The sequence below is a fragment of the Callithrix jacchus genome, chromosome X, assembly GCF_049354715.1.
Source record: "Callithrix jacchus isolate 240 chromosome X, calJac240_pri, whole genome shotgun sequence".
Classification (NCBI taxonomy): Eukaryota; Metazoa; Chordata; class Mammalia; order Primates; family Cebidae; genus Callithrix; species Callithrix jacchus.
In genome coordinates this window covers 98,145,560-98,289,253 of record NC_133524.1, presented here as the reverse complement: position 1 = coordinate 98,289,253, position 143,694 = coordinate 98,145,560, and the positions used below count along the sequence as shown (strand labels likewise).

The following is a 143,694-nucleotide window of genomic DNA, read 5'->3' as shown; positions in this document are numbered from 1 at the left end:
ATGATTAGGTCATCTAGACAGAAAATCAATAAGGAAACACTGGGCTTGGAATCCACATTAGACCAAATAGACCAAACAAAAATACACAAAACATAGCACCCAACAGAAAAAGAATATATTTTTTCTCAAGTGCAAATGAAACATTCTCTGGAACAGATTATATGTTAGACCACAAAAAAATCTTAAAATGTTCAAGAGGACTGCAAACATATCAAGCATCTCTTCTTACCAAATGATATGGAAGTACATAAATATATATACCCACAAAAATTAAAAATTAAAAAAGAAAGAGAATGGAAGATACTGAAATATGCAGAAATTAAACAACATGCTCCTGAACAATCAATGGGGCAAAAAAAGAAATCAAAGGGAATATTTAAAAATATCTTGAGACAAATAAAAATGGAAACACAACATGCCAAAACTCATAAAATGAAGCAAAAGCAGTTCTCAGAGGAAAGTTTATAGTTAAATCCCACCTGAAGAACAAAGAGAGATCTCAAATTATAAAATCTCACTTAGCAACTCAAAAAACTAGATGAAGCTGTAAACCATCATCCTCAGCAAACTGGCACAAGAACAAAAAACCGAGCACTGCATATTCTCACTCCTAAGTGGGTGTTGAACAATGAGAACACATGGAAACAGGGAGGAAAACATCACACACTGGGACCTGCCGGAGGGTAAGGGGGTTAGGGGAGGGACAGTAAGGGGTGGGAGATTGGGAGGGACGATATTAGGAGAAATATCTAATGTAGTGATGGGGGGATGGGTGCAGCAAATCACTATGGCACATGTATACCTATGTAATAAAACTGCGTGTTCTGCACATATACCCTCAGAACCTGAAGTATAATTTTAAAAAAAACTGAGCAACAACTAAAAATAAAAAAAAATTAATAACAAAGAACAAACTAAACTCAAAGTTAGTAGAAGGAAGAAAATAAATATTAGGGCAGAAATAGATTAATTATAGACTAGAACCACAATAGTAAAAATCAAAGAAGCAGAGTTGGTGTTTTGAAAAGATAAAATTGACAAAACTTTTGCTTGATTTACTAAAAAAGGAGAAAAAACAAATAAAATCAGAGACAAAAGAGCAAATATTAGAACTGATATTACAGAAAGTAAGAGAATGGTAAGAGAGTATCATGAATAATTATACACCAACAAATTGGATGACCTAGAAGAAATGAATAGTCTTACAAACATATAACCTACTAAGACTGGAACATTAATAAATAGAAATTTTTAACAGAACAATTATGAATAAGGAAATTGAATCAGTAATTAAAAAGTCCTATAAAAATAAAGCCCAGGATCTGATGTGTTCAGTGGCGAATTCTTTATTTATTTAAAGACGAATTAATACCAATCCTTCTCAAACTAGTCCAAAGAAATCAAAAGTAGGAAACACTTCCAAACAAATTTTACAAGGTCAGCATTACCCTGATAGCAAAGCCAAAGAAGGCCACTACAATAAGAAATTACAGGCTAATATCCCTGATTGACATAGATGTGAAAATGCTCAACAAAATACTACCAAACTGGTTTTAACAGAACATTAAAGGATCACACATCATGATCAACTGGAATTTATCGCAGGGATGAATAGATGGTTGATAGACTGGACAGGGAAAATGTGGCACATATACACCATGGAATACTATGCAGCCATAAAAAACGATGAGTTCGTGTCCTTTGTAGGGAAAAAGTCAATAAATGTGATACAGCACATTAACAGAATGAAGAACAAAAATCACACAATCATCTCAGTAGATACAGAAAGGTCATTTGACAATATTCAGTCCTTTCATGATAAAAACCATCAACAATTAAGTGTAGAGGGAATGTGCCGCAACATAATAAAGGTCATATAACAGCTAACATCATATTCAATGGTGAAAACATTAAAAGCTTTTCCTCTAAGATCAGGAATAAGACAAAGATGATGCCCACTCTCACCACTTCTATTCGATGTATTACTGGAAGTACTAGCCAGATCAATCAAGCAAGAAAATAAATGAAAGTCATCACAATCAGAAGGGAAGTAGTAAAACTGTCTCTATTTGCAAATGTCATGATCTTATATATAGAACACCCAAAAGATGCCACCAATAAAATGTTAGAACTAATACATAAATTCAAAAAATTTGCTGGACACACAATCAACATACAAAATTGAATTATGTTTCTATAAACCAACAATGAATTATTTACAATAGCATCAAAAGGATAAAATACTTAGAAATAAATTTCCCCTAGGAGACAAAAGCTATTCATAAAAGAAATTGAAGACACAAATAAATAGAAATATATTGTGTTCTTGGATTGGAAGAATTAATACTGTCAATGAGGGACTTCAAGATGGCTGACTGGAGGCATCCAGCCCTTACCTCCTCCCTAAAGGAGGACCAAAACAGTGAATAGATAATCACACATCAAATAGAGCATCCAAGAGAGAACACTGGAATTCAGCAAGGAAGTGGCAGGAAACCTCTGAGGCATGAAAGGAAAGGGATGTGAGGGAGCTGGGATCAATTCGGAAACAGGAAAAACAACCCAATTTGAGGAAAAGGTAAGCAGGAGCTCCTCAGTGGTTTATTTTCCCACCACAGATTTTCACAATTCTAGCCATGAAAAAGTCCCTCAATCCTCATGGACTTTCATATTAGTATAGGGTGGTTCATGGAGTCCACATAATGGCATTGTTCCAGAGACAGAGTTTACAATGGGCTCCATAGATCCCCCAAAAACTCGAGCAGGTGCAGAACACTTCTTTTCTGAGAGGCCAGCTCCCACCAGAATACATCCTTTACTGGGGTCCAACACCCCTGCATCCCCACATCCCTGATGCACTGCTGATATCTCCCCATGTCCATCCAGAGACCTTAAGTATTGTGACACTGGTTGGATCCAGTGGTGGTAGTATGGCTGTGTCCTCAGGACTCTAGACCATGCAGTGTCTTATACTCCAGTGAATAGTAGTGCAGCACACCAAGGAGGCTGCTCCTCTGGGACAAAGGTAGCTTATTGAGATAATCATATGATTTTTGTTTTTAATTCTGTTTATGTGATGTATCACATTTGTTGACTTGTACATGTTAAACCATCCGTACATCCATGGTATGAAACCCACTTAATCTTGGTATATTTACTTTTGGATATGCTGTTGGATTCAGTTGGCTAACATTTTATTGAGGAGTTTTGCATCGTTCATCAGGGGTATTGGTCTAGTTTTTTTGTTATGCCCTTTCCTGCAGGGGTTCTTGGAGCAAAAGTTTACAGTGAGAGTTTTCACTTGCTGTTCTCTCCATCCAAGTGTGAACTGCACCTTAGTCCTGTCTCCTATTCACTGTTCTCCCCAAATATCACAATCACCAGCCATTGCTATCCACCAACAACAGTCAAGCTGATAGCCAAAGCAAGAAGGCAATTTTATTCACAATTGCCACAAAAAGAACAAAACACCTAGGAATACAGCTAACCATGGAGATGAGAGACCCCTAATAAAATACCAGCCAACTGAATCCAACAACATACCCAGGAAGACAAGGTTTAACATCTAATAACCAAGTAATCTGACACATTGTATTAACAAGATAAAAGAAAAAAACACATAATTTATAGATGCAGAAAAAGCATTTGACAACATCCAACACTCTATCATGATGGAAAACCCTAACAGACTAGGAATACATGGGCACTTCCTCAACTGATAACAGGCATCTACTGCAGGTAAAACCTGCTGGAGAGATTTTTTGGCTTTGCCTTCCTGCCTCAGGTCCCATGGCCTCACTTAGTTTAACTAATTACTTACGTAAGTAATGTATTTTCGAATTAGGTCACATTCTGAGGTACTAGAATTGATAGGTTAAGATTTCAACATATCATCTTGGGGACATAAAACTCTTAACACTTGAACTCTTAATCCTTAATCCCCTTGAATGCTCAGTTAGTTTGGTCTCAGTTCCCTTTTCGTTTCCTTTAAAATATTTTTCTATTAGAAAACAATATTGTCTAGATGTTCCAGACTTTGCTAGCACCACCAATTATATTTTGTCAGATCCACTTCCTGGGTATTAAATGCTTCTGTCCCCAGGTCAAAGGACTCAGGAAGCCCAGGAATCATCCCTTGCATCTTTGTTAATGTCTGCCTTCAGCAATTTGGCAGAGATGAATTTAGAGACAAATGAATGGGACATTGTAGGCCCACCTGGTAAACTACTGAAGGTATCCCAAAAAAATCCAAAGTGATAGGGCCAATTGTGTATAAGAAAACATGTGCAGATAACATGGCTGAAATCCAGACACAAACCATCACATCACAGGGGAAATACTCTGAAGAGAGTTTAGTGATCATAGTTGGAAAGATCAGATAATGTGAACAATTGCAAAATGCATATTTGAGTAAACTATAGCCAGCTCATGTGTCTATAACAGCACAGACTTGTTTTGTCAAAAATCCAGCTCTGTTAGGGGCTGGTGGTCAGATCTTGATTCAGAAGAAATAACCACATAGGAAGCAAAGTGTGAAAGGAAAATCTTGGGGCCACAAACTTACTAAGCTAAAATGAAAAGTCAAGCTGGGAACTTCTCAGGGCGAACTTGCCTCCCATTTTATTTAAAGTCACCACATTGCTCAGTGAGATAGATGCATATCTGATTGCCTCCTTTGGAAAAGCTTATCAGAAACTCGAAAGAATGCAACCATTTGTCTCTCACCTACTTGTAACCTGGAAGCCCCCTCCCTGTCTTGAGTTGTTCCTGCCTTTCTGGGTGGAACCAATGTACTTTTTAACTATATTGATTGATGTCTCATGTCTCTCTAAAATATATAAAACCAAGCTGTGCCCTAACCACCTTGGTCACATGTCTTCAGGACTTCCTGAGGCTGTCATGGGAGTGCATCCTCATCTTGGCAAAATAAACTTTCTGAATTAACTGAGACCATCCCAGATATTCAGGGTTCGCATTTGGTAATCATGGAGGAATTCCGAGTGGAGATGCCTTTGACCTTTCACAAATCTCTTATTGGTACTTGGTACCAGCATGAACTAACTTTATGGCTCAAACCAATAGGAAAATTTACTGAAGTCTGAGAGCACATCCTCCAGAGAATTCCTGATCTCCCCAAATCTGGTCAATATCTGGTTTATTTTGCTGTACAACTCCTTTTTGTCTTGTGTTTTATTTGCTTCAAACATGAGGAAGGCAAGTTTTCCTGCTTCCATGGTGATGGAAGGCAGGTAATTTCTTTATGGAGTTTGATCTTGCTTCCAACAAGGAAGATGAGTTCTTTTTCCTGCTTCTAGAATAGTGGAAAGCAGTGTTCAGCTTCAAACCCATCCCTTGGTAAGTAACTTAATTGGGGTTTGTCTTGGCTAAAGTTAAGATTAACAACCAGCTGGTGTTAATTTCTCCTTATCATTAGAGCACTCAGTAATCATATAAATTGTGCAATCATTTGTTTTGCTTACCTGTTTTGTTGTTGTTGTTTGTTTGTTTCTGTTTTTATTGCTGTTTTGGTCTTTTTCTATTTTTTTTTAATTTTTTATTGGATTTTAGGTTTTGGGGTACATGAGCAGAGCATGCAAGACAGTTGCGTAGGAACACACATGGCAGTGTGCTTTTCTTTCCTTCTCCCCTTCACCCACATTTGGCATTTCTCCCCAGGATATCCCTCCCCACCTCCCCCTCCCACTGGCCCTCCCCTTTTCCCCCCAATAGACCCCAGTGTTTAGTACTCCCCTTTCTGTGTCCATGTGTTCTCATTTTTCATCACCCGCCTATGAGTGAGAATATGCGGTGTTTCATTTTCTGTTCTTGTGTCAGTTTGCTGAGGATGACATTCTCCAGATTCATCCATGTCCCTACAAACGACACGAACTCATCATTTCTGATTGCTGCATAATATTCCATGGTGTATATGTGCCACATTTTCCCAATCCAGTCTATTATCAATGGGCATTTTGGTTGATTCCAGGTCTTTGCTATTGTAAACAGTGCTGCAATGAACATTCGTGTACATGTGTCCTTATAGTAGAGCGATTTATAGTCTTTTGGATATATACCCAGTAATGGGATTGCTGGGTCAAATGGAATTTCTATTTCTAAGGCCTTGAGGAATCGCCACACTGTCTTCCACAATGGTTGAACTAATTTACACTCCCACCAACAGTGTAAAAGTGTTCCTTTTTCTCCACATCCTCTCCAGCATCTGTTGTCTCCAGATTTTTTAATGATCGCCATTCTAACTGGCGTGAGATGGTATCTCAATGTGGTTTTGATTTGCATCTCTCTGATGACCAGTGACGATGAGCATTTTTTCATATGATTGTTGGCCTCATATATGTCTTCTTTCGTAAAGTGTCTGTTCATATCCTTTGCCCACTTTTGAATGGGCTTGTTTGTTTTTTTCCTGTAAATCCGTTTGAGTTCTTTGTAAATTCTGGATATCAGCCCTTTGTCAGATGGGTAGACTGCAAAAATTTTTTCCCATTCTGTTGGTTGCCGATCCACTCTAGTGACTGTTTCTTTTGCCGTGCAGAAGCTGTGGAGTTTCATTAGGTCCCATTTGTCTATTTTGGCTTTTGTTGCCAATGCTTTTGGTGTTTTGTTCATGAAGTCCTTGCCTACTCCTATGTCCTGGATGGTTTTCCCTAGATTTCCTTCTAGGGTTTTTATGGTGCCAGGTCTTATGTTTAAGTCTTTAATCCATCTGGAGTTAATTTTAGTGTAAGGTGTCAGGAAGGGGTCCAGTTTCTGCTTTCTGCACATGGCTAGCCAGTTTTCCCAACACCATTTGTTAAACAGGGAATCCTTTCCCCCTTGCTTGTTTTTGTCAGGTTTATCAAAGATTGTATAGTTGTAGATATGTTGTCTTGCCTCCGGTGCCTCTGTTTTGTTCCATTGGTCTATATCTCTGTTTTGGTACCAGTACCATGCTGTTTTGATTACTGTAGCCTTGTAGTATAGTTTGAAATCCGGTAGTGTGATGCCCCCCGCTGTGTTCTTTTTGCTTAGAATTGACTTGGCTATGTGGGCGCTCTTTTGGTTCCATATGAAGTTCATGGTGGTTTTTTCCAGTTCTGTGAAGAAAGTCAATGGTAGCTTGATGGGGATAGCGTTGATTCTGTAAATTACTTTGGGCAGTATAGCCATTTTCACAATGTTAATTCTTCCTAACCATGAACATGGAATGTTTCTCCATCTGTTTGTGTCCTCTCTGATTTCGTTGAGCAGCGGTTTGTAGTTCTCCTTGAAGAGGTCCCTTACGTTCCTTGTGAGTTGTATTCCAAGGTATTTTATTCTTTTTGTAGCAATTGTGAATGGCAGTTCGTTCTTGATTTGGCTTTCTTTAAGTCTGTTATTGGTGTAGACGAATGCTTGTGATTTTTGCACATTGATTTTATATCCCGAGACTTTGCTGAAGTTGCTTATCAGTTTCAGGAGTTTTTGGGCTGAGGTGATGGGGTCTTCTAGGTATACTATCATGTCGTCTGCAAATAGAGACAATTTGGCTTCCTCCTTTCCTATTTGAATACCCTTTATTTCTTTTTCTTGCCTGATTGCTCTGGCTAGAACTTCCAGAACTATATTGAATAGGAGTGGTGAAAGAGGGCATCCTTGTCTAGTGCCAGATTTCAAAGAGAATGCTTCCAGTTTTTGCCCATTCAGTATGATATTGGCTGTTGGTTTGTCATAAATAGCTTTTATTACTTTGAGATACATTTCATCGATACCGAGTTTATTGAGGGTTTTTAGCATAAAGGGCTGTTGAATTTTGTCAAATGCCTTCTCTGTGTCAATTGAGATAATCATGTGGTTTTTGTTTTTGGTTCTGTTTATGTGGTGAATTACGTTGATAGACTTGCGTATGTTGAACCAGCCTTGCATCCCCGGGATGAATCCTACTTGATCATGGTGAATAAGTTTTTTGATTTGCTGTTGCAATCGGCTTGCCAATATTTTATTGAAGATTTTTGCATCTATGTTCATCATGGATATTGGCCTGAAGTTTTCTTTTCTTGTTGGGTCTCTGCCGGGTTTTGGTATCAGAATGATGTTGGTCTCATAAAATGATTTGGGAAGGATTCCCTCTTTTTGGATTGTTTGAAATAGTTTTAGAAGGAATGGTACCAGCTCCTCTTTGTGTGTCTGGTAGAATTCGGCTGTGAACCCGTCTGGACCTGGGCTTTTTTTGTGTGGTAGGCTCTTAATTGCTGCCTCGACTTCTGACCTTGTTATTGGTCTATTCATAGTTTCAGCTTCCTCCTGGTTTAGGCTTGGGAGGATGCAGGAGTCCAGGAATTTATCCATGGTCTTTTTCTTATTGGGTTTGACCAACTCTATTTGACTTCATCAAATCTGAAGGAAAGTTCAAAATTACGGGGAACAAGGCCTCTAAAGTGGCTAAATTCCCCTACACACACACACACACAAACACACACACACACACACACACACAAAAGGTGGTGTGGACAGGGGAGAAAAAGCAAAAAATAGGAAGTATTTTTTATTTTGACTATGTAAGGGGCTTTATTTACATTATACGGCCATCTTTTTTGCTAGCTGGGCCAAACTAAAAGAGCAATGCTGTCATCCCATGCTGCAGTTCCATAGCCAAGATCCTGCTTTTTTTTTTTTTTTTTCATGACAACCTAGGTTTAGTTTTTTAATCAATCTCATTCCAGTTTCATACTTGGTACTTCTAAAATAGCTGCAATTATGGTGCCAGGTCTTATGTTTAAGTCTTTAATCCATCTGGAGTTAATTTTAGTGTAAGGTGTCAGGAAGGGATCCAGTTTCTGCTTTCTGCACATGGCTAGCCAGTTTTCCCAACACCATTTATTAAACAGGGAATCCTTTCCCCATTGCTGGTTTTTGTCAGGTTTATCGAAGATTGTATGGTTGTAGATATGTTGTGTTGCCTCCAATGCCTCTGTTCTGTTCCATTGGTCTATATCTCTATTTTGGTACCAGTACCATGCTGTTTTGATTACTGTAGCCTTGTAGTACAGTTTGAAGTCCGGTAGTGTGATGCCTCCTGCTGTGTTCTTTTTGCTTAGAATTGACTTGGCTATGCTGGCTCTCTTTTGGTTCCATATGAAGTTCAAGGTGGTTTTTTTCCAGTTCTGTGAAGAAAGTCAGTGGTAGTTTGATGGGGATAGCGTTGAGTCTGTAAATTACTTTGGGCAGTATGGCCATTTTCACAATATTGATTCTAGAAGAAAATCTAGGCAAAACCATTCAGGACATAGGAGTAGGCAAGGACTTCATGAACAAAACACCAAAAGCATTGACAGCAAAACCCAAAATAGACAAATGGGACCTAATCAAACTCCACAGCTTCTGCACGGCAAAAGAAACCGTCACTAGAGTGAATCGGCAACCAACAGAATGGGAAAAATTTTTTGCAGTTTACCCATCTGACAAAGGGCTGATATCCAGAATTTACAAAGAACTCAAACAGATTTACAGGAAAAAAACAAGCCCATTCAAAAGTGGGCAAAGGATATGAACAGATACTTTATGAAAGAAGACATATATGAGGCCAACAATCATATGAAAACATGCTCATCGTCACTGGTCATCAGAGAGATGCAAATCAAAACCACATTGAGATACCATCTCACGCCAGTTAGAATGGCGATCATTAAAAAATCTGGAGACAACAGATGCTGGAGAGGATGTGGAGAAAAAGGAACACTTTTACGCTGTTGGTGGGAGTGTAAATTAGTTCAACCATTGTGGAAGACAGTGTGGCGATTCCTCAAGGCCTTAGAAATAGAAATTCCATTTGACCCAGCAATCCCATTACTGGGTATATATCCAAAAGACTTTAAATCGTTCTACTATAAGGACACATGTACACGAATGTTCATTGCAGCACTGTTTACAATAGCAAAGACCTGGAATCAACCCAAATGCCCATTGATAATAGACTGGATTGGAAAAATGTGGCACATATACACCATGGAATATTATGCAGCAATCAAAAACGATGAGTTTGTGTCCTTTGTAGGGACATGGATGAATCTGGAGAACATCATTCTCAGCAAACTGACACAAGAACAGAAAATGAAATACCGCATATTCTCACTCATAGGCGGGTGATGAACAATGAGAACACATGGACACAGGGAAGAGAGCACTATACACTGTGGTCTATTGGGGGTAATAGGGGAGGGACAGCGGGAGGGGGGAGCTGGGGAGGGATAGCATGGGGAGAAATGCCAGATGTGGGTGAAAGGGAGGAAGACAGCAAATCAGACTGCCACGTGTGTACCTTTGCAACTATCTTGCACGTTCTGCACATGTACCCCCAAACCTAAAATGCAATAAAAAAATAAAATAGCTGCAATTTGTCCTAGCTAAAATATGCTAATGAGATGTAAAAGGAATTATTTTTAGAGGAGCTCAATGGTTAAAAGGGCTCAATTAAAAGGCTAATATCCAAGATGTGTGTGTGTGCATGTGTGTGCATGCATATATGCATATTTGTATTTTAAAAAAACTTTATGTTGTTGTTTTTTGTTTGTTCTTCTCTCCTAAGACCTTGTCTTTTTTTGAGCATAGGTTTTTTCTTCTTCTCAGCTGACTGAATTCTGCTTTCATCTGATTTTTTAAACTAAAATAGTTACTGCAACAGAGGCTATGCTTGGGTTTTTAAGGAAGAACATAGTTTATACACTTAGAAATGTCTTTGTTTAGGAAAAAAATGTTTTTAAGTACATTGTAAAAGCATCATGTGGGATACCTTCATAATAATTCTCCCTTTTAGAGACCCAGAATTTAGTGTGGGCTCTGTCCACAGCTCAGAGATTCAGATAAAAAAAGACAGTCTCTATCTAAATAAAGTTGGTCTCCTTATACAATCCTATAATAAATTTCTATAATTTTATGTTTAATTTAACATCTATCTTTAATTTCCCTCTAGCATCACCAGACTTTTTCTCTCTGTACCTTGAGATTATAAATTTTGTTATCTGATTTTTCATCTAAGAGTTCTTTCCTTGAATATACAGATTTAGGGCTATTTAGTTGGCAACTGATAGGATAAGGAAACCAGTTATCAAGAATTTGCAAGTCTCAGATAGAATAATAGGAGGTCTGAGGAATGTATAAGATGTACTTCTATCAGCATGCCTAATAGGTCTGTGTATATATGTGTTGTGTACACAATGTTTCACTACTGAAAATATATAAAGATATCTAATTTATTGGCTTAAAAAATAAAAGTGCTTGAATGAAATACTTCATCAAGAAAAAAGAAAAGAAAGACTAGTCAACAGCTTTTTCAAGTTTATGTAACTTAATAAAATCTTTAATAAGTAAGCTAGCTCTAAAATGATTGGTAAAGTAATATTAGAAGTGTCTTAACATTAGAATTGCCAGCATACATTTTTGTTTGCATTTATTAATCAAGCAATTTTATCCTTATCCCTGCCAAATGCTACAAGGTGTCAAGATTTGATATACAGGATACAAAACTATAAACAAAGCCCAACATAGAATAAATAAATAAGACATTGTTATTGGTTTAATAAAAATAACTGCATCTTGAATTTAGTAAGATTACAATAACTTCTACTCCTGTGGTTTTAGACAGTCTAATCCACAGGCAGTAGAGAGGTTTATTTTGGAAAAGGACCATTATCATTGTTGTTTCAATACTAAACTATAAACTAAGTTCCTCCCAAAGTTAGTTCAGCCTACATCCAGAAATAAACAAAGACAGCTTGGAGTTAAAAAGCAAGCGGAGTCATTTAGGTCAGATCTTTTTCACTGTCCCATTTATTATTTTGTAATGGTGGCTTTATAACTTTAAATGATGACATCATGGTTTTCAGAAATAATCTGTGTAAATAATTAAAATAAAATAATTAGGTAAATATAATGGGATAAATACTTGTAGACAAACTTTAATAATTTAAAATACAAAGTTATATTAAATTAAATAACAGGTAATTTATTTGACTATTTCCCAATAAAATTATGTGGTAGAAAAATATTCTTGCTTAAAAATGTGTGTCATTCTTTAAAAAAGTAAAGAAGTTTTGTCTAATTCAAAGCTCATTTAAAGGTTATGTATAAAACTAGGTAAAGGAACCAGTAAATAAAAGAGATGTAAAGAAAGTTATAAAAATAAAGAGGTTTTTATGATGGTAAGAAAGCTTATAGAGAAAAAATTTATACAAGAAAGACTCTTGTATAGTAAATTTAGTTCTAAAAAAAAATTACTGGTTGTGTAAAAAAGAGGGATGTTCAGGACAGACTAAAAAGTCCGAGCATGTCATGAATGGTTTGTGTAAGTCACAGTAAGACGATTTAGTTTCAAAGGAAACAAAATCTTTTATATGATCAAGTTGTCTATAATTAAAGGGAAATTATAATGCTCTTTCTAGAGATTGGGCTTGATGTAAAAAAAAGCACTTAGACACCAAATTATTGATTAGAACAATGAAATTTTCTTAAAGGGTTGATTTACTCTTAATAAAGTATAAGAGATTTTAATTTTTTTAACCCATCTTTCAGCTTTTTTTGCATCTTGCCATTTTTTGGCTTTTTTTCCCATTTTAAAAGGCATGTTTTCTTCCAATGTAATATTCTGTGCACCTCAGAAAGACATGTCTTCCAACATAATATTCTTTTGCCTTTTGATAACTGGCCTAAAAGATTTTATGTTTTACTGAAATAATTACTATGCCAATATTATAAAGTTTGTTTTGCTTAGGAAAAAATATATTTAAATTTGATGTCAAAGGCATGCTGATGCAAGACCAGCATATGGGCCCCTGTGTCAGAGTAGCAAGGTTTATCCCTTCACTGCTGTCCTTCAGGGATGTCCTCTAAAGGGGCAGTAGTGCTGCAGCTGTCCGCTTTCACATGGTGTCAGCATATCGCTCAGAACTATCTGTGAACCAGGCCTGAGTCTTTTCTTTCTGTCAACAGATCATAAGGTACTCCCTATGAGGCCATCATGGCAGGCTGGGGGAGAAAAGGCAGGGAACCAGTAGTGGAGACCTTGTGTATTTGGGCCACTTCCTCATGTAACTTACTTGTGCCTCCAGGACCTGCTTGAGCCCAATCACGTATATACAACTTCCAGCTGATGATGGAATACCGCTGTCCACGACCCATTTAATGGCTAGCTGGGTTAGAAAGTACTCAGTCCATGATAGGCAGTTCGGGTGGCACTATGATTTGATGACCTATGGTCAAACGTTCAGTTTCCACCAAAGCCCAATGACAGGCCAAGAGCTGTCTCTCAAAAGGAGAGTAGCTATCTGCAGAAGATGGCAGGGCCTTGCTCCAAAATCCTAGAGGCCTCTGCTGTGATTCACCTGTGAGAGCCTGACAAAGGTCCCAAACAGCATCCCTATCTGCCACTGACACCTCAAGCACAATTGGATCTGCTGGGTCATATGGCCCAAGTGGCAGAGCAGCTTGCACAGCAGCCTGGACCTCTTCCAGAGCCTTATCTTATTCTGGACCCCACTCAAAATGGGCAGCCTTTCAGACCACTTGATAAATGGGCTAGAGTAACACACGCAAATGAGAAATGTGTGGCCTCCAAATGCCAAATAGGACCACTAGCAATGTACCTCTTTCTTGGTTGTAGGAGGAGCTAAACGCAGCAACTTATCATTCACCTTAGAGGCAATCTCCACAGGTCCCACACCACTGGAACCCTAGAAATTTGACTGAGGTAGAGAGACCCTGAATTTTAGTCAGATTTATTTCTTGTACTCTGGCATGCAAATGTCTTACCAATAAACCCAGTGTTTTTGCTACTTCTTCCTCACTGGATCCAATCTGCATAATATCATCAATGTAATGGACCAGTGTGATAGCTTACAGAAGTGAAAAGTGATCAAGGTCTCTCTGAAAAAGATTATGATACAAAGCCAGAAAGTGGATATACCTTGAGGTAGGATAGTAAAGGTACATTGCTTCCCTTGCCAGCTGAAGGCAAATTGCTTCTGGTGGGCCTTATGAACAGGAATGGAGAAAAAGGCATTTGCCAAGTCAATGGCTACATACTAGGTACCAGGACACATGTTAATTTGCTCAAGCAATGAAACCACATCTGGTACAGCAGATGCAATTGGAGTCACCACTTGGTTAAGCTTAAGATAATCCTCTGTCATTCTCCAAGATTCCTCTGTCTTCGGCACAGGCCATATGGTAGAGTTGAATGGGAATGTGGTGGGAATCACCACCCCTGTGTGTTTCAATACTTTGATGGTGGCACTAATCTCTGCAATTCCTCCAGGGAGGCTATATTGTTTTTGATTTCCTATTTTTTCTAGGTAAAGACAGTTCTAATGGCTTCTATTTGGCCTTTCCTACCATAATAGCTCTCAGCCTACCAGTCAGGGAGCCAATGTGGGTGTTCTGCCATTTGCTAAGTGTGTCTAAGCCAATTATGCATTCTAGAACTAGGGAAATGACTACAGAATGGGTCTGGGGACCCACTGGACTTAGTCAGACCTGAGCTAAAACCTCATTAATTACCTAACCTCCATAAGCCTCTATTTTAACTGGAGGACCATGATGACATTTTGGTTCCCCAAAAATTAACATAAGCTTAGAGCCAGTGTCCAGTAGTCCCCAAAATATCTGATCATTTCCCTTTCCCCAATGCACAGTTACCCCGGTAAAAGGCCAGAGGTCTCCTTGGGGAAGGATGGGAGAAAGAGTCACTGCAAAGATTGTTAGTAATGTAGTGGGGTCCTTCCTCAAGGGGACCTGGCCTCCCCTTCATTCAAGGGTTCTGGGTCTGTAAAATTGCTCAAGTCTAGAAATTGAGGGACCGTGATTCTGTATCTATAATTTAAATTAGTCTTTTGTCCATTTGACCTAGAAGTTTTCTGTTTGTTTAATTTCAGTAGGAATGCAGCAGGCTTCCTATCAATTTCACTTCTAGGAACACAGTGATTAATTAGCCAGTCCCAGAGCGCTACATGAGCCAGACTACTCTGATTGCTGCTTTACCTCTGCTGTACATTATGGTAATTATCCCCACCTCACCTTTGACTGTTGAGTGCTGCCACTTGGCCCCTGCCACCTCGGAATTCAGTTATATTATTACTGATATTTATGTTAAAATAAGCCAGAATGGGTTTAGGAAACCTTTGTTCTTAGGGCTGCTGTGACAAATAACAATTTTGTTGGCTTAAGATGATACATGCTAATTCTATTACAATTGTGGAAGTCCAAAGTCCAAAAGCAGTTTTATTGGGCTGAAGTAAAGATATTGGAAGAGTTTTGCTTCCTCTGGAGGTTCTAGGAGAGACTCTATTTTCTTACATTTTCCATCTTCTGGAATTTGCGTTCCTTACCTTCCTTGGCTCATGGCCTTTTCCTTCATCTTCGAAGTCTGCAGTGTAGCATCTTGCTTTGGTTTTCACATTGCCTTCTTCTTCTGTAGTAAAATCTCTGTTTCCCTTTTATAAGTATACTTGTTATTACATTTAGGGTCTTTCTGGATAATCCTTGGTAATCGTCCTATCTTAAGATCCTTAACTTAATGACATCTGCAAAGTCCCCTTCTGCCATATAAGATAAAATTCACAGGTTCCAGGCATTAAGACCTAGATATCTTTGCAGAAAATTATTATGCCTGCCACAGATCTCCACTTTTTACTTCCATTTTTGCCATGGTTTTGTATGGCAGTGTGTGAGACATCCTTATATTATTCTAGTTCTCAAGGGAAATGATTCCAGCTTCTGCCCCTTCACTATAATGTTGGCTGTAGGTTTGTCATAGATCGCTCTTGTTATTTTGAGGTACATTCCTTCAATACCTAGTTTATTGAGAGTTTTTAGCATGAACAGGTGTTGAATTTTATCCATAGCCTTTTCAGCATCTATTGAGATGATCATGTGGCCGTTGTTTTTAGCTCTGTTTATGTGACAAATCACATTTATTGATTTGTGTATATTGAACCAAACTTGCATCCTGGAGATAGACCCTATTTGATCATTGTGGATACCTTTTTTGGTGTGCTGCTGTATTCGGTTTGCCAGTATTTTGTTGGGGATTTTTACATCCATATTGATTAAGGATATTGGCCTGAAGTTTCCCCTTTTCTGTATGTCTCTTCCAGGTATTGGTATCACTTAGTGGTTTTATAGTGTTTATATATGTCTATATTTATTTTACCTATGGGAATGATTCTTTAATTCTGCAATAAAAAACAAAAGGTCCCAAGTGAATGGTATGTTTAGTAATGGTTACTTTTCTAAAGAAGTAGATGACAAACATTTAACTTAAAAATATGTTTATCGACATATACTATGCATCAAGATAACTGTTGTAATATCTTCTTCAAAACTAGTAATTACCTGAGGAACAATGTGTCAATTTAGTACATGCAAATGCAAAAGTTGTGTTGACTTCTCATTTTGTGAACAGATTTTTAATTTACATAAAATGACATTTTTTGAACTTAATTTCGAATTCCACATTTTTGTGTACATGTTTTAAAAATAGGAGTAATAGTTGTTCAATATGTTGGCTACAATCAGCAAAATAACTTAGCAAGTAATTACTGATGACAGCTTAAAATCACTGTCACTAGATTATTAAAACAGAAAGCTTTTAAACTATGATTTGATATTACTTTTATCAAATTTTTGAATGATTATAATAATTTTATGAAAGTTTATATGGAGGAAATGAAAACACATAGCCTCGAGAATTCAGAAAAAACTCAACATTGAGGACAGAATTATTGGTGATGTAGTGATAATGACAAATACACATATTGATAGAGCAAAGTATCCTAGGAAGATCAAGGTTTTACTGAATAAAGAAAGATTTGTAGCAGAAATATAATCAGAATTGTTTGTTCCTGTATATATACACATAATTTATAATCTTGTAATTATATTTTGCAAATCAAAATGAAAATAGTGGTGCCCAGATTTATGTACAAAAATACACACTATATACACATATGGGCACACATATACCCCTACACATGTATGTGTATATAAATATACATATGTGTATATATACATGTAGATGGCACTACACTGGAGAAGCCTAAAAAAAATTGGTGATTTTTAGTTTTTGTGGGTGGTGGTTTCACCCATGTGAAAGAAAAGGAAAGAAAAAAAGACGAAGGATGGGAAGGGAAGGAAATAGGAGGACAGGAAAGAAAAGGGAAGGAAGAGGGTCAAGCAGGGATCAATGACAAGGGTGTGATGTGATCCATGGGGTATGATAAATTTGTGCATCTGAAATTCATGTTTAAGATGTTTTAATGCTTTCTTTTCTAGCTGTCTGAGATTCTTGCTCTATGAAAACTGGTCAAATGTTGTAAGGTAAGTTTCAAGTGTGGAGAGAGACCAACAGAGGCAACAAGAAGGAAGCTGGTGAAATCAATTTGGGGTACACAGGCTTTGGGGTCCCTCAGGGACACTCAAGCCCTGATGTCCCATAGACAGTTGATATGAGACACAGAGAAGGGAATAGCCTGGAGATATACATCTGGGAGTCATCGGTGTATACAGGAAATGAATGAGATCAAACAGAGAGAGACAATTTGAGGACTGAGGAGAGAAGAGGCCCAGGACAGAACCCCAGGAACAGCGCCACTCAAGGTGGCAGCTCAGCTTCCTGGCAGGCACCACCACCCCAGCCTCTGGAGTCAGGCAGAGATTGTCTTGAAAGCGGGCTCTGGAGTTCTGGGGCTGAGCGCTCTTGGCAAAGTCAGGTATCCTCTCTGATCGGCTGTCACACCTGGCGATAATGGGCATCAGAGAGAAATGCCCTGCGAGGATGCTTTAAGATGTGCCAGGTAAAGCACTTAGGGTCAGAACACCACTCCCTCCTCTTCTCTGTGACCCTATTTTGCTACACAAATGCACCCCGACCCCGACCTTCCCCAGCCTCTCGGTCCCTGGGGGATGGATGGTGAGGTGGGTCAGGCAAGGGGGAGCCGAGCTCCGGTGACGCAGCGCTCACGTGACCCGCCGGGCGCCTACGTGGGCACCAGCCCCCGAGCCCTCCCTGCGGTCGGGTCCTGGCGCCCGCGCAGAACCAGCTGTCTGAGCTGCTGGGGCGGCGTGGGAACAGACAGCGGGCTTCAGCGAGCCGGAGGAGGCACGGGCCTATCCTGGGTACCCGCAGGTCAGTGTGAAGGCGGGGCTACCGGCGGACCATGGGACAGGGGTGCAGGTGGCTGGCAGTAGGAGTGGGAGGGGGTGGAGAAGAGATCCCAGAGAAGGGTGAGGAGGGTGATGTGGAGCGGGTGGTAGCGGGGTAGGGAGAACCCCGAAGCGAGCCTGACCAGCCTTCTCGACTCCAGCTCCCTTGCACTGAGCCCTACACTCCATTTTAGTGCTGGAAATGGGGGTGGGGGTAGCGACCCCGCAGTGCGACAGTGAAACGCAGATATTCTGGAAATAAACCCCTCTCACAATTTGCTCCCATGGAAACATCTGACCTCCGCAAAAGCAGTGTGGCGCTGGGACAGGTTGCCTCTGCGAGAAGGGGACACAGAGACAAACGCATCTTGGAAAGCATCCTGGTTTGGTGCCCGAAGCCTGTAAAGAAATGGCTGCTGGGGTGCGGGGGAGGTAGGGGAGGAAAATGTTGGGTGAGTAGGGCCTGGACTCAGGAAAGGGATCCGAGTCCCTGTGAGCCCGCTGAGCGCGCAGCCCCTACCCCTGTCTCCTGTCTGTTCGCAGGTTTGCGCGTCTGTTGTTCCCAGCGCTCTGTGAGGCCTGAAAAGGAGGAACAACCTGTCCAGAATCCCCACAGGTCCGTGAAAGCGGTGTGGGGAGACGGGGTGGGCTGCATGGACAGGGGCCCACAATGGTTGAGGGTGTGGAGGGCCCGGCTATGGCCGAGTTGGGGCCCCTGCCCATCCCCCCACCCACATGAACAGGCACCTTACCAGGCTGAACCAGTGCAGAGAAGGTGGCAGGGCCTGCCAGGCAATGGCTGGCTCATGTGTGTGGGAGGAGTGGCGGGCTGCGTGGTGGGCAGAAGGCCCTCTTGGAGGCACGTCCAGCTTAGGGGAACCCTCACGACAGATGAGATGCAGGTACTGTCCAGACCTCCATTCCACCCCACACCCTCAGTCTCCCATGTCTCCTCTTTGTGTCCTCTTCCCTCTGCCCCCATTCCCCAGGACAGGAAAAGGAGGGGAAATCTCGACATGGAAAGACTCTGCAGTGAAAATGAAGGAATGCCTTCGAACCAAGGAAAGATGGAAAATGAAGAACAGCCACAGGACGAGGGAAAGCCAGAAGTAGCTTGTACTCTGGAAGACAAGGAGAAGTTAGAAAATGAGGGAAAGACAGAAAACAAGGGCAAGACAGGAGATGAGGAAATGTTAAAGCATAAAGAAAAGCCAGAGAGTGAGGAAAAGGCAAAAGAAGAAGGAAAGTCAGAGAAGGAGGGAGAGGCAGAGATGGAGGCAGGATCAGAGAGAGCGAGAAAGCCAGAGAGAGAGGGAAGGGCTGAGGGGGAAGGAGAGCCAGACAGTGAGGGAGAGCCAGGGAGTGAGGGAGAGCCAGACAGTGAAACAAGGGCTGCAGGAAAGCGCCCAGCTGAGGATGATGTACCCAGGAAAGCCAAAAGAAAAACCAACAAGGGATTGGCTCATTACCTCAAGCAATGTAAGGAAGCCATACATGATATGAATTTCAGCAATGAGGACATGATAAGAGAATTTGACAACATGGCTAGGGTGGAGGATAAAAGGAGAAAAAGCAAACAGAAGTTGGGGGCGTTTTTGTGGATGCAAAGAAATTTACAGGACCCCTTCTATCCTAGGGGTCCAAGGGAGTTCAGGGGTGGCTGCAGGGCCCCACGAAGGGACACTGAAGACATTCCTTATGTGTAGTGTCCCTGACAGGCATTTGTCAGGTCATATGTTTTACCTGTGGTAATACTTTGCTTTAGGTGTTCTTCCTGCTACCAGTAGCCTTTTGACCCAACTGCCAGTGCTTGCTTGCTCTATGTTTCAGTAGCAGATATTCACACATGTGCATTGCAGAGACGTTATGATTCTTGGAAAAATAAAGCAGCTTATAATATCATCTACAGAATCTGTCTGTTTTTGTTAAATACGTGAAGGATTAACAGTAGTTTTCTGAGTTATGAGATAGCAGGTTATTTCATTTCTTTGTTTTCTTTCTTTCTGCTAATCTATCTTTCCCCAAATAACATAAATTACTTTTCTTACAAAAACAGTAAAATATTTTTTAAAATCTGAACACAGTATGTAAAAAGTGATGAGAATAACTGTCCAGTGAACCTACGAAATTCAGCAGAGACACTTAAAGTTCTTGTTGTCAGAACTTAAAATGATAGGTAAAACTCACATTGCCTACTGTGGGATTCGTCTGGAGAAGCCAACATGGGGTTATTACAGATCCATTGCTCTAATGGACAGTCATGTTTTTTGTCAAATGGAGTTAATACCCTGTTTTTCACAACTGCTCAGTGGGTTGGATAAGTTACAGAATATTTGTGTTGGGTTGACATCTACTTGCTCCCCTGCACTAGGAGAAAAAATAACCCCTCAGACACTTGGAAGAGGACTAGGGTATATCTTACCTGTATCCAGGAATAAGTCTAGGAAACTGAAAGGTGGGTGCCATCCTCTTTTAGACAATGTCATGTCCACTGGGCACTGTGCTCCTTCTCATAAATCTTGCATCTTTCTAAAGCTCCCATTGATGCTGATGGGCTGAAGTTCTCAAGGTAACAGGCCCAGTTGATTTTGCTGAATTCCCCAGTGAGCCAAGCCTACTCACCCTATTCCACGACAACTATGGAAATGTGGATAAAGTCCCTTTCCTCATTTTAGTTATACTTGCCCAATAGAGTAACACCTCAGTGATGCTTCAGCCCCTGGGGAATTTCAGATTTTTAAAAAAACAATTATTTCTATGCTTGTTGGTTTGTAAGTGTTTACGTATAGCCATCTCTCCACCAAATTCAGTTATAGAGGCTGGGGTAAAATATGAGTGGCACACACTTATCTGTTCTCATCTGTCAGTGCCTTGTATGCTTGACTCTTCTTTCCTTAGAGGAAATTATCTTATAGGAAAGTCCTGCCAGGTCCCACCTTACCAGTTTAACACTCCTACCCACATTTGTAATTTTTAGAGCAATGCTACTCAAATAGTGGTCCATGGACCAGCTGCATCAGCACCACCTGTAAGACAGTTAGAAATGTAGGATCTCAGATCGTTGTCCCAGACTTACTGAATCAGAATCTTTTCTGATTTTAACAAGATCTGCAGGTGATTCCTGTTCACCTTAAAGTTTGAGAAGCAAGGTTTATGAGGAAGTTCTTAGCCTCCGCAATTCCACCTTTTCATGATACATGTGCCTAGAAGGATGTATACATGTGCTTCATAGGATGCAAATCACAGATTATTAAATAGACCTGTGTTTGTCAAACTGAAGTTTCACCTTCCTACACTAGCAGAGTTTAAAACAAATTTGGTAGGTCGAGACTTACAATATTTTTAAATGAAATCAGATATAGTAGAATCAACCAGAACCAGATAGTAAACATCAGATTGTATGGCAGGTAGGTAGGATTAAAATTGTTTTCTGATATTTGTATTTCAGTTATGTATATATGAACAATATCTTTCTGACTCTGGGCTGAGGTTTTTTTAAAATTGAGAAACATTGGACTCTGCTTGAACAAGCACAACCTGTTCTCTATTCTGGTACCCCTAATGCCTAGCACAGTGCCTGACAAGTAATAGATTCTTAATAAATTTGTAAATAATAATACCTAAGTCAAGAATTCTTGTCTGAGATCATTCCCTGTCTATATAAATAACTGTGGACTCTATATCTCTGGCAGCATTTACTTGCATTTCCAAAAGGAACATCATGAAGGATTTGCACCATGAATTTAATCTTATCTCACTTTACTAATGCATTTTAAAGTGGGCTAGTTTGGCACATATCAGAATCACCATAGGACTTCATCAAAAATTTGAACTTATGATCCCCACCTCAGATCCACTGAATGGAGCTCTAGGATTTCCATTTTAAACAGGCTGCCTAGGTGACTCTGATTCATGATAAAGGCTAATCACCACTGATTTATATACTCACTATGATCTTGGTCTTATTAACTGTAAACCATAAGATAAGCAGAAAAAAAGGAATTACAGTGTATTTTTTTTGGTGGGGAATGTGAAGGCTTTTCTAGGTTATATAACAAAGGTTAAGAGTAAAAACCCATAATGGCAGAGTTTAATATGTTTATTGCATAGAGCCTGAAAGTATCTTTAGAGAAAATCATACCTATAAACAAAGCAAAGTCAAAGCATATCATAGTATAGTGTATTTTTTCCTCCAGATGTCGTGATAACTGTGGCAGCTGAACAGTTCCATTTCTGAAGAAGACTCACAGGACCCCAAATGGTGATGATTGCAAATCTATAGTTTGTTGGAGAAAAAAACGGATGCAACATAGCACCAGTGTTAAGGAGAAACATCGTAGTCAAAAGCTGTCTCATAGTAAAGGATCTGGGGTGGCCAGGTATGAGCTTTGATTATCCTCCCTCTTTATAATAGCCCTGCAAAGACGCACTTCTTTTTTCGGATCAGGAACCATTAATTTATGCACAGAATACCTTGAAACCAGAAAACGCAAAATAAAGTCTCAGTCCAGGTTTGGTACATTGCTGGTTATGTAAGCATATTCTTGCTGTGTAGCCAGTTTCAACAGCAGAGCCCTTAGCAATGAGGTTCACTGAGACTAGGTTTAAAATGATCAATCTCACTGTTATCAATAAAGCTAACAGGCTGGTAAAATGCACCCCAAGTTCCTCAGACCCATGATTATCAAATAGCACTCTTAATTAATATGTTTTAATCATTTACCATGGGTCAATGCCATGGAGGTATATTTCTTATTTCAATAGAAAGCTCAGGCAAATTTCAGCCCTGCTGGAGCTCACACTTACAAGACAATATGCTTTTAATCCTCCTTAAAATATGCATAAAGCTGCAGGCACAATTCCTAGTGAGTACTATTAGCATGGCCCTCTCTCTTTTCTGGGTATCTCTCCATCTTCCCATCCCAATTCACTCTCCACTCTTCTTTACCATGCTCTGTCTTTCAAGGGAATCTGTCCTATATGGACCACATCAAAGGGCCCCTCTTCTTCTGGGAGCCAGCAGTGATGAGTGCAGTCAGGAAATTTTTCTCCCAGCTTGTTGCCTGCAGTGTTGTCAAATGCTGATGAAGTCCCTTCTCCCAATGTTCCTAGAAGGTGGCCCTCTCCACATAGGCTCTATATCTCTAACTTTTATTTACCTCTCTTTCCCTCTGTCCCTCAGGCCCACTTCTGGTAATCCCACCTTTAGTAGCCATGGTGCATTGCACTATTCACTTTGGTTCTCTAATACCCTTCCCATATATTTGTCTATTCTTTTTTATTAAGAACTGCCCTCACGTTTTCCACTGCAAATGTACCCCTTATTTCCTGCAAAGCACTTTTCAGGTATAGTAACAGATACAGGAAGTCACCCCGGGAATTGGGTTCCTTGTTAATTTGAGGAAGTAAAGAATAAACTACTGACAATAGGATTGAGAACAGTAGGGGGAAGGTGTTAGAAGAAGTTCATAGGTACACAGCATGTAGTAGTATCATGATCATTCATACACCACTGGTGGCATGGAATGAAGTGCAAGTGGAATCCAAAGCTTTGAGAAATCAAGTGACTATGTTACCTAAGTATTAAAACAAAAATAATTACCAAAAAGTTTCTGGAGTCATCTGTATTCATCTGACAACCCTAGAGAGTATGCATAGGAAAAAGAGGACATTGGAAGCTATGAAAATACAGCAGAGCACATATGTGCAGCACCAGAAAGCCTCTAAGATAGGTTTGAAGGAGTCCCTCATCTTAGGGTAGATATAGCTGTGAACCAAGGCTAGGTCCTCATGGTGTTGCAGTTCTGCTGCCAATTAAATGCTCCAAATGCAGTCACTTTTATAATAAAGTAAGGACACTAGTAGAGAAGGAGTAAAACTCTGTTACGGGATAGGGGCATTTGTGCAGACATACTCTGAGGCATTAAGAAATGCATTGGGGCCGGGCGCGGTGGCTCAGGCCTGTAATCCCAGCACTTTGGGAGGCCGAGGTGGGTGGATCACGAGGTCAAGAGATCGAGACCATTCTGATCAACATGGTGAAACCCCATCTCTACTAAAAATACAAAAAATTAGCTGGGCACAGTGGTGCATGCCTGTAATCCCAGCTACTGAGGAGGCTGAGGCAGGAGAATTGCCTGAACCCAGGAAGCGGAGGTTGTGATGAGCCAAGATCACGCCATTGCACTCCAGCCTGGGTGAAAAGAGCGAAACTCCGTCTCAAAAAAAAAGAAAAGAAAAAAGAAAAAGAAATGCATTGGTGAGAGGGTCAAGAGCATATTTGAAGATTTCTGTGGGCCTGTGCTTTGTAGGCTGGAGATGATGGTGGAGAACGCTGCAGTAGAATTATCCTACCTCAACTTGTACCTCATCTTAATGTGAATTATGGAATCCTAGAGTGGTGGAAATCAGGTGACAGGGCTTAATAATCTGAGACAAGGTGAGTGCAGCTACCACAATTAGCCACAGGAATTAAATGGTAATTAGTAAATTTTTGGCCCACAGGGATTTGTGGTGATGGCTAATCGGAGCATTCTTTTTCTTTACTGCATTTAGGTTTTGGGGTACATGTGAAGAACATGCAAGATTGTTGCATAGGTGCACACATGGCAGTGTGATTTGCTGCCTTCCTCCCCATCACCTATATCTGGCATTTCTCCCCATGCTTCTCTCCCCAACTCCCCACTCCCCACTGTCCCTCCCCTATTTCCCCCCAACACAACCCAGTGTGTGATGCTCCCCTCCCTGTGTCCGTGTGTTCTCATTGTTCAACACCCGCCTATGAGTGAGAACATGTGGTGTTTTATTTTCTGTTCTTGTGTCAGTTTGCTGAGAATGATGGTTTCCAGATTCATCCATGTCCCTACAAAGGATGTGAACTCATAATTTTTGATGGCTGCATAATACTTTAAAAGGAAATAATTGGTCAGCCTATTGGATGCTGCCTGACATATTCAGGCTGAAAAAAATTCTAGGTCTACTAGAAAGTCTAACTCTAGATGATATTGTATGTTTTCTAAACTTCTTACCCAACTGAGGGGAAGGAAGCATACCTCTAAGGTATAATCTTGCAGACACTGGTGTATACTGTGAATCTTACATCAAACTTTCCCCAGTGGGACCTACAGACACTTTTCAGAGTGACTGTGCACTAAGGAAAATAAAATACCAAAATCTTTTGGGAGTTATTAGCTAAAGGCTCTGAACTGAGATTAATTTCTGGAGACCTCAAACTGTATCATAATAAATAATCAGATTGGGGAGTTTGTGAGATGATGTGATAGAGGAAATAAGCCAACAACTACTCTATATTTGGAAAGTAGCTCCACAGTGCTGGCTGGTACCCAGCATCTGACTACAGAATTCCAAGTAACTATGCACCTCGAAATGTTATCATGAACGAGGCACTGTTTAATTCATCAAACCACATAACTAGAAATGCACAGCAGAATTCTATTTTAAGATGAGAAATATACATAACTGACTGAACTTAAACATGACTAAAAGGCACAAGAAAACTACACAAGCAAGAAGTTCAGACTCTCAAGGTACTGTCTCCTATTGCTTGGCCACCTCTCTACCAACACGCATTTGTGACCTAATGGAAAATTTCCTGTAACCAGAGAATAGAAAACTGTGGGTCTGGTTTATAGATGAATGTGCATGGCATTCTGGAACCTACTGGAAGAGAAAGGCTGCTATACTCCCATCTCACTCAGGAAATACAGCAACAGAGAGAAATCTTCCTAATGGGCAGAAATTTCAATGATATAACTTGTTCACTTGGCATGGAAAGAGAGACAGCCTGATTTGTGAGCACGTGGGTTGGCTGGCTTCTCAGGGTCTTGGAAAGAACAAACTTGGAAAATTAGTGATGAGGAGGTTTAAAGGAGAGTTATGTGCATGAAGTGTTCACAAGGTGGACAGAGTGTCAAAACATTGATTTCTCAATGAAGTCATCACTAAAGGGCACATATTATGGAATAAGTTCTTAATTAGGAGGACAAGAAAAGTAAGGTTTTCAGCAATTGTAGATTACCTTTTTCAGAGCAAATTCTCCCATGAAGAACTACTAGAAAAGCTGAACAGAAAACAATCTGTTTGAAAACATTGGGAAGATAGCAAAGTACTGGAGACTTGTGTGACCAAAATTTTAAAGAGAAAAGAATTCCACAGATGTGAAACTTAGACTTGGTAGAACTTTTTGCTTTGAGACATTTGCTGATAGAAAAGTTGAGGATATTAGGCTGATAAATGGTGACGTTTTCAGCAGTTTCAAGGGGCTGGCCCACAGAAATTGAAGTTCAGGTTCCAAGGGAGGTTGGGTCCTGGTATATGTCCTTGATTTTTACTTTGTTTTTGTATTTTGTTTTTGAGACAGAGTTTTGCTGTTGTTACCCAGACTGGAGTGCAATGGCATGATCTCGGCTCACCACAACCTCCGCCTTCTGGGTTCAAGCAATTCTCCTGCCTCAGCCTCCCGAATAGCTGGGACTACAGGCACACACCACCATGCCCAGCTAATTTTTGTATTTTTAGTAGAGACAGGGTTTCACCTTGTTGACCAGGATGGTCTCGATCTCTTGACCTTGTGATCCACCAGCCTCGGCCTCCCAAAGTGCTGGGATTATAGGCGTGAGCCACCACATCCGGCCATCCTTGATTTTTAGTTGGGACCAGGTAAGGTTATGCTCTAGAAATAAAGATGAATGGAAAATAAACCTGTTTTCACAATTTCTAAAGCCTATCTTTAAATAAGATCAATCACAACTTGAATTAAGATTTTCTGTTTCTGTCCTAACTAGGGACCTCAGACCTACAGTATGTTGACTTGGAAATGGCACAATTTGTAAATTTGGAAAGGAGATTTTATTTTTTATAAAGAGTTACAGCCTGCAAGGTGGCCATTCTGACAGTCGGAAGCATAGCCTCTGGCAGAACCTGGAAAAAGGCGCTTTGAGGGAGGAAGGGTTAAAACAGGAATTTATGCTGGATGGGTTGGCTAAGCACACATATTCAACAGGTTATGGGAGGAGATATGAATATCATTAAGTGAGTCCTAATGCATGCCTACTGAATAAACATGCATATTATATTTGAACCCCGTTCCCCTTGGGGTGGAAACTTAACATTTAAATGTATTACAATAAGTCTCTATAAGTCAAAAGGTAAAACAGGGACATGAAGGTGCTCAAGTTCTGGCCTCTGTAAACTGGCCCAGAACCAGTCCCTGGTCAGTGCTCTTATCAGGAGAAAGTTACTGAAATCAGTCTCTTGTCCAATGAAAGCTGTAGTTATGGCTTGTGGAACAGAGAATCAGTCAGTTAGCGTCTGGTAGTGAGATACAATTGTTTTAATATCACTTACCTCAAGGCCAGTGCTTGTGCAGCTGCTAGAGAAAAAGAAAAACCTTGTAGCAGTTAAAACATAGTTTATTCTTTAAGTGTAGGCATTCATGACTTAACCCTTACCTGCCATGACCTTAGGTCCTGTTTGTAATTTCATATCTTATTGCCACAGAAATTCCATTCTATTAGCATTACACACACACAAACACACACACACACACACACACATACATTTATGGTCGTCAGTTGTTTTCTCTAAATTGTAAAAGGGAGGGGGTATAATGAGGAGTGTCTGACCTAGCATCCTGTGACAGCCAGGAACTCAGGTTTTAAGGTTTCTCTGCAGTCCCTTTGGCTAAGAATTGGTCTGTTCAGTCGGTGGGGGCCTTGAGACGTTCTTTTTAGTTTACAAGTGTAACTTTTTCCAAGAGTAATTAGTTTGATAGTACATTATTTTTTGTCAAGACCCCCACATATGAACTCAGTTTAGCTGACATCTTGATTTTAGCTTTGTGAAACCCTGATAAAGGAATTCAGTCATGAATTCCAAAGTTCTGACCTATAGAACTGTCAGATAAAAAGTAGGTATTGTTTGAAGGTGCTACCTTTGGTGATATGTTACACAGTAACAGATTATTAATAAAGATTTTGTTACTGAAAGTAGCGAATGCCTAAATATATGAGAGTGGCTGGGGAAGCCGGCAGTTGATGGAGGCTGGGAGAATTTTGAGGAACATGATTATCTTTATCTAACTGTAAGTAAAAACATACACCTTAAAGATTCTGCTGGTGAGGGGCCAACAGTATGTGAGGAGTATGTTACTAGAGACTGGAGGAAAGAAGATCCTTATATGTAGTAGCATGAAAATTAGAGAAATACTTTCCAACAGTTATGTGGAAAGCAGAACTTGCAAGTGATGCACTGGGACATTTAGCTGTGATTATTTCCAAGCAATGTTTTGAAGTGTAGTCTGGTTAGTTCCTGCTGCTTATGGCAAAAGATGATGAGAGAGATATATTGAAAGAATAGCTGTTAAATAAAAAGGAACTAAAACTTGAGGACTGGAAAATACCCATCCTATCCAAATGACAAAACATACTAAAATTAAGAGATTCCTCCTGAAAGTATGACACAGAGAAAAAGCGGAGGATGTAGTTGTTACAGTCTTTCTTTGAAACCTTAGAAAAATAAGAAAGAACACTCAGCCACACAAAGATTGAAAGCATGACTCAAATATTCTCTCAACTAAACTAGAAGGGTCGATCCTAGATGTCAGAGACAGAGAAATCAGACATTAAAAGCATAAAAAGGATTCCGTTAGCTGTTGCTGCCTTAAAGCTGGAGGGTACCACGTGGCAAGGAATGCACATAGCCTTTAGGAACTGAAAGCAGCCACACTCAGCTATACCAGCAAGAAACAACAATAGAGAAAGATGATCTCAAAATATCTGTCAGTGTGAATTTTCTTCAATGGAGTGAAACCTAGTATAATTTATGCAAGACTCACCTCACAAGGTTTTAAAGAAAACAATTCTGAAAACAACATGAAAGAACTTGAATGCAAATTTTCCCTCAGAGCCTCCAATGAAAACTCTGTCTGGCTGAAATTTTAAATCCTCCTTAAGATGTCTAGGACATCTAAAATCCTTATCATTAATTGTCCAACTAATTCTCTCCATGTCACTGGCCAGCCAGTATTTTAGTCATTGCTCATGAGGCAGGGTAGATCCATACCTCCAATAATTAAGGGTTCTATGCAAAATGGACAACCATACGATTCACACAAAATCCTACATGTCTTTTTTCTACTGTTCTGGGTTATCCCTAAGTAAGACTACAGTGAGGCAGCCATCCACTTATACCTACTATCAATATACCAAGAAGATACATCCAGGAACTGATACATTGTTTTATATCTCTTTTTTTTAACTGGTCACAAGGATGAAGAACTCTCCAAGATGCCATATGTGATATATGTTGGTTGAGAGAGAGTCAGTGAGTCTGATCAAACTGCACATGAAATTTACTTGTGGCTTCTTGGCTTACTCAGCTCTGATCTTGTAAAGCCATTTGCAATTAATAGTTGAAAGATGATGTCCACACAAAACTTTATTTTTCAACAGAGTAGACAGCAATACATTCATTAAGAGTAGCTTGGTAGTATGGAAAACTAATACCTCATGGTCAGGTGTTAAGTCTCTACTAGTTTTGATAGCAAGCCAGGAGCAGATTCTCAAATGTAGATTAGTTGCCAAGAAAAGAGGGAATGATTTTGCTTAAAAAACCCTAGAGGCATATACTTTAATTCTACCGTTGGAGGTTTCTAAAATTTTGTGGAGCCTTTCTTTCTAGCATGGACATAACACAGTTGGATCTGCAGGGTCATGAGGCTGAAGTGTCAGAGAAGCTCCCACTACAGTCTGAAACTACTGTAGATCTTTTTCATGCTCTGGGTACCACTTAAAACTGGAAACCATGTGGAGTCCAAGAACAAAATCAGTATGATGTATATTGTCTTTAAAATCTAAAGTCTTAATTCCTTCAAACTAAGTCTAGTAAGGTCATCTGCAGGTATGTACTTAACTGCTACCCATCCAGGACAGCTTACCACTCATAATTTCCCACTCTGGCAGGCATTCCTCTGTTCCTTTGTGAAGCTGTGCTCCTATGGCATATACAGAGCCCTCCAGTGCATCTTATTTTATTTATTTATTTATTTATTTATTTATTTATTTATTTATTTATTTATTTTAGGTAGAGTCTCGCTCTGTCCAGGCTGGAGTTAAATGGCATGATCTTGGCCCACTGCAACCTCCGCCTCCTGGGTTCAAGCAATTCTCCTGCCTCTGCCTCCCAAGTAGCTGGGATTACAGGTGCCCACCACCACATTCAGCTAACTTTTTGTATTTTTAATAGAGACGGGGTTTCACTGTGTTGGCCAGGGTGGTCTCAAACTCCTGGCCTCAGGTGATCCACCTGCCTCGGCCTCCCAAAGTGCTGTGATTATAGATGTGAGCCACCTCATCTGGTCCTGGGTCTTTTTATAGCACAGATTATACAGCTGTTTAGTTTCACTTTCCAGGGGCTGAGAAGTTCCACGCCTTACAGTGCAGGAGCTCTCCTTGGTGCTGCTGAATATGTGTAAGGGAAGCTTTGACTGTGAACTATGTATAGTGAACTAATATCTCTACTGATATTCTACTATATATAGCAGGCCTTGTACAGCCTGTGAAGCCCATAGCTCCCCAGTACTTTCGGGAATATAAGTAAACCCTGTTAGACAATTTAAGTTATTTGTCCAGAGTTATTTAGGTAGACAGGGGCTAAACTTGGAGACTCAGTCATTATTATTTACATTTTTATTAAGTACTTACTACTTGTCAGTTACTTGTGTTAGGCACTAGAAATACAAATATAAAATGGACAGGCTATGCTTTGAGATGCAGAATCCAGTGAAGTCTTTCTCAAATTTCTTACTGCAGCCCACAGTCAGAAATTTATTTTTGTCATAACTCATGGTGCACAAACATACTCACATAACTGAAACACAAATTTCACAAAAAAATTCACTCTACTTACAATGCAATTTGATATTTTCTGTTTGTATTCAACTCTATTCTATCCTATTTCATTTTTCAAAAATTGTCTGTCTTGACCCATTGCATTGATTTCAAGATCTACTTTTTGTGGGGGAAGGACAACTTCATTTTGAAAAACATGGGCTTATTTAATAATCTGTGATGTGTGTCTTATATGGCACATATGTTTATTATTTAGGCCCATATTTTATGTAAAGGTAGGAGTGGGAAGCCAAGAGTCTCTTTCTAAGGCGATGCGTTTCAAACTTCAATGTCATAGGAATCATCTTGGGATCTTGTTAAAATGAAGATTCTAACTCAGTAGATCTGAGGCAGGACCTGAGATTCTGCATTTCTAATTAGTTCCCAGGTGATCATTATGCAGCTGGTTCGTGGACCACAACATGTTCATTACAAAGGATTTAAAACTCAAATGTATTGATGGGTCTGCTGAACTGCTAAAGTGTTACCTGACAAATTTCCTGAGAGTGAACTCAACAGAGAAAAGGGAGTCTGCAGACAAGATATAACCCATGAGAACAGCATAGTCACTATCATGCAGGTATTTTTTTCCTGGCCTAGCCTGCAATATCTGAGTTTTGTGAGGAGAATATTTATGTATGCAAAACAAACAAGAAATACACATAAATGATCATTTTGCCAAAAAAGAATTTGGAAACTATTAATAAGAGGCCCAAGCAGCACCAAGGTGATGATATCCATGTGTACCTGGTTGCTGTAACTATAAACTGGAAAGAGGGCTTTATCCACTTCTACAGGGGTAAAGGGTTGGTGGACATTGCTCACCAGTGACTCCAGAGAAAATGACTGGGCTTTAACACCATAAATCCTCTATCACTAAAGGGTGTAGGACCTGGGGGAAAAGGGCATAGTGCCCAGCACACGTGGCAATATCTAAGAAACAGTGACATCTACTTCTTAGCTGCCTTGACACGGTGGTAACTCCTTCAGCCCTCCCCTGATGTGTCCGATTCCATCAACTTTCCTGCCACTGTATGGGAATAGTGTAGGAGCTGTTCCTCCCCTGAGTGCCTGGTGGGGACCAGGTCACAACACAGCTCACATACTCAACACCTCATCTGATCCACCAAACAGTCCTGTGAGGCAAGTATTATCCTTATTTTACAAATGACAAGCTTGACTCCTACAGCAATAGATCTGTTAGGATTTCCAGGTTTATTCCACTAGCTTTTAGTGCCAGAGACAATATGAATTTTACCTGTCATCTTATGTTATGATAACACAAACTTTAAGTGTCTTTATTGCCTTCATAAGCTCACTGAACAGTTCAATTTCTTATTATGTATTGTTTTCAGCTTTTATTTTTAGTATGAAAAATATAATCCATATCCCTTAGTAAAGAAAAAGTAGAGATGAGTGAGCAAAGCAAAGAAAAAGAGTCACACATGGGGGTTACGTAGCATTATAGAGGACCCAGGAACATGAGCAACAGTGCCCACTGACCTGGACACACCTAGGGAAGACAGGGATATGCACAGCAGCAGAGGAATGCCATAGAGGTACACATAAAGGAGGTGGTAGGAATCATTTTTGAATACAGGTTAGACCTATTATTGGCTACCTTTCAGGAATAATCATTGCCTACTTTCTAGTGTGCATGCTTTCAGAGTTTTCTTTGTGCGCAAACGCATTATATGAACACTAACGTTTTTATAAAAATGGGCTGATATTGTATATGCGGTTCTGCAAACTGCTCTTTATTTATTATTTTACAATGTGTCATGAACATTTTTTCCATGCACATGGGTGAAAATCCTCTACTAAAATATAGAGCTTTGTAGTTGGGTTAAAGGCTGCTGGTAAAGAGATTGACATTTAAAGCAAAAATATCAGCTTAAGGTTAAAGCACTGGGCCTGGCAAATACCTACCAGGAAAAGCAGGGCTGGCAGTATTCTCATAAGAGAAGTCAGAATGGAAGGCCAAAGGCATTAAAGGTATGAGATATCGTGTAAGCCTCTCTGGCCCCTACCTCCACCCCTCATCCCCCTGACACCCCGTTGGCCCCTTGGGGCGAATGAATCCTGTACATCTCTTTGCATCCAATGAAAACCACCCATTTTCTGTTTCTTCCTCAGCTCCGCCTGAGCCCTTGACACATCTCCACATTCTCTCATCATCTCCTCACTGCTCAGACGCCTTCCCTGTATGTCCTCCTGAGAGTCCTTGGGGGAATCGTCCGTCCCCCTGTCCGTTTTTCTTTTTGCTTTCCGGGGCACATAGTCTTCAGCTGGGCGCTTTTCGGCGGCCCGCGGCTGGCTCTCCGGCTTTGCCTGGGAGGCTGGCTTGTCCTCGCCTTGTGGCTTGCCCTCACCTTCGGACTGGCCCTGCTTTTCCTGGCTTCCCTCATCTTCCAGTTGTCCCTCATCACCTGGCTCTCCCTTATCCTCTCGCTTTCCCTCGCATTCTGTCTTCCCCTCCACGTCTGGCTTTTCTTCATCATCAGGCTCTACTTCATCTTCAGGCTTTCCCTCGTTTTCCAGGTTTCCTTCATTCTTATTGTAGGGTTTTTCCATGCTGAGATTTCTCCTTTTCCTGTCCTGAGGGGTGGGGGTGGAGGGAAGAGGAGACAAAGAAGAGACATGAGAGACTGAGGGTGTGGGGCGGAATGCAGGTCTGGATATTACCTGCATCTCACCCGTGGTGAGGGTTCCACTAACCTGGCTGGGCCTCCAAGAGGGCCTTCTGCCCACCATGTAGCCCGCCACTCCTCCCACACACGTGAGCCAGCCATTGCCTGGCAGGCCCTGCCGCCTCTGCACTGGTTCAGCCTGGTAAGGTGCCTGTTCATGTGGGTGGGGGGATGGGCAGGGGCCCCAACTCGGCCATAGCCGGGCCCTCCACACCCTTAACCCTTGTGGGCCCCTGTCCATGCAGCCCACCCCCGCTCCCCACCCCGCTTTCACGGACCTGTGGGGATTCTGGACAGGTTGTTCCTCCTTTTCAGGCCTCACAGAGCGCTGGGAACAACAGACGCTCAGACCTGCAAACAGACAGGAGACAGGGGTAGGGGCTGCGCGCTCAGCGGGCTCACAGGGACTCGGATCCCTTTCCTGAGTCCAGGCCCTGCTCACCCAACGTTTTCCTCCCCTACCTCCCCCACACCCCAGCCGCCATTTCTTTCCAGTCCTGGGGCACCAAACCCTCAAGCTTTCCAAACTGCGCTTGTCTCTGTGTCCCCTTCTCCCAGAGGCAACCTGTCCCAGCGCCACACTGCTTTTGCGGAGGTCAGATGTGTCCACCGGTGCAGATTATGAGAGGGGTTTATTTCCAGAATATCTGCGTTTCACTGTCGCACTGCAGGGTCGCTCCCTCTAACCCGCATTTCCAGCACTAAAATGGATGGAGGGCTCAGTGCAGCGGGTCGTCCGGAAGGCGGGCCAGGCTCCCCCGCCCCCGCCCCCGCCCCCGTACCCGCCCCCGCCCGCACCGCATCACTGTAGTCACCCATCTCCCGGATCCTTTCTCCACCTCCTCCCCACTCCTACTGCCAGTCACCTCCACCATTTCTCTGGGTCCGCCGGCAGCGCCCACCTTCGCACTGACCTGCCGGGACCCCGGACAGGCCTGTGCCTCCTCCAGCTCGCTGAAGCCGGCTTGCTGCTCCTCCGCCGCCCGGGCAGCTCAGACAATTGGTTCTGGGCTGGCGCTGGGACTGGACCGCAGGCCGGGCGGGCGGGCACGGGGGCTGGTGCCCACGTAGGCGCCTGGTCACTCACGTGAGTGCCGCGTCACCGGAGCTCGGCCATCACCACCCCCTTCCCATCCACCTCACCATCCATCCCTTAGGGACCAGGAGGCTGCGGAAGGTGGGAGAGGGTGTGTGTAACAAAGGAATTGGGGAGGGGGCGTCAGGAAGAAGAGGAGGAGGGGGTGGCATTCTGACCCCAAGTACTTTACCTGGCGCATCCCACAGCATCCTCGCAGGGCATCTCCCCTCTCTCTGATGCCCATTATCGACAGGTGTCACAGCTGATGATAGAGGGTACCCGACTTTGCCAAGAGCGCTCAGACCCAGAACTCCAGAGCCCGCTTTCAAGACAATCTCTGCCTGACTCCAGAGGCTGGGGTGGTGGTGCCTGCCAGGAAGCTGAGCTGCCACCTTGAGTGGCGCTGTTCCTGGGGTTCTGTCCTGGGCCTCCTCTCTCCTCAGTCCTCAAATTCTCTCTCCCTGTTTGATCTCATTCATTTTTTTGTAAACACCGATGACTCCCAGATCTACATCTCCAGGCTATGCCCTTCTCAGTGTCTCGTATCAGCTTTGCCAACTGTCTATTGGACATCACTGCCTGAGGGACCCTGAGAGACACGGTACCCCAAGGCCCTGTACCCCAAATTTATTTCAAAAGCCCCTGCACCCCAAATTGATTTCACCAACTTCCTTCTTGTCATGTCCGTTGGCCTCTCCCCACGCTTGAAAGTTACCTTCCAACAGTTGACCAGTTTTCACAGAAAGAGAATGTCAGACAGCTAGAAAAGAAAGCATTAAAACATTTTTAATATGAATTTCAGATCCACAAATTCATAGTCTTTGGTTCACAACATGCTATTCCCACTTACTGCTGCTCCCTCCCCTCCTTTCCCCTCTTCTCTCCTCCCCCACTGTTTATCTCCTTTCATTGTTTTTCTTTTTCACATTTGTGAAACCACCACTGAACCCAAAGAACTAGAAAATTGCTAATATTCTTGTCACTATAGTATAGTATCATGTATTTGGCAGATGATTAAAAATATTTTCTAGTTATTCTAATACATGGATTTCTTCATGGATAGTTTCTAATTATGTCTTTCCTGTGTATGGGTTGTGCTTTCTTATTTCCTTACATGCCTCACAAAGTTTTGTTGAAATCTGTATATTTTGATTATAATGTATTGACTCTGGAAATTAGATTCTCCCTCTTAGTTGGGTTTTGTTGTTGCTCTCTCATGGGTTATTGTTTACTTGTTTAGTGATTTTTTAAAACCATTTTAGCAAGTTATGTATTTTTTGTCATGCATGGCCATAAAGTGTGTTTTATTAGTTTATTAGTCAGCTGGTGTTTGGATGCTGTTACTTTAAATACTTAAAGCCAACAAAAGAAAACCAATGAGTAAAAAACATATTTTCCCAGTCTTTGCAGATGAGCTCTGAGTTGGAGTACTTTTTTAATGCCTTACACTTTTCTTATGCAGAGCCTGAAACTCATGCTAAGGTGCATGCTTGCATTTTCTGTGGTCTTTTCTGAATATGTGTCCCACCCTTGGCATACACATGGCCTTCTTGATTTTCCAGTATATATAAACTTTTTCTTTTAAATGCTTGTTCTTCCACATATCTTGTTTCCCAAACTCTTCCTTCTCAGTCTTCTCAGGCTGAGAAGTTCATTGCTTGTTCTGAGTGTTGCCCTTTGCTGCAGACTTCTGTGGCCAATATCTGTGATTTTAAATGCTGCTGGCAAAAGCCAACTTGAGAGTCAATGCAGCCCAAGCCCTGGGAGTGCTCCCAGTCTGGTATAATAAAAGCCTTAGTGATGAAAGTGCTGCCAGGCAGGCTGAGCACCATACCACATTTCTGTGAGAATACCATACAAGTCCCTACCACTGGTACTATCTAAACCAGTATAGTGGGCTGTCATCAACAAATCACTGCCAATCTGGGGCATAAAGAATGATAGATAGGCAATTGAAAATTTATTTCTTATCACAAAGTAGCAGCTTTTATTCTTCACCAAATTTCCCTCTCATTGTTATAATGTTTTGACTAGATTCCAGAGTTCTGAGAAAGCCGATGGTAACAGTTTTGGCCAGCTCACTAATTGCTCATTATGGAGTCCTAGAGTTCCATACTCTGCCATTTTTAATGATTTTACTTGTGTTTCCATTTCAAGTCAGCTGGGTAGGTTGTGTCTTTTTTAGAATTTGTACTGTTCATCTACTTTGTCTCATTTGTTGTCATGAGTTGCTAATAGTATTATCTTATAATCTTTTTATTTATTTATTTTTATTTCTTTTGAGATGGAGTTTCGCTCCTGTTACCCAGGCTGGAGTGCAATGGCGCGATCTTGGCTCATGCAACCTCTGCCTCCTGGGTTCAGGCAATTCTCCTGCCTCGGCCTCCTGAGTAGCTGGGACTACAGGCGTGCGCCACCAAGCCCAGCTAATTTTTGTATTTTTAGTAGAGACGGGGTTTCACCATGTTGGCCAGGATAGTCTCGATCTCTTGACCTCGTGATCCACCCTCCTCGGCCTCCCAAAGTGTGGGATTACAGGCGTGAGCCACCACACCCAGCCATAATCTTTTTTTTATATCTGTAGAGTTATTAATCATGACCCCTTTTTTATTTCTGATTTTAATAGTTTAAGTTTTCATCTTTTTTTCTTGGTCACTGTAGCTGAATTTTTTTCAGATTGTTTTTATACATATTTTCAAACAGCCAACTTTTAGTTTCATTGATATTCTATTCTGTATTTTGTTTATTTCCACTCTAATAGTTACTATTTCCTACCTTTTGATTTCTTTGATTTAAGTTGCTCTTCTTTCTCTAGCTTTTTAAGATAAAACTTTACTGATATGGGATTTTTATCTTTTCAAAGTAAACATTTACAGTTATACATTTCTATCTAAACGCTGCTTAACTATATCCCATAACTTTTAATGTGTTATGTTTTTTTAAAAAAAAAGTATTTTCTAATTTTTCTCATGATTCCTTCAGGTTGAATGGAAGCATATTGTTTAGTTTCCACATATTTGCAGGATTTTCATATTTCCTTATGTCGTTGATTATGAATTTAATTCCATTATGATCAGGGAATATTATTTTTATAATTTCAATACTTTTAAGTGTATATAGGATTTTATTATGTAGTCTTTCCAGGAGAATGTTTCATGGGTGCTTGACAGTAATGTGTATGCTTGTGCTGTTTGGAGTGTTGTTTACATGCCTGTTATTCTAGTTGGTTTTGTAATTTTGTTTAAGTCTTCTACCTTGCTGATATTCTTATTTGTTCCATTAATTTCGAATGTGTGGTTTTGAAGTCTCCAATTACTATCGTTAGATTGTCTTTATTTTATTCTTTTTTTTTCCTACTGTTCTGTAAGTTTTTGCTTTGTGTATTTTGGAAATCTGTTTTATGTTCATATATGTTTATAATTTGTATATAGTCCTGATGGATTGGACTGGTTGTTATATAACACCTTTTTTTATTCTAAGATAACCTTTTTTTTGTCTTAATGTCTTTTTTATTGACTCTTTTGGTTATTCTTTGCATAGTATATATTTTCCATTGTTTCACATTAATTTTATTTGCTTATTTAAACATATTCTCTTATAGATAGTATATAGTTGGATCATGCCTTTTTTATCTACTCTGATACTTTCTTCCTTTTGAATGAAGTGGTTAATCAACTTATATTTAATGCAATAATTAATAAGGTAATATTTACACCTGCCATTTTGCTGTTTTCAATTTGTTCTGTATTTTTGTTCCTCTGTTTCTCCACTATTAAATTACTTTTAAAAGGATATTTTCAGTGTACCATTTCAATTATCCTTTTTCTTTACAAAGTTTTTAAATTATTTTCTTAGTGTAGTTGACCTAGGGATTAAAATTAGTATCTTAATTTAGAACAAGTGAATTTGTATCAATTCTAACTTAATTTTAATGGGATGTAAAACTTTGCTATAATAAATCTTCATTTCCTCTTTCCTCCTTTGTGCTCTAGGAGGAGAAATAGGATGTCATAGAAATTACATTTTAGCCATTACATCTGTAGTGAATATAAGCCCACAACAAACACTGTTTTGTTATTATTGTCTTATAACGTTTTCTTTCTATTTAAATAAGAGAAAAAAAGCTACAGACAAATATATATTTATAACTATTTGTATTAATTTCCTATTGTTGCTGTAACAATTACCACAAACTTAGAGGCTTAAAATAGAAAAAACTTATTCTCTTACAATGCTAGAAGTAAGAAATTAAAATACCTCAATGGAGTATTAACCAGAGTCAGCAGATAGCCACTTCCTTGCTTTTTTTCAACTTCTAGAGGTGAATTTCTTGCATTCCTTGGCTTGTGTCCCCCTCATTCAACTTAAAAGCCAGCAACATGGTATCTTCAAATGTCCCTCTGCATCCATCATCACATTCCTTTCTTTCTCCTTTGTGTCAAATTTCCCTGTGTCTCCTTATGAGAACACTTGTGATTCCATTTAGGGCCCACCTAGATAATTCAGGATAATAAGACACTTAATAACATCTCAAGATATGTAATGACATCTTCAAAGTCTATTTTGGGCATAAAAGGTGATATTCATAGGTTCCAGGAGTTTGGACATGCATAACTTTTGGAAACCCACTATTCTGCCTATCACACTGTCATGTATATATATATATATATATATATATATATATATATATATATTTTAAGTTCTGAGGTACATCTGCATATCTTGCAGGATTGTTACATAGGTATATACATGCTGTGGTGGTTTGCTGCATCCATCCCCTAGTCATCTACATTAGATATTTCTCCTAATGTTATCCCTCCCCAATTCCCCCACACCCTGCTACCCCTCCCCTAGTCCCCCAACCCCCAACAGGCCCCAATGTTTGATGTTCCCCTCCCTGTGTCCATGTGTTCTTATTGTTCAGTACCCACCTATGAGTGAGAACATGTTGTGTTCTATTTTCTGTTCTTGTGTCAGTTTGCTGAGAATGATGGTTTCCAGTTTCATACATGTCCCAGCAAAGCACATGAACTCATTCATTTTTATGGCTGCATAGTATTCCATGGTGTATATGTGCCACATTTTCCTTATCCAGTCTATCATTGATGGGCATTTGGGTTGGTTCCAAGTCTTGGCTATAGTAAACAGTGCCACAATGAACATATATGTGCATGTATTTTTATAATAGAATGATTTATAATACTTTGGGCATATACCCAGTAATGAGATTGCTGGGTCAAATAGTATGTCAATTTCTAGATCCTTGAGGAATTACCACACTGTCTTCCACAATGGTTGAACTAATTACACTCTCACCAACAGTGTAAAAGTGTTCCTATGTCTCCACATCCTCTCTAGTCTGCTGTCTCCAGATTTTTTAATGATCGCCATTCTAACTGGCATGTGATGGTATCTCAATGTGGTTTTGATTTGCGTTTCTTTAATGACCAGTGATGACGAACATTTTTTCATATGTTTGTAGGCCTCATATATGTTGATCTTCAATCTCTGATATGCTTTCTTCTGCTTGATAGATTCAGCTATTGAAACTTGTGTGTGCTTCTCGTGCTGTGTTTTTCAGCTCCATCAAGTCGTTTATGTTCTGCTCTAAGCTTTTTTTTTTTTTTTTTTTTTTTGAGACGGAGTTTCGCTCTTGTTACCCAGGCTGGAGTGCAATGGCGCGATCGGCTCACCGCAACCTCCGCCTCCTGGGTTCAGGCAATTCTCCTGCCTCAGCCTCCCGAGTAGCTGGGATTACAGGCACGCGCCACCATGCCCAGCTAATTTTTTGTATTTTTAGTAGAGACGGGGTTTCACCATGTGACCAGGATGGTCTCGATCTGTTGACCTCGTGATCCACCCGCCTTGGCCTCCCAAAGTGCTGGGATTACAGGCTTGAGCCACCGCGCCCGGCCTGCTCTAAGCTTTTTATTCTAGTTAGGATTTCGTCTAATCTGTTTTCAAGGTTGTTAGTTTCTTTGCATCGGGTTAGAATATGTTCCTTTAGCTTAGAGAAGTTTGTTATCCACCTTTTGAAGCCTGCTTCTGTCAATTTGTCAAACTCTGCTAGTTAAAAATTGTTCACTGTTTGTTATTTGGAAGTGTCTTAATTTATCCTTAAAGTTTTAAGGAGCATTTCCTGACTAAAAAGTGTTAGTTAACAGTCTTTTTCCTTCAACTTTCTGAAGATGTCATCTTACTGTCTTCTTGCCTCCACAATTTCTGGTAAGAAGTCAGCTGTAGATCTGTGTTTTTCATCAAGTTCAAAAAACATTTTGTCATTATTTCTTCAAATATTTTTTCCTGCAGCTTTTCTTTTTCATCTCTTTATGAAATTCCCTTTGTAGCTATTCTGGTATGCTTGATGGTGTACCATGGTTCTCTATGTCTCTATATTTTTCTTTGTTTTTTGTTCCTTATAATCTTCCTTTACCTATCCTCAAGCTCACTAATCCTTCTTCATTCATTTCAAACCCATTATTGAACTGCTCTAACAAATTTTTCATTCCAGTTACTTTCTATTCAATGGGGAAAAGGTAGTCTTTTCCACAAATGGTATTGGATATTCTCATGCAAAAGAATGAAGTTGTACTATTATCTCACATCATTTATTAAAAATTAACTAAAAGTGAATCAAAGACCTTAATGTAAAATCTAAAAGTATGAAAACATTGGAAGAAACATAGGAGAAAACTTAATGACACTGGCCTTGGCTGTTGCTTCTTCAATACGACACACAAAGTATAGGCAACAAAACAATAAAAATTGATCAATATTTCATACTTTTGTGCATCACAGGACAGTGTCAAGAGAATGAAAAGGCAACTTACAGGACAAAAGAAAATATTCACAGATTTATATCTGATGAGGGATTAAAATCTAGAATGTATTTTAAAACTTTCATAAGTCAGTGATAAAAAGAACAAAAAATACACATAGAACCTAATTTAAAAATGGGCAAAGAAATTGAATCCACATTTCTCCACAGATATACAAATGGCCAATGAGCACATGAAAAGATACCCAACATCACTAATCAATAAGGAAATGTAAATCAAGAGCACAGTGAGACACTACTTCATGCCTATTAGGATCACTGTTATCAAAAACAAAACAAAACAAAACAATAAGTGTTGGTGAGTGCTGTGGTCTAAGTTTGTTCCCACCAAAATATATGGTGATATTTCATCCCCATTGTGGTGATGTTGGGACATGAGGCCTAGTGGTAAATTTCTGGATAATGGGGATGGAACTCTCATGAATGGCTTGGTGCTACTCTGGAGGGAGTGAGTTCACACTCAAATGAGATTGGATTAGTTATAACTGGAACAGGTTAGTTCCCTAGAAAGTGGGTTGTTGTTTATCTCTGCATATCTCAGCTTTCCTTTTGAACTTTCCTTCAATATTTTGACCTAGTACATGGCCTGCAATAGAGGAAGAGCAGATATGGGTGCCATACTTCTTGTATTTCCCAGCCCACAGAACCATGAGCTAAATAAACCTCTTTTCTTTATAAGTTACCCATCCTCAGGTATTCTGGTTTAGCAACACAAAATGGACTAAAGCAAGGAGAGTGTGGAGAAATTAGAACCGTTGCACACTGCTGGTGGGAATGTAATATTATACAACGACTATAAAAACATTATGTCCTTTCTTAAAAAAATTAACATAAAATCACCATATTTTAAAACTGGGTATATGCCCAAAATAATTGAAAGCAGACTCTGGAACAGATATTTACACATCTAAGTTCCTAGCAGCATTATCAACAGTAGCTAAAAGGTGGAAGCAACTCAAATACATCAAGAGATGAAGGGGTAAACAATGTTATATACACATACAAAAGAATGTTAGTCAGCTTTAGAAAGGAATAAAATTCCGCTACATGCTAAAAAATTAGTGAACCTTGAAAACATACTCAGTGAAAAAAGCCAGACACCAAAGGGCACATACTGTATGATTCCACTCATATGAGATACCTAGAAAAGTCAAATTCATATAGACAGAAAATAGAACAGGTTACCAGGGGATATAGGGAGAGGAAAATGGGAAATAGGAAGTTATTGTTTAATGGGTACAGAGTTTCAGTTTGTAATGACAAAAAATTTCTGGAGATGAATACCTGTGGTGATTCTAAAACAGAATGAATGCACTTAATATCAGTAAATTGTACATTTACAAATGGCTAAAATGTAAATTTTATATTATATATATTTTTCTACAATGAAAAATATCCAGAAACTTAAGTATTTTAAAGTGAGCAATACAATAACATTTAGTATCTTCACAATGTTTTGCAACTATCACCTCAATCTAGTTCCAAACCATTTTCATCACCCAGAGTAAAACCCCTCACCCACAAAGCAGTTTTTGATTATTACTGTCTCCCCTAGTCCTTAATAATTATCAACATGTGTCATATCTTTTATCAATCTACTAGGACTCCCATAACAAAATGCCACACACTGGGTAGTTTAAATAGTAGAAATTTATTTTTCACAGTTCTGGAGGCTGGAAGTTCAAGATCATGGTGTCAGCAGGCTTGATTTCTCCTGAGGGATTTCTTTTTGGCTTGCTGATGGCTGCCTTCGCTCTTCATATCTCATCTTCTATTTTAATTTATATTTTTAGTTGAGAAGAAATATTGTACATATTTATGATACAAAAAATGATGTTTTGATATCTTTACACATTGTGGAAGGACTGAATCAAGCAATGTAACACATGCATTAACTCATATGCTAATCAATTTTTGTGGTGAGAACACTTAATGTCTACTCTCCTAGCAATTTTCAAGCAGACAATATTGTTATTAACTATAGTCTCCATGGTATCATGGATACCATGAAATTTCTTGAAGTTCCTTGAACTTTATTTACAGTCTTGCTTTACTTTGCAGAAGATTTAATATTTTTTCACATAGTGAATGTTAATCTTTCCCTTTATGATTTAATGTTCTAAAATTTTTATTTTAGTTTTTAAATTAGTTTTGGTGCCCATATATATCTTCTCCTTGTTGTTCTGTTCCCTGAATTTGGGTGGACATTTATATTTTATTTTATTGGTTTGTTTTTAATGTAATCTAGATAAAAATGTATGTGCAAGTGATCCTTAATCTCTAGTGTGCATCAGAATCACCTGAAAGATTGCTAACAATGTAGTTACCTGAGCACCATTGCCAAAAAGTGGATTTTGGATAGCAGCCAGAATTACTTATTTTAAACAGGCTCCAACTGGAATTCTGAAGTGTTTGATAGGATAGTGAAGATGGACGAACACTGGCAAATATTTTCTTAAAAGGATGTCATGGTGATTTGGGAGTATAACTCCTTCTTATGATATTTCTTTTACAAAATATAAATTCTACATAAATGAATTAACCTCGTTAGGGTAACACAGTCAATCAGGGGTAGTACATAGAAAATAAATCAAAGATATTTTAGCCACAAATTTCACTCAGATCTCAACTCTACATCAGAATCACCACATGATCTTTCACACTGTAAAGATCTGTTGGTCCCACTTTTAATGAGTCTGATTCAACTGGTTGGAATTGGGTCCTGAGCTCCACTTTAAAGTATCCTCAGGTATTTCAAATCTGAAGCAAAGACTGAGAACTTATGTACTAAAGACAACAGCATTAAAAAATAAAAAGTAATTGTCTCTTTAAGAAGGGCACCATCTAATAGTGAAATAATGCCTGATGCATAAATTAAATTCTGTGTAGTGTTTTCACAGGTCTCAGATCTGTCTACCAACCAACCAACCACCCAATTCTATGTAATATAGGATGGGGAGAGGGGTGTCTAAGATTAGACTAAAGCTGGGGCCTCCACTTTAATTTATGTAAGTCCAGAGATGCCTGATTAACTAGGGTATGGTGGGTATGGAGTGAAACACATTTTTTCTAAATTTTTAGGCAGTTCTTCAGGCAATTTTGATGTAGCTGGTCTATATAGCACATGTTGATAAACACTGACATATATAATGTTATGATGAGTGCATTTTTTTAAATTGGTGCATAATTCTTCTTCTGCTGTGTTCCTTTTTAATTGCAAGCTACAGTCTGTAGGGAAAATAAGTACTTGCCCATAAATGATCAGAAGCAACCCTGGGTACAGATCGCAGGATTCAACTCAGCTAGAATTAACTGTTGTGTCCTACAACTTATCAAGCCCTGTACTAAACGCTAAGGGTGCCAGGATAAATGAGACAAAATATTTACTGTGAGAAGGGCATAGACTAGTGGGGAACAGTGATGACTGTAATGATGCTTTAAAACTATGATTCACCTACCAGATCCCCAGTTCCTGCCATTATTTCCCATCAATCTTTAGTTACAGGTTTATTTGACACAGCAAATCTCAAAGCAAAGGAAGAAGGAAACTTATCTGGATCTGTGTAAGTTCGTGTAGACTACTGGGGACTCCTAAGATCAGGGTGCTGTGGACCAAAACAGTCTTGAGAACATAAAATTATCCCTACAACTCCTGTGTATGTGCAGAATGAAACCCATAGCAATGTCTGCACAGAAAATGGATAGTCAAGATACTGGGCTATATTCCTCAGAGGATGGAAGAGATAATACAATTCTGAGCACACTATCATGAGTGCCACTCAAATTTGTCACGGGGAAGGGGATGAAGAAGGAAGTACAAGAAAACCATAAAGGGTTGTTTGCATCTGTATGCAGTGTTGGTGAAGTATCCACCTGGTTTAAGTATAACTCTAAAGCAGGGAGGAACATTTCATACATTTTCGAAAAGGCAAAATGGGGATTTGAACCACTGAAGGGTCCAGTGAAACCACTGAAGGGTCCACAAAGACCCAAAATTGGTGGGTCTTTGTCATCTTCAGGAGTCCAGTATGTCCACAGTGGTAGAAGCCAGTGGAGGGAGCAAGACCCAGCAGAAGAGGAGATGTGCCTAATAGTCATGGCATTGTGCGGAAAAGAAAGCCAGAGTAGCAGATGAATAGAAAAGCATGTACAGTTGAGCACTGCTAATCCAAAAATCCAAAATCTGAAGTGCTCCAAAATCCAAGCCTTTTTGAACATGATATGATGCTACAAGTGGAAAAATTCCACACCTGACTTCATATATGCAAAGTTTGTTTCACACACAAAATTATTTAAAATATTGTATAAAATTACCTTCAGGCTATGTGTTTGAGGTATATACAAAATTAAATAAATTTCATGTTTAGAGTTGGGTTTCATCCTCAAGATACCTCTGTGTACATGCAAGTATTTCAAAAACTGGAAAAAAAACAGAAATCTGAAATACTTCTAGTCCCAAGCATTTCAGATTTTGAACCTGTACTCACCTATAAATCAATTGGACTCCTGATTGGTACACTCTTTGGAATCTTCCCTAAAAATGAAGGGCACCTGGAGGGCTGGAGCCTTGCATGTATAAATAGAGCAAGACACAGAGCTCAGTCACTACCTCATTTGATTCCCACACAGCTCTCTAAGACATTTATAATGTAATGTATCTGTTATTATCAGATATATGTTTCTAAATGAGAGATCTACAGGTAATATAAGATTTATAGGTCTTTAAATCATGCTTCAAGTGTTTATTAATTGTCCTCATTCCCTGTATAAGCTGATTGGCAAGTTTGTTGATTCTTGTTTTTTTTTTTTCGTGATACATACAAAACATAGGTATTAATTTTGAAAAAGTGAGAAAAAAAAACCAGCTAACCAATAAAAAACATAAAGAAATTTAAAAGTACCAGTAACTATACGACATAGAAAAAGCACATTCTGGTTTTCATATATATATATTTCACATAAATTATATATTTTATATATAGTGCGCGTACATATGGTTCTAAATGAAATAGCATATCTATAGACTACTTTTAAATTGCTTTATTAACTTTAAAGTGTGCAATAAACATCTTTCCATGAAAGCTGATGAAAATCCTCTTCTGACAGAAAAACTTCCAGACTAGATCTAAATGCAATCTCTAATCAGAAAATGGCAGAAGAATGTCAAAAGGTTCACATTAAAGGTATACTAGGAAAAATGCAAATTTGGAAAGCAGGGATTTTATGATTATTAACCTCAAAATTCAAGGCATAAGGCAAAACTCATCATGATGATCATGCTGAGGGGGGTCCCCTATAAGAATGCGCAGACTGTACCTCAACTGAAGTTCCCTAATTTTCCTCCTTAGCTCTCTCATCTCCTCCATGAACCGTTCCATATCATCTGCATCTCCGTCTATCATATCAATGTTATCAACAAGCCTATCGGGCACATCCTCTCCAAAATCCTGGGCACGTGGAGCCTGAACCCCTCTAATATTTCCTTCAGGCTCCTGGTCTTCACCACCTCCTAAAGTGGGAGCTTCATTCTGCACTGGGGCCTTCTCCACAACTTTGTTTTCCTTGGGGACATTTTCCATGTTGAGTTTTTTATTTCCTGTTTTTTCTTCCTAGAAGATCAAAAACATAAGAGGGAATGAATACTTGGTAGGATTCAGAGCTCTGTTTGAGAAAAGTTTTCCCAGCTGAGAAACTTTGTGAGCCCTGTAGGGGACACCCCAGACCCAGCGCTGCCCCAAAGCCCACCATTTTCCCTGAAAATCCCTTGCCCAGGCCACTCCTACCACCAAAATGCAGGACGAGTTGCGGGAGGGTGACAATCATAGAAAGACCAGACTTCATTCAGCTCCCTGGGATCCTAATAAGCTCTCCAGGAGTGCCCCTTTACTCCCTTCTTCCCTCATCAGACACAGGCTTGCCGTTTTTGAAGACTCTCCTAAGTTTCTCCTGCACTTAACTCGGGCAGGAAGGGCCGTGAGTCACCAAGATTCTACTCTGATCCTTGATACCCCTACACCAGAGGGCCCCAGGCAACCTACCTGCAGGGATGAGGCAGTCTTTCTCTCTTAGTCTTGAAATCTGCTGCACGAACGTACTAAAAGACCTGAAGACAAATGCGACAATTACCAGGACTGATCATTTGATCAAAGAACCGGTGCTGGGAGTTGATTTATGGTTCTCCTAGTATTAGCACCTTCTGTTTCTCCTCCATCCTGTCTCACGGCTTCTCTTCCCAACCTGTGACAGGCTATCCCACCTTCGAGAAATAGGCATCAAAGATTATTATTTCCAAAACATTTTAACCTCTTCTTTAGGCTCTCATCCCTACTATTTCCTCCTACCTGTCACCAAATTACCATTTCTGGAATGCATCTTGCCGGGCGGGGGAGTTAGAAGAGCTTGCTGAACGGATATGTGGTTTATTCACAGAGAATTTCAATCTAGGTATCCGTCAGGCCCTACTCCTTTGCCCACCATTTTATGCATCAAGATGGACGATAGGGAGGTATGTGGGCATTGCAAACTACGACCTGCTGCGGTCTCTGCGCTTTGTCATTCTCACTCCAGGATCTACAGCAGCGCCGACGCTTACACCGACCTACCTGCTGGGACCAAAAACAGTTTCTCGCTCCTAGCCTCTGTCCCTCAGTCAGAAGCTCGCCCGCCCAACTGCCTCAGTAGGGACCTGCTTTCCAGACCTAATCTCTGTCCCCCTCCTCTGCAGCAATTCCTCTCCTCGGCCCCCGTAGCCTATCATTTCCAGCTCTAAATGGGTAAAGGATGAAGAAAAGATACCTAGAACACAGGCCTAAAACCTTGGTAGGGTCCGCACTCCCCATCCCTTGGTTGCCTGCTGCACCTCCCTCTGGCGGCCATGCAGTAAGCAGGCCATTTCCTAGCAGTCTCCTCCCCCGGCCGGACTCAATCAGACATTGCCTGATCGTCAGCCTCCTAGGAGATCTCAAATGGTATGCATTCTCAATCCGGGCCCCTTGGGAGATCCCCTCCCCAACCGATCCATTTCTCACGCTAAACTGCTGTGTATCTGGAAAGGGGTCGATAATCCAGTCGTGGACCCGCTCTTGTCTTTGCCTTCTGCCGCCCCCACACCGCTCAGAGCCCACCAACCTGCTTAGAGCTCCTGTGGAGTCGGCTTCTACCACTTTCCTCCTTTCCTGGGCAGCTGGTTCGCCTGCCTTCAGAGCAACAGCGAGCCGTCCCACTGCCACCGACGACTACCAGACCGCAACTAGGAGAGACTAATCAACGCGTTGGCTCTGGGTCTCCTAAGGGCCACGTCACTGTGAGCTCAGATTTCCAATTACCATTCATCCCGCAGTGCGGCAGGAGGGTGCGGACGGGACTGTGGGCGGGGCCACCTTTCTCCTGATTCTTGCTTTCTCCACCACCACCCACCCCTCTATTTTTTAATTTAGCGATCCCCAAGACCAAACGGGTCATAATATTTTGTAGTTTGTATTTGGCTTTCTCTGTTTTCTGCTGGAGCTTTTAAATAATCGCTTCCTCCTCTTCTATATCCTTAAACGCACACTTCTCTCACCTTCGCATCCCAGAAAATAAAGCCTTAACAGTTTTGCAGGCCTTTGTCCCAGACTGGAACCCGAAGAAGGGGTGGGGAGCACGAGGCTAGGAAGTCTGGAAAATAGGTAGGAAGTGGCATTCAAAAATTTTTTCACTTCAATTACTTTCCTTTTTGTTTATTTGGGAAGGTGGATCCTTTTGTTTTTCATCAGCATGCATTCATTTTGTTGTTTTTATTACTAGACAATACAATTATTTTCAGTTGAAAAAACAGGATTTTAGTTGTAAAAATATGACAATCTGTTTCGACTGCTGAATCATATTATAAATATAGACCTTCCAGAATGCACTCCCCTACCTCCTTTAAGGACTTTGCCATATAAGGGTGGTTTCTCTTGTGAAGGATCTCTATCTGCACGTCTTTCCATGAGGTGATGCGTTGAGTCTAATAGAGCCTTGCTGGTGGGTTTTCATATCTTGAGAACTTGTGACAAACTGACGATCTCCTCTAAATTGTATTAGTGTAACTTCACCTTACAATAACAGCCCTGAGAATTCAGGACAATAATTTGGGGAAGCCACCCTGACAGATGAAAATGTATTAAGATGGACACATAGAGGGGAAAAACAAACACTTAGGCCTACAGGAAGATGGAGGGTGGGAGGAGGGAGAGGATCAGTTTACGTATGTAACAAAACTGCACATGTACTCCTGAACTTAAAAGTTAAAAATATATTGTGAAATTACAATGTTAAAATAATATTGTACTGGAATAAATATAGAACTAATGAGAAAAGAAAGCCTATTGTCAAACCCAAATATGGAAAAATGCTATTAAATCGATTGAAATATTTTGAATCAGTGGGGAAAGGTTAAATTGAAGAAATTGTGTCAGAATAATCGGCTATTTTGAAAAACAATGAAGTGCCTTATTATTCTCATACACTTAAAAATAAACACTAGATGTTTGCACAAAAAGACATAAAACCATTAAGAATAGAACTTAGCATATTATTTTGTATATAATCTTAGGATGGAAAAGTATTTTAAAATGCAGCACCAGATACTGACAAGACCAAAAGGCAATTGGCTCAGTTCTGCTGGGACCCTCCAAGTCTCAGAAACAATTTAGAGTGCTCCTCAGAATTATACTAACTAGTGAAGAGAAGTTGGGGTATTTTTCTACAGACTTGGCTCCTTTACTGGCGGACGTTACCCTGAGGATGATAAAATCTCTGGCACTTCTAGGTTGTCCTACACCTGGGCTGAGCAAGTTCCCAAGATACCAGAAAAAGCCCTCAGCAAAATTAGAAAACACAGGTACGGTAGAAGGATAATATCAGTTTTATCCCCACTCCAAGAAATATACTATTCACATTTTACTCTAAATCAGTCAAAATATCTCCCTTCAAAAGCAAAGATAATATGCACATATTCGTTTTCTTTTTTTATTATTATACTCTAAGTTCTGTGATACCTGTGCAGCACGTGCAGGTTTGTAGCATAAGTATACATGTGGTAACATTGTTATAGTAAATTAGCAAAGCCCAACTACGTGGTATGTAGCTTTTGATGTGGTAAATGTATTCTTTTGCATTTACTTGAAAAGAGAATCAGGAACTTTACTTTCACATGGAAGAGATAACACATCCATTTCTAGTTTTGCTTCAGGGCAAACAAAATATACACTCCCACAGGGCATCACATTGACCCATTATATCCATGACTTGCTGATCGGACAGGAATAGAAAAATGTGGTTATTACACTAGAGGCCTTTGTAAGACACATGGGCTCTGGAGGGTAGAAGATATGCCCATTACTTTACAGAAATTTTAATAGGTTCAATGGTTGTAAGAATGCCAGGATATCTCCTCCAGAGTAAAAGAAAAGTTACTGCATCTTGCATCATCTCCCACAAAGAAGGAAGTGCATTACTTGGGAGGTATCCTTGGGTGTTGAAGCAACACATTTTATACCCTCTAAGTTATAAAGTAGGATGAATCCAGCAGTAGCCCATTATACAGTGGAAACAGAATATCCTTAATTAAATCCAAGGAAAACCAGAGGACATAGGTTAGGTATATGAGCAGATAGCCCAGATCCCCATGCTACCCACCACAGTTGCACCAGTGCCTCTCCTTTGGTTTGAACCATATGAAAGTATGCATCAAAAAGTGGGCAACGGATATGAGCAGACACTTTTCAAAAGAGGACATTTATGCAGCTAACAAACATATGAAAAAATGCTCATCATCACTGGTCATTAGAGAAATGCAAATCAAAACCACATTGAGATACCACCTCACGCCAGTTAGAATGGCAATCATTAAAAAATCTGGAGACAACAGATGCTGGAGAGGATGTGGAGAAATACGAACACTTTTACACTGTTGGTGGGAGTGTAAATTAATTCCACCATTGTGGAAGACAGTGTGGCAATTCCTCAAGGATTTAGAAATAGAAATACTATTTGACCCAGCAATCCCATTACTTGGTATATACCCAAAGGATTATAAATCATTCTATTATAAAGATGAATTCACATGTATGTTGTGGCACTGTTCACAATAGCAAAGACCTGGAACGAACCCAAATGCCCATCAATGATAGACTGGATAAAGAAAATGTGGCACATATACACCATGGAATACTACGCAGCCATAAAAAAGGATGAGTTCATGTGTTTTGCAGGGACATGGATGAAGCTGGAAACCATTATTCTCAGCAAACTGACACAAGAACAGAAAACCAAACACCACATGTTCTCACTCATAAATGGGTGTTGAACAGTGAGCACACACGGACACAGGGAGGGGAACATCACAAACTGTGGCCTGGGGAACATTACACACTATACACTGGGAGGGCTAGGGGAGGAATAGCAGGGGGTAGGGGGATTGGGGAGTGATAGCATTAGGAGAAATCCATAATGTAGATGACTGGGCAATGGATGCAGCAAACCACTACCATGGCACATGCATACCTATGTATCAAATCTGCATGGTCTGCACATGTACCCCTGAACTTAAACTATAATTATAGATAGATGATAGATAGATAGATAGATAGATAGATAGATAGATAGATAGATGATAGAAAAGAAAGTATGTGGTTCCATATAACCAGTTGAAGGAGGAGGGGAAGCTCAAGCTTGTTTTACTGGATGAGCTTGGCATGTGAAAGTAAGTCAAAATATATGGTGACTGTATTACACACACATTTAGAAATGGTCCTGAAAGGCAGCAGAGAGAGAGAGAGAACATCTTCCCAGTGGGTAGGACTGCAAGCAGCATACGTGATCATCCACTTTTTGTGGAAGAAGAAGTGGTCCATGGTGGTAATATATATGCATTATTGGACAGTAGCCAAAGGTCTGGTGATCTTGTCAGGAGCTTGAAAGGAAAAGATCAGGAAAGGGAAGTATAGAGTAGAGGCATGTGGATAGACATATTGGGAGTGGCATGAAATAGGAAGATTTCTGTATCAATCCTGTTTTAATGTTCACAAGAAAGCATCAATTATGAAAGAGTAACTGAAGAACTCAGCAGACAAAGCGACTTTGGCCTTGACATTAACCAGCATTCATTTCGGTCTTCTCAGGACTGGTTTGATGGGCATCTGAAAGAACTAGCCATGGTGGCAGAAATAGAGGTGATATATGGGCCCAGTATCATAGACTTCTATGTACCAAGACAAGTTAGCTGCTTCCCTGTATGAATATCCAAACTGCAGCAACAGAGATCAAGGCTCTTTCTCAAATATGACGCTATTTATAAAGACCACTTAGCAGTAAATTGACTATGTTGGACCCTTTTCATCCTGGAAGGGTCAGTGGTTCATGCTCACTGGAATATATACCTATTCTGGGCATGGATTTGTGCCTGCACAGCCTCAATAAGCATCTGGGGGATTTGGGGGTTCCTGATCCATAGTCTTGGAATCCCACACAACAGTGCATCTGAACAGGGTAGTCACTTCATCGTAAAGAAGGGGCACAAATGGATCCAGAACAAGAGGATCCACTTCACATATCAAATATTGCACCATCCAGAAGGAGCTGACCTCACAGAACACTTCTAAAGGCAAAGATAAAACACCAATAAAAGTAAACCCTGAAGTAATTGGGTGGCGTCCTCCAGGATGCAGTATATGCATTAAATCACAGACCCTTATGTTAGGCTTTAGATCTAATTGGAAGAATGGGATTAAGAATAAGGGGTGAACTCAGGAGTGTGCCTACTTCTCATCATAGTGGCCCACAATCATCACGGCAGTGGTTTGAACAAGCATTGGACTACTGATGTCAGGAACCAGCAGCCAAGAAGAGGAATCCACATGTGATAGGAGTGATTGACTTTGAATTGTAGGAGGGTGTAGGGCTGCTTTAGTAAAATGAGTAAGAAAGGAATACATATGAAACCAGGTGATCTACTTGAGTGCCTCCTGGTATTCTCTTGCCCCATTTAACTGTGAATGAATAATGTCATTGAAAAGAGTTTGGACACCTCCACAATGAAGGTTTGGTTCACATGACTAGGTAAGCTTCCAAGACAAGTCAAGATAACAACTGTGTGTGAGGGGAATTTCAAATGAATAGTGGAAAGGAAGAGAATAATTACCAGTTCTGGACCAGAAACTAAGTTCAGCAATACAGGCTGTAGTGTGTCCCACTATTGTCCCTCTTCAAAGTTTCCCTTCATAAAGAGAAGGCCAAAGGAATAAGGAAGGAACTGTTCCATGAAGCTGAATGGAGAAATAGATCTGTGCAGTACAAAGGCAGACTGTGGTAACTATGAAAATGTGCTACTCAGATCACCAGCTATAGGGAGCATAGTTGCTTGATGGTCTCAACTGCTGCCCCTTGGGACCAACCATTGCATTTGCACCAAAGCCATGCTTCCCTCAGACTTCTCCCAGATAATCACTGAATGGGAAATAGTAGTGCAGGTCAGTTCTTTAGAGATGAGGAACTCCTCTAACAGGCAACTTTGTCTCATGGTATCCCTATCAACCTGTCAGAAACCTTAGAACTGTGGGACAGTCTGAAAGTATTTCTACCCATCTTAATTTTTTCCTTCCTCTTCTTTCTTCACAAACATCATTTCAGCATTATGATCGGGAGGTTCTTCCTGCCTTCTGCTCCTCCCCTTCTCCCCCTTTTCCCATAATTAATCTCTTTCACAGGAGTCTTGGTGTCTGCTTCTCAGGGAACCTGAACTAACATGTGTACTAATAAAAGTATTGTTTAGAATCACATGATTATATATTGGGAAACATCGCATCCAAAGAAAATTCACCAAATATCATGGCTATATCAAAAATAAAGCAGTAATAGTTGTTTATTTTATTTTAAAGGTTACTGAATATAGGCCAGGCACAGTCGCTCCTGCCTATAAACCCAGCATTTTGGGAGGCCAAGTCCAGTGAATCACTAGAGCTCAGGAGTTCAAGACCAGTCTGGGCAGCATGATGAAACTATGTCTCTATAAAAAATACAAAAGTTAACTGGGTGCGATGGTGTGCATCTGTAGTCCCAGCTACTCAGAAGGCTGAGGTGGGAGGATCACCCAAGGCCAGGAGCAATAATCACAGTCCATCATTAGCAACAGAGTGACACCTTGTCTCAGAAAAAACAACAACAAAAGAAAGTTACAAATTTTTTTTTCATTTTCCTTCTTTAATTTTTTTATTCTAATTTCAGGGGTACATGTGAAGGTTTGTTATATAGTTAAACTTGTTTCATGGGAGTTTGTAGCACACATTATTTCCTTACCCAGGTATTAAGCCTAGTGTCCATGAATTATTTTTCCTGATCCTCTCCCTCCTGCTAACCTCCACTTTCCAATAGTCCCCAGTGTGTGTTGTTCGCCTCTATGTGTCCATGTGTTCTCATCATTTAGCTCTCAGTTATGTCAGAACATGTGATATTTGATTTTCTGTTCTGCGTTAGTTTGGCTAAGGATAATGGCCTCCAGCTCCATCCAAGTGTCTGCAAACGATATGATTGTGTTCTTTTCGTGGCTGCACAGTATTCCATGGTGTGTATGTGCCACATTTTATTTATCCAGTCTATTATTGATGGCTATTTAGGCTGATTTCATGTCTTTGCTATTGTGAATAGTGCTGAAATGAACATACATGTGTATGTGTCTTTATGACAGAACAATTTATATTACTTTGAGTATATATCAAGTAGCGAGATTGCTGGGAAAAATGGTAGTTCTGTTTTTCAGTCTTTGAGGAATCTCCACCTTGTCTTCCACAATGGTTGAAGTAACTTACACTCCTCAGCAACAGGGTACAAGTGATGCTTCCCCACCCCCAACCCCTGCAGCCTCACTATCAGGTTATTTTTTGACTTTTTATTAATAGCCATCCTGACTGGGATGAGATGCAATCTCATTGTGGTTTTGATGTGCATTTCTCTAATGATCAACGATGCTGAGTTTTTTTTCATGGTTGTTGGTCTGCATGTATATCTTCTTTTGAAAAGTGTCTGTCCACCTACTTTGCCCACTTTTTAACAGGTTGTTTTTTTTTCTGTAAATTTAAGTTCTTTATAGATGCTGGATATTAGACCTTGTCAGATGCAGTTTGCAAAAACTTTCTCCCACTCTGTAGGTTGTCGTTCTGTTGATAGTTTCTTTTGCTGTGCAGAAGCTATTTAGTTTAACTAGATCTCCTTTGTCAATTTTTGTTTTTGTTGCAATCACTTTTGGCATCATCATCATCATGAAATCTTAGCCCGTTCCTATGTCCAGAATGCTATTGCCTAGATTAGCTTCCAGAGTTTTTATAGTTTTGGGTTTTACATTTAAATCTTTAATCCATCTTGAGTTGATTTTTGTATATGAAGTAAGGATGGGGTCCTGTTTCAATCTTCTGCATATGGCTAGCCAGTTCTCCCAGCATCATTTATTAAACAAAGAATCCTTTTCATGTAGCTTGGTCTTGTCAGCTATTCAGAAAAGCAGATATTTGTAGGTGTGTAGCCTTATTTCTGGGTTCTTTATTATGTTCCATTGTTCTGTTTGTCTGTTTTGATATCAGTACCATGCTGTTTTGTTTACTGTAGCCCTGCAGTATAATTTGAAGTCAGGTACCATGATGTCTCCAGCTTTGTTCTTTTTGCTTAGGATTGCATTGGCTATTCAAGCTCTTTTTCGGTTCTGTATGAATTTTAACATAGTTTTTTTTCTAGTTCTGTGCATAATGTCAATGGTACTTTAATAGGAATAACATTAACATTGACTTTATAAATTGTTTTGGGCAGTATGGCCATTTTAATGACACTGAGTCGTCCTATCTGTAAGCACGGATTTTTTTTAAAAAAAATTGCTTTGTCATCTCTGATTTCTTTGAGCAGTGTTTTGTAGTTCTATGTGTAGAGATCTTTCACCTCCCTGGTTAGCTCTACTCTTAGGTATTTTAATTTTTTTGTAGCAATTGTGAATGGGATTGCATTCCTGATTTGGATTTTGGCTTGACTGTTGTTTGTGTATAGTAATGTTAGTGATTTCTGCACATTGATTTTGTATCCTGAGAATTTGCTGAAGTTGTTTATCAGCTTAAGAAGATTTGGGACTGAGACTATGGGGTTTTCTAGATATAGGATCATGTCATCTGGAAGCAGGGATAGGCTGACGTCCTGTCTGCCTAGTTAGATGCTCTTTATTTCTTTTTCTTGCTTAATTGCCTGGCCAAGACTTCCAACATTATGCTGACTATGAGTGGTGAGAGAGGGCATTCTTGTCTTGTGCTGGTTTTCAAGGGGAATGTTTCCAGCTTTTGCCAATTCAGTATGATGAAGGCTGTTAGTTTGTCATAGATGACACTTATTATTTTGAGGTATGTTCCTCCAATGCCTAGTTTATTGAGAATTTTTAACATGAAGAGGTGTTGAATTTTATTGAAAGCCTTTTCTGCATGTATTGAGATGATCATGTGGTTTTTGTCTTCATCTCTGTTTATGTGATTTATCATAATTATTGACTTGCGTATGTTGAACCAACCATGGACCCCGGGATAACACCTGTTTGATTGTGGTGGATGAGCTTTTTAACCGCTGCTGGACTTAGTTTGCTGGTAGTTTGCTGAGGATTTCCACATCAGTATTCATCAAGGATATATATATAAGCCTAAGATTTTTTGTTGTTTTATTGTGTTTCTGCCAGGTTTTGGTATCAGGATGATGCTGGCCTCATAGAATGAGCTAGGGAGGAGTCCCTCCACCTTAACTTTTTGGAATAGTTTCAGCAGGAATGGTACCAGCTCTTCTTTGTGTATCTGATAGAATTCAACTATGAATCCTTCTGGTCCTGGGCTTCTTTTGGTTGGTAGGCTAATTTTTTACTGACTCAATTTTAGCTTGTTATTGGTCTGTTCAGGAATTTAATTTTTTCCTGGTTCAGTCCTGGGATGTGTATGTGTTCAGGAATTTATTTATATCTTCCAGATTTTCTAGTTCACAATGTGCACAGTGGTGTTCATAATATTTATTCTCTGATGGTTATTTGTATTTCTGTGGGGTCAGTAGTAATATATCCTTTGCTGTTTCTGATTGTATTTATTTGAATCTTCTCTTTTCTCTTCTTTAGTCTAACTAGTGGCCTATCTATTTTATTAATGTTTCTCAAAAACACCTCCTGGATTGGTTGATCTTTTGAATGGATTTTTGTGTCTTAGTCTCCAGTTCAGCTCTAATTTTGGTTATTTTTTGTCTTCTGTTAGCTTTAGGATTAGTATGCTTTTGAGTCTCTAGTTCTTTTAGTTATGATATTCGTTGAGATCTTTCTACCTTTTCGAGGTGGACGTTTTCCTAAATTTCCCTATTAATACTACCTTAGCTGACATAAAGTTAAGTGAGTTACTGTCTTTGCCATCAAAAAGCTTCTGTAGGGAAGATAGTCAAATAGCTATTGAATAGAGTGACAAGTCATCTCATATCTATCTAGTGTGTGGAATTCTATGTAGTGCTCAGCTTCCTAGGGAAGGTCGGTGAACTTTCCTAATAAGGTAATACCTGAGTTGAGTCTTTTCAGGTGGTTTAGGAGAGAAGGAACTCTCCTGGAAGAAGAAATGTCATTTCAGAGGCATAGAGGGTTGGAAGGCAATTATATATTCATTATAAGTGGACTGTTATTGTTAGAGCACAAGGAATAGGAGGAGAAAGGAAGTTAAGGTAGGAGAAGTGGCAGAATAAGATCGTGAAGGGTCTTAAAGGCCATGTACACTGCTGGTGATAGGCAACTTCTGAAAAACTTAAAATGACTATGCTATTATGATCAGATTTGTATCTTGAAAAACTAATTGATTTTATTAAAAATATGTGTCATTGTTGGGGTAAAGTTTTATGGGTATAAGGTGGCTAATAGACTATAGCAATAGCTCACGAAAGAGATGATACTGGGCGGGGACTGATTCCAGAGATATTTAGGAAGTAAAATCCCTGGAATTTGGTAACTCAGTGGATAAGACATGAGGGGAAAGGAATTAAGAAGGACTACAGTACACCTCAGATGGATAAAAGTTGAACTTTTACAGGTTAGATTGTTGTGTTAGAGGAGAAACTTTGAATTTTTGTTTCATATATTTTAATCACTTGTATATTTGTAAATAAAATGCATACATTACTATAATATTTTCTAAAGAGAAAAAGTCTCTGGTTTCTGGTTACAGAACAAAACATACATGAGTAACAAATTTAAAGGAGAACGATAAAGAGTTCAGTTTTGGGGTTGCTGAAGTTAAAGTGTCTCAAAACACCTTCAAGTATTATCGAGAGGTAAAATTTTTTCCCAGATTTCAGGCCTGAAGGAAATAGCATCTGGTTCAAAGGTTTAAGTGTATGGCAGTGGAAAGTAAGTCACATATCCAGGCTACATGCAGAACTAGGGTTAGAAACTGGGGCCTCAACTCCTAGTTTATGATTCTTCCTGCTGCAGGAAGAGAGCATCTCTGGAACCATGAGTTACTCTTCTGAGAGAATGTAGCCAGTGCTTTTCCATCTGAGACTAACTTCAGTTTATTCAGCCCTTCTCAAGGCTAAACAAACATAGGTCCTCCTAGCCTATCAATGTAATGGTCTTTCTTAATTTTAAATGCTGTTTGGGAGATTATGATCCTGTATGAATTCTCTAGGCAAAGAGAAATCTGCTCATTTAACCCTTCTTACAGTGTGGAGGGCACATTCGCAGAGACAATGCGCAATGCTTTTTGGACCCATCTGAAAGAACAGCTATTGAGTACTCCTCCTGACTTTACCTGTGCTCTTAGACTTCTAAAAGAAATTAAGGAGGTGAGTAACCAACCTCCCATTCGTGGATGGGAAGTTCCTGGGCATCTCAAAACTTTGGATTGTCAATGGCTATGAATATCTTAAGTAGCATACTTTTTAAAGTGGCCTACTACTTAAACAGATAGGATGGGGCAGCTTCCGTTTTATTTGTATAAGATGAAACTTGACAATTGAGCAATTACTGTAACAATATATAATTCAATTAAACAAATTCTTACTGAAGCCCCACTATGGTCTATGTGTTTCAGAAACACAGAGATGAATAAGAAAGCCCTTGCCCACAAGGAACTTACATTTTTGGGTCAAAAGGCTATTTCAATTTTATCCTCACACTTTGGAGCAAAACAATCTAAAAATGTCCTTACCCTTTATTAAGAATACCTCATCTCCTTGTGGTGGTGTGTATTTCATATTTCTTGTATCCCACACATTTAAAGTCACATTCTTGTTTTTATTTATATGTTTAACCTCATTCTACCTAAACAATAATAATGACTACTACTATAAGTGATCCCAGTGAAACCTTGAATGGTAATTGTCCTCTAAACAGAAAGAAATCATACTCTCTAGGAAACCTATAGACTCGGTTTTCTGACCCCCAGAAGACATAATCTGGGGTGGCTTTGGCCTAAGAGCGTAGTTCATTGGAGAAAGTTTGGGGTTCTAAACAGAACTTGGCTCCTTTGATTTCCTTTGTTGGGCAGATCTTGCTGTCACTGCTATTACCACGGCAGAGCCGCCTAAGAAACGAGATAGAAGCAGCTCTGGACACAGATCTTCTCAAGCAGGAAGCAGAACATGGGGCCCTGGATGTCCCTCGTCTTTCTAACTACATTCTCAATTTGATGGCCCTGCTATGTGCACCAGTTCGAGATGAAGCAGTGCAGAAACTAGAGACCATAACAGATCCAGTGCGGTTACTGAGGTGAGAGTCTAGATGTTCTGTCCCCCAAATCTGCCTTAGACACTGTGCTAGAGAACTCTGAGCAAGATACTGTGATATAGTCCCTGTCCTATCTGGCTCTTGTGTACTGACGACCTGACTGGCACCTTTTCTCCTTTCTGGATAATTGGCTTTTACTTTCTAAGGATAGCCTCTCAGGGTTCCTTCGATGATCTTTGGATCAGTTGGGCCTCCTTTATGTCATGATATTGTTAAGACATTAAGGTACAGTAATTCTTTCTCCTATAGATTGCAAATTGCCTTTTCCTAGATGTTCTCCTGTTCGTCCCAACTGAAACCCTGTGAGGGGACAGGACAGAGGATTATCCGTGTTTCACAGCTAGAAGAACCAGGACCTGCAAAAGTAAAACGATCTGCTGAATGAGCTAGAAATTCAGTCACCCACATCCCAACTACCCACATAGTAATTGTTAACGCCTTGGTGATTTCCTTCCACTTTTTTCAAGGTGACAGAATGACTGCAGGGGGAAGAGCTCAAATCCAGTAGTTAACATGTCAGGAGGTATAACTGTCCTTAGTTTTGCCATCGACTCACTCTATGGTCTTGGGTCACTGGCCACAGTACCATCATTCATAAGTTGAAGTAGGACTGTTTGTTTTTAAGGCTTCTTTTTTTTTTTTTTTTTTTTTTTTTGCTTTTGAGATGGAGTTTCGCTCTTGTTACCCAGACTGGAGTGCAATGGCACGATCTCGGCTCACCGCAACCTCCGCCTCCTGGGTTCAAGCAATTCTCCCGCCTCAGCCTCCCGAGTAGCTGGGACTACAGGCGCGCACCACCATGCCCACCAGCTAATTTTTGTATTTTTAGTAGACACGGGGTTTCACCTCGTTGACCAGGATGGTCTCGATCTCCTGACCTCGTGATCCACCCGCCTCGGCCTCCCAAAGTGCTGGGATTATAGGTGTGAGCCACCGCGCCCGGCCTTCAGGCTTCTTCTAACTCTCAAGTACTCTGCTTTTATGGCTCCTTGCTTGGATTCCACCCTTTCACACTAGATTTCCTTTAATAGTGTAAATGTTCTGTTTCTCCCTATGGCAGGGGCATCTTCCGTGTTCTGGGCCTAATGAAAATGGGCATGGCGAACTATACCATCAAGAGTTTTCGACCCTACCAGCAGGAGCATTCCATCCAGCATGAACAAGCTAAATTTCAGGAACTCCTTGATAAGCGGCCCAGTATGTTTAAAATCTAAGGGCAGGAGAGGGGAGATTTGATCTTGGGTCTGCCTTCCTATAGCAGTAGAGACTATTTTCTATTTTTTGAATAGAATGTTTCTTCCTCGGACAAGGGGTAGGGAGAAGGAGTGTTTTGCTAAGACAGAAAGACCTACAAAAACACGTCTTTATTGACCAAGAGCATGTCTCAAAGCCTTTGTCTTTAAGCCCTGGGATTTTAAGATGCATATTCCCTTCTCTGTCGTAGGTCTCCTCAGTTATACCACAAAATGGCTAACCAAAGCAGCCACAGACATCACTATGCTATGTCCGAGTTCTTCTTACTCACCTGGCTCCTCCTGCACGGCGTGTTCACTTCCAAACCGGGCAGCTTACGACTCCGAGCCGCCCAGTCCAACAACGGTGCTATACCAAGGCTACCTCAACCTCCTCTGCTGGGATCCTGAAAACGAAGAATTCCCCGAGGTAGGGATGTGTGTTGGGGCATTGCCCGATTCTATTGTATTCGGTGCCTGCATTTGAACTCTCCTCTTCTGATGGGCTATCCTTCGCTCCCACACCAGACTCTGCTGATGGACAGGATCCGGCTCCAGGAAATGGCATTCCAGTTGCACCAGTTAACCATTCTGGACTCAGTCTTGCTAGTGGCCAGAAGTTTCTCTAGTGGAGTTTTATTCAGCTCACCTGAATTTGTGGATAGACTGAAATGCATCACCAAGGCCCTGACTGAGGAATTAATCTCCAGGTGAGATTCACAGATCTCTGTTAAAGAGGAAAATGTGTGGTATTTGGGACATAGGCTGGTAATGTTAATAGTTAATACAATTATTGCTTATTCTTCATCACAAACCACACAAAGGCCTTTGGGAACCATCTCCAAGTATTTTGGTGTCTTTGATAAGTTGTATTGAGGGTTGGGATACAAAAATAAAACATTTTTCCAGAGGAGAGTGTGGAAGCCAGTTTGCCACAAATATCCCTTATGTGCTTGCTATCAGTGAGTCATTATATCCTTGATTGAATGACAGTGGATTTGTGCTATGCATATCCAGAAGTTGGTCAGTGATATTGACCATTCACTGCATGTAGGGGCAGGGATACTGTAACAAGGTAAAAGGAGGAGTTGGAAGTCAAGGCATCTCAATATATGTGCAATTTAATCGATGGAGTAGGAGAAAAACCATGAAAAATACCCAATAGGAACTTAAAACAATATTTAAATAAAGTTGATGGGAGTGGAGAATGCTGAGTGGATCCAAGGATGGCACTGAACCCTTGCCCAATTTACTTTGTTTTCTTTGAAGTGGCATATGGTACTGTATGCTTGGATCAGGTGGTACCTTGCGGGTTTATTTCACTTGCCCAGTGGCTAATGCTGTCTTCTGGTGGCAGAGATCTGGAATTCTTGCTGGGATAGGTCTGGCTTCTGTTATGAGGCTCTCTGGGCTTTGCCCCTCTGCCTGGCCCACTCTGCCTTCTGCCCTTCATTATCTAGGCCCGAAGAGGCTATGCTGAGTGTGAGTGAACAGGTGTCTCAGGAAATCCATCAAGGCCTCAAGGACGTGGGCCTCACTGCTCTGAGCAGTGAAAATACAGCATCTCTTCTAGGCCAACTCCAGGACATCGCCAAGAAAGTGAACTGCATTCGTAGCGTCGTTGGTAAGAATCCCCATGGTCGTGTTGCAGAAAAGTGGCAAGAATGTGGGGGGTGGGCAGGGAGACCTTACCCTGAAAGTGAGTTACCTACCCATTTAAAAATGAAAAGGCATGATCATTTGGAAAGTATTTTAGCTTTAGTTTCCTCGTCTATAATGTGCACGATTCTAATAGATCTTCTTCTGTTTGAAGAATGCGTATGTGGTTTGAAGGTGGCTCTGCACCCAAGATCTGTGACTCACAGGGGTGGGATACTGTTGCACTAACCCCACGGAGTTATTCCTGGTCATTTTCTAACTGTCAGCCAAGATATATGGAGAAGCCCTTTCTCTATCCTATGCTTTAAGCTACCACGTGGGTCCGTACTACTCTCCATGGAAGCGGTGCTGAATTAGGCTGTAGGACATGTTCCATGCTGGAATGGAAGCAGTGAATTTGGCCACCTGCTTTGAAGTTTAGCATCTGATCATAGTCTGCATTGGGATACAAAAATAAAACATTTTTCCAGAGGAGAGTGTGGAAGCCAGTTTGCCACAAATATTCCTGGGCCTGAACTTGGTGCACTGGCTGCAACATGTGTCGTTACTTTCAGGTACTAGGCCTACGGTCCTCTCGTTAAGTTAAACGTGCACTGGGATCCCGTGTACAGCTATATAAAGTAATCTTAGGAACCGCCAGAAATTTACTAGCTCGGCCTCTTTTGATCACACACTGTCCTTTGGGAGCTTGATGGCATTCCCTTCCCCCAGACAAACAAAAATTTCATGTATATGGTTTACCCAAATGAGTGAAGAGGTCAGTGAATAACTCGGTTAACATAAAACTTTGGTGAGCAGATAGTGCAAAGGCATTGTGAATTTCTTCTGAACCTTCTTTGTTCCTCTTTTCACTGTTTTCCCCCTGCTCATAGATCAGCGGATCCGTTTGTTTCTGAAATTCTGTTTGCTGCATGGCATGAAGGAGTCTCTGCTACACTTTCCTAGAGGCCTCATTCTCATTGAAAGAGAGTTGGCAGAACTGGGCTGGAAGTTTGTCAGTCTGATGCACCATAATCAGCAGGTATTTAGCCCATACTATGCTGGTATCCTAAAAAGCATCATCCCTCCAGCTCAAGCACAAGAAACAGATGTGGAGCCTGTCTGATAGTGCTGGACCCCAGCCATGGCAAAGGGAACCCAGGAGAGAGAGGTCAGCATGTTTCTGCTATGACATCACCTGCAGCTAGTGAAACAATCAGCCGTCTTCCTCGTTACAGCCAGGACACTGGGATGCAGGAGTCAAGCATATGAACACCATCTGGCCCAATCCCCTTGACTAATAAACTTCTGAGCTGCAAGTAAATTTCAGTTCCTCCTGTGCTCTAGCTGAAGCCTGGTTTTGCACCCTCATCCCCTAACTAGCTGAGTGAGAATCCAGTGGGCCCTCCGCTTTCCCTTCGCCGGCTGATCATTCTTCGGTATTCTGGCCTGAGCCAGAATCAGGGCATCAGGTACTGATAAGGGAAAAACCTGGGACTGTATACAATAATGCCCCCAACTCCCCCCAAAAAATGGGGAAGAGCTAAAAGAACAAAGAGTGACCTGGACAAGTCCAGCTTGATAAGCAGATGAATTGATTGGGACTTACGTATAGGGCATTCCTGGGTGGCAGCAGGACAGCTCTGGGGATCTGCACTGCCACTCACCTGCAAGCAGCTTTTAAGCTAATTTTCTGGCTCTTTGCCTTCCATATGCAATGAGACTCTTTTTCTTGGTATGTTTCCCGGTACCCTCCGGGATGTTTTGGTTTTCGGGGACACATCGTCTCCTCAGCGGGGCACCATGCATGGCCTTGGATCACCACCTGGCCTTCAGGGTTCAGGCAGCAGACATACAGCCTTAGGTAGTCTGGTGGGGGAGAGGAGTAACTCATTACCCTACAGGTACCAGCATCATTTTCTCCAGTGAAAAATCATTCCCTTGAGGGCTGGGAAAACTCTTTTTGGGATTATCCAGAGAATGAATATAAGGGCTTCTGGAAGTCAGAAATTCACTGAATTCCAGATGAAGAGAAGACATAGAACTCCCATTTATAGCACCACATTTCCTTATAATTTTCAAGGATACAGCAATAGTAAGAGTTCCCAACTACTGTTCTAGCATGTGGTTTGAAGCAGTATGAAAACTGGGGATTGGTTGAAACTTGATATTGTCTGGCAACAAGCATTCAGCTAAGGACAGGTCTTGGCTTCCATGGGACTTCTCTTTCCTTCCAGTGATTCTAGGAGTCTGGCTTGGAACCTCTGATAATGACAGTAAACCCAAGCAATTAGGTCAGTGAATGTCATATCAGGTTCACCCCTGGTCCTATTTCTACAGCTGAATGAATCTTCTCTTTCCGCATCTCTAGGCTTAGAACATCTTGTTCTTCTTGACAGAATCGATGTGAGTATTCAAGAGTGGGGCAGCTGCCATGCTTCTTCCCGCTCCTACTCTGGGACTCCAACTGCCAGGTTATGAACATCAGCTGACTTGCATCACAAACGATAAATGTTCTTGGTCCACAAGGACTTGGGCTTGTTTTTAGAGATTGCAGCAGTTTATCCCATCATTCTTAGGCCAAGTGCAGCCGACAAGCAGCAATCTAGAAAATTAGGGGAAAAAAATAGGTTTCGATCTGGACTAGGTTTGGATTTAGAATGGACGGGGGAATATAGCAGCTTACTTACGGGATAGGCCCAAACTGGGTGAAAAAAAAAAATTAGTGTCCGCGTTATTTTGGAGGAGGAAGGAGCTGAGTGCAATTTACTCAGTCCAAGAAAATTAACAGATTAGATTGGAGTTCCATGAGTCCCAAGGGAACCACCTAATGGCTTTCCTAGAGGATGGATACTAGACGGGTGCCATAGCTGGGGAAACAGTTCTATTTTTACCTTGGCTGGAGATGAGGCACACAGGCAAGCTGTGGAGGGGATCATTCAGGTGTTCTAATCTTGTGACTAGATAGTTTCAGGACAGAGACCATGGCAGATGAAAGTTTCATGTTTAATAAATTGGCAGTGAGCCTTGCCTAGTCAAATTTTCTAATCTGACTGGACAATATTAATACAATTTAAAAAAAAATATTAATTCCGGAAGGCAGATTATCTTGCAGACAAATGTGCTCTGAAGGGATCCCTATGGAGATGACTTTGGGCTGCAGTGAAACTTTGCTTCATGCTTTATAATTACAATCTGATTTGTCTTGATTTCTTAGAGATTTTGAGTTTATTGATCCTCTTGTGCTTCCACATGGAGGAAATGGGAATCCTGGTCCTAAGAAAGGAAAGATAGCTCCACTCAATTCTGTTCACCCTTTAGGAATGGGTGGATGGACAGTTAGATAGATAGATGGAACATGCACATGGTTAAAAATGACATACAGCACAGAGAAAATTCAGTTTCTTTCCCACCTTTGTATCTCATTTCTCCTACTGAGAGGAAACTATTACCAGACAGTCAGAGGTTCCAGAGACTACAACGTGGATATCTTTGGAGGCCATTATTTAGCTTAACACATTCTCCTCTCTAACTCACCAAAATTCATGTTCATTCTACACACAAATTACGTTTGCCTCACCTGAATATCCCCAGAAGTCTTAACACGTGACACACCAACTCGAGTCGAAAATCTCATCTGTAAATCTAAGCTAGGTATGAGACAGACTCTGGGTGTGATCCTTCCTGAGGCAAAATTTCTCTTCATCCGTGGCCATGCGAACTAGAAAAAGAAGTTACCTCTTTTTGATTGTAGTGGTGACTCAGACACAGGATGATAGTTATAGACAGTCACCCTCCCAATGGGAAAAACTGAAAGCAAGCAAAAAGTTACCAGCTCCAGGCCAACTTGAAATCTAATCAGGTAAACTCCCTTAGGTTTCAAGGCCTGGGAATATTCCTGTGTGGCTAGAGGCTCTGCCCTCTATGCCTGAGGCTCCACCCTTTAAGTGGACAGAGCCAGGCTCTGTCCTCAGAGTCATCTTTTTGTTTTGAAGAGTAATACATGTTTGCAGCAGAGTACTTTTATCAGCCTGTTTCTTGCCTGTAGAACTCTGGAAGTCCAACAGCCTTCTTTTATTTCATCCTCTGTCACTTTAGTTCAAGTTGGCAGTGTTTCTGCTGGCATGGCATTCTTTAAAAACCTCATGTGTTAAGGATTCTTTCCATTGGACAAGAGGATCCTTCACAGATCTTTCCTGGATAATCTTATCTATATTCCTAGATTCCGTTGAGATGATTGAGTGGATACATGAGTCACATGCATAATTTCATGTAACCCTGTGAATATTCTGATCTTTTTATTCTTTCAAAGCTCTTGCAAAAGATTCTCCAGCCATATCCTTGGCTTTCTCCTTAGTGCATGTTTTCCTGAGAGTAAATCTCCTAACTTTAGCATTTTGTGCAGTCTGAATAGGCTGAGAATTTCCCACGTCTTAAAGTCTTGGATCCTTTTTGCTTAATATATCTCATCCCTCAGTTTCTCTTCTTATTCTTGTATTATACCATAGGCACCACTAAGAAACCAGGCCACAGCTTCAACACGTTACTGGAAAGTCTACTCAAATACATACTCAGATTCACCCCTGATAAGTTCTGCTTTCCACACAAATGTAAGGCAAGACTGAGCTGAGCTTTCTGCCACCATGTGACAAGAATGCCCTGTCTTCCAGTTCCAAAAACATGTTTCTTACTTCTTTCTGAGCCCTCAGCAGCAGTGCCTTTATCACCCATATTTCTACCAACAGTCTGTGATCATTTAGGTATTCTCTAAGACAATAAAGGCTTTCTTTGCTGCACGAATCCCTCCCTTCTGCCACATTCTTTATTGAGATAGAATTCACACGACAAAAAGTTTCCTGTTTTAAAAGATACAATTCAGTCTTTCTTTTCAGTGCACTCGCTGTGTTGTGCGATGTTCCCCATAATCTATTTTGATAACATTTCCATCATTCTAAAAAGAAATCCTATACCTAATCAGCCGTCAGATTCCTGCCCCAACCCCCAGTGGTTACTAATCTCCATTACCAGAAGCTCCCCTGTGGGTGGTATTCCTTGTGGCCTCACAGTGGCTTAACCCCGGGATAAGTCCGGCAAGGGAGGTTAGCAAAGCAATGCACTGTGGCTGACCACTGTCTACCTAGTGCTAAAGTGGCGGCTGCCCTCCCAAGGCGAAGACCTTGGCAGCAGAGAAAGTAGTTAAGAAGGAAGTTTTTTTCTTCTGAGAGGCAAAGTCTCTAGAAGTGTGGGAAGGTCTCTCTGCATGCGGTACCACATAAGGACCTCAAATCCCAAGGCTAGAGAGGAGGTAGAGAGCCTCAGTGACTGGAATCTATGTATTGCCAATTTCTTTATGCCAACTTGAGGCTTAAAGAGTGGTTGGGAAGGTTTTGTTTCGATTTCCCAGCTGCAGAATCTTCCGTCTGCCTGGCTTCTGGGCCTTTAGGGCTAGCTGATCGGCCACCTTATATGCCCGCCCCAAGGTCAGAATGGTCTCCTGAGTCAGATCCTGGGAGGTAACACATCACAACCGAAGTAATTTGGGGGTTTAGAGGCTGTTTCTTCCCTTTCTGATGCCTGTCCTGTGTCACCATGCCCCTATGCAGAGCGCAGGCACAGGCATAATCTGGACCAGAGAGATTATTACGCTGGCAGTGTGAGCTACAGTTACGCCATCTGTAATTAAATTGCCCCAGTTAGTCTTCAAAAGAAGCCCTTGAGATCGGTTGCATTATATGCCAGTTTTTACAGCTGAGGAATTAGGCACAGTGAAAGTTGGACAAGATCATACAGCTACTGAGTGACTGAGCCCAGAATCAGATGGAGGCAATCTGTTACCAGAGCCTCTACTCCTAAACACCCCACTGCCATCAGGCAGGTGGTAAGTTTGGGACACACATAAGGTCCCAGTGATGCCGGGAGTGCCAAGAGTTGTCTGAGTTCCGGAGCCACAGATCTTTTGGAAAACACCATTTTCCCTGACACTGAACAGCAGCATGCACCGCAGTTACTAAGGGCAGCAGGGAGCTCTGTGAGAGGTGGATTACAAGGTGGATTAGCTTGCTGGGGCTTCTGTGATAAAGTGTACAAACTGGGTGGCTTAAACAACAAACACGCATTTTCTCACAGTTGTGGAGGCTAGACATCTGAAATCAAGGTGTCAGCAGCACTGATTCCTTGTGAGAGTGGTGAGGGAACGATCTGTTCCAGACCTCTCTTCTTGGCTTAGAGATGGCTGTGTTCTCCCGACGACTGTTCACATTACTTTCACTTTGTGCATGTCTTGTACAAATTTCCCCCTTTTATACGGACACTGGTATGACCTCATCTTAATTAATCACAACTGCAACAACTCTACTTTCTAATAAAGTAACATTCTGAGGTACTGAAGGCTAGCTCTTCAACATACAAAATGTTGTGGGGGGCACAATTCAACCCGTAAACAGACAGCATCCTCACTTCTTGGGCTCTGTCATTACCTCTCTTCCGTCTCACTGTGGACAGTGTATGTAAGGATGTGCTCCCGCTTCAGAGGTCAGTGGCATCTATAAACAAACTGGAGCAGAAACTTGAGGAAAGAAAATCTATTGCCTGGGAGAGCACAGGTACCCCAAAGAAGAAAATTGAAAGGATGTCACATAAAGTATCGGACTGAAGGTTTGGTAAATAGGGCGTCCGTGTTGACAAAGGAGGAAGGTTGGGCAAAATCCAGGCCTTGCCTGACCTAGGAAATAACAGTCTAGAAGCTGTAAAACCTGCCACTGAAATGGCGGGCAAGCCCCTTCCTTGCTCTGTGCTTTAATGTCGCCGATTGTTATGTACTGAACTGTGGTCCGCCAAAATTCATACATTGAAAGCTTAACCCCCGGTGCTTCACGATGTGGCTGTATTTGAAGGTAGGACATTTAACAAGGTAGTTTGGTTAAAAGGAGGCCATTAGTGTGTGCTTTCATCCAATCTACCTGTTGTCCTTGTAAAAAGAGGCAGTTAGGACGTATAGTATTAGAGATAGTAGGGATGCACCCACACACAGGGACTACCACACGAAGAGGCGGCAAAACGGCAGGCAGCTGTCTGCAAGTGAAGGTGAGAGGCCGCAGAAGAAACCAAACCTACCGGTACCGTGTCTTGGAATTCTGGCCTCTGGAGCTGTGAGAAAATTAGTTTCTGTTGTTTAAGCTGTCCAGTCTGTGCTACTTTGTTAGGGCACTCCTAAGCAAACGAATACACTGCGGATTACAGTGATACAGACCGAGTGATAGCTAAGACTTCATGTGCACATCAAGCAATCGCTAAGTGCCAACAAGGTGCTGGCAGAGCGCTGGTGATGAGTCCAGTCCAGCCTGCAGATAGCCTGTTCAACAGTGACATTCTCCTGGGGGGCAAGCAGTGTCCTGGGATTCCCTGACTACTGGTTTCCCTAAGGGTATGTCTTTATCACCTCCCTCCTCAAGCCTTAGAAAGTGCGCCCTCCCACCGTTAAATCACCACCTTTCCATGATGCAGGTTAGCGTGCTAAGAACACCCAGACACCACTTCTTCCCACTTTAGTTTCTTTTGACGGGGTTGAGGAACAGTGTCTAACCTTGTGTGATCCAAGTTTGAAGTTCCTGCTCTTGGATGTGGCCACTGAAGGGGTGAAGGGTTTATATCCAACCACTGGCTTTGTTTAACATGGGGGTTACAGGAGGGTGGGATCATAAGGAGTGCTGCATGGAGGGGAATTCTGAGATCATTAAGGGAATGATGCCATTAGAGCCTCACGAGCAGACCACTAGGACAAATGGAATCCGTATTTGCAAAGATCAGTAGCAATTATGTACTAGGGCTGAGGGCAGGAGTTATTGGCAGGAACCCCAGGGGTAAGGGGGTCAGTTCAGAGGCAAGTTCTGGGACAAGCTGTTAGGAGCGCAGAGTAATACACAGGACACAGAGGTATTCTGAGGGAAAGCACAAAAGTTAGTTGGAGATGAGGGATGGAAGAGGGCCTGAAGGCTACTCTCCTCTGGAGTTCCTATAGCTGCTTCTGGGCTCATTCCCCCACAGAGGCTCCTTGAGAGAAGCACCCCTTGTTGGAGGTGTTTGTGAGCTTGATGCCTTCATACACGATGGGCAGGAAGAGAAGCAACATACAGGGAATAATGCCTCCTCCCAGAGCTAAGCCCTCACAAATACTATAGTCTCAGCCTCCCTGCCACCGTATCCCTAAGCAGAGTGCGCCAGGCCCTGGGGAAATGAGCAGAGAAGCTGGAGCTGGAGCCTCCTGGCTGTGGCTGCCATTTGCTGCCCTGTGTCCTAATCAGCCCTTACTTACACCTCACACTCCTCACCGTTCCACAGACAATCTACCCACAGCTTGTACAGGCATCTACAGTGGATGTTGCCCCTCACAGAATTTTTTGACCAGTGCGGAGCCCCAATACTGTGGCAACAAGGAGTGACGAGGCTTAGGAAGCTCTGCATGGCCACCTCTGGGTGGCCAGCCAGTTTTGGACCATGTCACTGGCAGCGTTCTCTAGCCAAAAGATCACCAGGAGCACACCTGGAGCCAAACATACGTGGGCTTTTGGCTCGTTGCAGTGAGGAAGAATGTAAACCAGGGAGACCCATGGGGGTCTCCCAATAAGAGGGTGTTAGAGATGACTTATTTTAGGATTTTGGTTTGTGTTAACTGATTTTTGTGGAGGGTTCAAGGAAGTCAAGATTTGCTCTGGATTGGATTGCTCTTAGGAAGTGGGGATAAATGTAGAAGAACGAGTAGAAATGACCGTGTGCAACTTTAGAGACTGGCCGTGGCCCGCCACTCTCGCTCTCGCTCACCCCCTGTTCTGGGGGCTTTAGCTGCCATGTTGTAAGTATACTCAAGCAGCTTTTGCTGGGGTCTATGTGGCAAGGAACATAGGTCACATATTTCAGAGTAAGTCTGAACTATGTTTCTGTTAGTTGTTTGTTTCAATTCCCTAAGTATTCAGACAGATCTTTGCCTGAAAGGCTTTGTTGTAACTCTGTCAGCTAAATTCCCTTCAATTTTTCACAATCAAACGGCACCTGCATCTTCAGGCAGAAGAGCCAATGGCTCACTCTTTCCAGAATTCAAGGTGGGGCATTTGGAAATGTTAACAGCTTTAACAAACCTCATCATCTAAAGTGCCAGGCCGTAGTCTTAAAGTGCCAGCACTAGCCTAATTTCCCAGCCCACTCTTCTCTCCTGAGCCCCAAAGTCTTCTTTACAGCTCTATGTGGCACAGGGTGAGTGTTAGTACCCATCACCCCATGCAGGCTGTGATCTGTGAAATGTATGACGACTAGGGCCCTCCAACACGTATATGGACCACTATTAATACACCTCCATCTTCACCAAGCATGAACTCCCTTGTCTTTCATGTCTGCCTCTCTATCTGTGACTTTGTGTGTCTGCAAGGGAGGCGTAAACTAAGCATCTTAGTGCAGTGACAGGGGCTTTAGTTTCAGCGAGTTCAGAGCAGAGTCAGTTTGCACACAAGGAGATAAGGCTGCGGCCATTGCTGACTACAAACTCCACTGGGGCCCTGAGGGTGGAGTAAACTGCAAATTCAGAAAAATCAACAGGGGAGAGGTTTGTGAGGCCAGAGGCTCTGGTGTAAAGGAATACACAAGTATGGAGCCAGGTCGGCATGTCTGAGGATCGGCCTCTGTGTGGGGACTTCCACACAGAATTTCTCATCAGCACACTGGGAAAATGTTTAACCCCTAACCCTTAGCAGCAGGGTCAATGGGTTGCGGGGTGGGGGCAGGGATATTGACCATAAGGAGAAATTCAAAAGGGGCCCGTATTATGCTGGGCCCTCATCAGCTCCCTGGGGCTTTCTCTACACCAAGGGCATAAACATTTTAAATTTCATACAAATGGTATAAACATCTTAAACTTTAAGGGATTCTGCCAAGTGAAACTTAAAATTATAAAAGTTTGACATGAAAACCCACAGTACACGAGAAGAACCTGTTTCGTAGCATCCTTCCCATGGGCAAAGAAAAGAAGTCTATTCGGTGTCCCAGCCTTTGCCCTCTGAAAATTTATCTTTTCATTTAATGCATTATCTCAAGTTTTGCATTACAACTTCTGTAGTTACTGTAACTTGGAACATTTTCATGGCCTTTTATTTGGCATATTTGTTGCTCTTCATGAGAATTCCAGGTTGACATCATCTTCGTATTCTTCTGTAAAGTTATTTGTGTATCAAGGATGTCGATCTCTCATCTGAGATATATTTGCCAAGCTGTCTTCCCAATTTTTTTCATATGTCTTTTACTTTTTTTGCAATCATCTATTTTTTAATTATAATAGATTTTTATGATTAAAGAAGTAATATGGTTTCATGTCTTAAGAGTTAATGAAGAATGCCTGGAGGTCTTAGAATTCCAGCCTCTGGATTGATCAGTGTTAAAGGGCAGTCCCAGCAGTGGTGGCTCCAGGAGCCGGTACAAAACAGCTTGTACTTTAGGGTAAGTCCAGTATTTAAGTCTCTGCTCTCTCTGCTTTCTCTCTCTCTTCTCTCCTCTCTCTCTCTCTCTCTCTCTCTCTCTCTCTCTCTCTCTCTCTCTCTCTCTCTCTCTCTCTCTCTTTCTCCTAGTATCGTGACCTATGGCAAGTTATTAATCAGCTCTAACTTTTCCCCTCCTTGTAGGTAGGACAGTGGTAATACCGATTGTGAAAGGTTTCACAAAGATGGAAGGAGATCACATAACAAGTTTTATTTACACAGAAGCAGGTTGGTGACTTTATGTATGTCCCTTGGCTCTTCCACAAGCTTTTCCCTGCACACTTGAGCTTGTTCCTGCACACTACAGCTTCTCAGGAACCAGCCACATGGTGATTATTGCTGAGTAGGGTATTGATCGTGATTTTTCTTATGTATAATTCATTTAGTTCCAGACTACAGAAAATATTTCACTATCTCAATTAAAATTATGTTTGTGCCGTCTTTGCTGTGACCCCAACCCTGTAATAGCCACTAGCCCCCTCAGCAGAGTGTGTAAGGGAGGGGAGGCACAAACTAAGTGTCTTAGTGCAGTGACAGGAGCTTTAGTTCAGCGAGCGCAGAGCAGGGTCACTATCATAGTCATCTGTGCCACAATAAAGAAGAGAATCCCTGAGTAAGGAGATTTTATCATGATTGCACTTGACATTCTTTCAGCCTTTGTGAAAAAAGAAACTATTTGTTTATCCAGTCTATCACTGACGGGCATTTGGGTTGGTTCCAAGTCTTCGCTGTTGTAAACAGTGCCTCAGTGAACATACGTGTGCGTGTGTCTTTATACTAGAACGATTTATAATCCTTTGGGCATATACCCAGTAACGGGATTGCTGGGTCAAATGGGATTTCTATTTCTAGGTCCTTGAGGAATCGCCACACTGTCTTCCACAATGGTTGAAGTAATTTACACTCCCGCCAACAGTGTAAAAGTGTTCCTATTTCTTCACATCCTCTCCAGCATCTGTCGTCTTCAGATTTTTTAATGATCGCCGTTCTAACTGGCGTGAGTTGGTATCTCAATGTGGTTTTGATTTCCATTTCTCTAATGACCAGTGATGATGAGCATTTTTTCATATGTTTGTTAGCTGCATAAATGTCTTCTTTTGAAAAGTGTCTGCTCATATACTTTGCCCACTTTTGGGTGGGTTTTTAAATTTTTTTTCTTGTAGATTTAAGTTCTTTGTAGATTCTGGATATTAGCCCTTTGTCAGGCGGGTAGATTGCAAAAATTTTTTCCCATTGTGTTGGTTGCCAGTTCACTCTAGTGATAGTTTCTTTTGCTGTGCAGAAGCTCTTAAGTTTAATTACATCCCGCTTGTCTATTATGGCCTTTTATTCATCCCTTTTGGTGTTTTAGTCATGAAGTCCTTGCCTATGCCTATGTCCTGAGTGGCATTGCCTAGGTTTTCTTCTATTTGTAACATATTTAAAAAGCTTTTCCAGGGCCACAGGTCTAGTTTTAAGTACCCTGGTGTCTACATCATGCCCGAAAGTTACACATAAATTCCCCTCACTTGATGGTGAAGATCATGGTGGAGATGAAATCCAGCCCCCTAGGTCCAGAGGCGTGCGTATAGGGACACATGGATTGGTGGCGTGTGGAGTTCAGGCAGAAGCACAGGAAAAAATGACCTCCAAGGAGGGAAGGAAATTAACATTTACCTAATTACTTTAAGCTAGAGGCGCTAGACATGGTATCACTTTTAAGCCAAACACGCATTCAATGAACCCCATTATTCACAAGTGTAGATTTAGATCTAAAGCCGTTTTTCCATTGTGTTCTGAAGCCTTCAAGGCTTTGACGGCTGGAATCTCCAGTGGTTGAGTAGCTGATACAACACCAATACTCAGTTTTATGTTTTCCACCACGAGTTGCCTTATTTTTAAATTTAAAAAATCAATGAATAAATTAAAACAATTTTTGCACTGCCAGAAGAAAAAAATTTAAAAGTGTGAAAAGCCATGAGTAAATATTTGTAAACAGTATTACCCACTTAGATCATAAATACGCTTGACCACAAAGGACTTATGCTAATCAGTGGAGAATGGGACAAAAGATGTCAACAAATACTTTGCCTATAAAGCAAAACGCTTTTCTAATAAACCCCTGGACACATGCCAAACTGTCCCCAAACCAAACCGAGGGTCGGGCTGCTTGTTCTTGAGGCCCAATGACGAGATGCAGATGAACTGGGAGAAAAGGAAGTTTTTATTTCTGTAATTGTTTACAGGGAGAAGGCCTGGAAGTTGTTGCCAGACCAACTCAGAATTACAAAGTTCTCCTGAGCTTATATACCTCCTCAGCTATATGTCTACGTGTAAGTATGCATTCATCAAAAGACATAAGTGATTAGCTTCTTCTAATGTATAACTAAGATCTTCCTCTGGAGCGTCAGTACATTTACTGTATCTAAATGGGTCTGTGTGCTGGGGTGATTACCTTTATCTTGTCTCCTGATAAGCCATGGAGGTCTGGGGAGTTCCCTTGGTCCCCAATAAAGCTTGTTTGTGGAAACCTGGTGAGTTTCTTCAGACCCCTCCCATGAAACTTGTTTAATCCTGAACGGGTCCTGTTAGCAATTTCTTCATTATCTTGTCATGCTTTAAGGCCCAGGAAGGCCTAGGCAAAATTCTTGGTGGACCTTTGTTACATTCTAGCCTTTGTATAAGGGCACTGGCTGTTTTAGCTTTTAGTATTTAAATTCACCACTGAGTCAAAACTGAAACAGTTGTATGGGGCCTGCGTTAGTGAGACTTGGCCTGTGACAAAACCACACTTTAGTCGAAGAAATGAAAATATGATGTCCAAATAAGTAAAGAAGCAAATTTGAAGTGAATTATTTATGTGATTGCAAACTTTAAAAAGAGCCAACAACCAAATACTCACAAAAATATTTAAAGTAGTGCTACGCTTTGAATATGTCCTTCAAAGTTCATGTGTTGGAAACTTAATTGCTGTCATAAAAATGGTGAGAGGTAGCACCTTTCAGAACAGATTAGGTCGCGAGGGCTCTGCCCTCATGAATGGATTAATGCCATTATTGCGAGAGTGTGTCAGTTATCATGGGAGTGGGTTCCTGATAAAAAGCTAAGTGAGAACCCCATTTTCTCTTTGTCTCACACACTCTATCATCATGTAATGCCTTCAGTGGCCCTGGCCAGATACCGGTGCCATGCTCTTGAGACTTCCCAGCCACCAGAACACTGAGCCAAATAAAATTGTCTTCTTTATAAATTTCCCAGTCTGTGCATTCTGTTACAGCAGTAGAACACAGACTACGGCAGGCGAGTAAACATATGACCCAAAAAGAAACACATCTGAAAATATACACCAATCTTTTTACATTGAATATGTATGGGTCATAGTGATGGGGTCATATAGATGGAAGATGTAGAATGCTTTCGTCTTGTAAATATACATTTATAATGCTTAGTGTTTTTTAATCAGGAAAATTTCTTGAGAGAAACACTTGAAAATATGTAACAGCAAATTTACAAAGAAATCACATATATATATATATTTATTTTAAAAAGTGTTCATTCTATGTTTTTTTTTTTTAAAGAAAGATTGTAACTCTTGACTTGAGAGTTACACCTATCTGTGCAGGTGTGTGATTTATATATTACACTTCCATCACTTAGAATGTTCAAACTCTCATGTGCAGATTTATCTTCTGCTATCTCAGGGGTTGGTTGTCCTCTCTCGGGGCACAGGGACACAAGAAGGGATTGCTGTCAAGGGATGGACAGTTATAGAAATTTCTGGTTGATGCACTGCATATCAGTCCCTTTTATCACTCCCTCCTCCCTGTAAACTAAGCTGTCCTGGGACTTTTGAGGTTAGAAGTCTGACTCTGACAAACAGATAGCATCTATGTACATTCAATATTTTAAAAGGAAAAGGTGTGATTTTTTTTCTACTCTCATTCCAGTGACCACTAAATTATGTTTCCTATTTCCATTATACTTTCCACGTCTGTCTCTAATATGCTCACTCTGAGATGGACTGAACATTTTTTTTCTGTCATTCAGTTACTTTCAGATATTTCTGTAACTTTATCCTTCCTTAAGAATATGTGATGAGCAAGAGTTTATTAAAACTATGTGTAGTGAAATCGTGCCCATCCAATAGAGCTCCGCTCCAATGATGGCAATTTCTTGTAGCATCTGAATGAACCCTGACAAGCTTCTACAACTCATTACATCTCAGCAACCTAAGACAGGCCAAGAAGTTGGTAATTCTGCATATCACAATCTTGTTTGAGGAGCACATGAAGGAAAAAAAATATAATGCAATGCAGCAAACACAGAGCTTGGCAAGCAGCAGGCCCTCAGAGTTCCCCCACGTCTGTAGCTACAAGTACCTTGTAGGGTTCCAGGTCTGCTGACTATAATTTGCTTTGCAGGGGTGACTCAATTGGAAACAGCTCCCTGGGTGTTGGTAGCAAACTCAGGGGGCACGAAGAACAGGAAGTAGAGTCTCTTCTGACTCCTAGGGCTCTCCTCACTATGCCCTTCTGGAAAGGAGTTATTTTGAAAACTCCATCTTGCTCATGTGACCCTGACAATGTGGTCTGTGGTCTACTCTTGCCTTGTTTGACAGATCCCCTCAATTTTCTCTGAACCCCAGCTCCAAATCTCACAGATTCTCCTCACAAACACCATGTGAAGACAGTGGTAAAAGGTCAGTTCCAACATGCCACACCATGGGCGAATATGCCAGTGCCAATCCTTGGCCTCGGGACCTCACAGGGCATGAAGGGTTCTGAGACCCTCTCCCATTTCAACCCACAGGACACCCAGCAGGCTCACTTTCAGTTAGAGGTGGTAGGTAGTGAGGGCCCAGGCTGACTGTTTTTCATTGTCCTGAGGATGAGGGCCAAGTGAATCCTGAGATACCTGTCTTAGTCTATTTTCTGCTGCTATAGGAGAATACCCAAGACTCGCTATATATTAGTCTGTTCTCACCCTGCTATAAAAATACTACCTGAGACTGGGTAATTTATAAACGGAAGAGGTTCAGTTGACTCACAGTTCTGCATGGCTGGGGAGGCCTCAGGAAACCAAGGACCATGCCAGAAGGCAAAGGGGAAGCAAGGCATCTCTTACCTGGCAGCAATCGGGAGAGAGAGAGAGAGAGAGAGAGAGAGAGAGAGAGAGAGAGAGAGAGAGAGAGAGAGAGAGAGAGAGATACAGATACAGAGAGAGAGATACAGATACAGAGAGAGAGATACAGATACAGATACAGAGAGAGAGATACAGATACAGAGAGAGAGATACAGAGAGACAGAGCGAGGAAGCGCCACACTTCAAAACCATCAGCTCTTGCAAGAACTTCGTCACTATCATGAGAAGAGCATGCAGAAAACCTCCCCCATGATCCAGTCATTTCCCACCAGGTCCCTCCGTCCACATGTGAGGATTATGATTCAAGATGACACTTGGGTGGGCACAGAGCCAAACTGTATCACTGAGTGATTTATAAAGAACAGCAATTTATACCTTTCGGTTCTGGAGGCTGGGAAGTTCAAGGAAGGGTCTTGCATCTGATGAGAGCCTTCTTGCTGTGTCATCCAATAACAGAAGGTGGGAAGGTTAGAGAGCACAAGTGAGAGAGAGCATGAGATCAAACTCATAGACTCAAGCCCTTTTATAACTGGCATTAATCCATTCATGAGGGTGCAACCCTCATAACCTAAACACCTGCCATTAGGCTCAACCTCTCAATAGTGTTGCACTGGGGATTAAGTTTCCAACACACGGTTTTTCGTGGACACATTCAAACCAACCATTGCTTCCTGACCTTGGCCCCCAAATTTATGTCCTTATCACATGCAAAATACATTAATTCCATCCCAGTAGCCCCAGAGCCTTAACTCACTCCAGTACCCAAAGTCCAGAGTCTCATTTACATCAGAGATGGGTGAGACTCAAGGCAGGATCCAGAGTGAGGCAAATTTCCCCTAGCTGTGAGTCTGTGAAATCAAAACAAGTTGTCTATTCCCAAAATACAATGGCCGGACAGGCATAGGATAGATATTCTCATTCCAAGAGGGAGAGAGAGGCCAGAGAAAAGCCATAACTGGTGCTAAGAAAGTCCAAGACCCGTCAGAGCAAACAACATTAAATTTTGAGGCTTGAGAATATGTTTCTTAGCTCCAAGTTCTGCCTTCTGGGCACACTGGGGCAGGGATTGAGCCCCCAAATTCTCAGGCAGCCATGCCTCTATGGCTTTGCTGGGCTCAGTCCACCCAGCAGCTCTCACAGATTGGAGTCTTGTTCCTCCAGCTCTCCCAGTGTAGCATTAAATGCTGGTAGCACTACAGTTCTGGGGTCTTGGTATCAGTCCAGCTCCCACGCCTCTACTAGATGTGACCCGAATTGGGACTCCTTGTGACTGACTTGTTCCCACGGCCCTATCAGGTACTGGTCTGGTTGGGACTGTCTCTGGCAGCTGTGCCCCTGTGTCAGGTCGCTACATGGGCCCTCAGGCTGTCTGCAACATTCTGTGAAATCTAGGTGGAGGCGGTCACAGACCCATAGTTTGTGAATGCTGTGTACCTGCAGAATTAGCACCATTTGGATGCTGCCAAGATCCACCACTTGAGCCTTCCAGACCGGCAGCCTGTTCAGCACCTGGGCCCCCTTGAACTATGGCGGGGACAGCTAAGGAGTGCTGTATGAAGGTGCGGGGAGCAGGCACTAAACGCAGCACCGGGCAGCAGATGTTGAGGTCTTGTGGGTGCCTCTCTGGAAACTGCCTTTGGGCTCTGCTCTGAGCATGTGAGTGGAGGAGCAGCCTGGAAACACTCTGAAATGCCGTCAGGGCCTTTCTCCGGTGGCCTTTGTCTTACTCAGTGGCACCTGTTCCCCTTCTATCCCTGGTAATCTCATTAGCAGAGTGGTCACTTGGCCATGCCTTTAGTTTGCACTCCTAAACATGCCTTTTCATTCTTTACATGGCTAGAGTGAAATTTTTCAAAATACTTGCCTTCTTCCTCTCTTTTAATTTACACATTCCATCTTTAAAACATTTATCTTTTCTCTCATTTTTGTCTAAGTGGCCGAACAAAGTCAGCAGTACCTTGAATGTTTTGCTTAGTTATTTTTACTGCCAGATAGCCTAGTTCCTTACCCTTAAGTTCTTTTAATTATGTTTCATTTTTACTTTTTTGTGAGTATATAGTAGGTGTATATATTTATGGGGCATATGAGATATGTTGGTACAGGCATGTAATGTGTGTTAATCACATCACGTCCCCTCAAGAATTTGTCATGTGTGTTACAAACAATCTAATTATATCCTTTTCGGTACTTTAAAATGTACAATTCAACTATTATTGGCTTTAGGCAACATGCTGTGATATCAGATACTAGACCTTATTCATTCTTTCTATTTTTTTTTTTTTTGTATCCGTTAATCATCCCCACCTGCCCCTTGCCCCCACACTACCCTTCCCAGCCTCTGGTAACCATCCTTCTACTTTCTGTGTCCACGAGATCAATAGTTTTGATTTTCAGGTCCTACAAATAAGCGAGAACATGCGATGTTTGTCTATCTGTGCCTGACTTACTTCACTCAACATAAAGATCTCCAGTTCCATCCTTGTTGTTGCAGATGACTGGATCTCATTCTTTTTATGACTGGTACTCCACTGGGCATATGTACCACATTTTCTCAACCCATTCATCTGTTGACGGGCACTTAGTTTTCTTCCCAGTGTTGCTATTGTAAACAGCACTGCAACAAACAGGAGTGCAGATACCTCTTCAATATAGTGATTTCCTTTCTTTTGGGTATATACTCAGCAGGTGGATTGGTGGATCATAAGGTAGCTCAAATTGTATTCTTTTTGGGAACTGGCAAAGTGTTCTCCATAGTGGTTGTACTAATTTACATCCCCACCAACAGTGTACAGTTTCCTTTTCTTCACACCCTCACCAGAATTTCTTATTGCCAGTCTTTTGGATACAAGCCACTTTAACTGGAGTAAGAAGACATCTCATTGTGGTTGTGATTTGCATTGCTCTGAAAATCAGTGATATTGAGTACCTCTTCATCTGCTTGTTTGCCATTTGCACGTCTTCTTTTGAGAAATGTGTATTCAAATCTTCTTCCCATTCTTTAATCTGATCATTAGATTTTCTCCAATCGAGTTGTTTGAGCTCCGTATCTATTATACTGGTTATATTTTTTTCTTATTGCATTTGAGGTTTTGGGGTACATGTGCAGAACATGCAAGATAGTTGCATAGGTATACACGTGGCAGTGTGATTTGCTGCCTTCCTGGTTATTAACCCCTTGTCAGACGGGTAGCTTGCAAATATTCTTTCCCTTTTTGTGGGTTGTGTCTTCACTTTGGTGATTGCTTCCTTTGCTGTGCAGAAGCTTTTTAACTAGTCGTGTTCCCATTTGTCCAATTTTGCTTTGGGTGCTAGTGCCTCTCGTGTACTACTCCAGAAATTTTTGCCGAGAATGATGTCCTGGAGCGTTTTCCCGGTGTTTTCTTGTAGTAATTTCATAGGCTGATGTCTCAGATTTACGTCTTTAATCTATTCTGCTTTGACTTTTATATAAGACGAAAGATACGGGTCAAGTTTCATTCTTCTCCATAAGGACATCCAGTTTTCCCAGCACCATTTATTAAAGAGACTATCCTTTTCCCAATGTATGTTCTTGGCACCTTTGTTGAAAAAGAGTTCACTGTAGGTGCGTGGATTTGTTCCTGCGTTCTCTGTTCTGTCCCACTTGACTGTGGGTCTGTTTTAATGCCAATTCCATGCTGATTTGGTTGCTGTAGCTCTGTAGCATAATTTGAAGTCAGGTAATGAGATTCCTCCAGTGTTGTTCTTTTTTGCTCAGGATAGCCTTGGCTACTCTGGGTCTTTTGTGCTACTATATACGTTTTAGGATTGCTTTTGCCATTTCTGTAAGGAACGTCATTGGTGTTCTTGTGGGATTTGTAGATTTCTTTGGGTATTACAGACATCTAAACAACATTGATTCCTCCAATCCATGAATGTGGAATAGCTTTCCATTATTGTGTCCTCTTTGATTTCTTTCATGAATGTTTTGTAATTTTCATTGTGGAGATCTTTCACTTCTTTGGTTAATTCTGAGATATTTAATTTTATTTTTGTCTATTGTAAGATTAATTTTGGTTTCTTTTTCAGAGTGTTCCCTGTTGGAATATAGAAATGCTACTAATTTTGTAGGTTGATTTTGTGTCCTGCAACTTTACTGAATTGTTTGATCAATTCTAATAATAGTTTTCTGGTGGAGTCTTAAGGTTTTTCTAAATGTAAGATCATATCATCAGCAAAGATAGTTTGGCTTCTTCCTTTCCAGTGTGGATGCCCTTTACTTCTTTCTCTTATCTGATTGCTCTAGCAAATACTTCCCGTATTATATTGAGTAACAGTGGTGAATGTGGGTATCCTTGTCGTGTTCCAGATCTTAGAGGAAAGGCTTTCACTTTCTCCCCATTCAGTATGATACTAGCTGTGAGTCTGTTGTATATGGCTTTTATTATGCTGAGGTATGCTCTTTCTATACCCAGTTTTTTGAGGGTTTTTATCAGGAAGGAATGTTGAATTTTATCAAATGGGTTTTCAGCATCAATTGAAATAATGATACTGCTTTTATCTTTCATTCTGTTGATGTGATGTGTCACACTGATTGAGCTGCATATGCTGAACTGTCCTCGCATCCCAGGGATAAATCCCACCTGGTCATGATGAATGATCTTTCTGATGTATTGCTGAGTTGGGTTTGCTAGTATTTTATTGAGGATTTTTGCATCAATATTCGTCAGAGGTATTGGCCTGTAGTGAGAAGTCATTGTAAGAAGATGCCGGAGAATGGACACTTGGTCAGTGTAACGGTTTTAATATGCGCCTTCCCTATTCTTCAGAAAATCGTCTCCTTTCTCATGTATTTTAGAATGTCATGACCCCCAACCTATGGAATTAATTAAACAGAGAAACACTTCCAATACACTATTTCACATTCAGAAGGTTTCACAGTCTTTCACTGTCAAACCTTGTTAGCAAGGCCAGGACAACAGACTCAGAGCAGACAAAAAGTTTACCAGTATCTTCCACAGGGAAGTTATTTTCATTCATAGATTCCATCCTCAAGTCAGACCAGACATTTCAGACTCTGACTTGTAAAAAAATCTTGTGTAAGGAAAACATCAGTTTGCAACTGGTGTTTGGTCACTGCTGAGAGAAACAAATATTTAAATAAATAAATAAATATGTCTCAGAGAGTTAAATAGGCACACTTGTAAACATGAAAGCCTAGAAAATGAATTTAATATGGCAGATTTTATTGAGAATGCATCATGAGTCATAGGAGTTCAGAAATCAGGAAGTTCTGGGAGAAGCAAAATACCACAAAGGCAAGTTTATTGCTATATTTACTAATCAAGGGACTGCTTGCTCTCCAATCCAATAGATGATCCAGAGATGGGCAGATCTTGGTAGGGCCACCAGAGATGTCAAAATAAAATTCTCAAAAATAAACATCCTAGAGACCTCCAGCTCTGGCCAAGCTAGAGTTTGCCCTTTCCTCCCACATGGTCCCTCTACACCAGAACACCCTGAATATGACAGCAAACCAGCAAAGGGAACTCTGAAACGTGGAAAGGAGAAAGCAGACTGACTCGTGCTCTCAGGACTCGAGCAAGAATGCAGGCAGCGCATTCTCTTGGTTTTTCTATTTCCACGCAATGTCACAGAGAGGGTACCACAGACGCCTCCAGTCCAGAACCACTGACAACGGCAGACACAAAGCAACCAAGAAAAGCCTATTTCCTCAGCCAAAGGACCAGAGAAGGCATGATCTAAAAACTGAAGTAACCTTTGTGACAAATTCCCCTCCCCTACGCTAGACAAGCAACAATGGAAAAACCTTACCTCCCCCACCCCACCAAGGTTTCAGGGAACAAGAAGGAAACTTGTCTTCTATCCTGCCTCTCTGAAGCAGATGGTGATGATCCCATTCACCTGTCAGGGTAGTGTCAGTGGTGTCCAACAGCAAGATGAGCCTTCACCTTCACCTGACATCAATAACACTGAACAAGGCAGTCCACGCTGGGACTAGTAAGCATTCCATTGATCCCCATCTCTGGGGTCAGTGATGTCCAGTGGAAACGTGAACCTTTACACACATCCAAACTCAATCAAATGGTGTGAGGTGGGACTAATTGACACTCTCTGCCTTCCCCCGCTGGCCTCCTGTGCCAGCTAGGCCTTAGGGAGAGCTATGCCTCCTCTTCCACCCATCCTCAAGTTGGAATCAGGTGGTGGAAGGCAGGATTTGTTGGCACTCTCTTTTTCCACTCCTTCCCCTGATGTTCTCAGAGACCGGTGCGAAGCTAGGCTTCTGCCCCACCACACTGCAGCAACAAAATATTGAGTCAGCCATCCAGTTGCCCTTTCCCTGAGGCCTAGCAAATAACTGTGCCTACCCTCCCCCACCCCACCTCTGAGGTAACAAGGTGTTGTGAATTGGTGCCCCCTTTTTTATTGGAAAAGTGCCAGTGGGGCTAGGGTAAAAGTTCAGCTCCCACCACAGCCATCTGTAAAGAGGCAAGGTGAACCAGCAATCTTGTGTGCTAGGATGGTGTCAGAACAGGAATCTGAACATATAACCTTATAATATGATGGGACCACCATCATATATGTGGTCTATCATTGACCAAAAAGTCATTATGTGGTGCATAACTGTACATGAACTACCTTAATGAAATGCCATCAACAGCCTTATGAGCTTGAATTTATTACTATTCCCAGTTTAAAGATGGATAATAAAACCTTGGAAGAGTTTACCTGGCCGAGGTTATTTAGCTACAGAGTGGCAATGCCATGCATTCAATCCTAAGATAGCTGATGCTCATTACCACATCTACTGAAAGATGACACTGTACTGCAAAAATTAAAACAGACACAGCTGATCTGCGTCTTTACCTGTAATTAGAGTAATAGAAAACAACAAAACATAAAAACAACACGGTGACATGCTAACTGTCGTGAAGAAAAGTACCACATGTCTGATCATGTGATCAGAGATGTACACTAAGTAAGCAAGGTCACTATAGGGATAGCTTAGGCCAGGCTGTTACAGAAAAACACAGAATGCTATGGGAGTATGCTTGCAGAGATAGTGTTAGAGCAATAAAAAGGAGGCTAGTGTGGCTAGAGAAAAATTCATTTATTTATTAATTCATTTATTCATTCAAATTGTCCAGTGAAGCAGGCATTGTTATAGGAACTTAGGATACATTAATGAGCAATAGACAAAGATACTTACCCTTCTGGAATTTGTACTTTTTCCACTATGGGAGACAGACAATGAAAAACAAAAACAGCATTGAGTAAAATATATCGTATTCCAAAAGATGACTGTGAGGAAAAGAAAATCAAATAGGCAAGAAATGGAATCAGGAGTGTGGGCTGAGGGTTGGGCATGCAAAGGAGTATTGGCTGCCTTGTAATTGATAGCATTGTTAGATGGGTGGAAGTTTTCTCCTTTGTGCCGCCTTTGTCAGGTGTCAGTGTAGATGCTATATTGGCTTCACTGTAGAAGACAAACACATTTTTCCTATCTTTGGTCAGGACTCAGTTCTTTCTTTAATATATCAGAGAACCAGGGACACTAATATCTGGCAGCCTTTTGCCATCAAGTGGCCACGCAGTTTTTAAGTAAACATCCCCTGCTACATGTCCACTAACTTTGGACTTTTCCTTCTTTCTTTTTTGTGAGACAAAGTCTTGCTCTGTCACAGGCTGCTGGATGGAGTGCAGTGGCACAATCTCGGCTCACTGCAACCTCCGCCTCCCGGGTTCCAGCGATTCTCCTGTTGCAGCCTCTCAAGTAGCTGGGACTACAGGCATGCGCCACCATGCCCAGCTAAGTTTTGTAGTTTTAGTAGAGACGGGGTTTCACCATGTTGGCCGGGATGGTCTCAATCTCTTGAACTCATGATCCACCCGCCTTGGCCTCCCAAAGTGCCGGGATTACAGGCGTGAGCCACCGCACCCGGCCTAAATTTGGACTTTTAACTGTCTGTGTTGAGGCGTGGACTGGTAGAAACCCTCTCTGGGGCTGGACACGGTGGCTCACGCCCGTAATCCCAGCACGTTGGGAGGCCGAGACAGGCAGATCACATGAGGTCCGGAGTTTGAGATGAGCCTGGCTAATATGGTGAAACCCCATCTCTACTGAAAATACAGAAATCAGTAGGGCATGGTGGCAGGTGCCTTTAATGCTAGCTACTAGGGAGGCTGAGGCAGGAGAATTGCTTTAACCCCGGAGGCTGAGATTGCAGTGAGCCTGGATCCCGCCGATGCACTCCAGTCTGGGAGACAGAGTGAGACTCCATTAAAAGAAAAAAACGAAAAAAAGAAAAGAAAAGAAAAGAAACCCTGGCTGGCCAGTGCTGGGGGTCATATGCAATGACATTGTGGCTCACTTTTCACCTAAGATGATCTCAGCAGGTGGGGCAGGCTTATAATCAGAACACCCTCCCTTTCCACTTCACACACTCCCAACCCCCCCGGCTCACCATCCTCCCTGCCCCTCACCCTCCCCACCCTTGCCTTCTCTTCCCCTCCTTCCCTGTTCCCCCTCCCACCAGCTCCAGGAGGGGGAGGGGCAGGAATCTAGCCTCATCCCCCACCCATGGAGCTGATAAGTCAAAGGAGATCACCTGACCAAGCTGAGCCAATTGAAGTTCTCTTCCCCGGCTGCTTTGAGAAGGAACTGTTAAGACGCTGGGCCCCACCCACAAGACTGGGTCTTGTTTATGGCAAGATTTTTAAAGGAAGTGTAGCTCCCAAGATGGTTCCAAGTCTTCTTCCAACGAGGTGAATTACACCAGTATCTTTTCTACAAATTTTCTATAAATTAGGCCTACTTTGGCCTACGTTACCTAGGGTCAAGGTTTAGGGATTAACAGGAAAGGCAAATCCAGCTGGATTGCTCAGTGGTCCACTCTCCACTCCACTGTCTATGTATCCCTTACCCGCAGGTGTGATTAGCTTCAATTATATGGCTAATCACTTCATGCTCTCTCTTTACAATTCTTCAGGCAGGTTTTCTCTTCTTCTTCATAAAGCTGTATTTCTCTTTTTCATCTTACTTTTGTTTATGGTTAATTTGGATGTGTCGGGCTTTGAATCGTAAATATTGGATTGCATAGATGTTTTCCTTTCTATTGTATTTCATTCTTTTTTATTATACTTTAAGTTTTGGGGTACATGTGCACAACTTGCAGGTTTGTTACATGCGTATACACGTGCCATGGTGGCTTGTTGCACCCATCAACCCGTCCTCTACATTAGGGATTTCTCTTAATGCTAGCCCTCCTCTAGCCCCCCACCCCCTGACAGGTCCTGGTGTGTGATGTTCCCCTCCCTGTGTCCATGGGTTGTCATCGTTCAACTCCCACTTATGAGTGAGAACATGTGGTCTTTGGTTTTCTGTTCTTGTGGCAGTTTGCTGAGAATGATGGTTCCAGCTTCGTCCATGTCCCCGGAAAGGATGTGAACTCATCTTCTTTTCATGGCTGCATAGTATTCCGTGGTGTATATGTGCCTCATTTTCTTTATCCAATCTATCATTGATGTGCATTTGGGTTGGTTCCAAGTCTTTGCTACTGTGAACAGTGCCACAATAAACATATGTGTGCATGTGTCTTTATACTAGAATGATTTATAATCCTTTGGATATATACCTGGTAATGGGATTGCTGGGTAAAATGGTATTTCTAGGTCAAATGGTATTTCTAGTTCTAGATCCCTGAGGAATCACCACACTGTCTTTCACAATGGTTGAACTAATATACATTCCCACCAACAGTGTAAAACTGTTCCTATTTCTCCACATCCTCTCCAGCATCTGTTGTTTCCTGACTTTTTAATGATTGCCATTCTAACTGGCATGAGGTGGTATCTCATCATGGTTTTGATTTGCATTTCTCTAATGATCAGTGATGATGAACTTTTTTTTCATATGTTTGTTGGCTGCCTAAAGGTCTTCTTTTGAAAAGTGTCTGTTCATATCCTTTGCCCAGTTTTTGATGTTCTTTTTTTTTCTTGTAGATTTGCTTAAGTTCTTCATAGATTCTGGATATTAGCCCTTTGTCAGGTGGGTAGATTCCAAAACTTTTCTCTCATTCTGTAGATTGCCTGTTCGTTCTGATGATAGTTTCCTTTGCTGTGCAGGAGCTCTTTAGTTTAACTAGATCCCATTTGTCAATTTGGGCTTTTGTTGCCATTGCTTTTGGTGTTTTAGTCATGAAGTCTTTGCCCATGCCTATGTCCTGAATGGTATTGGCTAGGTTTTATTCTATGGTATTTATAGTTTTAGGTCTTATGTTTAAGTCTCTAATCCATATGGAGTTAATTTTAGTATAAAGTGTAAGGAAGGGATCCAGTTTAAGCTTTCTGCATATGGCTAGCCAGTTTTCTCAACACCATTTATTAAATAGGGAATCCTTTCCCCGTTGCTAGTTTGTGTCAGGTTTGTCAAACATCAGATGGTTGTAGATGTGGGGTGCTATATCTGAGGCCTCTGTTCTGTTCCATTGGTCTGTATATCTGTTTTGATACCAGTACCATGCCGTTTTGATTACTGTAGTCTTGTAGTATCATTTGAAATCGTGTAGTGTGATGCCTTCAGCTTTGTTCTTTTTGTTTTGGATTGTCTTGACTGTGCAGGCTCTGTTTTGGTTCCATATGAAATTCAAGGCTTTTTTTCCCCCCCAGTTCTGTGAAGAAAGTCAATGGTAGCTTGATGGGGATAGCATTGAATCTATAAATTACTTTGGACAGTATGGTCATTTTTATGATATTGCTTCTTACTAACCATGAGCATGGAATGTTTTTTTTTTCTATCTGTTTGTGTCCTCTCTTATTTCCTTGAGCAGTGGTTTGTAGTTCTCCTTGAAGAGGTCCTTCGTGACATCCCTTGTTAGTTGTATCCTAGTATTTTATTCTCTTTGTAGCAATTGTGAATGGGAGTTCACTCATGATTTGGCTCTCTGTTTGTCTGTTATTGGTGTGTAGGGATACGTGTGATTTTTGCACACTGATTTTGTATCCTGAGACTTTGCTGAAGTTGCTTAACAGCTTAAGGAGATTTGGGGCTGGGACTATGAGGTCTTCTAAATATACAATCATGTCATCTGCAAATGGAAACAATTTTACTTCCTCTTTTCCTAATTGAGTATCCTTTATTTCTTTCTCTTGACTGATTGTCCTGGCCAGAACTTCCAATACTATGATGTTGAATCCGGGTGGTGTGAGAAGACCTCCTTGTGCTGTGCTGGCTTTCAAAGGGAATGCTTTCAGTTTTTGCCCATTCTGTATGATATTGGCTGTGGGTTTGTCATAAATAGCTCATTATTTTGAGATATGTTCCATCTGTACCTAGTTTATTGAGAATTTTTGACATAAAGGGCTGTTGAATTTTGTCGAAGGCCTTCTCTGTGTCTGCTGAGATAATCATGTGTTTTTTGCCTCTGGTTCTGTTTACGTGATGGATTACGTTTATAGATTTGCATATGTTGAACCTGCCTTGCATCCCAGGGATGAAGCCTACTTGATTGTGAGGGATAAGCTTTTTGATGTGCAGTTGGATTCGGTTTGCCAGTATTTCATTGGCAGAAGACAAGAAACAGCTAAGACCAGGGTAGAACCGAAGGAGATAGCGACACATAAAAAACTTCAAAAAATCAACGAATCCAGGAGGTGGTTTCTTGAAAAGATCAAGAAATTAGATAGACTGCCATCCAGACTAATAAAGAAGAAAAGGGAGAAGAGCCAAATAGATGCAACAAAAAATGATAAAGGTGGTATCACGACTGATCCCACAGAAATACAAACTACCATCAGAGAACACTATGAACACCTCTATGCAAATAAACCAGTAAATCTAGAAGAAATTGATAACTTCCTGGACACTTACACTCTCCCAAGACTAAACCAAGAAGAAGTGGAATCTCTTTACAGACCAATAACAAGGTCTGAAATTGAGGCAGCAGTTAATAGCCTACCAAGCAAAAAAAGTCCAGAACCAGACGGGTTCACAGCAGAATTCTATCAGAGGTGCAAAGAGGAGCTGGTACCATACCTTCTGAAACTTTTCCAAATGACAGAAAAAAGGGAATCCTCCCTAACTCATTTTATGAGACCAACATCATCCTGATGACAAAACCTGGCAGAGCCACAACTAAAAAACAAAATTTCAGGCCAATATCCATGATGAACATTGATGCAAAAATCCTCAATAGAATATTTAGTGACTTCTTTTACTGTTTCGGTTGATTTATCATTGTTTCCACAGGGTTTTTCAGGTATACCATAATATCACCTGCACATAGAGATGGCTTTACTTATTTTATAAAATGTAAGTTTTATTGTGTATATCTAAAGTATACAGCATGATGTTATGGGACACATATAAATAGTAAGACAATCATTATAGTGGAGCAAATTAACATAACCATTATGTCACATAGTTACCCATTTTTGGTTTCGGTAGCAGGGGGTGCTAAAATCTATTCATTTAGCAAAAATGCCACATCATATTTAATAGTACAATTTTATTAACTGTATTCTGTATGTTGTACACTAGATCTCTAGTCTCTTTCATCCTACATATCTGCTACTTTGTATCCTCTGACCTACACCTCCCCCTTTCCTCCTCCCACTCCTTCTGCCCCGCCCCGACCCTGGTAATCACGGCTTTATTCTCGGCCTCTGTATATTTGAGTTTTATTTTACTTTTATTTTTTCAGATTGCACATATAAGCGAGATCATGCAATATTTCTTTCTGTATCTGGCTTATTTCACTTAGCATAATGTCCTCCAGGTTCATCCATGTTTTGGCAAGTGGCAAGATCTCCTTTTAAAAGTGTGAATATACAACACATTTTCTGTGTCCATCCGTCCCTTCGTTGGGCATGTAAACATCCGTCCCACCTAGGTTGTTTCCATATCTTGGCTTGTGATTAATTCTGCAGTGAACATGGGAGTTCAGGTACTTTTAAAAGATCAACTGCGTTTAAAGGTGGTTATTTTATTTCCTTTGAGTAGATACCCAGAAAAGGAGTTGCTGAGTCATACAATAGTTCTATTTTTCACAACCATATTTTTTTCTAAAATAGAAAAATGTAGGACTACTATTTTATTTCTAAAACAGAAAAAAAAATCTATTTCTTTAGGTACCTCCGTACTGTTTTCCATAATGGTTGCCCCAATCTATATTCCCATCAGCAGTGTACGAGGGTTCCCTTTTCTCCACACCCTCAGCAATGTGTGTTATCTCTTGGCTTTTTGATGATCGCTATCCTGATGGTCGTAAGGTGTTGCCTCATAGTAGCATTTTCCTGATGATTAATGATGTTGAGTACCTTTTCCTATACCTGTTAGTCATTTTGTATGTCTTCTTTGGAGAAATATCTATTCAGGCCCTCTGCCCATTGTTTAAATTGGATTGTTTTTCTGCTATAGAGTTGTATGATTTCCTTATAAAATTTGGATATTAAACCCTTATTCATATATACGGTTCACAACTATTTTTTCCCATGTGAAAGTTGCCTTTTCACGTTGTTGATTCTTTCCTTTGCTGTGCTTTTTAGTTCTTGAAATTCATTCCTATGAGAATGATTGATTTCTCTAGTCAATTGACTATAAGACTTGTAATACAAGATTGAATAGGTGTGAGGTAGTAAGCGCGCATTCCTTGTTCCTGATCCCCGGGGAAAACTTTGAGTGGCCCCCCGCCCCCCACCGCATTGAATAAGTTACTAGCATTCTGACTTAGGTATATATGTTTTTTCATGTTAGGAAAGCATCCTGTGATCCCTATTTTCTTGAGGCTTTTCTATTTTTTAACATAAAGAGGTGTTGAATTTTCCAAAGGCTTTTTCAGCATCTCTGGTGATAACCATATGATATTTGTCTTTAATTGTATTAATATGGTGGATGATATCAAGGTACTTTCTAATATCTAACCAACCTGCATTGATGGGATAAATCCTACTTTGCCAAAGTATATTATGATTTTTTAAATGCGTTGTTGGGTGTTGTTCACTAATATTTTATCTAGCTTTTTTACATCTACACTTATCTCCCCATGTCACACTTGGTTCATCAAGGGAGTTATGAAAATTTCCTTTTTAAGGCTGTTGAATAATTTATAGAGCATTGGTACTCTGGCATACTATCTGATCTCTGAAGTTCATTAGAATTCACCTGTAATAGCATGTGAGCCAGGTGCTCCATGGGAGTCATTCCTTAATAAATTTTTCTATGAAAATTGGCCAATTTAAGCCTTCCAACATTAGAGTGAAAATATTGATAATCTGTTTTTCCTAGGAAATTATCAATTTCATGTGCATTTTAAAATTTATTTGCATACAGCCTTGAAAAGTAACCTCATTTTTTTCTGTTTAAATGATTATCATTTGTCATTTACTATTTTGTGCATTTGTGCTCTCTCCCTTTCTTCTTTCATTAATCTAGCTAGTGAGTTGGTCCATGAAAATGAAACAGGATTTTGATCTAATAAATATGCACATATTGATTTCCTACTATGTATCTTATCAATTTCAGCTCGTTCATTCATTCATTCATTCATTCATTCATTTTAGTGACCGAGTCTCCCTGGATCACTCAGTCTGGAGTACAGTGGCGTGATCATAGCTCCCTGCAGCCTCCAGCTCTTGGTCTCAGGCTATCTTCCCACCTCTGCCTCCTGAGTAAGTAGGACTACAGGCATGTTTCATCATGCCCAGCTAATGATTATCATCATTATTATTATTTTTGTAGAGGCAGGGTCTCCTTATGTTGCCCAGGCTGGTGTCAATCTCCTGGCCTCAAGTGATCCTGCCACCTCACCCTCTCAAAGTGATGGGATTACAGGTGTGAGCCACCAAGACTGGCAATTTCTTTGTATTATTTATTTATTTGCGTTTCTTTTGGATTCCCTGGTTGTTCTTTTAGTAGATTTTTGAGACAATGCTTTAATTTATTTAATTTTGTTCTTTCATTTTTACTGATCAGAGTATTTAGCGGTCTGAATCTGCCTCCAATCACTGCTTTAAATATCTTCTACAGATTCTCATACATAAGCGCTCATTGTCACTCTTCTTAAATATTTCTGTAACTTCAGTTTGCATCTCCTTTTTGTCTCAACGTTTGCTTAATAGAAGGCTTAACCATTTTTTTTTTCCAGGTAGAAGACCCTTTCTGATTTCAGTTTCTGTTAGTAAGTTCTACTTTTGTTTCATCACGATTGCAAAGGGTGGGTGGAATATTTCTACTTCAAGGAAATTAATGAGGTCTTCACTGTGAGATAATTATAGTCGTGTTTCATTAACATGCCATCAGCTTCTGACAAGGTGGTTTATTCTTCATTTCCAAGGTGTAGAGTTATGTGTGCATGTGTGTGTGTGTATCTATGCCTATGTGTGTATACACACATACAATGTATCTTATTAATTATGTTGTTTAGATTTTCTGTATACATCTCTTTATTGTACCACCAGATTTGCCTTGTACTGAGACTTGCCATGTATTAAATCTCCTGTTACTACTGTGGTTCAACGTCTCCATACTTTTTGGCCTTACGAAGGTGGATGCTATGGTAATTTGTGCATAAATATTCCTAAGTATTATATCTTCACTGTGAAGTTTCAATTTTAACGTTAACATGTAAACTTTGTCATTAAAAAAAAAAAGAAGATTTTTAGCACCTGTTTTCTTATTGAGCATTTTACTATCTGGTCCACTAGTTAGTTTTTAACCTGTAGTCTCCTTCGACACTCATCTACTGCCTTATGAAAGAAAAAAGTTTACTATGGTTTTTCCTATCCCTCTCATTTCTCTCAACTTACTTGCACTATTTCTTTTTTCCAAAATATAAAATAAATGCACATTAGTCGTTTTCCTTGCTCCACCTTCATATTGGTATTAGGTACCAAAAGCTCACCCTCAGATGTTTTAGGGAAGATTTTCCTGTCATTACCTTTGGAATGACAATCCCAGTTCACCCTTTAGAATATAGGTTAGCAAACGTTTTCTGTAAAGAACCATATAGTAAATACTCCAACCAGTGGGCCATAGTTTGTAGACCCTTTCTCTAGTGGAGTCCTCAGGAAGTGCTGATGGGTACATAATTTCCGAAGTTCCTGTCCGATTTTCTATAAACCGTGATATTTGTGAAGGATCAGCTGAGCTGGATATCAAATCATTACTTCAGACTTTTTTAAAGTCCGTTTCTGAGTTTAGCATTTTAAATTATATTCTAAATCAAGGCAGGTTTTATAATCTCAAATGCTTCTTTGAATGGAATTAATTCTGTTTGGAGGGTTGACTTACAGTTGTTGTTTTTTTCTGTCTCATGGTTGTTTAATACGTGTGAACTTTTTTCTTCTGCTCTTTTTCTCTTTCTGGAACGATTTGTAAGGAATTCTCCTTCCTTTTGTTCATTTATATGATATTGGATTGTTTTTCTGGATTCCTATTTTAATGGTGCTATTTTCTGTCAGTGTAGAAAAATTCAGGCCTTAGATTTACTGATTTCGTTTGTTTATTTTGGTAGTGGACAAAGAAGTGATGAGAGCTGTGATTCTGTGATTGTCCTATGTGTTTCAAGATTCTTCATTTTCCCCTTGTTTCTTTTCCCATCATTACCAAAGTGCCAAAGCATGCTTCTCCCTTGCTGTCTGCCCTTACTCTTCCCCAGAAGCCGTGCATTTCAAAGAGTACTTTTTTTCTTTTCTCGAGACAGAGTCTCGCTCTGTTGCCCAAGCTGGAGTGCAGTGGTGTGATCTCGACTCACTGCAACATCTGCTTCCTGAGCTCCAGCGATCCTCCCACCTCAGCCTCCCGAGTAGCTGGGACCACAGGCACACACCACCACACTCGGCTAATGTTTTAAGGTTTTGCAGAGATGAGGTCTCACTATGTTGCCTAGGCTGATCTGAAACTCATGGGCTCAATGATCCTCCTGCCTCGGGCCTTTCAAAGTGATGGGATTACAGACGTGAGCAACTGCACCCAACCCAAAGACTACATTCTAAGATCATCTCTACCTCTTTACCTTACACCTATTTTAGAGGCCCTTCCCTATAGTCCCTGCTCTCATTATCTGGGACACCTTTTCGGTGTTTTTTAGACTTAGTATGGGCCCAGTCATTTTAACTGTAGTTTCAGATCAACTTGCCTCTTCCTTTCTCTGTATCTCTTGCAGCTTTTCTTGGTCTGTCTTTGCTTGCCACGAAGCCTGGTGATGGGAGCATGACAGATCACGTGCTGGTATTTCATGCTTTTTCTCTTTTTACTCGTTACTAAAGATTTGGCATTATCCGTTTCTAAGTAACGATGAGGATGTGGCTTCTGTATAGATTTACATCATCTTCCTTTGTGATTGGTTTATATCCTTTTCACAGGAAACATTGGGAGGCAGGTGTCTGGGTGGTTAGACGTTGCCTTCTGCTGACTTACAGCTGATTTTGGATGGCATTTTATCTTATCTAAATGTATGTATGTGTGTATACAAACACACACACACACACACACACACAAACACAGACATTTATACACACATACAAGTCTTTTTCTATTCTAGTATAGTTCTCTTGAAGTGGCTGTTGGATTCACCCTAGATTTGTTCAATGCGTATTTCATCCATTACTATCCTTGGTGGCAGTCAAGAGACTGTGGAAATCTTCTCAGGATTTGTTAATGCTCCTCACCCTAAAGCAGGTTCGTGAAGATGGACCCAAAGGCGCCAGCCACACTGCTAGAGCTTGCTGCATGGGGTCTGCCGAGTGAAGAGCTTGCAGCTCTCCATGCTCTTGAGGAGCTCCCATGGGGCCTCTATGTTCCATTGTTTATCATTGCCTTCTTGGGAGGGCAGAAGATGAAACTGAAGGCCATGGTGAGGATTTGGCCTTCCCGTTGTCTCCGTGTTGGACCACTGAGTGTACAGAGTCACACTACGAAATCTTGGGAGCCACGACTGATGGTCTGCATATCTTCCCTGCCCAGAACTCTTCCTCTTGGTAACCCTCTGTACACTGGAGACATAGTGAGTCATCAGGAGGGTATGCTGGAGCCTGAGGCAGGGGATGGCCTAACAGTCTCCTAAAGGTAGTTGAGGGTGAATGCTGAGGATCTCTGTGAGGTTGGTGGTCCAACACTTGAGGTCACCTTAAAGACTCTAATGTCTTACAGAGGTGATTATGGAATAGAGGTGATTGAGAATGCTATTGATGGATTTACCTACTGGGTGTGATTACATAGAAGAACAACATGGGCATTGAGACTGGGGGGATCAGAGGAGAAGGAAGGATGGGGAAAATAATGAAAGATGTTGAGTTTGTATGGAAAAAAAAATTGTTGGTAGATTTTATGTGGAGTGAAGAGCAAAGATAAAGGGTTTGTCCCTGCTTCTCCTCATCGATCTTGCTGGGTTAGATTAAAATCAGCTACCTTTCATGTTCTGTCTTCCTCTCTCTACAGGGGGCCAAAACGGAGGGTGCTAGGTTTAAGGCAGGACCCAGACAGCAGAACCACATGTTCTTAGATCAGGAGCACATTTCCATTTTGTTTTCAGTCTTGTGTTTACTCTCAGCACTCTATCCTGAAAAGAGAAGAAGCCAAGTGCAGTGTTAGGCCCCTGGAAATTGTACGTTTAGAGCCTGAGTCTCAGCCCAACCAAGGAATGCACGGGATTGTTAGTGGACCTTTCCCTTGAGAAAGGACCTTTCCCCTGAGAAGAAGGCAACTCTTTTCTTTCCTGTCGAGTAAAGTTGAGCAGAGCCTTGGGTCCTTGCACCTTTGCTGCAGAGATTTGCAAATTGATCAAGTGTCTGCCCATGAAAGCATCCTGCAGTTTCTGGAACTGGGATGCACTGATCACCTGGAAGGAGATCGGGCTTATTTGGGTGAAGTCAACACCCTTTTGGCACCGAAGATCCACCTGGACAGACTTAGTCTGTCTAAAATCACTTTAAAATCCTGTAAGCAGAGAAACTTCTCAACTTTTCTCACTCATCTTGAGCAGATGAACAGCCCCCAGGAACTCAGCTTGTCTTTCTTCTCCCTCATGGATCGGCTGGACAAAATTTCCGGATGAGGGGCTGGGGAGGGACCTGGGTTCCCTGAATGCCCCATTATGAACAAAGGAGTGCAACTAGTCATAGATATTCTTAAACACCTTGTAACCCATTTCTCCTTCCACAGCAGCACGGGCACTGCTGGGTGTTTGAAACTGGCCAAGCTAGAGCATGTAGTCCCTCATGCTGAGGAGAAAGGATTAGAAAAGTCAGCTGTGCCCAGTCAGTCAGTCAGTCAGTCAGTTAATCACGTGCAGACACTAAGATGAAAGAGAAAACAGTCCTTTTACTGGAGTTTATAGCCTTCTAGAGAAGAAGGGGAGGCGTTCAGTTGGAGAAATAACTTATGCTGTAGCACTGATGCAAATCCCCATGTAGTGGTCACAATAGGTAATACTGCCACATCATTTTGTTCCTGTAGTTTTCCCAAGGCTTAGGACTTGAATGGAGAGCTTGTCATTTGGAAATTCGTCAAAGGTAAGTCTCAGTCGGCTGCTTTCCCAGACCCATCCCCATCAAGTAAGTGAACTAGGTACACTGCTAATTATACTGTAGGCACTAAGCTAAATTCTTTTTCACTGAATCTTTCCCACAACCCTGTATAATAATTGCTATTGTACACATTTGAAAGACTAAAAAACTGTGTCTCAGGGTGGAAAAGTAACTTTCTTAGGGTCACAAATCTATTAAGTCTGACTCTAAAGCCCACAATGTTAACTGCTGTTACAATGGACATACGGATGACTTTATTCTAGAGTCATAAGCATCTATAATTCAGAACTGCTTGCTCTTGTCCAACCCTCATTCTTCAGAAATACCTTCCTTTTTTCCCTCTACAGAGTCCTGCTATCTCATTTGTATCCACTGTATGTGTCTCTCTGTGGACTTTCTACCAGAGACATCACTGTCCTATCCCAGAGCTCTCAGGTTACCCATCTAAACTGTTGAGTCTGAGTAACAATCAGATGTCCTGGGAAGTTTCTGGGTCATTCTTGGCTCTGCTGGAGAAGGTCTCAGGGACCCTGGAGCATCTGGAGGTAGACAACTGCCTGATAACTGATTTTACTTTCTCTGTTGTCACCCCAGCCCTGAGCCACTGTTCCCACCTCTGTGTCCCTAGCTTTGTCTTCAACCCCATCACAATGCCTGTGCTCACAAGTCCTCTGCAGCACTTAACAGCCTGGATGGAGCTGAAGTATGTGATTTATCCTGTTCCTGTCCACGGCTATGAACAATGGCGTTGTTGTGGCAGTTTGGACATGAAAGCTTGCTGAACTGCAGGCCCAGTTGAAGGTGATGCTGCAGGCAGTACAACAGAACAACATGAACTAGAACACCCATCCTGAGTGATTTTCACGGGACAAGGAGCTGTTTCATCACTGACGTGTGGCCACTAAAACAGAGTGTTCTTGCCTGAAGCCCAGTTTTTAAAGACACATAATGTAAAATTCTGCTATTCCAGGAAACTGGTGTTGGGGAGATTGGGTGTGTAACTGACCTCTATAAGAGAAAAGCCCTAAGAAGGAAACAGCAGACATTGAGAAGTGCTGTGGGTCTCTAGCCCATTGCCCTCTACATCCTCCATCTCGTTAATGACCACAGTGATGGGTATGTGACGTGGGCTGACCCAGTCATGGCACACCATTTCCCCGTCCAGACTGATCGGTTCACTTATGGGTACTTGACACCAGTCGGGACAATTGAAACCTTTCCTGGATGTTTTTCTGGAGTAGGTGCTGGTTACTGAAGCCAATATTACTCACTGAATTCCTTTGATCTTGTTGTATTCATGATTGCCTCAGGCTGCTTATGAGAAACCATTGGCAATTAAAATGATAAGTAACAATAAACAAACTATGCCCACTACCTACTGGTGTCTTTATCAGGATATTGCTATCTCCTTTCCTGGGTCTCAGAAGCCTGGGGCTCAGTTTGCCCTTATTTTACATAGATTCACCAAAGTTCTGTTATTAATTAGGTACTGTTCCTGGTGCTAAGAATGAATAGGCAAATAAGACCCTACACCAAGTCACTCACGGCACAGATCGTTCTACGATTTGTCTGTTTCCCCACTCTTTTCTTGGGGGATTTGGGAAAGCTATTTAACCCATCTATATGCCAGATTTATGTGTTTATTTGTTTGTTTTTTTGCTTTGCCCCTTGCAGACTCTGTTCAATCCACGTTGGCCTCTATATGCTGTTGGATAGCTCATCAAGACTCAGGCCATAACTTAAGTGTTACATCCTCCGAGAGGTTTTTCTCTTACTTCCCTCTGCTTACTTACCCCACTTCTCTCCCCTTACTTTCCCATACCGGTTTTTCATGTACATTTTCTTCAGGGTATACATAATTCCATATGCATTTGCTCCCTCTGCTCTTCTCCTAGAGTTGCACTGTTCAGCATGGTAGACACTAGACACATGTGGCTACTGAGCACTAGAAATTTGACTACTACAAAATGTGATGTACGATAACTGTAAAACGCACACTGAATATTCAAGACTTAGTGAGAAACAAAAAATGTAGAATAATGAATAACTTATGTGTATTGTTTACGTGATGAAATGATAAGATACTACGGGTCAAACACATAGTAAAAAACAAAAAAAAAGAAGACAAATACTAATGTGTTTATACTGGTCACCATGTTGAAATGATAGCACTGCAGCAAAGACAATCACTCTCAGCATTCCTATTCCATACCTCCTTGGAAGACCCAACCGATACAATAAAGCAAAGGAAAGCACTAAAAGGCACACAGACTGGAAATGAAGTCATCAAAAAAGTGTCCCTATTTACTGACGTGATGGCTATGTACAAAATTTCCAGGAATTTATGAAAAACTTCCTAGAACTAAGGAGTGAGTGTACCTCGGTTGCTGTATATCAGGTTAATATTAAACATAGGTCAAGTGTATTTTTATATGCAGTCCTCCCTTTGCACAGTTCCGATATGCAGGAAGGTCATTTACCGTGATTTAGTTAAATAACATCACTCCCTTCACAGTATGGGTCAAATTTCAGTTACCATGGTAAACTAACTCTCAGTAGTTACATAAAGACCACACTTTGCTGCTGGCTTTTCAGTCCACAAGTCGCTACTGAAATTACAGATGAGAATCATGACCAGCGGCCAGTCATGCCACTTCTTTCAAATTCTGCTTGTGTCACTCCACAAATCACTATTTAAGTAATAGATGAGCATCAGGATCAGTGACCAGTCATGCCACTTTTCTTTTAAAATCTCACCGTGTTTGGTCACTGAGTATCTATTATTTATTTCATGCATCAACAGCCAAGAATGAAGCTGAGTTACCTCCTTGTCTCCCAGTGAACTACTCATGTGACATTTTCCCAAAGAATTGGATAGTTTAAAAAGGGAATTGGCCAACAAAGAGAAAAGCAGGCAAGTAAATGACAAGAAATAATGCTGGACGCAGAAATTGGAAAAAGATTTTGATGGAAAGGATTAAGATATCCCAGTGAAAGTGACACTTGCAAAAAAGTTTACACTACAGGATTCCTTGGAGATGTTCATGACATAGAAAGAACAAAGAATAAAATGATGGAAGCTGATCAACACTTAAAACTGAGAAACAAAATTTGCCAAGTCATGGGAAAAAATATGTCTACTCCATATCACAATTATAAGATGAGACGAAGGCAAGAACTGTTCATACTACGCTTCCTTTTTTTTTTCCATGAGAAATTCTGAATTTAGTTTTATTTGGAATGTCACCACCTTCTCTGGTATAATATATGGTATAATTAAGTTTAGAATGTGAATGCTTTATTAATATTTGAAGATATTTTTATGTTTCCAGCACTTTTCTGAAAGAATCGCTTCTATTTAGTGAATAGTAGTGGACAAAGCCAGAATTGATGTTTTCTGTAACATTAAACTGGTATTGGTAGCAGCAGTTAAATTCAAGTCCCTTGACTCTGGTCGCAAGACTTTCTCTGAATTACTGTGACTTTGTAAAATATTCTTAATTTGAATTTTCTTGTTAATCCAATAGTCGTATACACTGATCTTAAGTAAAATTTGTATGTGACGGCCAGACACGGTGGCTCACGCCTGTAATCCCAGCACTTTGGAAGGCTGAGGCGGGTGGATCACTTGAGATCAGGAGTTCAAGACCAGCCTGGCCAACATGGTGAAACTGCGTATCTACTAAAAAAAAAAAAAATTAGTCAGATGTGGTGGCGGGCACCTGTAGTCCCAGCTACTTGGGAGGGAGGCTGAGGCAGGACAATTGCTTGATCCCGGGAGGTGGAGGTTACAGTAAGCCAAGATCGTACAATTGCAGTCCAGCCTGGGGGACAAAGTGAAACTCTGTCTCCAAAAAAAAAAAATTGTATGTGGCTAGTTATTAATTGTTCATTTCACTTTCATTGACATTTCAACTTTCACTTCACAGTGCTTTAAAAATGTGACCTGTTGGATTTCTACTTTCATGAAGTTAATGGATAATGTCATTTTTAGACCTAAAACTTTTTCTTTATTAAAAATCTTCATGTGTTTTTAAAATTTATTTTAAGTTCCGGGATACATGTGCCCGACATGTAGGTTTGTTACATAGGTAAACGTGCGTCATGGTGGTTTGCTGCACCTATTGGCCCATCACCTAGGCATTAAGCCCCACATGCATTAGCTATTTATTCTGTTGCTCTCCCTTCCTTCCACCCCCCTGAAAGGCCCCATTGTGTGTTGTTCCCCTTCCCGTGTACCATATGTCCTCATTGTTCAGCTCCCCCTTTTAAGGGAGAACATGTGGTGGTTGATTTTCTGTTCCTGTGTTACTTTGCTTAGGGTAACGGCTTCCAGATCCATCCATGTCCCTGCAGAGGACATGATCTTGTTCCTTTTGTGGCTACATAGTATCCTCTGGTGTATATGTACCACATTTTCTTTATCCAGTCTATTATTGATGGCCATTTGTGTTGATTCATTGTCTTTGGTATTCTGAATAGGGCAGCAATGAACATACGTGTGCATGTATCTTTATAATAGTATGATTTATATTTCTTTGAGTAGACACCCAGTAATGAGATTGCTGGGTCAAATGGTATTTCTGATACTATGTCTTTGAGGGATTGCCACACTGTCTTCCACAATGGTTGGACTAATTTGCACTTCCACCAACAGTGTAAAAGCGATCCCATTTCTCCACAGCCTCGCCAGCATCTGTTGTTTCATGACTTTATAAAAAAAGAAAATCACATTCTGACTGCCATGAGATAGTATCTCATATTAGTTTTGACTTTCATTTCTCTAATGATCAGTGATGTTGAGCTTTTTTTCATGTGTTTTTTGGCCACATAAATGTCTTCTTTTGAAAAGTGTCTGTTCATGTCCTTTGCCCACTTTTTTAATGGGGTTGTTTTTTCTTGTAAATATCTTTAAGTTCCTTGTAGATTCTGGATATTAGACCTTTGTCAGATGGATAGATTGCAAACATTTCCTCCCAGTCTGTAGGTCGTCTGTTCTCTCTGATGATAGTTTCTTTCACTGTGCAGAAGCTCTCTAGTTTAACTAGATCCCCTTTGTCAATTTTTGCTTTTGTTGCAATTGCTTTTGATATTTTTGTCATGAAGTATTTGCCCGTGCCTATATCCTGAATGGCACTGGCTAGATTTTCTTCTGGGGTTTCTATAGTTTCAGGTTTTACATTTAAGTCTTTAATCCATCTTGAATTAATCTTTGTATAAGGTGTAAGTAAGGGGTCTGGTTTCAGTTTTCTACATGTGGCTAGCCAGTTCTCCCAGCACTATTTAGTAAATGGGGAATCCCTACCTCGTTACTTCTTTCTGTCATGTTGGTCAAAGATCAGATGGCTGTAGATGTGCGGTCTTATTTATGAGATCTCTACTCTGTTCCATTGGTCTACGTGTCTGTTTTTGTACTGGTACCATGCTGTTTCAATGGCAAGTGCTGCAAATAGAACAAAAGGGACTGTTGCTCATTGTTGGTAGAAATATAAAATGGCCCAGACACTTTGATAAACAATTTGGCAGTTTTGCATAAAACTGAAGATACACTTACACAGCAATCCCACTCCAGGGTATTTACCCAAGAGGAATGAAAACCTTTTTCCCAGAATAACCTGCAAGCAAATCTTTCTTAGTTTGCTAAAAACTGGAAACATCCCAAATGCGCATTAACTGGGGAATGGATGAACAAACTGTGGTGTGTACGCACAATGAAACACTACTGGACAGCAAGACAGGTTCTAAGTACTGATAACATAATATGCGTACCATAGAATGGATGCCTCTCAAATACATTATGCTGAGTGGAAGAATACATACTCAAAAGTCTACATACAATGCCATTTATTTGGCTTTATAGAAAAGGGAAAAACAGAGAGAGAGAGAGAGAGAGAGAACAAATCAATCAGTGGTTCTCCTGGGCTGTAGAAGATCATCTTTAAAAGGGCATGAGGGCACCTTATGGAAGTGTGGACATGTCCAAGATCTTAATTCTTGGGTTGGTCACGTGGTTGCATGCTTTTGTCAAAAAGCACAGAATCGTGTCCCGAAAAAGGGAAAACGTTGCACTGTATCTCAAAACTCTGCACCTTGTTATTTTGTAACAATTTTGTCTATAGCTAAATAGAAAGCTGAGACTAAGAAAGGTCAAGTATCATGAAGTAAAAGAGAGGTTCTATTAGTAATAGCAAAGAGGTGGACTTCAAGCTCTGTGTTCCTTTCATTTGTTTTTAAATTTTATTTATTTATTTTTTAATTTGACCAAAAACTGTATATATTTATGGGGTACGATGTGATACTTTGAAAAGTGTACATATACATTTAGAAAGATTAACTCAAACTAATTAATATGTCCATCATCTCACCTACTTATCACATTTTATTCTGAGAATATCTAAAATCTACTTTTAAAGCGATTGATATATACGATATGCTATTACTGACTCTTCTCACTATGCTGTGCCATCGGTCACCAAAACATTCCTGCTGTCTAACTGTACTCCAGTCCCAAATCCTCAGCAGTAAATGCCCCTTTCTCTCCTCGGTGAAACACTCTTGAGTCATAAAGTAGTCTTAGTGTAGTCCTATCTGGGGCTTAGTTCTCCCACATCTTTCCTGCCATCCACCAGAGCCTCTCGGCCCGTAAAGAGTCTTCTGAACTTGAGAAGTGGCAGGATTATGAAAGCCCAGCATGTCATACGCCTGCTTGTTCATTGCCCCTTCTCTCACCTTGGCCCTCTTGTGTTTCATAGCAATGCCATCTCAACATTGGGCATGATGAACATAACTCTTCTGGCCTGTCACAGAAGTGAAGCAAATGAAGTGATGGTTAAAGAAAAAAAAATGTATATATATATATATATATATATATATATATATATATGCCAGACCTAAGTCAAACCATTTAAACTGTTACTTTTGTATTACTGGCAGACAAAAAAGGCGTTAAGACAACAACCATTATTCGGAATAAAGAAGGCCACCATGTCATCATGATAGAACTTTTATCAAAGAGCCAAAAGGCTGAACTTACATGCACTCAAAAACGTAGCCGAGAAATATATAAAACACGATGTTCAGAGTTATACGAAAGTTGCCTCGATAAAATATAAAAGTGCACTATTTCAGAGTGGGGCAGTTCCAAGAAGTAGCAAGATCCAGTGAGTGGCCATGAGCATGGCAGTCAAATGAGAGTCAAAGTCAAGTTGACAGGACCATTAAAATAGAAGGGGTCTTGCAGCCACGAGGCTTGGAATCAGACTGGTTTTCTACACGAATGTTGAAATCATCCAGGATTGTGACAAGATTAGGTGTAGAAATTCTGAATGAGACGTAAAAGTCTTTGACCAAAAGACCAATACGTTGTTTTTATTTTAGAAAACCACCTTTGGAAAATGTCCAGAATGGCCATAAAGTTGTATGTGTATTGGTCAGGGATATTTAAACGACAACTAACAGAAAGTGCAAGTCTCACTGGCTTATCCAATAAGGAAAGACATTTGTTTATATAACTGAGAGTTCTGAGGCAGGGTGCGTTTCCTGGTTAACTGAGCCAGTAATTGAAAGATGTAAAGATCCAGGCTAAATCTTGACCCAACCACTGTTGGATTGGACATTGGATTATTGGATTAGATTAGACTAATTCCGGGCACACTCTTGGAGCTAAGAAAGTGGCCATATATCCCCAAGCACATGACTGTATTGGGAGGAGATACACTGATGGAGGCCCGAGCCTTATCAGGAAGGTGAAGAATGTGTATTGTGTAGGTAAACAAAAATGTCACCTGCAGGCACAGACTCAAATCCTATATACCACTATGAGTGTAGTAACCACAATCTTCAAGTCCTTCTTGTTTCCAAACAGAATGACTCTCCAGATAACAAAGACAGATACTTTTGTTCAGGAGCTACCTATATTGAATTCATGAATAGGCAGTTACAAAGCAGAGAGTTCTCCCCTGTGCAGTGTATGTTTTGGAAGAACCTCCAGAGGCATCCACTGTGGGATTCTTAAATCCCATATTCATTCTCTTTCAACTCGTCAGCAAAGTTTTCTATTCAGTGTTGTCCTGAGATGATGTTGCACCAGGATAATTTGACTAGCAGTAAATGAATTCTTCATATTTACTGTTAAGCTTTATCTTTCTGTCAACACCGGCACAGACTTCATAAAGATATTGAAGATCCTCAGATTTCAGTACGGAGCAATCTTAAGAACTGTGAGATTTAAGAATCCCATAATGAATGCCTCTTGAGATTTCCTGGGTCTTTAGAAGAAAGTCAGACCTGGCCGGGCGTGGTGGCTCACACCTGTAATCCCAGCACTTTGGGAGGCTGAGGCAGGTGGATGACGAGGTCAGGAGATCGAGATCATCCTGGCTAACATGGTGAAAACCCATCTCTCCTAAAAATACAGAAAATTAGCCAGGTGTGGTGAGACACACCTGTAGTCCCTGCTACTTGGAAGGCTGAGGCAGGAGAATCGCTTGAACCGGGAGGCAGAGGTTGCAGTGAGCAGAGATTGCACTACTTCGCTCCAGCCTGGGTGGCAGAGTGAGACTCCATCTCACCAAACAAACAAACAAAAAACAAAAAAACGTGGCCCCGATCACGTCAGGGTCACCACCTGAGACTTCGGTCACTGCCTGCAGAAGTCTGACCTGCAGACCCTGACTCAACGATGGATGAATGAATGCACTCTCACACCATTACAGTGATACAAGTGGGCTAGGGATGGCTGTTGGCTGCTTTCAGAGGGTGAAAAGCAACCAATCAACCCAGACCCTGTGTCCATTCACACTTTTATTCCCTCAAGATTTTACAGCAGATGTTCTAAGTTAACACACTTGTGGATAATTAACATGGCTAAAATAGTGGTTATACAAATGATATAAGCTTTAGGTTCCGGGGCCCAGAGTAAACACTATTAACAGGTAATTCCCCTTTGATCTCCCACGGAGAGGGCTATCTAGCACAAAGGTAACAGGAGTAAACAGAGTGGAGACAAATGGGTGTGGGGTAAAGCCTTTGATCTCTGTCTGTCTCTTTCCTATGCTAATGTTAATGAGGTGGCTGCCTTCAGCCTGCCTCAATAAAACCTTTTGGCCTTCCAAAAGGTTTGAAACTACAATCTATAACTTTCCCTAAATAGTTTCCATAATATTTTGCCGCCACCCTGAGTCAATAGCAACAAAAAAGAATTAAGTCAGACTCATATAATGTACCAAAATTAAAGAACAACCTTTTCCTCCAATACCTGCATTTATTCGTGCTTTAAAAAGAATGTTTCCATAACAATACCAAATATGTATATGAAAAGAAAATTAAAAATAAGATAATCACCCAATCTGCGAATATGCAGATTGGAAAATTATCCATCTATAAATGGAAGCTCTTAATAAAGACGTTGTAGTATAGCATAGACAAGGTATGTAATGTGCTTTTTGCTCATGTTTTGCCTTAGCCTTCATCTACACTGTCAAATGAGCTTAATCATGTTCATTTGTTCATTATTTGCTAACTCCTTGATTGATTTAGCTAATTGAGCCATCTGGCCAGTGAGTCATTCTATAACTGTTGACAAACTATGTGATGTTTAAAATCCAAGGATTAAAAAAATAAAACAAACATTAAATATTCTGCATTTTTCCGCAGTATCTAATCACTGATAATAATTTATCAGTGATAAGCTGATCACAAGAAACAAAGGCTAAACTTTTCATACACCAAAAAGAAAACAATGTGGCTGACTATATTTTTTAAATGATCTGACAATATTTTCCAAGAGAGTATTTAGAACTATTTCTTGAATTGAAAAATGCGGTTGCCTTGAGAAGATAACAAGAAGCAATCTGGGAAATTTAAACTTCTCTCCTCTTAGTACATTAGAAATCTTTGAATCATAATTCCTCTTTTTGTTATTTAATGGTCTTCACAGTGGAGGGAGTTTCCACATTGTACCAGAGAGCTGCATCCTCACGAATGGCACTGCTCTTGAGTAAACACCCTCTATGGAATCCCTACCTTTTCACTCCTCTCCATCCTTTGCCTGAAGAAAGTTTACATTGTAGATGCAATTTTGTATTTGTATGTTGTGGTAGTCCTCAAAAAGTGAGCCTATTACCTAGAGGTGTTGAATTTTACCTGGCATTGAGGGGTTGGCATATTGAGCAATTTGCCAGCGAGCACTATGTGCAACTGCTTCTCTTTTTTTCCCATTGCTTGGCACTGACGTAAAGTTAGTTCTAGCGACGTTAACGAATTTCACAAAGGAACACAGAAAAATATATGTTGAATCCAATGCCGGTAATGACAGGGTCCCAGCTTATGCTTTCCCTGCTATGCTGTTGCTAGGTAAGTCATTTTACTTTCTGAAAGTTAATTTACATAGGACATCTAGTTCAGGCGTATGTATCCGTGTTCAAACCAAAAACATGAGAGTATTTATGTTTAATTTAATGACGTCACAACCGTTCTGATACTTAGGGGAGTTCTAAAGAAGTAAGTTCTAGAAAGGGAGTTCCAGTACTCCCCTTTCTCTCTTTTCTGTCTTAGGTAAAGCTAATCCTCCTAAAGCCCCTAGCACAGATCTCCAAAATGTTCACCACAGAACAAAAAGATAAAAGAAGAGAAAGTTGTTCCCGCTAAATCTTGCCATATCACATGCAAGAGAAATGGCTTGTCAACCTGCCTCACCCAAATAAACATGGTGCCTAATAAATTCAGTGCCTAAACTGGACCCCAGACATATGAACCTTTGTCCATAGAGTTACCTTCCCCTACTGTCTGTGTATACTAGAGCGCCTACAGACTTCCATTGATGTAACTTAAAAAAAAAATCTGAACAAACTCCTGATAATCATCTCAGAGGAAGGGTTAATGATATGAGTATCAAGCCTGATGGGAGCAAAATATGACTTAAAGTAAGAGTTATAATCAGGATTTGTCTTTTGGTGAAAGAATTTGACCATAATCACCATCAATACTGAGTAAGTTCCAGTTGAGCATAGGTGGGCTAGATAAAATTCTGCTGTGCCTTTTACTGGTGATCTGTTCATCTGTATGTAATGATAGGAACTGGGGTTGGGGCAGATACCAGGTCTTGAAGTAGGCTTCCATCCTGTGACTGTGTGTAGATACTTCCTAAATCCAACATGAAATTTCATTGTAGGTTCTTTCATAAATATGTGGCCCCATTTTATATCCTTTATTTACGTCTGTCCCATAAGTAATTTTCCAGAATTATCCGAGACCCACTGATTTGCACTTCCTAGTCCTTCCTTCCAAATGTCATGATTTCCTTTGATAACCTTAGAACCACAAACACAGCCTGCTGTCCTCAGTAGTATATTGCACTTTTAAGTGTGGTGGAACATTTGGTCTGTTGAGTTTTCTTCTGCTTATTTATGTAGCCAGGGCACAGGGTGGGAACCTGGCAGAGTAATCCCAATGCTTGGATAGCACTGCTTGCCTCTGCAAGCAAACCAGAAAGACTCCACTCCACCAAATTCATTTTGGATATGCTGATGAAGCCGCACTTTCCCACACAAATCAGCAATAATGGGGTTCGTGAAATTGCGATTAACAACAACAACCACCACTGCAATGTGTACTCTCCTTCTCTTTTCTCTGTCCTTTCTGGGGAGACACAGGCAGAATAATGAAACGGTAAAATCTGATTATAATTCAGATGCTACGAATTCAAAATTGTTGTAGTTCAGGCAAGAGCCAGGTATGATGTTTTAAACGTGCTGATAGTTCTCTTTTCAGTAATTCTTATAAGAAGGAAATGTTTTCAACTAACCTCAAGCCATTTTATGCTGTCTTTTATATACACATATTTTATATATTAATAGTGGGTTACATTTAACTGCGTCTCCTGAGGTCCTTAATTAGATTCAGCATTGACTGGTGCTATTTACTAATACTTGAAATTACTTAGTGGGCATTTCAAAGAGAACATCCAAGATCTCAACACTTCAGTAACTGGGTCTGGCTTCCAGTTTGTGTGAATTAATAAGGCTGAACTAAAATTAATTTCATTTGGAAAACCCGGGGGCAGTCAGAACAGTCTAGTGCCATACTGCCTCGGGGAGACAGCTGGCTTGCCACCTACAATGTCTGTGACCTCTTAGGCAAGTGATTTAATGCCTCTGTGCTTCCATTTCCTTGTCTGTAAAATTCTGCTATAGTACCTACTCCATAGAGTTAGCACTCTTAAATGTGTTAACCTTTGGAGTGTGTGGCACATACTAATCACTATACACATTTTCTTTTTCAAATGGACAACTCAAATTCATCAGGTTTGCCTTAATCTCCTTTGTACCTGTATGAAATTAAGTCAACAGTGCTGATCTGTACAAACGGCTTGGGCTCTTGCAGTAGTGTAGTGTCTACGATTATGGTTTTAGTGAGGATCTTTTTCACTGTAAAGTATTAAATTTCATGTTTGTTAGAACCAAAACACATAGAATATATTATGGCAGGATAGAAGGACTGGGCACGGTGGCTCATGCCTGTAATCCCAGCATTTTGGCAGGCCAAGGTGGAGGATCACCTGAGGTCATGAGTTCCAGACCAACCCGGCCAACGTGGTGAAACCCTGTCTCTACTAAAAAAAAAAAAAAAAAAAAATGCAAAAATTAGCCAGGCATGGTGGCCGGTGCCTGCAATCCCAGCTACTCAGGAGGCTGAGGCAGGAGAATCACTTGAACCCCGGAGGCAGAGGTTGCAGTGAGCCAGGATTGCACCATTGCACTCAAGCCTGGGCGACAAGAGCGAAACTCCATTTCAAACAAACAAACAAACAAAAAGGGATGGGTGTAGAGAAAGCTCAAGTTTATCTGCTGTGGAAGGTTATCTGGAGGTACCACCATCTCAGAACCGTGAGCATTATCAGAGGTTGGGGATTCATGAACTTAATGGTCTCCTGAAACATGTAGATCAGGAGATCTCTACAGTGGTTGCATTCTTCCCTCAGGCAGTTGACCCAAGCTGACCCACCGCTCCTAGGTACTTGAGCCTTGCCACATCCTAAGGCTGCAGGTCACGTAGATGCCACCATCATGTGAATTGTACAATTATGAGTCCTACTGGTAGAGCTCTCCTGGTCATATCAGCACCAAGGGCTCTAAAACTTTGAGGTCGTGTGGTCTCTCTTGTCATGTTGCTGCTATGGTCATGTGGTGGGTCCAGCTCTTCCAGTCACTAGAGCATGGTGGACTCCTGAACCCTGTTGCTCACATGGATTCTTCCCTCACGTGGCCATTAATGGCTACCACCATGTGGAAGTCTCAGCCCTCGAAGTCATGTAGATGACCTACTGTTCAGGGGCATGTGGATGCTATGGTCATGTACACTGTTCCCACCCACTCCTCCCCATGGCCACAGAGTCAGGCTCATTCCTCTCTGTCATGGGAAGATTGTGAGCTGCCGAACTCTGCAGATCCGTGTGTGGGCAGCCAAGTGGCTCCTATCATCATGTGGCAGGCAAAACCCTTGTGGTCACGTGAGCACCGCAACTAACCAAGGTCTGTTGTACACGTGGCTCCTGTGGTCACAGGAGATTCCACGCCCTCTCAGTCACCGGAAGATTGAACTCTCGCGAGTCTTGTCGGAGACGTACTTCCGGCGGCTGTGTGACCTGTGACCTCTCCTCTCGTCAGGTACAGGCAGCCGCCCTTCTCGTCAGGTACAGGCAGCCGCCCTTCTAGTCAGGTACAGGCACCCGCCCTTCAAGTGTAGGGAAGGTCTCCTGACCGTGACTTTCTGAGGAGTAAGAACTACCGAGGTAGACTACCGTTAGAACTGTGCTCCACACCCTGACTCAGGCGAAAGTTTTATCGGACTGCGGCTCAAGCTGTCCGGCAACTTTCATATCCTGCCGCGGTGGAAGGAAGTCCGGTATTAGGGGAACCAGCCATTACAAGAAGTTTTCTGAGAATTGGGCTTTAAGGGGCGGCTGAGCAATCTTCAAATAACAGAGGCTGTGTGTGGAGGTTGGGGGGGCTTAAGCGGGCCGGGGGGTGAGGGGGTTGGGTGGAGGTAGGCAGAGGACTTTCTTAATGTGGCCAAACTTGCATACGCTTGCCGGAGAAACCGTGTGTTTGTGCGCATGCGTGCGTGCGCGCGTGCGTGCGTGCATGCTCTCGTGCATGCGTCTGTGTGCTTTCGCGCGCTTTATGCATCTATGTCTGCCGTCCGCCTTGATCTTGGATTCACAGGAGCTGTCGTTGGTAGAGAGTGAAGTGAAGGAGGAGAAAGCTCTGGGGCAGAATGTGGGACTAAGATGTGAGAGGTGGGGTGGGTAGCGGGGCCGCGCGGGGCGGGAATTCACAAACTTGTAAGTCGTCTGTCAGGGTTAGGGCTGTGGAAGCCCGATGGGATCCCCCCTCCCCCACCACCCCGGTCCCACACTGGAAGCCCTACCCTTTCCCCGTCACCCTGCCTGATTCACTGTTTGTGCCAGGTGATTCTCTCTTCTGCCCCTCCTCGGACCATGCTGTTATTAAGGACATTCGAGACTTCCTAGATGCCAGTTTGTATAGGCGATTCCAGACCCCGTCTTAATTTCTGTCTTTTGTTTTATTGTGTAAAGATTCTCTTTGTTTCCGTGATTTATTTTTCTACTAAACATTCTAAACATGGGCTCAGAGGGGTGGGCGAAAGGGAGAGAGGAGAAGTGCTATTGTTTTTTTTTTTAAAGAGAATTTGATATTTCAATGAAAGTGTCCAAGTCGTCATGATGTGAAGACTCAGAATTTACTTGTTATACTTTAATTGAACTTCCATTGGCTTTACAAAGTACATTGGGGAGTGGGGTGACAAATTTTATTTTGTGCTTAGGATCCCTCAGTGGCTTATAGTAGTATAGCTTGACACTCTTTTGTTTCTGATTCTTCCCCCATCACCCCCCGATTTTGTGATTGCTTCTTAGATTCCTTCCTGAAAACTCTCCTTTTCTTCCTGTGGAAAAGTATAGTGAATGGATTTAAGGTACAATCATGGGTGATAACATTTGGTACGTTATGAAAGTGGCATTGGGTGAATGAAGTTGAGCTAATTAGCAAGATAGTGCTTAAACTTAGGGGGTTTTAAGTATTGCTTGGCAGATGGCTAGAGAATATTATGACTTGTGATATTTGATATCACATGCAGCTCGAATAATCGATTTTTCTCTCATTTCAGCATTTCCAAGTCTGTTCTGTGAGACACTAGGGCCAGGACAAAGCAACAACAAAATGTGCTCTACTCTAAGGAAGTGTGGGACATACAGAACTGAAGGTAAACTAATACTGTAGGAATTTGTTAGATGATCTGCTAATATACAACGTTGAGTCCGAAAGGGAGGGCTACTCTCCCCAACTTATATGGGAATGGCACAGTTTTTCCATAGAGCATTTGAGGTACCAGTGTTCTTCAGAAAACATTTGGGGAAACCCTGTTCAGACTACATCTTCTAACGCTTTAAAACCTTGTGCCTTTGTTTATACTCAGAACAGTGGAGTGTGGGTTTATAGTAGTTGTAGTCTGCTCATTAGGAAATTGGTTACTGCTCTTTAATTCATTTTATTTTATGTCATTAGTCAGTCTCTCCTGCTTGAAGCTTTCCACATTTTTACTCTTCAGAGATACCGTCAAGCATGCGTCTGATACCTTGGTGGTAGCAAACAATATGTGCATAAATGCAAGTGATTAGGAAGTGTTACCTGTGGCAGCAAATAAAGTGCCCCACTCTTGAAAACAGGATACAACTTACCTGTCAGGACAAGCAGATGCAGTACTGCTCATTTTATTAAAAAAAAAACAAAAAACAAAACACACACACACACACACACACTTCTTCAGAACCATTTTGTTATTACTTAATAATTATAGCTGCCATAGTTTGAGCCCCTGTTATATGTCAAGCACCGTGATAACCTTGGCCGTCATTCAAGTTACTGCATTAACCCTCAGGAAAATCCTGAGAGGGTGTTATTTTAATTGATAGATGAGCTATATGAGTCAGGAGAGGCTGAGTGTAACGCTGTGCTTACTGGCAACCCCCAAACCTCAGTGGCTTATTTCTCACTCCTGCTACATGTTTATGGCAGGTGCACATCCTTCATGGAATGGGGGACGTTTGGGTCTGAGTGATTCTTACTGGAATGACCCAGAGACCCAAACTAATGGAGTAGCCACCATCTAGAAAATGGTTAGTCACTGCATCAGAGTGGGAGAGAGCCCTAAGGGATCTCAAACCAACAACCAAACGTTCTGGCCCGGAAATAACCCATGTCACTGGTCACGCACAACCCATTGGCCAGAGCTAGTCACATGCACGACCATGCCCCAAGGAAGGCAGTCAGGACAGGCAGTTCTACCAGGTGCGCTGGGACAGGGGAGAATGTAAACACTTGGTAAGTGGCAGCACTGACTACTGCATGAAGGAATCGAAGCTGGGAGGGATTAAGTACTTGCCTAACACCACATCGGCTGTAAGTGACAGAATCAGGATTTGAATCCACCCTGGTGTGATTTCAAAGTCGATGTCCTTTCTGCTTCTTTCTACACTGTCTGCTGTTCTCTTACGGGAAGCTTATAGTAAAAATTCTTTTACATCAACGATGCAATTCCCTCTCCCTTAATCATCTGATAGTTTAATTGAACAGACAAGATGACACTGGTTAAAAAGACCAGCATTGATAAGCCAAAGGTCTTTTCCAAACAAGGGAATGTTTGGATATTTGAATATCCAATTGGATATTCGAATATCCATTGTATTCTATTATAAAAATAAAATCAGGTGGTAGATGAAAGGACAGTTCATTGATCATTCACTTAATATAGAATAATCTCCACGCCTTTCCACTCTGTCAAGGAAAAATGATACAAATTAGAGCCTACCTTGATGAAACTGAAAACAGATGTGATAGAGTTGAACAAAATTGCTAGATGTCAGTGTTTCAGAAACACAAGATAATGACAAAATCTCTGGCCACATGGGCAGAGAAAGTTAGGGAGATGGTGCGGGTAAGACACTTTTGGAATGAAGATAGTGTCACACTTACAGTGACAGAAAAGATGGACAAGATCACATTATGAAAAAGATGTGATAATTTGAAAATTTAAATTAAATAGATGAATTCCAGGGGAAAAATATAACTTTCCATACTGAAGGAATAGAACATCTTAGTTTGTTCAATATATTCTTGACAAGGAATACGTGCAAAGGCAAAATTACTAGCCGATCTGAATTAGTCATATAAGCACAAATAATATAAATCAATTAATGCCAAACTAAACCCAACAATGGGTAAAACAGATAATACAGCATGACGAAGTTGTATTTAATCCCAAGCATGCAAGCTTTGTTTAACAGTTTAAGAGATCCGTAATGTATTTAACACATTAGCTGAATAAAGGGAGGAGGACAGGACACATAGCACAAAGATCATTAAAAAAAAAAAAAAGGTATGCAATAAATCAACCAGCCAGAATTGAATAAAAAGAATAACAGTAATTCTCAGCGGATAGGCAATATAGAAAGCTATCACTTTAAATTGACAGTGGGCAGCGAAACAATATACCACATCAGACACTGCCCTTGATAGTAAAACATTAGAAGTATTCTCCTTACAATCAGAAAAGGGATAAAGATGACTGGTATGACAAATTCTGTTCAATGTCGTACTGAATCTAGTGCAGTAAGCCTTATATCGTATTAGGCAGTGCAGTAAACTGTGGTGTATGCATGCCTACGTACATAAATGAATATATGTATAAAAGTGAAAATAAATTTATAGCTCTCAATGTGCCTATCTTCATATGAAACTCAAGAGAAGCTACAGAAAATTAAAATTAATAATGAAGATTAACAAGTTTATTGGATATAAGACGAATACACACAAACCATTGTAACAAATAGAAAATACCATCTCTACTGTAAATACACTATTTACAATAGAAAAAAAAATGTCTTGTGAAATATACTATGAATCTGCTTACTTGGCAGCTATTCTAACACTCTTGAACATTCTTATATGCTTTCCTGTACTGTAGAGACTAGAAAGTTGGAACACGAAAGGAAACACACATGCACACCACCACATGCATGGGTGCACACTCTTTCTCTCTGTCTCTGTCTCTTTCTCTCTCTCTCTCACACACACACACACACACACACACAATTTACCAGAGCCCCTTGCAGTTAGGGTCCCAAATGGGATATCTATCATGTGAAGCATATGTGCCAACATGAGACTCAGAGGTGGAACTGAATAACATGGGAGCTATATGTGGGGTGGACTACCTGCGATGAGGGAGGTCTCTGGGTTTTATGGGGCAGCCATTGTAGATTTTCTAGAATTCAGTCTCTGTCATGCATGTCAATTAATGGGCAGGCAACAGTGGCATTTCAGCTGTGGCGGTTTCATAATGCAGGTGGACTTCTCCTGGCTGTGCAGCATCCAGGCCTGCTTTTCTGGCCCTCACAGAGTTTTTGTAAGCTATGTAATATATTTTATTACAGATATCTTGTTTGTATAAAACAGCTCGAGTGAATTCTGGCATAGGCAGGTTGGGACCTTGATTAACACACTGCTAGGCGCCAAAATTGGTTGCAAGCAAAAGACCTTGAAGGAAATGGGGATTTGGGATAGATTTGGCCCACGGGCCATAGTTGCTGACCGCCGCTCTAAGCTAATAGACTCATTGGGTCCCCAAAACGGTGCTGAATGAGAGGTCAGCAAAATGAGGAGGCAGCTATTCCTAGGATCCTCTGGCAAGCATAAGCCAAAAGCTGAGGCTTTAGCACAGTTGTTTTCAACCTTGGTTGCACACTGCAATTCACGTGGAGAGTTTAAAAATGTGGTTGCCTGGATCTAACCCCGGTTCTGCTTTGATTGTTCTGGGTGTGCCCTGGTGCTAGTGAATTGTCTCAACGTCTCCAAGTGGCTCTAATGTAATCATGGTTGAGAACTGCTTGAGCAATTTAAGTGATAAGAATGCAAGTATTTTACTATATATACTTTTAAAATGTTGTAATTGTGGCTTCAGAATGATAACGTTACAATATATGATAAATACAGAGTTACACTGGAAAATATGAAATAAAGATTCCCATGTAAGAAATCGAGGAGAATGTCTTTTTCAAACAGAAAGGAAGTGAGAAAACTGGTAAAGCAGGGGCCACCACAGCTTGTGTCCGGGTTGAAGCTAAACTGCCAGCAAGGCCAGAGCAGGGTATGGATTAAAGCAAAGTGTCTGTGAGCCCAGGGCTGATTCAGCAGTGGAGTTTCTTCTGCAGAAGACAGCCACAACCCAGGGTCAACATGGAAGGGATGGCACAAACTCAACAAATTCCCTCATTGGCACTGAGGGAATAGAAAAAATGGAAGCGACTGAAGCAGACATTAAGATAATATTTCCCCAGAGAGGCAAAGGAGTGATAAAGGATGAAATTATGTCCGTGTTAAAAGAATAGAAGGCTGTCCAAGAAAGATGGCTAATTGAAGGCAAGTTTCTCCTATCACTTCCTCCTGAAACTTCATTAAAACAACATCAAAAGTGAACAAATTGTGGTATGTCCATCAAGGGGCTACTACTCAGCAAGGAAAAGTCAGGAACATGGATGGGTCACAGAAACATGCCGAGTTAAAGAAGCCCGACACAAAGGGGTACAGGGCCTTTGATTCCATTTCTATGAAATCCTAGAACAGGAAAACGAATATGTACTAACGGAAAGCAGATCAGTGTTTGCATGGGGCCAAGGGATGAAGAGGAGATCAACTGGGAACCTTTTGGGGTGTGTTATATGTTCTATATCTTGATTGATGTGGTAGCTAGCCCTAATCCCTGGTTTTTACATATAAGAACCTGGGATCAGGAGAAGCTGAATGAGTCGTCAAAAGTGAGGTTACCTTATTAATCAGAGGGAAGATACTCACACCTGATTATCAATAATAAATGGTTTCCATTATGCTGTATATGGGTCAATAGGAAACGTGCTTCTTCCCAAGCCCTTGACAAAACCCTGACCCAGCCATAATCATCCACTTGTACAAGTATAAAGCATAGGTGTGAAAGTATAACCATTCTGCATTCCAGCCACCTGCTTCTACACATGGTTGACATTCTCACGTGTCCCTTTACTCTGACTTATTTGTGTTTATATTTACAAATGAAAACAGAATTTTTCATTGGCATTTTCTTCTGAGGAATCGTACTATAATATACAGTTTTATAACCTGACATTTTTTTCCTTTCCCTTTGTATCACGTGGTGTGACGAATCTTCTGCCTGGCTTCTTGTAGTCTGCCACTTAAACCTGAAACATTTCTTGCATAATAATATATTTTGTTTCCTCAAAGATTGCAAATGGGCATTTAAGTCCCCTACTGAATCCTTCCACATAACCTGTTGCATGCTCCCAGCATTTTATTTTGGTTCCCTTCATCCATATGTCACATGACGCCCCACTGGGGCCGGGGCTGCCCTGTTTTACTACTGCCGCTTTGTAAAACTACAGCTGACATGGCAACCGGATCCAACTCACTCGTCTCTTTTCCTTGTCATTTCCAGGAAGACTAATGACAACGAATACAACTAACACATATTTCTCCCTCAGTAAATGCCAGATGTTGTACTAGGTTCTGGACATAGCAACAGACAACTTATTTATAGTGCTTGTTAGGTCACAGGCATTTCTCCAGGTGCTTTTCACATAGTTCTGTGTGTTAACTCACTTAATTTTTACAGTAGCCCGCAAGGTTGAAACTGTTACTATCTTTGAGTCACGGGGAAAAGGAGCAAAAAGAACTTGAGTCACAGCGAGTTACTTGCCCTGGTTCATACAGTTTAGCACCAGGATTGCAATCCTGATGGATCTGATTTCAAATCCTGTGCCCATAACCAATCCTGTGCGACTCTGTGTCAAGGCTGGAATGAGTGGTACGAGAGGGCCCACTGAGAGTCTGATGGGCAATGATGGGTGTGGTGTCTGGAGCCAGTGACCCCTGACTCCAGGCTTCTGGGCAAGAAACTCGTCGTTGCACACTGTTGCCCTGTACCATCTCTCCTTTTGTGGACTGTGCGGGAACTGTTTCTCTGGTGTTCAACTTGAAGTGAAGTAACAGGGACAGACAAGATGTACACGGACAGGAAGGAAGGAGGGCTTCCAGAGGGGAGAGTATCACCAGGATGAATTCAGTTCCCTAGGGGCTTTTTCAATGTGTGTTTCATTGTCTTCTCTGTATTCACCTCACCCTCTCCTTTCTGACCCACACATCCATCCCTTGGCCTTTTCACTCTGTATGTCATGCCCCTTCCTTGCCATGTCTACTTGATTCCAAGGACAGTCATTTCTACTTCTCCCAGGAAAATATCAGCCACTCTCTGGTCCCGTCATCCTTCTGTCCCAAGGCACCTGTAAGGCACAGCCATATAATTGTATGTATATATTTAGACAGAGAGCGATTTATGTGATAAATTCAAAAAGTGAAATGTCTGGATCAAAGTGTAAGAATGACTTCTGAATGGTTAGGCATATCGCAGAAAATTAGACTCACACACGGTTACTGGAAGGGTATGGTGGTGTAAATCTCATGGAAAATACCACTTTATGCTTAAAAATATTCATGTGCTTCTCCTGGGAATGGTAGATCAGGGACTCAAAATCTTACACCCACTTTGAAGCCCTGGCTGTGTTCCACTGGGTTTTTTGGTCTCCCCCGCTGGGGGTGCTCTGTAACCCTGGTCAACCCGCGGATATTGTTCCATTACTTTTGTGTGCAGAGAACTCTATTACTTTCTTATTTTAAAACTGTCAATTCAAATATTAAAACACCGAGAGGTTAAAAAAAAAAGAAAAAAGCGTATTCTGAACAAGAAACAAAATTTGGCCATATATAATACATGACACATGAAAAGAAATGTGCGGTGGTCTCCAGTGTTGTGTGGCGATGCGTTTCCCAACATGACTTGGAGTCATGCCTATCTGTAACCTAATTCTAGAAGCATGTAACACAAAATACAAATACTTGCTTGCATGGGCTCCATGGACACACAGACCCACACTCTTCCCTTTCCCTGAGACAGGGATGGTACTTCCTGTCTGTCGGAAGGCTGAGTGAACACAACATGCCTGTAGGTCCAGAACATTCTTCCTACAGAGACCCCATGCCCAGAAAGCTCTGTCTGCTGGATTCAGGGAACGCCTCTCCTCATTTCCGTCACTGCTGTTTGCAAAAGCCTCCTTCTCTGAGATCCTCAAAGCTGCCGTTCTAGCCTTAGTCTGCAGGGAGGTACTTAGTTCTATTTCTAAGGATACATTAATGAAAAAAATATTAATGTTGCAGAAGAAAAAAGTAGTTCATTCTAGTTTTGCAAGCAGGTTATGAAATAGTTTTGCAGCCCGAATAGGTCTGGAATAAATACAAATACATGTCGGTAGAAATGGTTGAGGTGGATGTATTCTCAAAAGTGGTTTTGCCAATGATCCCAAACCTACATCACATGCATTCTTTTAACAAATATTAATGAGGCCCTTCTTCTGTGCCACAGACACCACCCGCCCAAAGTGACTCCTAATCTGAAAACCCGTGGCCCAAACAGATTTCACCCATCTGGTCGAAGACAGAGATCTCCACCTTATCCAAGCACCTGGTTCCCACCCCAACAGGAGTGACTAACACAAAACATCATCCCTGGCCTGCTCACCAAAGTCTGTCCTTGAGACCCGAAAGCTTGCCATTTAAGGGAGAACCACTGCAGTCACTGGAGGAGCACTCAGGGTGTAGAGGCAGACCAATATCGGTGACGACATAATTCCCGTTCTGCCACTTACTTGGCTGGGAAATGTACCCGACGTCTGTGAGCCTCATATCCATGATCTGAAAAGAGACTGTGGATACGATTGTCATGGGATTTCTGTGAGGAGGTCAAGAGAAACCTAGTGAGTGTGCCCAACACGGAGCAACTGTTGGTTGCCACTGGGCAAGTGTTGGCTTTCTTCTTACCCCATTCTTTCCATGCCATAGCAGGGATGCTGATGCACTCAGTGGCATGGCAGTGACATAGGCAGAATTCCAGAATAACACAGGAAGTACCAGTAGGAATGCACGTGATGTCATAAAGGATACTCACTACTATGTCTGTGTGGGAGGATCAGCCAGTACATGGTGGGGCCGGAGGGGAAGCCCAGGCAGTCTGGGTGAGAAGCACTAGCTGGTTTAGAGTACTCTTGGGATCGCCTGTAACACTGGCAGCGCAGCTACGAGACAGGGATTGTGCTGAGATGCCAGAGTTCAGCAAGTGGATGTGCGCCTGTGTGTGTTCTGTCTTCAGCGTCTCTCTCTCTCTCTGTCTCTTCCCTCTGTGGCTTTTTATCATCTGTGCTGTCTTCCAACACAAAGCCTTGCCTGAGGCTGTAGCTGTAGCTGTTGGATAGCTCACTTTTACACCTTCTTCCCCTCAGTGACATTATTTCTGAAGTAATGCTGGTTCTCAGAAATGACGGTGACTCTTCCTATGCTCCATATATTCACCACGTGCCCTTCACCCTCACTTTAATCTTTGATTTTTTTCCCTTTCATTTATGGACTTTCCTGAAAATGAGTTTGTTTCCGGGCATCCTCCAAATGTCAGCAATAGGGGTCCTTGTTGTTGCTGTTGTTGTTGTCGTTGTCACTGTAGCTGCGTATTGTTATGTACTCCTAGCTTTTTAACATACCGATGGGCCCCAAACCCCGGTTAAAGGATTTTGAGTAGAGGGATGACAACATTGGACTTAGGCGTTAAAAAGGTCCCTCTGCCTGCTGTGTTGAAAATAGATGGTAAGGGAGCCAAGGGCAAAAGCGGAAGGACAGGTTGGATGGCAGCATAATGCAGGAGACAGATGTTGGTGACCTGGCCAGGGTAGGTAGCAATGGAGGGGGTGAGAAGTGGCCAGACTCTGGATATATCTTAAAGGTAGAGCCAAGAGAAGATACATCCATCCTGATCGGTGGGATGTAGAGTGTGAGAGAAAGTGAGCCCTCCAGGTCCACCTCCAAGTTGTGGGGACCGAGCATCAGGAATGTCTAGGTCAAATGCTCTGCCTACATTTAATATCCCTTCTAATGGCACACAGGGAAAATCCCAGAACAGCCGAGAGGAGCAGAACTGTCCTGACAGTGGGTCACACACAGTGAAAGCAGTGACCCGCCGTCCCCAGCCCCCACAGAAGTTCATCTGAGGCCCGGCCATAATCAGTAGTACATTGCAGAGAGATCAGCAGTGACCGAAATTTTATTCATACGGGTACCCTGAGACGACGTGTACATTTTGAGATTGGTTAAGGTCTGTTTGATACCCCAGGAGATGGTCTACCTTCGTGAGTGCTACAAGACGGTAGAGGGGGAAAGAAAAAGCATGCTCTGCTTTCGTTGTTGGGCACAGTGTTTTACTTATGTCCTTCAGATCCTGTTACTGTAGTGGTTTTCAATATCCTTGCTGATTTTCTTTCTTTCTGGGAATTCTGTCACTTGCTTGGGAAGAGTTGTCTCTTGGGCTGAAAGCATTTCAGGCTGGACAAAAAGAAAGCCTGCTCTGGATATTTCCAACTGACTATTGTTGAGGGCAAGGCTGGAGGTAGGGGGGCAGCTTCAGAAGCTGTTACATCAGTGTCACTTGTCATTAAAGCCTGTGCTACACCGGGAAAGAAGTACAGCTTGCTGATGGTTCACAGAATGCATTTGGGGGACTGGATTTGGGAGGTGTGAGAGAGGCTGTCTCCCAGGTGTTGGTGTGGTCGGTGTGTTAGATTGGAGAAGCCCGAGAGAAGGCAAGATTAGGACCCTCTCCAGGTGTGCGTCTGGTATCTAGTCTAAGCTATGGACACGCGCACCTCTGTTCTGTGTAATTCCTGCTCCATTTTTTTAAGAGGTTCAACACAGTTGCTTCCTCTCCCAAGATTCCTCCCCTGATTGTGCCACCTGTGAGATAAGGCCCTTGTATCTGGACAGGCAGAGGAGTTTGTTTGCTGGGGCTTGTGCGACCAGTCCCTTGGGGCGGGTTGGCGCTCTGCTTGCCCTACCATGGAGTTAGCCCACGGCACGGTAAGTGGTAAGCGGGCCATTGACGTGTCTTCGAACTTGTCTTCTTGTTCCCCGTTGCAGGACGCCATGACCATGGGAGAACGAAAGGTGGGAGTCCTTTCCAGGATAATTTTGACAAGAGGAACCCTCATTATGAACACGGTGGGCATGAGCTTCTGCCTTCAGAGCGCCAGGAGAATGATGGAAGCGTGGAGATGGGGGATGTCCACAAGGACCGCCAACTAAGACAGTAAGCGACCAGGCAGCCTGGTTTGCACGTAGCAGTCCCCCGGGACTGTGCAACCCTTTTGTCCTCCGTGGTCTTCCTTCTTTTCTCTCACTAGAGAACTGAGGAATGCTGGAAGCAGAATAATGGCTAAGCAATCCTAACTGTAGCCCTGGCGTCAGTGAGGGGAGCGTGTATAGAAGACTTTCTTAGACTTAATGGATACCGGCCTTCTCGCCTCTTCCCCACAGCACTCCTTATAACATTGAACGCAGCAGGAAGCTAGTGAAATGGCATAGTGAAGATCAAATCTATACTACCACGTGGAGAAACAGAAAACTTCCAGAGAGAAAAATGATGGAGGACACGCGAGATGGAAAAACGAGGGCCTGGTTCAAGGTCACAGTGAGTATCTTGGTGAGGTCTGCATTAGGTAGACTACTCTGGAACCTGATAGAAAGGAGACCACATAAAACACCCTAAGTTGATTATTTGGAGGAGAGCTTCAGAATGAGGGGAAAGGGAGTTTAGGGAATCCATATTTGGCACACAAATAAATAAGAAATCATGTCAGGGGTCGCTTTTTTAGAAGTCCAAACTACGTAGAAGGTTGGAATAAAAAAGAAAGAAAAAAGAGCTGGTTGGTTCTGTTCTCCATCGTTTGTTCCATATTGTCTCTCCCTTCTCTCCTATGTCTTCTTTTTACCCTCAGATTCCTTATGGGGGAAAGTATGACAAGGCGTGGCTAATGAATTCAATCCAGAGCCATTGCAGTGTCCCCTTCACTCCACTCGATGTAAGAGAGCATGGTGAAGCCAGATGAGTGGGCACGGGGTACGGGGAGAGGCCTGGCTCAGCAGGGGCCATTGGCCTCCGACACCGTTGCTCTTGCCCTCACTCCCTGTAGTTCCACTACTTCCAAAATCGGGCACACTTCTTTGTGCAAGGTGCTGGTACTGCCTCCGCTTTGAAGGATGTCAACTATACGATTTGTGATGACCAGAACCGGAAGGTGTGTGCGGAGGGCATTCCCTGTCCTTAGTCTCTGGGCAGGAAGACAGGCCAGGAGGCTGGTCACCCTCATTGGGATTAGAGGTCCTGGTACTTACCCTGCCTCTCCTTCCTGCAGATATGCATATTTGTCAATCAGTCTACTGCACCCTACTCTGTGAAGAATAAGTTGAAGCCAAGCCAAATGCAGTTGCTAAAGGTAATACGGACTCCAGGATCATTGCATACCCACTTCCTGGATGCACCTCTTCTTCCCCTGGCCCCCTCTTTCCCTGTCACCACCACCACCACCACCACCACCACCACGAGAACCTCAGAGTCTCTGTCTTCATCTCGACCTCTGCAGCTGACCATGGACAAACGATATGATGTCTCCAAGCAAGCTCTTGATCTCCAAAGTCTCCGCTTTGACCCAGGTATGGCTGACAGCAGCAATTCTAAGGCAAGTGGGGGGGCAGAGCAGTCTGCCTGGGAGGGAGACTTAGGAATGGCAATTTAGGGAGGGGTTGGTGCTGGCTCTGGTCCAGCCAGGGCCCTCCCAGCCTTCTGATTCCGTTCTCTTGGCTTCCCAAAGACTTGACGGGCCATGATATTGATATAATCCTGAATCGAAGAAACTGCATGGCTGCCACCCTGAAGGTCATTGAATCGAATTTCCCTGAGGTAAAGCCTTAGGCCAAGTGCTGGTTTTTCGTAAGAGGGGTGGAAGAGAAAAGGTGGAGGGCAGATTTGTCTCCGAGGCCCAAGACAGTAGCTGCCACACTAACTCTTCTTGACCCAAAGCTACTGTCTTTGAACTTGTGCAACAACAAACTGTACCAGCTGGATGGCCTGTCTGACATTACAGAGAAGGCCCCCAAAGTCAAGATCCTGAACCTCTCCAGAAATGAGGTGAGAAGGGGGAGCCAGATCAACTTTGGGTGGAGGATGGATGGCAGTACACGTCAGGATGTTGGCAACAGGCAGGCAGAGGTGTCTGGTGTCTGTAGGTGACTGTGAGGGTTGGGGGAATTTGGGGCCCAGGGTCCCAGGTGTCTGTCTTTCCCTGGCCCTCCTCCAGTTTTCTCCCCATCTTTCTTAGCTGAAGTCGGTGTGGGAGTTGGGCAAGGTGAAAGGGCTGAAGCTCGAAGAGCTGTGGCTAGAAGGGAACCCCTTATGCAGCACCTTCTCTGACGAGTCTGCCTACGTAAGGTCAGTGGCAACCCCTGTCGCCCTTCTTGGGCGTCTTTGCTCCCTGCATAACAGCTGTATCTGAAGGTGCCCCACTGCAGGAAGAGGCAGCCTTGGTCCTCTGGGAGGAACCACAGACCTCCTCCCCTCCTACACACACACACACACACACACACACACACACACTCTCTCTCTCTCTCTCTCCCCCTCCCTCCCTCCCTCTCCCTCTCTCTCCCTCTCCCCCCCTCCCCCTCCCCCTCCCCCTCCCTCTCCCTCTCCTCTCTCGGCATCACTCAATCATCTATGCTTAGCTGTCTCCTTTCCTTCCTCTGACACGCTCCCCTTTTCACCTGCTCTGGGGTGCCTTTCCCTCCTGTCTCTGCCCAGCCTCCTCCAGCGGTCTTCTGTGGGTGTGCTCCAGGAAGTGGGGCTCCCCCACCTCCCCAGGACCAGCAGTATTCAGATGCTGGTGCCCTGGACCGAGAAGAGTCCTGTGGCCCTGGGCCTCATGCTGAGACAGGCCTTCCTGCCTCCATGGTGAGATGGGACTTCCCTCCACTCTCCCCCGAGAGGGGTTCTCCTTCTCTTGCTCCAGAAAGGTCCCCACACCTGTCCTGGGCTGGCGTGGGGGCTTCCGTGCCCCATGCTGGGGGGCGAGGCCCTGGGTGGCTGCTGTCGTGCCGTCTCTTCCTCTGGCCCAATGCCAGAAGCTGGGCCCCCCTAGAGGAGAAACCTGGCTTTAAGGAGTCAGGGAACCAGAAGTGGGCCACATTCCCGAGTCAGCACTGGGCAGAAGAGGTTGAGGAGACAGAAAGACAGACCTCTCAAGCCACTGCCCCTCCTTCCTTGCACACCTCACACTGTCTTGCCTGGGCCCTCAGAGGAGCCCTGGGTAGCCAGAGACGGGTAGCCTTCCTCGGTCAAGGTGCCAGCACATTGGGGTGCAGGCACCAGGGACCACCAGAAGACAATGCAGTGGCCGGGAGAGGGGGTCCCCAGACTCTGAACCCCATGCCAAGCTGGGGCCTGACGCTTCACTCCTCTTGGGAGAAGGTCTCCTGTCCCCGTGGCTGCTCTGTCTCCCATGCCCAGCTCAGACTGAGCTCACACAGGTGAGAAAGGCTCCAGCTGCATCCAGTGGGCCCGAGCCCAACAGGTACATGTTTTCCTTTCCTGCCTCGGTCTCCAGGGCCAGCCAGGGGGCGGTGAGGGAAAGGGCTGCAGCAGGGAAGCCCTTTTCTCCTCTCTTCCTCCCTGAAGTCCACCCCCACAGTAGAGCATCTTTCCCTTCCCTTTGCTTTGCATCCTGCTTCTCCTTTGTCTCTCATCTCCCACCCCTACCTTCACCCCATTTCTACTGTCATCCCCCCCCGCCTTCCCCTTCCTGTCCCCTGAGCCCGGCCTCACTCACCTCCCTGTCCCAGCACCCCGGGCCATCCCTAAGGGCTTGCCTGCTCTTGGCCAGGTTGATGGACAGCCAGTGAGGTAGCAGAGCCCTGGGTTCCCACCCCATTTCCTGCTCCCTGCGGAGCCTTCCATGTTGCATGTTGGCTTGGAAAAAGATGAGGAAGAGAGGGAGGGGAAGAAAGCCCTGGAGCCTGGGCTCCCAATGCTGCTTCTTGTGGCGCTGGAGAAAAGGGAGTCAGGGCAGTCTAGGTGGAAGCTAACCAGAACAAAGGAGAGGGAGAGAGGCCACACAACCCTGAACTGTCAGTCACTTCATTCTATTTTTGGTTTCGGACAGTGCCATCCAGAATTGTTTCCCCAAGTTGTTACGCCTGGTAAGTATCTATCATACCGTCAGTCTCCTCCTACTCAAGAACATGACCTCCACACCTGCCCTCAAGTCCTTTGAGTCTTGCCTAGACTACATGCTTATATCAGACCCTCGTCCATTTTAGAGGCATGGATTCCTGAAAAGGACAAGAATATTCTGCCTGGAAAAATGTGTCCATAAACACACACGCACACAAACACCCATGCTGGCATGTAATTGCAGAGATGTCTGGCACCTCATGAGAAAGCCACCCACCGGAAATTCCAGGGCCATTTCCCACCTGGCCTCTGATGCTTTTTCTCCCCGGGAAGATGTTCATCTTACCGGTCATCCGGCTCCACCTCCTTGGTCTCCACTGCTGACTTCCTCTTTCCTTCTCCAGGACGGCCGAGAGTTAGCCCCAGCAATGAATGTTGACACCGACAGCTCTGAGTTAATGAAACCCTGCAAGGTGAGGAAGAAGGACCAAGCAAGATTTGGAGTGTTGTAAGGGAGGCTTTGTCCACTGCATAGGTCCAAATTGTCTTTTGATTTCAGGAAAGCTGTAATGGATCTGAGACCCTAAAGCATACAGTCCTGCAGTTCCTGCAGCAGTGAGTATCCCTGGGACCATGAGGAAGTGGAGGGCTGAGGCAGGCTGGGCCACCCATGAACAGGTCAGTTCACGGGGGTTCTCCGGTCTCATCTGGGGCCCAGGCCACAGAGACAGCCTATCCTCACTGCTTTCCCACAGATATTACTCAATCTATGACTCTGGAGATCGACGGGGTCTCCTTGGTGCTTACCATGAGGAGGCCTGCTTCTCCATGACTATTCCCTTCAACCCCGAGGACTCAGCCCCGTGAGTATCAGGGCTCAGACCCTGCTCCGTGGCCGTGTGTCTCCCCAGCAGACACAGGCCAGCTCCTGGAAATGTCCACACCGGCCGGACCACCCACTCCTGCTCCTCTTTCTCTCCTAGGAAGAGCTTGAGACAGTACTTCGAGGATAGCAGGAATATAAAAACACTCAAGGACCCCTGTAAGTGTGTGAGGGGGAAGAGTGGGCAAGGTAAGGGGGTGTGGCAGGAACAATCACAGAGGCCACAGATCAGAGTGTGGCAGCCCCCGACCCCCATTCCTTCCTTCTCCTCTCCTCTACAGACCTGAGGGAGGAACTGCTGAAGCACACAAAACATGACATTGTGGACTTCCTCAGCACGTTGCCCAAGACTCAGCATGACCTCAGCTCCATCCTGGTGGACATGTGGTACCAGACGGTGAGTACCTGCTTCCTCCCTCGGGCAGGCCCAGAGAGCCAGAGGTGGGTAAGGAGGTTAATGAGGATCCTGAGCACTTGAGCCCTTCCCTTTCAGAAGTGGATGCTCTGCTTTTCTGTCAACGGGGTGTTCAAGGAAGGTGAGTGTCTGTAGAGTCCCCTCCCCAGATCCCCGCTGCTTCCCACCGCCGACTGGGCTCCCTCTCAGAACTCTCCCAGCTTCCCTGATTTTGTCCCTTTCCCTCCTGTTCTTCCCTCCACGTTTTCCCACCCCCACTGTGCCCGCAAACCACCCTGGTCTGAACTAGGTCCATGCCTGTCTGCCCTGCTCAGCTCAGGCGTGCTTTAAGGACACAGACTGTGGAGTTTGACAGCTCTCATCCCAGGTTCCTACCCTGTGAACTTGTGCTGGTTACTTAACCCTTCAGTTGCCTCATTTGCAAAATCGGACCAACAATAACCCATCTCTTGGGCTACTGTGAAATAGGAATCAAGTGAACTTGTGGTTTTCACGGGGCCCCACACATGATAGGGGCCCTATCACTGGGAGCGGATTGTTCCCGTCGTTGCCCTCCCCATTCCTGCCATGTCCTCCTGACTCCATGTGAACAGTTGTCCTGGTCTACCCCCCTTCTGTGTGAGTGTCAAGCGAGACTCTGACTGGGGATCACTGTGTGAGCATGTAAAGCCTGTACAACTCTAAGGTGGTGGTGTTTGTTGTCTTTGAAGTGGAAGGACAGTCTCAGGGTTCTGTTCTCGCCTTCACCCGGACCTTCATCGTTACCCCCGGTAGCAGTTCCAGGTTAGTGCTGTGTTGTGGGTGGTAGCACCCATCCCAGCCTGGGGATAGTGTTGTGGGAATGTGGTGGGTGCAGTCCTTGGAGTGTTCTCAATATTGTGGAAGGCCGACAGGTAGATCCAAGGAGCAGTCTTGCCTAGTGTTTAAGAGTGCGGGCCCTGGAGTCAGAGTAGGGTTCTTTTCCTCACCTCAACACTCACAAACTGTGTGACCTTCATCAACTTAGCCGACCTCTCTGTGATTCGGTGCCTTTCTCTGAAAACCGGAATAAGGCTATCCACTTCCTTGGGCACCTGTGCAGGGTAAACGTGTTGGGCTTAGATCTGAAAATCTAGTGAAGCTGGTAGACAGTCTCTCCAAAAGTGGACTCCATGGGAGGGTAAGAGGGTACCAGCCAAAAAACTCTGGGAGGGGGCCACAGTAGGGATATGGAAGGAATTTGGTTGTTGAGTGGCAGTGGTTAAGAAGGATCCTGTTGTCGGGGGTGTGGAGTTGTCTACCTATCCGGTTTGAGGGTGCATTTTTCTTTCCTCCAGTCTGTGCATCGTGAATGACGAGCTATTTGTGAGGGACGCCAGCCCCCAAGAGACTCAGAGTACCTTCTCCATCCCAGTGTCCACACCCTCCTCCAGCTCTGAGCTCTCCCTCTCCCAGGAGCGGCAGGAAATGGTGCAGGCTTTCTCTGCCCAGTCTGGGATGAAGCTGGAATGGTCTCAGAAGTGAGTGCTGGGAGTACATGGGGATGGGGGGGGTTGGGACATCAGAGGAGTGAGCAGTGGAGACTCACGTGCAGTTTGGAAAAAATAACAACCGGGATATTTTGCTTTGAAAAAGAAGTGGGCCCATGAAAAAGGTATCATGCTTTTAAAGGTATAGGTAAATAAGTGTTCAAATGGCACAATGTCCAAATGACATTACCTTCCGTATGTAAAATCTGCAAGAATCCAGCACAACAGACTACTATAAAGTTCAGCAAGGTTGCAAGATACAATATACAGAAATCATTCGCACTTCTGTGTACGTAGTTGCAAGGGACAATCCAAGAAATGAAATTAAGAAGTCCATTTACAGTAGCATGAGAAGAAATAAAATAAGTAGGAACAAACTTAAGCACAGCACAAATCTTACACTCTGAAATCTGCAAAACTGCTGACAAAAACGAAAGAAGATTTAAATAAATGGAAAGACATCCCCTATTCATCAATTGGAAGGCTTAATATCATTAAGATGCCAGTACCGCCCAGAACAACCTACAGATTGATTGCAGTCCCTGCCAGAATCCCAACTGGCTTCTTTGCAGAAATTGACAAGGTAATCCCAAAATTCATGTGGAAATGCACTGGACCCAAAACAGCCAAAACCATCTTGAAAGAGAGGAACAACATTAGAAAACTCACACTTGCTGAATTCAGAACTTGCTACAAAACTACATTAATCAAGAGTGCATGGTCCGGACGTAGGAACAGACAAGGGAATCAATGGAATAGAATTGACAGTCCACAGATAATCCGAGTCATTTATGTTCAGTTGATTATCATTCAGGGTGCTGAAAAAAATCCAGCGGAGGAAAAAAATAGTCTTCTTTACAGAAGTTGCTGGGACAAGTGGATATCCTCTTGCAAAATAATTACTTTTGGCCCCTAACTCACATCACGTGCAAACACTGACTGAAAATGGATCAAGGACCTGAAAGTAAGAGCTAGAACTGTAAAACACTATAAGATGTATACATCATGAAGATGTATATCTTCATGAAGATGTACACTTGAATTAGGCAACCATTTCTTACATAGGAAACCAAAAGCACAAGCAACCAAAGGGGGAAAAAAGGGTAAATTGGACTTCATCTAAATTAAAAGCTTTGGTGCATCAACAGACACTATCAAGAAAGTGGAAAACCGACTCGGTGGAACAGGGGAAAAGATTTGCAAATCACATCGCTGACAAGAAGAAACCTTGCAACTCAACAAGAAACAGACAAGCCACCCAGTTAGAGAATGGGGCGATGATTTGAATAGACGTTTCTCCAAAGAAGACCAACAAGCACGTGCAAAACTTCTCAACATCATTAGTCGTTAGGGGGATGCATATCAAAACCACACTGAGTTACCACTTCATACCTGCTAGGATAGCTTTAATCAATGAAAGAAAAATTACAGATGTTGGGGAGAATGCAGAGAACCTGGAAATCGCATGTATCACTGCTAGGAACACAAAATGGAGCAGTCGCTGGGGAAAAGATTTTGGCAGTTCCTCAAAATCTTAAATACGGAGTTAACACATGACCCAGTAATCCCACGCCAAAGGAAATGAAAATATATGCCCATTCAACAACTTGCACATGAATTTTCATGGTGGTATTATTCAAAATAGCCAAAAAATGGAAACACATCGAGTGACCTTTAGCTGATGAATGGATAGATTAATGTGGCGCATCCATACGGTGGAATACTATTGCAAAATTATTCATTCATACATACAAAAGGATGTAGTTGTGATGTATACTATGACATGGGTGAACCTTGAAAACATTGTGTGCTGAGTGAGAGCAGCCAGTCAGAAAAAGCCACATAATTACATGATTCCATTCACATGAAGCGTTCAGAACGGGCAGGTCCCCGGAAACGGAGAGCAGAGTAGTGGTTGCCAAGATCCGGGGAAAAGGGAGGACGGGGAGTCGTCTCTAACAGTTAAGGAGTTTCTTTTTGAGGTGATCAAAATAGTTTGGAATTAGATAGTTGTGATGGTTGCACAATCTTGTGAATATACGTAAAAGCACTGAATTGTACACCTTAAAATGGTGTGACTGCTACAGTACGTGTGTTATATCTCAATCAAAAAGAAACGTATTATTGAATTTCCACTTGTTATTTCTTGAACATCTTTCTTTACCAGTATGTATTAAGCTCCCTTGTTCATTTGAATACCCCTGTTTTTCTGATTGGGATTCTGGTGGGCATGAATGTCAGGGATAGGCGTTTTGGTTTTCCCTAGGCCTTTTTTCATGGTTACAAGAGTGCTCATATTGATACGTGTGTCCCGGAAGAAAGGTAGCATAGAGTAAGTGTGGCATTGCCCGGTCGGCGTGCCTGTCCTGGGGCAGTAATGGAGAGCACCTGTTCTTCTCCCACCCCAGGTGCCTTCAGGACAATGAGTGGAACTACACCAGAGCTGGTCAGATCTTCACTGTGCTCCAGGTGAGGTCTGGGAATCAAGTGGGCAAAAGACGGCTGTCTCTGGGCCGTCAGGAGGGCCAAGAAGATGGAGTCCGGGTAGCATGGGGATGGAACTCAGGGCACCTGGCTCTGCTGACATCCCAACTCCTTCTTTTCTTTACTTCCTCTAGACCAAGGGCAAGATCCCAGCGGAGGCCTTCAAGCAGATCCCCTGAAAGAAGCCCTTCCACGTCTTCTTTGTCTTCACTCACATCCTCTTTGTTTCCTCTCTTCACCAGCCGAAGGCCATGCCCAGGAGCGGCATTGGAGGCCTGGCCGATCAGGAAGCCAAAGTTAACGGGCAGGCTGCAATGCCATAACCACCCGAAGAGCCACTTGCCCTGTGTATTTGCCCCACTCATGATCCCTGTTTATTTTCATAATAAAGAGTGACGTTGCACGGTGTACGTTGTGTGACCTGGATTGCTCTTCTCCTGCCCCAACCATGCACCAGTGGGGCCAGGGCTGAAAGCCCTGCATACCTGTTCGCCCCTGGCTGGCCTTAGCAGGTACATCAATCTGGCTTTCCTTCATAGGTAATTTTGTCAATAAACCCTGATGAGAAAGGACACACGCTCCTTCCAGAGACTGACCTTGAGAGACAGTGGAACCCTGCCAGATGCTCGATCTGGAGGCCCACAGAAGCAGGCATGTTACCTTGGCACACCAGGAGCTTTCATCCACCGTCTCGACCCCTCCCTTTCCCGAAGGTGCACTATTCGAGGAGGAGCCTGAGGTCAGCACCTGCAGGAGGAAGAAGACTCAGCTCGTCGGCCCAGCGCACTCCTCAGAGAGCTGACATCGGGTGCTCCATGTCCATGTTCTCGACGATGTTCAGCCATTTATTTTCACTTCTAAACAAACAGCAGTAGCATAGAATCTCACCTTATGGTCAGTTCTCAATGACTGGCATTTAGCAGTTGTTGAGAACTGACCGTAAGGTGGTCAGTTCCAAATTGCAGGCAAGAGTTGAGCGGGACATTTGCCCAATTTATTGCCCACACTTCTGTGATGCTTGCACATTAGACAATCAGCAGGCATACTTTTCAAAATTAAAATAATAGCAGTATGACGTTGTCAAGTCATGGTCCTATAAATTATGCCTCCACTTCTGTGTTTGGCATACATTATTTCCTACCACTTGTACCTTTCAGCTCTTTATGTACATGTACATTAGGGATCCGTATGTTGGAGTGTGAATTTCTTAAAACTAGGAACTAAGGGGATAGTTGTCATTACAAAAAGAATAATGCCCATCTTGTTCTTCCCTGTAATGCCTCAACAGTCAAAGGCAACCTCCCGTATCTCTCTAAGCCTTGGTTCTCTCACCTAGGGAGCAGAGATGCTAAGCACTGCTGTGCTTCTCAGCGTCATCTTGGGGCCTAGAGATGGTCTCACGTGTTATTCATCAACCACAGTGCCTGTTCAACTCAGGATCTGAGAGCTGCCAGGGCTCCTTTGTGGGCAGGAACCATGGAACCCATCACATGGCCTCTCTACTTCCTCTATGTACATCATCAGGCTTCCACAGCCTTGACCTCCTTCTCTAGCCAGCTCAGATGCCATGGTCTTTCAGTCACTCATCCTTCTGCCACTTCCCAAGATTCCTGTGGTTCTATGCTCCCAGTAAATGCTAACTCTGAACACCTGAACTCACTCTCTTATCTCTTGAGCACTCTAGCTCTACACACACACACACACGCCCACACACTCTCTCTCTCCAAATTGTCCATTAGGACACAGTCGTGGAAGTTTAAATTGTCAGGCAAAGTGTATGCTTCCCAAGATTATTTCTGAAGTTGAAGGGAGGACATATGAGTATTTGCATACATTGTTCCTGAGCATGTAAATTGACAGCCATTTTTTAGAGTCATTGAGAACAATTCAGTCATAAATGATTGAATAAACTTATACGTGCACATAAATATATATATGTACACATATTTTTATATAAAATAAATTATAATGCAGATGCAGTTTTATATCCATTTTAGTCAACAAAGTCATTGACATAAAGGTATTTATGTCACTATGCTATAATTTTATATAGATAGTTCTGCAGTGATGACTTTATTCTTGACGTTTTTCATCCATGTGCCAATTGTGTGGAGCGTGGACTGGAAAGGCTGGTTAGGAAAGAAAGCAGCAAATGGCAGCCACAGCCAGGAGAGTCCAGCCACAGCTGCTGTGTTCATTTCCTTGGGCCTTGGCACACTCTCCTTAGAGATAGGGTGGCAGGGAAGCTGGGGCTGTGGAATTTGTAAGGCCTTATCCCTGAGAAGAGGCATTATTTCCCATATGTTATTTGTTTTCCTGCCCATTGCTTATGATAGCATCAAGTTTATAGAAACCTCCAACAGGCTGTACTTGTTTTTAGAGTTTGGGGTCTCATTATGTTGCCCGGGCTGAACTCAAACTCTTGGGTGCAAACTCCTCTGCTCATACAGTACTTCAGCCTCAGCCTCCCAAGTAGCTGAGATTACAGTCACCCAGCAAAGTTGCACTTCTTTTTTTTTTTTTTTTTTTTTTTTTGAGACAGAGTTTCGCTCTTGTTACCCAGGCTGGAGTGCATTGGTGCAATCTCAGCTCACCGCAATCTCCGCTTCCTGGGTTCAGGCAATTCTCCCGCCTCAGCCTCCTGAGTAACTGAGATTACAGGCATGCGCCACCATGCCCAGCTAATTTTTTTGTATTTTCAGTAGAGACGGAGTTTCACCATGTTGAGCAGAATGGTCTTGATCTCTTGACCTTGTGATTCACCCGCCTCGGCCTCCCAAAGTGCTGGGATTACAGGCGTGAGCCACTGCGCCTGGCCCAAAGTTGCACTTCTTACAAGGTTTGTTGGTGTGGGTGGGTAGTGGAGCCCTCCCTATCCTCATCAGAGCCAGGGAACCTCAGTGGAAGGAGTCCAGAAGCAACTACAGGAACTCCAGGGTGAGTGATGCCCTTTTCTATCTGTCTTCTCCAAGTAACTTTTGTGCCTTACCTTAGAATACCTCTGGCTCTTGTGTGTTAATCTGCACCCCTAATAGTTTGTCCCAGGACTTGCCTCTGAACTGATCCCCTTACCCCTAACTATAGTCAGGAACCCCAGGTTCCTGCCTGGGATTCCTGCCTATAGCTCCTGCCCTCAGCCCTAGTGCCTAATTGCTGCTGATCTTTGCAAATATGGATTCCATTAATCCTAGTTGTCTGCTCATGAGGCTTTAATAGCTTCATCCCCTTAATGATCTCAGAATCCTCCTCTATGCAGCACTCCTTATGATCCCACCCTCCTGTTACTCCTGTGCTGGAGAAAGCCAGTAGTTAGATGTGAACCTTTCTCCCCTTTGATGGCCATATCCCAGAGCAGAAACCTCAAACCTAGGTCACGCAAAGTTAGACTCTGTTCTTCACCCCCACCAAAATAAAATAAGATGGGTAGAAGCGGTATCTGGGTGTTCTTAGCACTCTAACCTGCATCAAAGAAAGGTGGTGGTGTAATAACAGGAGGGCACACTTTGTGGGAGCTTGGAGATGTGATTGTCTGTAACATGGCCTTAAAATCTGCATTTGTAACAAGATCCCAGGTCTGATGGTTAATTTTGTGTATCAACTTAGGCCTACTTAAATAGGCCATGTACCTATCCACATACCCAGATATTTGGTCCAACATTATTCCAAATGTTTCTGTCAAGGTATTTTTAGATGAGATTAGCATTTAGATCTGTCGACTTTGAGTAAAGCAGACTACCCTACAGAATGTGGATTGGCCTTATCCAACCAGCTGAAGGCCTTCAGGAATGAAAAGATTTACCTCCCTTGAGGAAGAGGAAATTCTGCCAGCAAATTGCCTTCAGACTTGAACTGCAGCTCCTCATTGGGTCTCCAGCCTGCCAGACTTCCCTGCAGGCTTTCCAGGCTCCACATTCACTGGAGCCAATTCCTTAAAAAGTACACACACACACACACACACACACACACACACACACACACACCTTATTGGTTCTGTTTCTTGGTAGATCCCTGGCTAATATACTAGGTAATACTGAAGCTACTATTTCATCGATCACACTTTGAGCAGCAAGAAACTAGAGAATGTCGGCATGTGGGTACATGGCCTCATCTGTAATCATGGTAATTTCAGCATTGTTTGTAAGAGCAAAACTATAGTAAAAGCAAAAATGTCCATCACCATTAGTCAAAAAAATACATTGTGTTTCATTCTTACAGTGGAATATTCTATAGCCATGAAAATAAATCCCTTAGACCTATAAGAATAAGACTATATATACATATGAAAAATGTAATTTCAGTTCATGATCATATGGAAAATAAAGACACCTACAGTATGAAAATTCATGCATACAACATATATAATACTTTAAGAATGCTTTTATTCACGATAAAATTATAAAGCAATTTATGGAAAATATAAACGCCACATTCTGGTTATGAGTTCCATTTGAAGAGTAAAGGAAGGACAACTGAAATGACGGGATGGGCTCAAACATTTGTCAAGTTTATTGCTTAATCTGGGTAGTAGATACACAAGTGTTCACTTCATGGCTCTCTATAAGATTTTGCATATTTGATGTGTTGGATAAGTAACAAAAATTTTAGAAGCCTAAAGTTTATTCTATCACAAAAGTATACTCATTTTACCAAATGATTCAAATGATTAAAATACAGTTAATCATAGAGAAGAAAATATCAATAACCAGGAATCCCATTGTCACTGGAAAAAAAAAACGTAACGTTTTCCTGTGGTTTATTTTCTTATATTTGGTTTGCTTGCATACGTGCGAATATATTGCATGTATATTGCAGTGACATTTCATAGAACTGTGATATATACATAATTTTGGGGGCTTTATTGTTTTGTTGATGTTTTAATTAATATTAAATAATTTGCCATGGGGACAGTATTGAACTTTGATTTTTATTGAACCATCTACAGATACATTCTCATTTCTTTAATCAGGCATCTTAATGCACTGGTTAGAAATGCCAAATCTGTTATTTATTAAATAATGTTACATATCTGGGACTGCTACTGAGCTTTTATAGTCTTCCTTTAAACTGTATGTCAACTAGTTTGTTCCCAACACAGATGAAGGCGCAGCACCACAGAACAATTACATTGCCTGGCAATGCAAACCTCATTCACACAACTCTCTTTTTGGATGGTTGGGAGGAGTAAGAATAAATACATGAATGATGCAAATGCATATTCATCACTAGAAGATGCTGGACATTTGCTATGGTTTGTCTCCATGTCCCCACGTAAATCTCAGGTTAAATTATTATCCCCAAGTATCGGGGGTGGGGACTGGTGGGAGATGATTGGATCAAGGTAGCAGATTTCCCCCTTCCTGTTCTCTCTTGATAGTGAGTGAGTTTTCATAAGATCTGATGGTTTAAAAGTGTGGCACTTTGTCTCTCCCTCTTGCTCTCTCTCTCTCTCTCTCTCTCTCTCTCCCTCCCCCATCTCTCTCTCCCTCCCTCTCTCTCTCTTTCACTCCTGCCACCAAGTTAAGACATGCCTTGCTTCCCCTTTGCCTTCCGCCATGATTGTAAGTTTCCTGAGGCTTCCCTAGCCATGCATCTTGTACAGCCTACAGAACTGCGAGTCAATTAAACCTCTTTTCTTTATAAATTACCCAGTCTTGGATAGTTCGTTACAGCAGTGTGAAAACGGACTAATAGATCATTGTTCTGAGTACTTTCAATGCAACAATCCATTTAATCCTCACCTCAACTTTAAGGAGCAAGTACCATCCCAATTCCCATGTAGCACAAGAAGAAAGTTGAAATTCAGATAAAAGAAATTGCCTACTCAAGATTAAGTGTCTCTCAACTAAAGGGCAATTCCACATGTACCTCACTCTATAAACCCCATGCTCACAACCACTGTTTCTGTATTGAGTCTTCTTCTCTGTTAGAGCTGAGGCCAGCACAGGAGGAGGGACTCACCGAAGTTCCTGTGGTTCAGCATGGATGCCAATATTGCTTTATTCACATTTATGCTCTTTTCTTTTTCTTTTTTGAGACGGAGTTTCTCTCTTGTTACCCAGGCTAGAGTGCATTGGTGCAATCTCAGCTCACCGCAACCTCCACCTCCTGGGTTCAGGCAATTCTCCTGCCTCAGCCTCCTGAGTAGCTGGGATTACAGGCACGTGCCACCATGCCCAGCTAATGTTTTGTATTTTGAGTAGAGATGGGGTTTCACCATGTTGACCAGGATGGTCTCGATCTCTTGACCTCGTGATCCACCCTCCTCAGCCTCCCAAAGTGCTGGGATTACAGGCATGAGCCACTGCACCGAGCCAGTACGATATTTTCTTTATCCACTCATCTGTTAATGAACACTTAGGTTGCTTCGAAATCTTAGCTATTGTAAATAGTGCTGCAATAAACATGGGAGTGCAGATATATGATCAATATACCGATTTCCTTTCTTTTGAGTATATGCCCAGAAGTGAGATTACTAGATCACATAGTAGCTCTGTTCTTACTTTTGTGAGGGAATCTCCAAACTGTTCTCCATAGTGGTTGTACTAATTTACATTCCCACTCACAGTGTACAAGGGTTCCCTTTTCTCCATATCCTTGCAAGCATTTGTTATTGCCTGTCTTTTGGATAAAAGCCGGTTTAACTGGGGTAAGATGGTATCGAATTGTTGCATTCCAGGTAGTTTCTTTTCTTTCTTTCTCTTTTTTTTTGAGAAGTCTCATTCTGTTGCCCAAGCTGGAGTGCAGTGGCGCGATCTCAGCTCATTGCAACCTCCACCTCACGGGTTCAAGCAATTCTCTTGCCTCAGCCTCCCGAGTAGCTGGGACTACAGGCACACACCATCATGCCTGGCTAATTTTTGTATTTTTAGTAGAGACAGGGGTTTCCTTATGTGGGTCAGCCTGGAGGCTGGTCTTGAACTCTTGACCTCATGATCCACCCTCCTTGGCTTCCCAAACTGCTGGGATTACAGGTGTGAACCACCGTGCCTGGCCACTTTTTTTTTTTTTTTTTTTTTTGACAGTCTTGCTCTGTAACTGATACAGAGCAAGTGGGGACATTTTAACATTGTTGGACATTTAACAGAACATTTTAACATTCTGGACATTTTAACAATGTTGATTCTTCCAATCCATTAACATGGAACATTCTTCCAGTTTTTTGTGTCCTCTTCAATTTCTTTAATCAGTTTTTTATAGTTTTCTTTATCTCGGCTCACTGCAACCTCCACTTCCAGGTTCAAGCAATTCTTGTGCCTCAGCCAGCAGCTGGGATTACAGGTGGGTGCCATCACACTGGCTAATTTTTGTATTTTTAGTAGAGATGGGATTTCACCGGGTTGGCCAGGCTGGTTTGGAAATCCTGAGCTCAAGTGATCCATCCACCTTGGCCTCCCACAGTGCTGGGATTACAGGCGTGAGCCACCTTGCCCAACCTATCATTGTCGCTTTTATTTGCATTTCTCTGATGATCAGTGATGTGAGCACCTTTTCATAAACCTATTTGGCATTGATATGTCTTCTTTTGAGAAACATCATCAGATATTTGGCCTATTTTATAATTGAATTATTAGATTTTTTCCTATAGAGTTGTTTGAACCCCTTATGTATTCTGGTTATTAATCCCTTATCAGATAATTAGTTTGCAAACATTTTCTCCCAATCTGTGGGTTGTCTCTTCACTTTGTTGATTGTGCTTTGCTATGCAGAAGTTTTTTTAAAAAATTATTTTATTTATTTTTAATTTTAGTTGATGTAATCCCATTTGCCCATTTTTCGTCTGGTTTCAGGGTACTACTCAAGAGACTTTGCCCACTCCAATGTCCTAGGAAGTTTCTCCAGTGTTTGCTTTTAGTAGTTTAATAGTTTGGGATCTCAGATTTAAGGCTTGAGTTCATTTTGGTTTGATTTTTGTATGTGGAGATATAGGGGTCTAGTTTCATTTTTCTGCATATGGATATCCAATATTCCCAGCACCATTTATTAAAGAGACTATCCTTTCCCCAATCTATGTTCTTGGCACTTTGTCGAAAATGAGTTCACTGTAGATATAGGGTTTTATTTCTGGGTTGTCTATTTTGTTCTATTGGCCTATATGTCTATTTTTATGACAGCATCATGCAGTTTTTGTTACTATAGCTCTGTAGTATAATTTGAAATCAGATAATGTGATTCCTTCAGTTTTATTCTTTTTGCTCTTGCCTAGGGAAGCTTTGGTTATTCTGGGTCTTTTGTGGTTCCCTATAAATTTTAGGATTTTTTTTTCTATTTCTGTGAAAAAAAGTCATTGGTATTTTGATGGCGATTGCATTGATCCTTTAGTTTGCTTTGGGTAGTATGGACATTTTAACAATGTTGATTCTTCCAATCCATTAACATGGAATATTTTTCTAGTTTTTTGTGACCTCTTCAATTTCTTTAATCAGTTTTTTATGGTTTTCATTATAAATATCTTTCACTTCTTTGGTTAACTTAATTCCTAGGTATATTATTTTATTTGTAGCTATTGTAAATGGGATTATTTTCTTGATTTCTTTTTCAGATTGTTCATTGTTGCTATATAGAAATGCTATTGACCTTTGTATGTTGATTTTATATCCTGCAACGTTACTGAATTTGTTTATCAGTTCTGATAGTTTTTTGGTGGAGTCTTTAGATTTTTCTAAATATAAGATCGCATTTTCTGCAAATCAAGATAATTTGACTATTTCCTTTCTGATTTGGGTGTTCTTTACTTCTTTCTCTTGCCTGATTGCGGTCACTAGGATTTCTTTTATGATATAGTTTGGATCTCTGTCCCTACCAAATCTCATGTCTAAATGTAGTCTCCATTGTTGGGGAGCGGTGGGTCCTGGTGGAAGGTGATTGGATTTTAGGCATAGATCCTTGATGAATGATTTAGCACCATCACCTAGGTGCTGTTTTCATGATAGAGTTCTTGTGAGATCTGATTGTTTAAAAGTGAATGGCACCCCCCTCTTTCTCTTTTGCTCTTGCTCCTGCCATGTAAGATATGCCTGCTCATGCCTACTTCTGCCATTATTGTAAGTTTCCTGAGGCTTCTCCAGAAGTGAAGATACCAGCTTCATGCTTCCTGTACAGACTGTAGAACCATGAGCCAATTAAACCTCTTTTCTTTATAAATTACCCAGTCTCAGGTATTTCTATGTAGCAATATGAGAACGGACTAATACACAGTACTATGTTTAATAACAGTGGTGAAAGTGGGCATCCTTGTCATGTTCCCCATCTTAGAGGAAAGGCTTCAGTTTTTCCCCATTCAGTATGATAAGAGCTATGGGTCTGTCATATACGGCTTTTATTATGTTGCAGTATGTTCATTCTATCCCCAGTTTTTTGAGGGTATTTATCAAGAAGGGATGCTGAATTTTATCAAATGCTTTCTCAGCATCAATTGAAATGATCATACGGTTTTGTCCTTCATTCTGTTGATATGATGTACCACATTGATTGATTTGCCTATGAACCATCCTTGTATCCCACGGATAAATTCCACTTGGTCATGGTGAATGATCTTTCTAAAGTGTAGTTGAATTTGTGTTGCTAGTATTTTGTTGAGGATTTTTGGATAAATACTTATTAGTGATATTGGCTTATATTGTTTATGTGTCTTTGTCTGGTTTTGGTATCAGAGTAATACTGGCCTTGTAGAATGAGTTTGGAAGTATTCACTCCTGTTTTATTTTTCAGAAGAGTTTGAGTAGGATAGGTATCAGTTCTTTTAATATTTGGTAGAATTCAGCAGTGGAACCATCAGATCCTGAGCTTTTCTTTGCTGGGAGACATTTTATTTATGGCTTCAATCTCATTACTTGTTATTGGTATGATCACATTTTGGATTTTTTCCTGGTTTAATCTTAGCAGGTTGTATGTGTCTAAGAATATATCAGTTTCTTCTAGATATTCCAATTTATTGGCATGTAGTTGCTCTTAGTAGCCACTAATGACCCTTTGAATTTCTGCAGTATTAGTTGTAATGTCGTTTCCTTTTCATCTCTGGTTTTATTTGAGTTTTCCCTCTTTTTTTTTTTTTTTTTTGGTTAGTTTGGGTAAAGTTTTGTCAGTTTTATCTTTTCAAAAAACCAACTTTTCCTTTCATCGATCTTTTGTATTGTTTTCTTCATTTTAATTTCATTTATTTCTGCTCTGATCTGTATTGTTTCTTTTCTTCTACTAACTTTGTGTTTGGTGTGGTCTTGTTTTTCTAGTTGTTTAAGATGCGTCATTAGGTTATTTTAAGTTTTTCTTCTTTTTTGATGTAGGTGCTTATAGCTGTAAACTTCCCTCAGTACTGCTTTCATTTTTTCTCAAAGGCTTTGGTGTGTTGTGTTTCCATTATCGTTTGTTTCACAAATTTTTAAAAGTTTCTTCTTAATTTCTTCATGGACACACTGATCGTTCAGGAGCATATTGTTTAATTTCCATGTGTTTGTATAGTTTGCAAAATTCTTCTAGTTATTGATTTCCAGATTTATTCCATTGTGGTCAGAGAAGATGCTTGATGTTATTTCAATTTTTGAATGTTTTAGGATTTGCTTTGTGACCTAACATATATCTGCCCTAAAGAATGATCTGTGAGCTGAGCAAAAGAATGTATACTCTTCAGTCATTGGATGAAACATTTTGTAATATCTATTAGATTCATTCGTTCTGTGGTACAGATTAAGTCTGATGTTTCTTTGTTGATTTTTTTTT

At 41.9% G+C, this 143,694-nt stretch overlaps 5 protein-coding genes and 1 long non-coding RNA gene across 40 annotated transcripts; 4 read left to right on the top strand and 2 right to left on the bottom strand.

The window, feature by feature from the left end:
• The first annotated feature begins 18,030 nt into the window (after positions 1–18,030).
• On the top strand, positions 18,031–20,067 carry TCEAL2 (transcription elongation factor A like 2). 4 transcript variants are annotated; one of them, XM_035288667.3, is made up of 4 exons: positions 18,031–18,148; positions 18,479–18,597; positions 18,709–18,781; positions 19,160–20,067. In XM_035288667.3, the coding sequence occupies exon 4, from the start codon at positions 19,182–19,184 to the stop codon at positions 19,869–19,871; it is 690 nt and encodes a 229-aa protein (XP_035144558.1). In that variant the 5' UTR covers positions 18,031–18,148; positions 18,479–18,597; positions 18,709–18,781; positions 19,160–19,181; the 3' UTR covers positions 19,872–20,067. The 4 variants fall into 4 exon arrangements, with proteins under 4 accessions (XP_035144558.1, XP_008987895.1, XP_078218840.1 ...); XM_035288666.3 differs by having other exon boundaries at positions 18,093–18,148; positions 18,479–18,566; XM_008989647.5 differs by lacking the exon at positions 18,479–18,597.
• A 12,742-nt stretch (positions 20,068–32,809) lies between these two features.
• On the bottom strand, positions 32,810–35,190 carry TCEAL6 (transcription elongation factor A like 6). 17 transcript variants are annotated; one of them, XM_054251195.2, is made up of 4 exons: positions 34,630–34,761; positions 34,275–34,464; positions 34,042–34,114; positions 32,810–33,671 (listed from the first exon to the last, which is right to left on the bottom strand). In XM_054251195.2, exon 4 carries the CDS (start codon positions 33,645–33,647, stop codon positions 33,063–33,065), a length of 585 nt encoding a protein of 194 aa, XP_054107170.1. In that variant the 5' UTR covers positions 33,648–33,671; positions 34,042–34,114; positions 34,275–34,464; positions 34,630–34,761; the 3' UTR covers positions 32,810–33,062. The 17 variants fall into 17 exon arrangements, with proteins under 17 accessions (XP_054107170.1, XP_008987885.1, XP_054107171.1 ...); XM_008989637.5 differs by having other exon boundaries at positions 34,329–34,464; XM_054251196.2 differs by having other exon boundaries at positions 32,810–33,666; positions 34,329–34,464.
• Positions 35,191–46,704: 11,514 nt separating this feature from the next.
• Positions 46,705–48,930, bottom strand: BEX5 (brain expressed X-linked 5). Of its 5 annotated transcripts, none has more exons than XM_035288547.3 (4): positions 48,021–48,166; positions 47,873–47,935; positions 47,718–47,782; positions 46,705–47,288 (listed from the first exon to the last, which is right to left on the bottom strand). In XM_035288547.3, exon 4 carries the CDS (start codon positions 47,256–47,258, stop codon positions 46,923–46,925), a length of 336 nt encoding a protein of 111 aa, XP_035144438.1. In that variant the 5' UTR covers positions 47,259–47,288; positions 47,718–47,782; positions 47,873–47,935; positions 48,021–48,166; the 3' UTR covers positions 46,705–46,922. The 5 variants fall into 5 exon arrangements, 4 of the variants coding, with proteins under 4 accessions (XP_035144438.1, XP_078218827.1, XP_035144436.1 ...); XM_078362701.1 differs by having other exon boundaries at positions 48,036–48,166; XR_013531497.1 differs by lacking the exons at positions 47,873–47,935; positions 48,021–48,166 and adding an exon at positions 48,475–48,592.
• On the top strand, positions 48,300–69,713 carry LOC144581012 (T-complex protein 11-like X-linked protein 2). Its single transcript, XM_078362700.1, has 8 exons — positions 48,300–48,647; positions 59,400–59,520; positions 60,225–60,445; positions 61,524–61,660; positions 61,908–62,125; positions 62,224–62,405; positions 63,156–63,319; positions 64,227–69,713. Exons 1-8 carry the CDS (start codon positions 48,460–48,462, stop codon positions 64,457–64,459), a joined length of 1,464 nt encoding a protein of 487 aa, XP_078218826.1. The 5' UTR covers positions 48,300–48,459; the 3' UTR covers positions 64,460–69,713.
• Positions 69,714–69,862: 149 nt separating this feature from the next.
• LOC100414986 (nuclear RNA export factor 2) lies at positions 69,863–133,389 on the top strand. Of its 12 annotated transcripts, XM_054251188.2 has the most exons (26): positions 69,863–73,812; positions 73,995–74,078; positions 74,703–74,847; positions 76,076–76,162; positions 93,510–93,617; positions 113,661–113,756; positions 123,611–123,779; positions 124,007–124,160; positions 124,468–124,551; positions 124,663–124,767; positions 124,885–124,965; positions 125,113–125,182; positions 125,341–125,429; positions 125,550–125,657; positions 125,848–125,957; positions 127,681–127,717; positions 128,096–128,164; positions 128,251–128,306; positions 128,447–128,554; positions 128,675–128,733; positions 128,856–128,971; positions 129,068–129,110; positions 129,700–129,772; positions 130,306–130,488; positions 132,906–132,966; positions 133,116–133,389. In XM_054251188.2, the coding sequence occupies exons 4-26, from the start codon at positions 76,153–76,155 to the stop codon at positions 133,158–133,160; spliced, it is 2,034 nt and encodes a 677-aa protein (XP_054107163.2). In that variant the 5' UTR covers positions 69,863–73,812; positions 73,995–74,078; positions 74,703–74,847; positions 76,076–76,152; the 3' UTR covers positions 133,161–133,389. The 12 variants fall into 12 exon arrangements, with proteins under 12 accessions (XP_054107163.2, XP_035143706.3, XP_078218824.1 ...); XM_035287815.3 differs by lacking the exons at positions 69,863–73,812; positions 73,995–74,078 and having other exon boundaries at positions 74,100–74,847; XM_078362698.1 differs by lacking the exons at positions 69,863–73,812; positions 73,995–74,078; positions 74,703–74,847; positions 76,076–76,162; positions 93,510–93,617 and adding exons at positions 112,110–112,164; positions 113,410–113,468.
• LOC144581013 (uncharacterized) lies at positions 98,781–99,848 on the top strand. The gene is made up of 2 exons (XR_013531498.1): positions 98,781–99,019; positions 99,103–99,848. It is a non-coding gene; the product is annotated as an uncharacterized LOC144581013 (long non-coding RNA).
• Positions 133,390–143,694: the final 10,305 nt, after the last annotated feature.

Excerpts from the sequence above, each read along its gene's own strand:
- TCEAL2 (XM_008989647.5), top strand. The coding sequence starts at position 19,182 with ATGGAAAGACTCTGCAGTGAAAATGAAGGAATGCCTTCGAACCAAGGA.
- TCEAL6 (XM_035288688.3), bottom strand. Across the intron at positions 33,667-34,041 it reads CCTGTCCAGAATCCCCACAG|GAAAAGGAGAAATCTCAGCA; the intron begins GTCCGTGAAAGC and ends CCCTCAGGACAG.
- BEX5 (XM_035288545.3), bottom strand. The coding sequence starts at position 47,258 with ATGGAAAATGTCCCCAAGGAAAACAAAGTTGTGGAGAAGGCCCCAGTG.
- LOC144581012 (XM_078362700.1), top strand. The coding sequence starts at position 48,460 with ATGAAGAAAAGATACCTAGAACACAGGCCTAAAACCTTGGTAGGGTCC. Across the intron at positions 48,648-59,399 it reads CTCCTAGGAGATCTCAAATG|TGTGGAGGGCACATTCGCAG; the intron begins GTATGCATTCTC and ends CCCTTCTTACAG. Across the intron at positions 62,406-63,155 it reads ACTGAGGAATTAATCTCCAG|GCCCGAAGAGGCTATGCTGA; the intron begins GTGAGATTCACA and ends TTCATTATCTAG.
- LOC100414986 (XM_035287814.3), top strand. The coding sequence starts at position 112,538 with ATGTGGCCAAACTTGCATACGCTTGCCGGAGAAACCGTGTGTTTGTGC. Across the intron at positions 113,757-123,610 it reads TGGGACATACAGAACTGAAG|GACGCCATGACCATGGGAGA; the intron begins GTAAACTAATAC and ends TCCCCGTTGCAG. Across the intron at positions 124,552-124,662 it reads TCCCCTTCACTCCACTCGAT|TTCCACTACTTCCAAAATCG; the intron begins GTAAGAGAGCAT and ends CACTCCCTGTAG.